This window comes from Cygnus atratus, chromosome 12 (genome assembly GCF_013377495.2).
Source record: "Cygnus atratus isolate AKBS03 ecotype Queensland, Australia chromosome 12, CAtr_DNAZoo_HiC_assembly, whole genome shotgun sequence".
NCBI lineage: Eukaryota > Metazoa > Chordata > Aves > Anseriformes > Anatidae > Cygnus > Cygnus atratus.
In genome coordinates, this window is record NC_066373.1 from 3,309,650 (window position 1) to 3,453,828 (window position 144,179).

The window sequence follows — 144,179 nt, forward strand, 5'->3', positions numbered from 1 at the left end:
AAAGACCTGCGATCTTTGGCATTCCCTATGTAAAACTCCATATTTAGCGTATGGAGCTGGCAGTTCTCTTAACGCCCACATCTGTCTCTGCTCGCCACAGCTGATTTATGTTTAATATCTTGAAGGCATGTGGTGCCAGTCCCACGTTGAGCTCTGGATTGTGGTGGTCCGTCTGTATTTGTTGAAATTGGGCCCAAAGAAGCTGGCTTGGAGCAGAGACTGCGAGGAATGCGAGCCAGTGGCTGTCCAGACAGCTCTGTCAGCAAGCTCAGGAAACTGGCTGAAAAATACTGGGAAGAGGCCCAGATTTCAAACAACCTGTGGAGCTCTCATGAGAACACACTGTTTTAAAACAGAAAGTTGACTGATACTCCTAATTACAGATTTTAAAAAATGAAGGTTAATGATGTCCCTGCCATGGCAGAATGCAAGGCATGTTCCCCAAATTGCAGTCATCGAACAAGCAGGCTTCGTCCTCTTGCGCAGAAAGCACGTTTTCATGTGCTACATTCTGCCATTTTCTCAGGCAGAGATAAAGATCAGGATGCTCTTGGGATCCCACAGCTATGGGTTGACCTTTAACTGCAGCAAAACTGGCCATATAGAGAAATCTTTGGTGCAGGGTTTGGTTTTTGTGTGCCTGCCTGTGCAGGCAGTGGTGGGTTTTGTGTGTTAAAACTGTCATTCCACAAAAAAAAAGCTATCAGCATGACAGCAGCTTCATCTCCAGAATTAACGAGCTCTGTGTTCTTATATCAGGGTTGGGGATACCTCGAATACAGCTTGTACTTGGTTAAATCATTCTATAGGGCTCAATAGTGGAGGAACGGGGTGAAATGCAAGAGTCTGGTTGTTTGCAAATGATCAGATAGTTCCTTTTGGTCTTCAGTTTTATGCATTTAGAACATGATGGAGTCTGGCATATTGTACTGATCAAACTCTAGCCTGAGAATGAATTGCAACTTTTAATTGCAAAAAGACAGCTTTTACCCTGCCTGCACTGTTAAAATAGCACTTAAATGTTTTCTCTTGAGAAATTCTCATTTTCTTAATTTATTGGTCTTGTGATTGGGTCAGCATATTGGGAGCTTGGGATATTGCACAGATTTAATATTGGGCTGCAATTCATTATAGTGAGTATTTAAGTCTATATACTTTGGGACAATGCTTCATTGCTTTATCGAGTCAGGAAGCGACTATCCAGCATCCTGACTTGGACAGAGCTTACAAAGAAAGACCACTTAAACCTGTGTTCCTGAGATTTTATTCATAGTTCACTTCATTCTAAAAGATTTTATCTCAATTGAAAATCACTCAATGTGAATTTTAAAACATTGAAACAGGCTGCTCATGACATGTAAACTGGGAAAAACCAAAAGTAAACTTCAGAGTAAACTCCTTTATTTAATTTGAAAACATTTCATATGAATGGAAAGAGATTTCTATGTTTAAAAACTGATCTTCTCATTATTTCACATGTCAATGCTCTACAAACTTTTAAATGTTAGTGATGACCTTAGGAAGGAGAGTAAACAGGAAAAAAAAACATCAAAAATATGCTCTTGACAGTGCCTTGAGGTTAAACAGGGTAAAGCTTTCCTTCTAATATTTGTTAGAGGCTAAAATTATATAGCTCTTCAAAACTGTAAATATCACGGTTCCACAAAGATTATCTGTTAAATGTATGTTTCTTTTGCTCAGCAGCTTGGCTGCAATGATTTATGCCAACTGGCTTAGAAACTGTGAAAATTAATTTATGGCTCATTCCTAGTTCTCTGTTAATATGTCTGTTCAAAAAGTAGGGGTGGGAAGGAGAGGACTTCAGAAGTTTCAGATGGAATGGAAACCCAGTGTTTCAGAGCACTAGATTACTTAATAGCTATATTTAGTACCTCCTGATCCCTGATGGCTGTTATATGGACAGGTATAAAATGCTGGCCTTGACAGAGAGCAATGGAAGAAATTCTGCACAATTTAATAAGCTCTGGACAAAGCTTCCTGTTACTGGTCCAGAAATAAGGAACTGCAAAGAACTTCTGGGGTCTCTTTAGTCTTTTTAATTACTTTGCTCCTTACTCCACTACTTCTGCAGGAAGTTTGTTCCAGGGCCTCTTGCTGCCAATGGAAATGACTTGGTGTGAAGAGACCACTGCATTCAGTAAGCTAGATGTTCTCAGATTGTTTCTGTTCCTTCTGAACATGTAAATGCTTTTCTGGCCAGCAAGTGACACTTATGCTGATGCTGTTCTTTACCAGAGTGTTCTCTGTCCTCACCAGCATGTTTCCCTGGATGCAACCACAGGGAATAGTTGTCTGCTCAGTCTCTGCCAAACTGAAGAGGGCAAGATTGCTATTCCACTGAGCAGCCACACCCACTGCATTCATTCAGATCAGTGACTTGAAGGTATGGTGAACTTTAGGTGAGGACCAATATCTTTCACAATTGCATTCCTATCTTCCTCTTTGTTTGTTAGTGTTCCCCTGTCTCTCTCATAACGAGTCACTTTAGCAACTGGTAGTCTTATTGAGAATGAGTATATACCTCAGGTCTGTCTTTTCTCACTGGTAAATTCTGACTTGAGAAAATTTGCACTCATTTCCTCAACTTTTTGTATACCTTGAAGTCTTAAATCTCTCTTCTACTACTCCAATTGTTCAGGTCCTCTAGTTCTTTCTAAGTGCTTTCTTGAATTAATCATTACAGAAGAGGCTCTCCAGGGTTAAATTTGGTTCTTTGTCCAATTTTGTCTGAATTTTGGTACTATGGTAGATAGAACAACACTATATTGGTCTCATGATTGATCTTTGGGAACAGCCTGTAACCTCCTACCATTTGTTTCACACAATGTGATCAGTTTCTATTTAGCTGGTTTCTTACTGGGTCGCAGTCTGGTGCCAGCTCCCATCCTCTTTGCTACTCAAGGACTTCCTCTGAAGCACTGCATGCTTCTTTAGCTCTGCTCAGAGAATGGAGAAAATCAGGGAAAGATGGCATGTTAGAATTGCTCAGGTAAACTCACTTGACATTTTCTTTGTTTTGTGTTTACCTTGATGTTTGTAATCACTCATTTTTTTCTAAAGCTTTTCAGATTACTGAGGACAGCAGCAGGCATGTGTAATTGTTCAGGTCACCCCAGCTGAATACATTTTATTTCTATCCTGACTAGTGGACTGTGCTAGCTTTCCCACTCTTCTGGGTGACTTTTTTTCCCCTCTGTACACTGATTCCAGCATACTGAGTCCTCTGAGTTTTCTTCCCTTCTCAGATGTGGTAACAACCATTTTCAGCCACTAATTCCTATGAGTGTCCAGCTTTTACCCTGTATTCCATACACCCTCACTGAAAGCACGTGTAGTGTGTTCATTTAATTCGGGAGTTATACTCACTTTCTTTTAATCTCAGCGTCATCCTTACTGCACAGCCAACCCATGTCTTTTCTTGTTCTCTTTCATTCTTCTGATTATAGAACTTTATTTTAATATCCTTTGCAAGGTCTAACTCAGCTTGACTTTTGGCAATTCTTACTTTACCCCTATGCCTGCTGACCTCTGAAATGCAGCTTCCTTTGCAGATTCATTTTTTTTCCCCATTCTTGTCCCTAGCAGAAGCTAACTAGTTCCCCAGTTAGCTCTGGACCCTCCAAGTTTTTCTTCTCATATTTGCAGTGTAAGTCCCACATCAGTTTCCTACTTCTGGTGCACAGAATTTCCAAAAATCTTACAAACATGTCACCAGAAGTTGTGCTGGAGCCAATTGCCCTACTCAGAGCCTTTGATTATTGAAGATTATGCTTTGGAATAAAAGTATGCAACCAGACCTGATAGCTACACACTTTTGGATCTTATTCCATCTCACAGTGGCTGAAATTTTATTGTTTCTTCTGCCAGAAGGTCCCCTCTAAGTGCCAAAACAAAGCTGAAAATTTGTTTTATTTTGTGATTATTTGGTGAAGGTATATGGTGATAATAACATCTAAGACCATCCAGGTCTTGCCATCACTAGTAATGTTTGTCCTCGTGTATATGGCAGTTAGATGCTCACATGTCGAAACAATTTGTTATATTTTCTAATACTTCAGATCTCTATTCAAACTCTGAAATGTGAAAGATTTTCTGAGAATTAGGTTTGTCACTACTTTGGTCTTAACACTAATTTTGTGATGATAGATAACATGGCAGAATTTAATCAATGGACAAGGGTATTACAAGGGAAGGAACTAGAGTGTTATAAAATGAATAAAATAAAGGTATCTTTGGCTCAAGAGCTTACCAAGTACTAACAATGCTAGTATTGAACCTGGGAATAATCTTCACATATGGCTGTTTACGTCCTCTGTAACTTGAATCCCTATGCTTAGAGAATAAAAACAATTTCTCTAAATCTTAAATGAAAATGCACGTAGAGCAAGTCTGAGCTGTATAATTATTAGTTTCAGAGGTGCTTTTGCATTTGAGCTATGGCTGTCCCAATACCCGAAAGCAGAACTACTTTCTTGGCTGAAAGAAAATTTTATGATACTGTCAAAGGGTTTGATTCCTGTAAGGAAGTAAAGAAAGCAAAGATGTTTCTTACTTGGGTTGCCTGGAAATATTCTCCAAACAACTAGTTAACCAAAATTACAGGCTTTAATACAGTGAGTTTCTCCAAAACGTGTCTGTGTTGGCTGCCTTCTTTTTTTAATTAAAACCTTACAAACTTTTTACATGATTTCCAATGAAAACCAAGAGATGTAGGTTTTCTTAGTCACTTTTCAATTTTTGTATTTACAGTAGCATTTTGATTTTGTGGCAAAAGTTTGTAAACGCATGAGTAACTTTCAGGAAAACATTTTCCATTTTTTAACAAACACATCCTTGGAGTAACAATGTGCCAGTGCCCAAGTTCTATACAGAACTGAGCTCCATTTTTCCTTCCAAGTGATGCCAGCTCAGCGTTTCTCAAACCTGTGAGGAACAAACAGCCCCTGTCCTACAGCAAAGCCAAACTGCAAATGAAGCTGAAGAGCTGCAACTCCCATTGAGATACATGGGAGATTGGGTTGCACAGTCATGACTTAATCCAATGTTACTGTTTGTTTTATGCTTGCAAAATCTTAGCAAATATCCAGAGATCATATTTATTCAGCATCTCTGCCGCAATGTCTTGGGGGCCAAAAGAATGCATTCAGGAAGGGATTAGACAAATTAATGGTGGGTAAGTTCACTGGTGGCTACTGAACATGGGAGTCTGGATGCAATGTCTGGTTTGCTTTGTTCCTAAGCTGCTGGGAGTTGGAAGGACAAACCAGGGAAAGGATCATTCTGTTCCTGTCCTTGGTTTTTAACCTTTTTCCCTAACCAGTAAGTGTTGGCTGCTAACAGAGCCAGGATATAAAGATAAGGCCATGTGGGTTTTATTCTTCAGATTTAAATAGTCACATAATACATTGATGGTTTATGTGGCACCTCTTGCCCAGGCTGTATCCTAGTACAATCACCCTTAGCACCTATTGCCCAGCTCTCTGAACCTTACTGTAATTGCAGGATCAAATATCTGTGGAATACTTTTCTTTGGTGTAAATATCTCCATTTGGCTTATGTTAAAATTTGCTTGAATTCTCCCTTTAGCTCCACCTTTGCAAGGCGAGTCACTAATTACATCACTTGTTTCCTTGCAAAGACAGTTTCACTTGAAGCATATAGGTATCACATCTCTGGCATTTTAATCTTTTCCTGAATCTTGAAAATGTCTTATTCTAAACAATCTGTTTATTTTAAATCTAAAAGTAATAGTATCCCACTGCACTGTCAGAATTATTTGTATTTTCTTGTGCCTCCTGAAATTCTGTAGTCTTCTGATCAAGACTAAGTTCTTAGTCAAACATAATTTTATTGGGAAAAAATATATTCACAACAGCATAGTAGACAGCCTAATAATCCAATTTAACTTCAAATATCTTATTGTTTTTCATCAGAAATCATTTGTTTTCATCATTACTCAAGCATGAAAATATTTAGATGGAGTCTTCCTGATTTTGGCATTGTCCAAACATTCTTGGAAGTTATTGATAAGGCTTGCTCCTATAGCTGTTATTTACCTCATTGTTGCTCTGTCCATGTTTTTGTCTAATCTATGTGAAAGTATACCAATCCTTGGGTTACATTCTATTCTACTGCAATGCTGTCTACTATAAAGTAGAGACAAGATCCAACCACACTGGAGCTGAGCAACATCAATACAAAAACAATGGTAGATATCCACTCTTAGTGTTTTGACTATTCAAACTGGATTAAAAAAAGAAAACATAGAAAATGCCATCTTCCACTAGTCCAAAGGATCCTGTGCCTTACTGTACATAGCCCATTTTCATACTCCTAAAATGTATATAAATGTTTGCAGTACTTGACTGAGATTAGTAAAACTGTTTTCAGAATGTATAATGAGTAAGTTGGTTTCTGGTTTACCAAATAAAAACAGAACAGAAAGAAACTCCTTTTTTAACTGACTAACATCTAGCCAGACAAAGCTGGATTGGCAGCCACAAAATACCATTATAATCAAAAGTGATATAAACAAAAGGGGTTTTTATTTGCTAAATACCACTGGTAATTTTATGTCCACCACCACATAAAAATTAACAAATATCTAAGATTTCTTGAAATGTGCTTTTCTATTGGCTCATGGAATATCTGAACAGTTCTCAATACCCTCATATCTGTTCTGCTATTTTGATTGATAGCAATTTATCTGGATATCTTATTCCATCAGCCCCCATGTTTGTTCAGAAATATTGAAATCAGAACTTTGTTCACTTTTGACAGACCACATATACTTTTATTTAAAAAAAAAAAGCTAGCAAGGACACTTGAACACGCAAATGTTTTAAGGTCTGGTTTCTATAATACCTTGCAAATTGCTTTCCACAAATATTTTCAGTATATTTCAATTCTTATAGCCCCTTATTAAGCCAAGTGCCTAAGGATTTGTTTAGATACTGAAGTGTTTTTATTAAAAGATGGACTTAAGAACCATGCTTAAAGTAAGTACATAAGGAAATACTTTGAATAAGCCAAGTAACAGCAAAGTGTGATTTTTATATTTTTGCCCACAGATTTGTATGAATACTCAGGGAAATATTTTTGCATTAATTTCCCTATCTTATTTGGATAAGAAAGCAGGGAGGCAGCACAGTCTGCCACACCACAAGTAAATATTGCAAAGCAGGTTTTGTGCTCTGGACCCATACTTTGCATGGACATGCAGGGAAATGGGGAGCCCAGCATGTTCTGGCACCAGGGGAGCAGCAGCAGTCCTGAGGGACCTGTCTTATTGCTAATTACCTGGCAATCACCAGTGAAGGAACATTAGCTTCATTCAAAGAAGACTCATCTGAAGACTTAAATACTTTCATTTAAATATAAATATAAGATGATCCATAGAAAATACTGGTCGTATGCGTGGGCATTAATGATGTGTTATTTAAATAACTTGCTTATTCAGGAGCTAATTTTGTAACTAATTGTCATGTTTCACTGTGGTATGTTTTGCTGCACAGTTGCACAGGAGATGTAAAATTGTGCCCCTGCTGGAAGGAATCTGTTGGTCAACAAACTTGGTTCAGGATGAAACTCGATGGCTGTGGGCCCACTAACATCATCCTTACACAGGTGAGCTTTCTGCTGGCTCTGAAGAGCATTTTGCCTTAGCAAAAGAATAATTAAGAGCCTCAGGATCAGGCCCAGGCCTACTTCCAAATCATGCAGCAAGTGTTTTTGGGTGAGCCAGTAGTTTCTGCTGTACCTCCCCTGCCCCAGTAGTTTGTTTTGCAGCCCCTTGGTGGAAAGAGAGCAGAAGGAAAGATTTGTTTCCAGCAAATGGATTCCTTTAATCCTTTCTGCAGTCTGTGCCTGAAGCTCAGCGGCTCTAGCTCCTACTGCTGGGCAGTGGGCATTCACTGCTTTCCTTTATTAAATTGGAGGCCTTGGTGGGATGCTGGGGAGAAAAGATTGGGAAGGGGGTACTGGGGAGGGGTGAGTGTGTGAGAGAACCACATGTTAAAGCTGCCTGTGTATGAACAGCAAGCTTTCTGGCTTGACATTTATTGAAAAAATAGATCTTAGGCTGTATCCACCCAACACCTGTTGAGAAACACTGACCCCATTACAGAGGTTGGATTTACACTGGCTCTGTATAACACCCTATAAAGGAGGCCACTGGTGCAAAAGATTAAAGAATGCTGTTAAGTAAGTTGTTTTATTTCTTTTGAGACTGAAAGAAAGCTGCAAAGTGAGAGAAAGCTTTCCTCAGTTATTTACTCTTCATTACTGGGGATCTTGAAGGGCCTTGTATAAACTGCTCTAGTCGGGTCATGACAACACTTTATAAGGTGCAAATGTTGAGGTGGAGCCAGTGCTATACTGTAGGGGAAGCAAATGGAACGGTCCCTCCCGACTAAATGGAAAGTTAGTGCTAATAAAAGCTCATGGCTTTGGCACAGCTTCCTAGGCACAAGGGGCCCATGAACACAGGCCTGCACTGGGCCTGCTGAGCCCCAAGCAAGTGCCCCCAGCCGGCACATGGCTGAAGGCAGGGCACGCTGCAGTTGAAGTTTCTCCATGTGAACTTCGTAAAGTCCTTGTTGGAGCTCAAAATCATATGTTTAAGGGCTAGGGGGGGGAAAAAAATCCCTTCTTTTTTACTAGCTGTGGTATAATGAATAGCCCATTTCAAGGAATGTGTGAGTTCCTATTAGGGCTGAGTGAATGTTGCAAAATATTTGCAGTCAATGTGTCCCAGTTTTCAGACAAATGGCTTTCTGTGTACTTGTTCCCTTCTGCTCCCTGCCTTCCTGTCATCTGTGGGAACTGGTTCTACCTGGGCAGAAGCTGTTGGGGACAGCCTGCATACTTACAGCAGCTGTAGGCCGAGGCTGGGCCTGCTCCTCATCCCCTTTCCATTCAGTGAAATTAGTGTTCATGAGGGGAACCTCTAGTTTTTCAGAGTTAAGCAGAGTGCCTGGAAGGTGAAACACGTATTGTAAGGAGTTATGGACACAACAATGCCCAAGCAGGGCCATGGGGGATTGACCTTGACACAGCCATATATAGTTGGGTTTGAGTATATTGCATTGAGACATCCTGAAGTATCTGAGACACCTACATGGGGCTGCCAAACTTAATACAGAACCTGTGTGAGACCCGTATCCTTTAGGAGTAACTGTTTGGTCAGGGAGACCCCTGAGGACATCTCAAACCACATTAAATGGCTACTTGGGGGTTGCTGACTTCAGCTGCTGTCTGAAGGCTGGCTGGAATCATAGAGGCTCAAAAACCCCAGCCAAGGAAGATAAACAGAAAAGAGATGGCCACTACTCAAACCAGGCAAACACAAAGGAGGCACAGAGGCAGGAGGTATTGGCCTTCATCCACAAAACAGATTCTTTGGAAAGATGAGGATGCCTGGTAAGGGACTGTTTCACTCAGTGTCTGCAGAAGCTTCAGCTCTCCAGCAGTGCCTCAGAACAAGCCCCCTTGCTTTGGAGAAGCCCTGATGTAAAACCTAATTCTTCTATTTCCCCTGTGTGCCTGGAAGAAGAAAAAGAGCACAGCTACAGGAAGCTCTGAGGTGGGCAAGGCCCTCAGGAGCTTCTCTGCTGCCCTCAGGATGTTTCATGTTTGAGCTGCCACATGTTGCATCAAAAGGGCCATTTTAGGCAACTAGTTCCTGTCCCTTTGCCCCCTGGCCCTGGGTGCTCCCATCACCATGTGCTCTCTCTGGTTATGGCCAGAGATGGATGGACTCTGGGCAGCAGATGTCTGGGTGTGAGAAAGTCTCCCTTTATTCAGCGGGCCTCTGAGGCAAGCTTCTTTCTCACCCCACCCTTTCCACAGCTCTGTTTGGACACAAACACAGTTTCTGTGCAGGAATAATTCCTTCAGAGCCAGGAAACATGCACTCAATGAGACCTTAAAAAAAAAATTTTTTTTACCCATTTGAGTCCCTCAGGGCTGGGAATAGTCCCTTATTTCCCATGTAGAGATGTAAGACTGGCATGTGCTCTGCATTTGCAATAATCAGAGCAGCTGTGTGAAGCTTCCAGATTTGGGCTCCTTGTGTGTTAGGAGAACCAAGCCCTGCAGGTTCAATTAATAGGCTTTGGAAATGAACCAAAGCCTGACAATCCCCAGGCTTCTTTTAAGTGAGGGAAGGTGGCTGTTGGAGAAGAATTAGACCTGCCAGGGTCTTGATGCAGCTGGGACACACAATGAGAGGCTGAAAAGCTGTGAGTCTGGAACCTGTCCTGTGATGGCTGCTGAGCCAAAAAGTCCCATTGCTGGGACAATAAACAAATGGTCTGTGCGGATGAATGCCTCAGCTTTTGGTTTGCTTGGGCTGTAAAATCCATATGCTTCCCAAGTCACAAGTCTCAGCATTTCAGTCTGAGGTCTTTAATGAAAAGGATGAACAGAAAATAGTCCCACAAAGTGGGAAAGGGGTGGGATTTATAAATTAAAAAAAAAAAATCAGTGCTTTTCAAACAGGCCCATTAAGTTCAAAAATCTTTCCATTACTAAATTCAGTTAATTACCATCTTAAATAAATAAAGACCTTGGTTACCAAGATCAAAGGCCGGGGCTTCAAACTAGGGTGAATTCTCTTGAAGTCACAGATTCGGAAAAGGGCCTAAGCACACAGCATGGAGCTGGTGATGTAGGAGGCCAGAGAAGGTGAGCATCATGAGAGTTGACAGGGAAGACAGCCCTGGCTCCATAACCCCTCTACCTCCACCTGGAACATGGGCACTCTCCCCCCTTGTTTCCACCATTCGGATCCAGAAGAAATCACAGGGCTACTTGCTGGCTGCTGTTCAGTTGAGTGTTTCTGTTCCCATCCTGCCAGTTAAGCCTTTAAATTTTGGCTCTAGCAAAGCCCAAGGTCAGAGTAAAATGTACGCGGCTGTTGATGATTGATGACTAATTTGGGGTGAAAAGTCCTGCATCAGGAGTTTTCCACCCAAGAACCTAAATTCTCTGCTTTGGCACTTCTTCTCTTAGAAGGCGGCCATTCAAAAACCAGATTTCAGGATGAATCGACTGAGCAAGAGGAAACTTGAGATGCTGGCTGCATATTTATTTGTTGTATCTGTAACAAGCAGTAAAAGACCAGGAGGAGGGAAGCAAGGAGGGAGGAACAGAAATGCTCTGGGATGACTGGGAAATGCACAAGCTTTTATTTATCAACATTGTTTACTTTAAAATACATCCAACTGGAGGGTTAGGTGCAGACATAAAAATTAAAATAGAAAACATCCTGGGCCAGACTCTTGGAGAATGCAAATTGGCATGGGAGTTCCCATGGTTTCCAGCAAAGCCTGCCACATTTACACCACCTGCATTTAGTTGCTCTTGGTTAAATAAAGTCAGCTCCACCTCTGCAGTGGATTTTGCAAGGAGAGGGAGGGAGAAAGAGGTGAGGTCTCTGAGGTACCTGTGAGCTAAACCGCGGGGGCACAGCGGGTCTGAATGAGACCAGCAATGAACAGGAAGCCACAGTATGGGTCAAGGAGCGCAGGTGGGCTCCAGATATGAGCAATGCTATGAAACACATGGGCAGCTGTGCTCAGCTTGTTGCTGTTCCTGGGTGGTCCAAAGGTGTAGTCCCACCGAGGGCTCATTGCAGTAAACCAAGCCCTTGCCTCCTGGACCCACTATGGACTCAAGGGAAGCAAGTTCAAGTGGGGTCACCAGAAATAATACGATCATTGAGTGGTAACAATGCATACAAATTACCAACAGACCATGAAATTCAGCCTCGGTCTGTTAAAAATGCTGAAAATGCAGCAAAAAAAAATATAATAATTGTACAGTTAAACATTATGTACCCAAAAGGTCACATTGAGGTATGTCTTAAAGTCTGCTTGACATTATTTGTACGTTATTTATGTCATTTTAATAGAGTTAATCCCACGTTTCCTTACTGCATGGGTTAATCCCACAGTGAAGCATCAGAACGGCTGGACCAGGCACTGATGGAGCTCTGAGGGGCACCAAAAATGCTTCCCAATCTGTGGCAGCCCTGGCAGCTTTGAGTGGCCACAAATAGCCATATCTGTAGTGGCAAATACGTATTTCCTCTTCTCAAACAGACAGGAGTCTCTGGGGAGACTGGGGTGGAGAAAAGCTGTTTTCCGCAGGAGTCTGGATTATAAATTGTGGCTTAGTCCCATCTAAGGGGACTTAGTCCCATCTAAGTCCCATCTAATGCCCATTGATAGGCATTCCTATCAATTTATAGGCATTCCTATCAATTTATAGATACTTTGCTCTTCTCCTAGCAGGCATTTTACACTTGCTGTGTATTTCTACAGAGCTTTTCATGGGGGACATGTGGACCTTTTTGTATTACACCATCTTACATACGTGCTAGTGGTTGTGAAGAACGGAGTTTCAGACACACAAACAGCCCTTTCCCAAATGAAACCTCTCTAGTTTATAGGTAGAGGAAGCAAAGCAGAGCCATTTCAAATTGAACAAAAGATGCAAGAAATAGCATGTTTACATTACCAAAAAAGCTCAAATGAAATTACGGTCAGCGCACATTTGATCAATTTTGCCTGCTTAATGCACCTTAATTGGCTGAAGATAAGAGCCAGCCGACTGTGCTTGCAATAATACAGTCACAGAAAAATGCCCCAGTGAACTCTCTCTGAGATAACATCTTCAATAATCTTTCCGGTGTTAAATAAACAGCCAGAAAGGAAAACAGGAATGGATCCAAATATTCATTTCTCCCTGGCAGTTGTGTTTCTGGGAGTGGAATGGTTCTGGATGGAGAATCCTACATATGGCTTAGTTAATGGATCGTGATATGAGTGAAAACCTTTGTAAAGAGGAATTTAAAAATGAGGGCTCAGAGAAGAGTCTTGCGTAAGGAATGCAAATAATCCTTAGCAGACATGACTGCCATTGACATCTATTAGAGTAGGAATTGCAAGAAGGAGAGCCGGATCTGGCCTGCAGGGAGATGTTAGAGAAAGGTGGTGGCATGTGGTAGTCCCTTTAAGGAAACTATTAGCTGAGGAAGCAAATCACGTTTCTATAATTTTATTAGTATTGGCCAAATCTGGGAGTTCTCACCTAGACTTTAATTGGCCAATTTTTCTTGAAGTCAGTTGGAATTTGCTGGAGGTAGGAGATCTGTAACAGCTGAAAAAGGTCTTCAGGACTAAAACCCACTGTCTTTTCTTGTACCAGATGCTCTGAATAAGTGTCAAGAGGTCCCCATAAGGCGATTTATAGGCATGTAAAGTATATGGGCTTGTGAAGCTGTACAACCACTGTGGCTGACAGTGAACAATATTTTCCCTTGTATCTGAACACTATTAGTGGTAGAAAAGAAGACAGAACCATACTTGAAAACGTGAAGCAAAATTGAGATGGAGACATTTCTGGGTATGCCAACACCATTAAGAGCATAAATTTTGCTATTTAGTCTCCATTTCTACCATTTTCCATAAAACAACATGTTAGCTTATTCTGGTTCCCAGGGGTAAAATAACCTCTAGGTAGAGAAGTAACCTCCATGAAAATTAACCATTTGAGGAGTAATACTTTTTTTTTTTTTTAACGGGTTTCAGATTTTTAATCTCTGTGGTGAAAAAGTTACTCCTCCAAACAACTGCAAAGAAGAAGGATCAGAGTACAGAGCTGTAGGGACTGCTCCTTCTCATGTACATTTGTAGAAGGGGACAACTCATGATATCTGTGACATGGTCAACACCCTCAAGGATTCCCTCTAAGCTGGATCTGAGTTAAGTTTGAATTAATTTGTGATAGACCCAAACTACTGAGCCATTTCTCAAGCAAAAACTTTTTTTTTTCCCCACTCAAGTGGTTGTACTTTGGTGTCCCCTTAGAAATCGCTTACATCTGAGGTTTGAAGGCTGTGGAAGATGACTGACAATTAATCCAAATGAACAAAGTTTGGAAGAAAAATGCTATGCATACATTTGGGACTTGCAATGGAATTTTTGAAAGGCCTATAAAATACTGATGGGCATAGTTTCAACTCTATTGAGCTATGCTACTTGTGCCACTTCTATGTTTGACTGAAACAGCTGTTTGATAGCTTATATTTCAGCATGCTTTATACACTCTTGATTTTATTTCATTTCCCTATTGATTTTTATTATGAAAACATCAGTGCATGTGTTTTGATTTAAACAGCTAAAATGCTGGTTTGCATTGGTTATTTTAAATGGTGGAGGCTTGTTCAAATACTTGAAACTTTTCTTTCCTTGTCTATGGAAAATTTAGTAAATTAAGAAAATATTCTTACTTTGGGCTCTTTAAGCTCATATAAAGATTTGGATATTAGTTGTATGTGAGTGCATAGGAATATACATATAAGTGAATGTATGTTTGCATGCATATGTGCGTGAATAGAGAAGAGTCTTGAACATATTGGGAATTTCCTAGTAGTAGAAGTGATAGGCCGTTTTTCTTAAGATTTTTATTGGGATCTTTTTTTGGACTAAGGTGTGAAAATTGGCAGCTCGTTGCATTTTCTGACAGAGTGCTGAAGACTGGCTAATTAGAAATCAAGTCTGATTCCAAGTCAAACAAGCTGAGGCCACTAAGTCTTCATAGGATGTTTGTCTGAAGCATTTCAGTGAGCGCTAATATTTTCAGAAAGAACAATATTGTTAACCCAAGTTCACAAGTCCAATACAGCACTTGTTATAAAGCAAAACTGATGTAAAATTTGCTCTGTGTGAGTGATCAGTCTTCATGATCCTTCCAGCCAGGAAATAGGGCCCAAATCATATGATTTGTTTGTTATTTATGTAAGTGGTAACACTGATTTAAGTGCAGGAGCTGGCTTTTTAGCAATGTCCTGATGGTTTATTCGGTTTCCCAGCTGGGGTGATTAAGGTCAAAGGATTTCCCAAAGGTCTTTGGGAAAAGCACATTCAGTGATGCATCAGCCCTCGTAGAAGTCCCCCACCCTCCATCCGTTGTCACTCAGGCGGCTCCTCTCTGCTCTAACAAGCACCACACCAGTGAGGCTGAGGACAGAATTTTGGCCCTGTTTCCTCAACCTTATTAATTTCAAAGTGCTCTTCTACTAAATACACACCGCAGGCTTCACGAGTCCACATTCTGGCCTGAGAGACATGGCAGACAGTGAAATAATTTTCCCCAAAGACATGATGGAAGCTTCATAACTCAAATCAGGCAGAATTAGGTCTGACAAAGCATGGACGAATACGCTGGTGTGAACAGAGTTCCTTTGGCAGAAGGAGTCAGAGCAGAGGACTTAACATGCAATGGGCTCTCGTGCACCATTACTCACCCTGTGGTCTGCAAACCACTGGTGGTCCACGAGGCATCAAAACATGAACCATGAGACGATTGCAATTTTTTTTTTTTTTTTTTTTTTTTTTTAAGCACATTGAGAAACAAAATAAGTGTAAAGGGAGAAAATGTAAGCCTGAAGCATTTAAAATGTAGCCTGATTTTTATTTGGTTGTAAAGGAAAGTTCTTACAGCAGCACTACACAAGATGGTCCTTGGATTATACATCCTGCAAAAGTGAGATTGATTGTGGATTTAAGTGCTGAAAAGCACCGGGGCAGTGGATGAAAATGAAGACTGGATTGGGAGAAGCTTTCTGCTCTTGTTCTGCACTGCGAGCAAAATCAAAGTATCCAAACTGTTGGGCTTTTGTCTTTTCTGCCTTCTCTATCATATTGAGGTGTTGGGTATAATACTATGTCAGCTTTAAGAGTCAAGAGTTCTGCTTTCTTCCCACCACAGCTGCTTTAATTCACTTGTCACTTATATGGCTTCTTGTGCCTCTGTTTGCTTGTTGTAAAACCAAGAACATTTTATTGAGGTTCTCCTCCTCCTACTGTTTTCATGACTGTCTAAATAGTGCAAATTGATTGCAAATACCTGTCATTTCCATACCGATGGAAGGTCTCTTCCAGTGGTGCTGCCTGAGTACATCACAGCCCTTTCATATTGGATTGGATCCTGGTTATAAAGTTTCTAATGAAAATCTGGGGTTGGTGCACAAGGGATGAGTACTGTGAAAAGTGTAAAAGAGCATTGCCAATTCTGTACTGCAAGAGAGCTTTTCCACAAAACAACAAAATAATTTCATGAAACGTGAGGTTTTCCTGGATTCATAGTGGCAAAACAGAGGGGATTATTCTAAAGTATTTGAAGGATGAGACAAGACTTTGGGAGAAAGCAAGGAGGGTAATTCTTTTTCTCTGAAATCAGCTGTTTTTATTCACTCCATGTAAAGACTGAACCCACAGAGAAAGAAATATCCATTTTTTCCAGTGTGAAGAGTTCACCAAAATAAAGCCGAAAGAATGGAATCCTCCTCCATCCCCTCAGCTCAGAACTGATGGATTCCTTCAGCTTTGTACACTCTCTGATGATATTGAAGTGTCTGTGACTTCATGGCCACCACAGAGCCAAGCTGAGGTGGCCTTGGAGGTGATCTGCGTTCCCAAGAAGTGTGGTCCATACCATCCATGCTTAAGAATGCTCTTCATGGTGCAAACATTAGGCCTGTTTTATTTATTCTGAGCATTTAAACCACTATATGTTTTCGAATGTGGCCATTTTTTATAGATTGTGGAGATCATTATTTGCACGGTTATCTCTTCTCTCTTTTGTTTTCAACTGTTTTTCTTATATACATATGAAGTACTTTGGATCCAGCAGAGTTCATAGAGTACAAAGACTTGTGCTGGAAAAAAATATTTGCATTTCGCTAGTATTCACGAGAAAGGTCAATAAAATAAAGCAAGATGAGAAATCATGGGGTGAAATGCTGGCCCCACCATAGTCAATGGGAGTTTTGCCATTGACTTTAACAGGAGCCAGAATTTCACTCGTGTTGCCTCAGATATGGAGAATGACTCCTTTTTGTCCACATATTTCAAGCCTTAGGAGGCAAATGGAGTAGAAATAAATCAATACCCCATCAGAAATGCAGATTTCACTTTGTCCTCTATGTTTCTGAATCCATAAAACATAAATTCTGGGTAAACTTTGAACTCTGTGTTTGACTTAGATTTTTGTTATTTGGATTTCAGGAAGACTGACTGTTACAGAGGTTGCCTGGATGGGCTCTATAGGTGGAACAACCTGACCAACAGAAACACAGAACATTCTTATAAGATGAAATCCCTCTTATAGATCCAGGACTGGACAGGCTGTCTGCTCCGCACAGTAACAAAGACTTGAAACCATGTTGGCGCGATGCCTGATACAACACTAAATGCTTCCCTGTGGCTTTCTACTCCCAGGGAGAAAGAGCAAAGAAATCAGCAGGGAGACCAGTGGAAGTCATGGTTTGACAACATCAAAGAGCAGCTTGGACCCTATCCTTATAAAGAGAAAAAGGTTGCCAGGATCCCATGAGTTGGCTGACTAATAAGCGAAGTGCTGCCAATGCTCCGATTCAGATTGGCTTGGGCTGACCCAGTGAGTGATGGCCATTGCCGATGGAAGAAGTTAGCAGAAAAAGCAGGGAGATAAAGAAAAATAACCAAGCAAATACAGGAATTGTGAACTCATGGAGCACAGGGGGAGTCGCCTCTTGAATCAGAAACGTCTGTGTTAGTAGTAAGGTCAACAGTGACTTCTGAGAAGGCATTTGCAGCATTCGTTACTGCTTCCGTCCTCTGACAGAGACGCATTGGTGTGTGGTGCTATTTGTCTTGTCCACACTGATCAGAATAATGGACAACGTGGCGGGGGGAAGGAGGAAAATACATCATTTAAAAAACCAGGATGGCCAGATGTACATGTACACTGGGATTTCACATATTGCATGTGGGTCAGCCCCTTCCAGTTATTATAAATGACCTTGTGCTCCTTTATGAAGACCAGATCCCCAGTGAGGTCTGAGTGACTGGATTCGCTCGTTTGCGCAACAAAAAGCAGTTACAGCACGAGGCAGTCCAAGTCACACTGCTGCAGACAAGGGACAGGCAGCTGCCTTCGGGCACGAAGAAGCTGTGTGACCGTTTACTGGCTGAAGGACTGCCCAGGGAGCGTGGAAAATGTTTCCTAGTTCTCCTAAGGTGGAAAAATCCATAAAGTCAGCCTAAATGAATTGGATGAAAGGTGCTATAGCCTTGAAGATCTGCTTAAATGAGATATTCTGGGGAACGTGGTGAGCAGGGTGGCTCCCAATTTGCTGTAAAATCATTTCTCCTTCCTCACTATGCCCACATGCTCTGTCCCTGTAGCTCCTGAATTTCACCTCCCACTGAACGCCACTGCAAGACCTGGTTTTCCCCAGAGGGGTTTCCAGTGAAGCATTGAAGCCAACATCTGAGGAAGAGGAATGATTTTCCTGGAGGCATTGTGATCACAAACACACATGCCTCTGCCACCTGGGTCTTGTCTTAGCTTGACCATGGGGTGACCAAGATGATAGGGACAGAGATCTGCTCCCAGCCTCACTATATTTTAGAAAAGTCACTTCCCTGTATTTCTCTATGTCTGATTTTTGCCTTATCTGTTTAAACTGTCAGCTGCTCAGAGGGGTTTTGTAAAGCACCTATTGCAATAGGGCCCTGATCTCTCCTGAGGCCTCTGAACACCATGGTAATATAAATAATAAGAAAGCATTTATCAAAGCATACAAAGGGAACTCTCTGTGCTTTGATTTAAAGCATGTAAAATGAGTCTTGGAAAACATTCCTCCAAAGGAGCAGAGGATTAATTAACACTTGTCCAGCCCATTGCGACCACAGGCAGTGCTGGGAGTCCTCTGCACCGCTGATTTACCTCCAGAAAGAGCTTTCATCGGGGCGGGACACGGACAGGCACCAGAAATTACAGGACCTCTCCTTGCTTTAACTGGGTTTGCTTTTCCACACAAAGAAAAGAACACAAAAGACCCGAGGGAAACAGAAGGGACACAAAATTATGTCGTATTTACAGAGGTTGGGAAGGAGTAGTTTAGACCCTTGAGGCTTAGAGTGCTTATTGCTAAGCTTCGATGCCTTGCTGCACATTTGATTAACAACCCCCCTGGAAAAAAAGCAATCCACGACCGCCCTCCTGGCCCGAGGTGCTGCCCGCAGAGCATCCGGCTGCTCGGCCGCGGGTCCTGGGGGAGCTGTGCTGTGACGCCGAGCGGCAACTGTGGGGACGTGGGGAGACCTCGCAGCTGCAGAGAGCCCAGTTCCCAAACGCCGCCTGGTCAGAGTTCATCAGTCTTCCTCGCTGAAAGACTCGAGAGTTGGAGTTTATCATCTCAGCTGGTTCAAATTGCAGAGCACGAGAAGGGAGAATGGTTTTCCAGCTTTTAAGCCAGGATAATTTGTTTGCTTTATTATTTTTTTTATTGTAAAAATGGTTTAAATCCATCAAGTCACTTTTGAGAGTTACAGAGTTGCAATAAATCCTAATCTGTTTGGACTCAGTTTCCGATTAATTTTTTTGCCAAACACCCTAATAAAAATGGATTAATTTAAAGCTATGCGGACAAAATATATATAGAATTTTACAGCAGCCATTTCTTTAGCTGGACTAAACTTTTGGGATATTCATGTTTGAATCATTATAATAACAATAAAAAGAACAGGTAATTACATTGCCTGTAAAAAGTCATTAGACAGGAATGGAAATTTATAAAACCCTGCAATTATCGTTACATGAGTACATACACATGCACATACGCATATGTACTTGAAAAAAATATGGATATTGAGAATAATTATGGGATATGGAGAGGAGAGGAGGCTGCTGTGAGGTCTATATGAGTTATCTTCTAGCTTTCTGGGATTCTAGCAGTCTTATGGAGCCTCATGTGTTCCCTAACAATGAAATTCTTGCTTCCACTTCCCTGCAGCAGACTCCTGGGCAGGGAGCAATGTGGAGTGCATGGGGGTGAAAGGTTACCCCCATGAAAGGGTACCCCACTGAAGTGCAAGGAGCATCCTATCCTACACAGCTTGCTGGACATTGGATGGGAGTGCCCGTGTCCCCAGCAGACCCTGAGAGCAGATGGGAGGGGTTAACATGAGGAGGGAGCGGCCATAAGAGCAACCTGCCCTAATTTTTCAACTGATCTTTGTATAAAACTGCGAATGTCAGGGCTCAACATTTATTGTCCACGGTCCCGATCACTGTCTCGAATCAGGGACAGCAAATAAACACTCCTGGCCTGAAAGCCTCTATTGTCTGCAGAGAGCTGAGCATTTCTCCATGAGAGGATTTATGAACTGTGCTGGGACAAGGAGACAGTGATCAGCACAAGGTTAGAAGGCAAAAAACATCCTTTGGGTAACCCAGGATCAAACCCAGCATGATGCAGGCTTTTTTTAGCATGTGTGCTGACAATGGGGAGCGACATCGTGGTGTTTCGGTGGGGCTACGGGGCTGGAGTAGCCACCCCAGCTGCTGGAGGGGAAAGTGGGAACGGAGCCACAAGGCTCGGGAAAGCAGAACCTGTGTCATCTCTGCTCAGCCACCCCTCTTCCACCTCCCCAGGGAAACATGCTCGGGAAAGGTGGGGATATATATTGCAGGGAGTGAAACTGTGGAAAGAGATGGGCTCCCGTCACCTGAGAGCAAAGCAGGGAGACCTCCGGCTTTCCCTGCACGTAGGTGGTCCCGGCCAGTTTAATGAATACATGGGAAATGCAAAGAAAAAGGCCAGGGGAGAGAATCATCCCTCTTTCACTCAGACATCACAGCACAAGAGGATTATTCATAAACTTATGTTTTAAAAGCGTTGTCAGATCTCGAGGCCAATTATTGTATTCTAAAAGGAGCAGCAGATGCTCAGAAGTTGAACATGAGTGTTCATTTAGATGCTCAATTCAGAGATTTTTTTTTAATGTCAAACTTCAAGAAAAATAATCTCAAACAAGTGAGATTTTCTTGCCAAATTCATTCAAAGGATTTTTTCCCTCCTATCAGCTGCTCTTGTATCCAAGGACAATGTTATTTTCCCATTTTTAGAAAAGCTTTGGTCCGACGTTTGTTTATAAAGTCTTATTAGAATTTACTAAAATATTTTCAGCATAAGACCTGTGGCGTCAACTCATCTTTCCTCACTAAACCAATAAGCACGTATTAAGGCACAACGCGTTGGGCTTCCTGTTTACATCCGCAGATGGCAAATTAATGCTTGCTCATTCCTCTTCTGCATTAATCTCGCCTTTTCCCACATAATCCATAAATGAAGCCCAGATGGAAAGAATTAGCTTGAAATCTCTCCCTCTTTCTACACCCCCCCTCAAAAAAAAAAAAAATTGTTGGGAGAGGGGTTTTGGTAGCACTGATTACATAGCAAAATTGTTCTGTGATTCCCTAAGTCCTGAAGTATATTGTTATCTCCCAATCGCCATATAGGATTAACCTGCTGGTATAATGTACAGATTATATATTATGGTTTGTGCGCTACTTCTCTTCTTGCAAGACCAGGGATATTAAAAAGAAACCATTGAAAATCTGAAAGGCAAATAACTAGAAACTAATAGACACTAATCCGAACTCAGGGAATCCAGCAAAGAGACTCCCAGACCACAGACATGGGATTAAACTTCTCAAAGCCTCACAAAACTAGACTCAAAGTTGCTCGTAGGCTCTTCCACTGTTTATGTGCTTTTGACAGCACTCTCACTGGATGTAAAAACATGTTCTGTGTTTGGTTTTCAGGGGAAAAAAATTGTCATGAGATGGCTATGATGCCTTTTGTCAATAGCTGCTGTTTCTTACAGCATCTTTCCCAGGTGACGGACTGCCAAATCACTGTTAGCAGTTGTGCTTTAACCACCTTCAGGTTGTTTGACTATGTATTTCTCTCTGGTAGTTCACAGGACTTAAAGAGGGATGCCTTTCCCAAGCAATTTGGATACAGAGGGTTTTTTAACACCCATTAAGCAAATGGACTGGGATTGTCCAGCGTCCCTTCAGCATCACTGAGAGCAAAGCAAAGCCAACAGCAAATTTGTCTCCCTCTCTCTCCTCCGTACCAAATTCCTCACGCCTGTTAGGACACACCTGCCTTATTAGCAATATTCACCACTTTCCAGGCTTCAGGGGTCTGCCTGGACTTGTTGGTGCCCTGTCCCCACCTCCTGCTCTGCTCAGACCTCTCCAGCTCCCGAGATGTTGACTTGATCAGCCCTTCATGGGTGGGGACATCCCGCAGCGTTCATTTTATGCAACCACAGTTATGTCACGGCCAATTCCTCATTCCTGATTCACACTCACCTCCTTGCAGTAAAAGCAAAACCACAGCCACATTATTTTAATCTGCAATTGTTAAATCGCTTAAAGGAGCTTCCTGGAGCACCTCCGACGTGATGCCAGCATGCTGCCGGGAGCAGGGATGAGAAATGCTGGGAGGTGATGAGAAATATAAACCAAGAAGTCACCCCTTTTGGCTTTAGGTCACCATACACACCTCGAGGCAGGGCATTTCCCTGCACTATTTGTACAGAAGTTGGTGAATCTATGGAGAAATGACTCTTTCTTTAACAGCTGATGAACAGGAAAAGCTGAAAGATCAGAATTGTCTTGAAAATTGCAACATTTTTATTTTTTTTTTAATGTATGGGTGATTTGGTGGCTCTTTTGATTTTTTTATTTTACGTTATTGGCATTGTAATAGTCAGAAATGTTGTGCTGGTTGAATTGGGAGGGTTTTATTTCAAAACATTTTTCTTTTTAACTTGAGTAACATCCCCCTTGGTGAGGAAACTGAGAAACCCATGTGGGCAATGAGGAAAACAGATCCAAACAAAACCAAATGAAAAATGAAATTCAAACTGAGCAAATAAAATTATCAAAAATATAGAAGTAAACTTAATTTTACAATAAACTGCGATCTTTGCTGTAATCACCAAAAAAAAGGGGGAAAAGTCTAGAAAATAAAACATTTGTGAGAAAATTTGCAAGAAAAATACTTATCTCTAGTTCACTAAGTTATCAAGATAGGATCCAGGGAAGGGATTTCATTATTTTTCATTATTTCTCATCCTTAAATGCTCTGGAAAAAAAAAAAAAATAAAATAAAATAAAAGAGAGTTACGCAACTTTAGGCTGTGTAGTTAGTTAGTTGTTGAAGGAAACAGATTTTCCTCCAAGGCTGATAAATACCATAAGCTATTTCAAACAACTGAGCAGTAAATCAAGGAGAAGTGCTGTTACATTATACAATGAAATCAAAGTGATCTGCAGAGCCCTAAATGTTTCTTCATTATCCTTAATCCTATACCATTAAAGTAATGAGGAACTCTGATAAGGTTTTCAGACAGTGACAAGGGAACAGGAAAATTGTGGGCATTTTTATTTAAACCATTTCTCTCAGTGCTTTTGGTTTAAAATATAATGAAATATTGTAAATACTCTATGAGGTCGTAATAAAAGAAACTGGAAATGAACCTAAAACTGAAAGCTTTGTCAAAAGCTAAGAAAAGGACAGAGTCAGCTGCTAACCTGAATTAAAAATAAAAATAAAAATAAAAATCTTAGCATGCTTTATGCAAGGCAACAGATGCAGAATATTTTCAAAACCAAAACCATTATTGTGCAGTGGCACTTAAAGCATATTCAAAACGGAGATTTGACTAAAAATCTCATATATTCATATATATGCTCATATCAGCATATTCAAAACGGAGATAAAACTAAAAATTAAGGGTTGTTTAACCAGTATGAAGAGGACAAGTGAATAATATTATGAGAGTTAGTTTCCTTCAATCACGGATGTCGAGTACTTTCCATACAATGCATAATGCACCAGATCTCTGCCCTACAGAGACTTGTCAGTCATCACTTGTAAGATATGATATAGCTGACACGTGCAGTGCATGTGCCAGGATAGAAATCCCACCTGTTTTTATACAATCTGCTTGTGTATGCATTCACTGTGAAAAGTGTATATTATGCTTCCTTTATGTTATGGGCAGAATGACAATATCTGTACTGACTTTTTCATCTATGGGACTATATATGTACAGAGACACAGAAAGCAATTCAGAGCAGCAGGCATGGCTTGACTTTCCTTTTTTTATGAAGCTGGCTTTATTTCCCTGGCAGGACAGGGCACTGCTTGCTTTCTGGCTCAGTTTGGGCTCTGCCAATTGCTTGGAGATGATCACGATAGCAGTTGATTTCTCGTAAATCAGAGCGGGGCCGCGAGCTTGGCCGAGCCCATCCATCTCCTTGCACGCCGCTGAGCAGCACGGGAGCACCGACAGATCTTTTTCCCTGCATTTCAGCATAAGCAATTCCTTTTTCTCATTCAGTGCCACCCGTCTAGCTCTGTGCAGATCCATTGGGAAAAGGGAGAGCAGGATCCGGCCCTGGTGGGGACCAAAGGGCATTTATTTCTGATCCGTGATGGGAATGTGCAGCAAGACGGGCCCGCGGACGAATCCTGGTAACTATTACCTGGATCGTTTCGACAACCCCCTGCTCCCCGACGTGGAGAACACTGCTTTGATTCTTCTGAGCTGGCTTAGAAGGAACATGTGCCAATGGCGGGCTGGCTGTCAGCGCAGCTGCTGTGCACGGCCCCGCGCAGCAGTGACAGAAGAGCCATAACTCACCGCTACCAGCGAGCTCTCGGCTATTTATTTATTGAGTTCAGCCAACAGACTTCTAAGTGATTTAGATGTTCCCCAAGATAAAAACAGTATAGCAGTCAGGGGTTTTTGCAAATCTAGCGTTGCAGCAGCAACCGAAAGGGAACGAGCGGGAGGGCAGAGAGGGGGAAACGGCTTGCGTATAAATGAGCACGTTTCGGTCTTTCTGCTGACCAGCGTTAGCAAAGACCAGCAAGTTTTACTGCTCTTTAGGCACGTCTCCTATGAGTTTTCAGTACAGCAAAGGAGACAATATAGGGATGAAGGAACGGAGCAGCACGCAAGATGTCAAATCAAAAGGAAAGTAATAAACGGCAAGAGTTAAAACAAGGGAGGCCTTGGGGAAAGGGAAAAAAAATCAGTTACTAAAGGGAATAAAAACGTCACCCTCAGAGGATGACAGGAATTCCTAATGTAAGGGATTTAGCAGTGAAGGACAGATTCCTTTTTTTTTTTTTTTTTTTACTTAAAGGCAAAATATATGTTAACTCTGACGAGCATTTTTGAACTTTGAACTCTCTGACCTTTAAAGCCTCCAAAATAAACCCGGGGCGACTCCAAAGAAACGGCACCAAATGGCAGAGTCAGTCGCTTGGTTGGCTTTGTCTCTCCTTTGCAAGCAATACAAGAAAGGCCCTATTTTGCCCCATTTTGTATGTTTCTTCCCTCCTCCAGTTTGCCTGGTTTATGTTTGTATTAATCGCAGAAGACTTTATGCCCAGGTATAGAACACACAGAGCCATTTTACATTAAAGATCTTTTAGTCCAGCACAGATGAATAAAATAAATAAATAAATAAATAAAATACTTGTAATAATAAAAAGCTAATTTTAACCACTCCATCAGTAACTGTGAGCCTCAGAGGAATGTTTCACCTTTTTTATCCCAGAGCACCTTTTTTATCACCTTTTTCATACCTGGGAGAAGATATCCTCTTACTAGTTTTGATGCTAATATTTGCTGCTGCCTGGGGCCAGCACACGAGACCATATGTAGTGGTTTAGGGATATTTTCTGAACACAATTAGCTTAGAGATGTTTAATAAACACACAAATTCATCTCGCAGGAATGGGAGCTTATCATCCCATAACAAGATCTGTAAATGCCAGAGGCCATCCTTCAACCTGAGCCTGTGCAAAAGGCTCAGTGCAAGAACGAGGGGCAGCTGCATGGAGCAAACCCCTCACCTCTTTGTCGCTGGGTTTGCTGGAGCATTTTTGCATTGAGAAAGAGGAGACCGGTGTTTGCAACCTCTCCTGAGCTTTGCTGCTCGCTCCCTACCTGTACTGTCCTCATAAAGTATAAAATAGTGCCATCTACTGACATTGGATGTCCACACTCTCCTAAACATCTGAAACAACTGCTGGGTACTCAGCAGGAAACCTCAAGAGCTGATTTTTCTATGCCTTGCTCGTTGGGTGAACTCTCAGAGGCATGCTGTTTGGCTGGTACTAAAAACAGCCATAAGCTAACATTTGCAAAGAACATGAATTTCTGATAACACCAAAGTCACGGGGTAAGCATGAGATCAGCCCCAAAGGTAAAAACACCCGGCATGCTTTCACGTCTTAAACCCCCAGTCACCCAAATGTCAACCACAAGAGCAAACCAACATGATGTATACATGCCTACTAACAGCAAGGAGGGTTTATTTTGAGATACATGTATAAAGCAAGTTTTTGAAGTATACAAACTACATAAAAATTGTGCACTCATCTCAGAAGAGCCTTGGTCTGGGAAAAACTGCAGCTTGCAGCACCTACAGCAGCATGTCCCAGAGGGTGTTTCCCAGCTCCCTGGAGAAGCTGGCATTTTCCCTATCTCCCCACGTGGGCGAGGAGCACACAGCCCTCCCCAGGCTGGCTCCTGCAAGCCGCTCGGCTCTCCACGTCCCTGCCCCTCCGTCCTCCCACCCATCTAATTGCAACAGGCTCCGGATCCTCGGCCAGAAGTCCCAGCGTGACAAATGAAGCTGTGTAACTTTCCATTTACCAGCCTCCTCGAAGAGGATATGCAAGCGCTTGATTACAGCACGTTATCAGATACCAGCACTGGGATTTTTCCCTCTCCTGTTGTTTTTACGGCGACGATAAGTTGTTACAATCTTTATTTTACAAGACAGCGCTCGTTGGCCGGGCCGACGGAGCGGGGTCGCTGATTGCCATGACTTCCCTGCAGGTATAAAGACCGGTGATTTATGGCAGGGGAAATTCATATTAACCATAAATATCTTAATAACCAGTCGTCTGGGGGAGAGAGCGGGCTGTGCATCCAGCGCAGACTAATTGCTGTTTAATGGGCAGCATCTATGGCGCTCTCCAAAACAATGCTCCTGGCAGAGGGTGTTGCTGAGGTTATAGAAAGGGCTTTTAATCTGCAAGAGGAAACAAACCACGGCAGTGCAGGCTGCTGCTCTGGGCTCAGCCCTGCTAGCCTGCGAGAGCTGGTTATCTCGTAGCAAACACAGAGATGCTGTCTCCTGCCCACAGCCAACAGCTGGACCCAAAACACCCAACTACCTCCAGCTACCGCCTGCCAAAAAGGGCCCTCAGACCTCCTGCACATCGAGATGAAGACTGGAAACACAATCTCTGGCTAATTTTGTAATATTCTGGGTGCTTTTCAGCCAGGAAGGCTTACCGGGAGCCTGGGGCTAAGTTGGAAGAGGAGGTGGAAGGTGGACGCCAGGATGCTGTGGTTTTCTACACAAGCTTCCTGCACAGTTAGGTGGGAGGTCTGGAGACCTCTCTGCTGTTTGACCACCTGCTGGGCCTCGTGTCCAAAAATAGCTGTTGCTCACCAGCTCACCCCATTGCTTTTTTGTTCTTAATTCAGCAGAGACTGCTCTTTGGAGCGCTGCCTTCCCCCAGGTACCTGCCTCCCCACTCCTCTCTCAACTCAGACTTCAAAGGAACCCAGTCCTTGTGGCACTTTCACTGAAGGGGGAGATAAATGAGCCTGAGGATTGCTCTCATTTTTTAATGTAAATCCCATGGCTTTTGGTTCACAGGTTCTCTTTCAACCCATAGGGAGGTTTCATCTGCATTGCATCCTCTGCAGAGCTCTAAGCCAAAGGACCTCCTCAGGGTTTACCCCCAGATTAGGATACTAATGAAAATAAAAGGACTAGGATGTGACCCATGGTTCTGCCTAGATGTAGGATCATTTACAATTTCTTTGAGATCAGCTGGCAGGAAACACCACTCATATTTTAAATGTCTGCTGCCTTTCTAACCAGGACTGTTATTACGAGAGAGCTCTGCACAGAAGTGAGTGATGAGGAGCCACAAAAAGTAGTTCAAATGTCTGGCCGTTTCCCTGTTTAGCCACGCTATTTGATGGCGTGTAGCTGAAAACATTGTTAAAGTACCTACTGTTTTAGCAAAACTCTTCCAAATTCCCTGGTTCAAGAGGAGCACAGCTTTCCACCGATCTTCACATTCCTCAAATCTGATAAATTTAAAAACAAGAGCGATGAAATAAATGTTATCAATATTCTTGGACTTTAATTGATAGTTTGGGAAATACTCCACAAAAACATTGTTTGGGTTACCTCTGGTAAATGAATGTTAGGAGCAGCTGAAATAACTATGTTCTAGGATGATGAGAAAAGTCCCTGTCTAGGAAAAAAAAAAAAGAAAAGAGAGAGAGAGAATAAAACCAGTGTACCCCAGGAGAGCAGAACATGCCTTACAAGGTGCCCATTGCATCACATTTTTTTAAGCTAATGGTTAAAACGAGATGTCACCAACGAGCACAGCAGTTGGTGAAATGCTTGTGGAAGGTGATAAATGCTCCATCATGCTGTATTTGTTTTCCAGCCCTGCACGCAGTCTGTATATAAGCTGCACACAGCTCCTGGAGAGCCCGTCCTCAAATGCACCAGAGCCCTAAATGTGGGCTGCAGATGCTGCTTTATGGGACACTTGCATATGCCCAACAAATCCTTTCTGAGAAATATGGAAAGTGCAGAGATGTTGCTCCTCCTTCTCTATGTCCCCTTTTTTTGCTACTTGTCACTCAGTTCTCACTCAATGCCTCCCACTTCAGCACTGACAGACCTGTGTGTTGGCTGCAGATAATTATAATTATTTAGGTGTTCAAATCCTCTCGGTCTCCTCAGTATCACCCAGAAGAGTTTAACAAGTCAGAACCTGATAGGAAAATTGCTGCCTTCATCACCACAATGTACAAAACCAGCCTCTTCCACGACCACCTGGAAAAATAAAATCCAGACCAATCTGCCCAGCACAAGTCAACGTTTCCTCCAGAGATATCAGTGCCTCGTGCTGCACTCTGCAACTCCGGCACAAGGCAATGGCAGATGCTGCCACCCCTTAGGGCTGGTTTTCACCGGCTAAAAAACAGCTTTTTCAGCTCTGCTGAAATCAGGCTGCAATGCAAAACCTCCTCAAGCCCTAACTTCTCAAATTGAAGTCCCTTTTCTATGTTGAAGGCCAATTACATGCATGAAGAAGCTTCCCTGCAAAATCATTTACTGGAAATGAGCACTCTTCCTGCACACTTCCCTGCCCCTATTTAGATGATCAAAATGGAAATGACTCCAGTGCTGCTGCACGTTTGCCTTTTGGAAGCAAAGCCACTGCGAAAGCCCTGAGAAGAGAATTAAAATTGCCTGGTGCACAGAGGTCAAACATGCTCCCACCCCACGGCACACAAAACCACGTGCCAGGAAACAAAAGGGTGGTGAAATCATATCGTTTCATGTCAGGGCTTTTTGGCACGGCTCTCCTAGACATCAGAGAGGGCATGTGGTCCCACCCAGGTGTAAAAGCCCAGCCATATCTATTTCTGGTAGGTGCTGTGATGCACCCTGATGCGGAGCAGTGGTGGAGGGCCCCCGCTGCCGCACCTTGGGCCCACCCTCCAGCTCTTACTTACCGAGGTGCATCAGCACAAGGCCTTCAGCCCCCTCTTGTTGTCTTGTTTTTAAACACTGAGATAACAAATGCATTATCACGGTGTAAAATGGGAAACGGAGGCGGAGGTTTGTGAAGGGAAGTTTTGCTCGGCTTTTATAAGACCAAGCGGGGAGACATGAGCTCCAGGCGTGCTGACACCATCTGGGGGATGGACCAAGCTCCATCAGAGCTGAGCTTGCCCATTTTACTTCCCAAAAACACTGAATTTTCTCATCTCCGATAAAGTTTTGCAGTGGGAGAGGCAATGTTTAACCCAAGGGGTCAGAAAACCGACCACATCACTTTCACTAGCCAAGATGAAGACCAGAGGGTAGAGGTTTACCAAGCTACTGCCATCAGATGACCTCCCAGATCCAAGTATCAGCAGATCTGGAGGCTGCCTTTCAGCACACTGCCTGAATTTCCAGCACATCCCAGATTTCTTCACCAGCTTTTCTTCTACCCTGTGATAAATGCACAGCAACTGCATGAGGCAGAGCTGTGTCTGCATGGGGTGCGTTAACCTCTGGAAACCCATCCCACACTGCAAGTGAGCAGCTTTGTAGCCCACGCCTTGTTTTTTCTTTGAAATAAATCTGACTTGAAGAATTGGTATGATAAATGAGCAAGCAGATTCGTGGCATGGAGGGTGATCCTTAAGAGGAGTGGAAAGAATACAGTTTGGCAGTAAAACGCTGGGTAGTTGGTGCATAAATTTCTCACAAGCATGAAGACAACTGGCAGGCAATGTCAAAGGCATTAACACCTACCATTGAGTGTAATTATTTCAGTCTGTTACCAGTCTCAGGGTTCATATGCATTTCAAAAACTCTGCGAGAAATCAAAGCCTGGGAGGTCTGTGCAAGCCATTTCAGGAGGCTGTAAATTTTATTTTAAAAGGAAGAATTTAGACTTGCATAAACAGTGAACCTTTTTTCTACCAAAGAGCAGAGCATTTTACAGCATCAGCTTTAGCCCATAATCAAGTTGTCTTTTGCATTAAAAAAAGTAATCTTCAAATTCAAAATTATATGCATGTTTCAGGGGAAAATACCTATAGTAAGTCTAAACCTCTAAGGGAGAAAGCTTCAACAAAAAGTCTCCTCCCACACACATGTTTTTCCCATTAAACACAGTGTGGGGACTGTGATAAGACCCAATTGTAGATGCTTTACTCATGCTAATCTCTCCTATTCCCCTGAAAAATGTTATCCTCAGATACAGCCATCTCAGTTATGTATGACCTCCAGGGACCTGAAGAGCAGCCTGCTCATGAAAATGTCTTCATCCAAATAACAGCAAGGATAACATTTTAACAACAGATACAACGGGAAAAACTCAGCTGATGGCTGCAGGGAGGATTCTCCCCACTGGATATCCACCCTGCAGAAGAGAGCCACTCTGCCGTAATTTTGACAGTAGTTTGGGCTTGTTTTACACCTGGAGGTCAGATATAGTGAGCTGTGGCAACATGAAGCCATAGGGCAGGCTTTAAAACTTTTCTGAGATGTGGGGTACATATTTTGGTGTTTAGTTAACAACCAGTTTGAACCTGACACAATTATGGGTACTATGCTATGGTTGCAGCCGAGGGATTTCTGTGACACAGAAGGACTTGAGCATCCACCTCTCAGAGCTTGGACTTGACCATCCACCTTTACTTAGAAGTGACATAAGTCCCAGGATTCCAAGCAGTAATTTAAAGAGTCTTTAATAAGTGTACGCATAAGGAAAGAATGGCCAGCTGTCAGAGGAGATTATTTTTTTAGATAGAGGATTTAAAAAATAAATAAAAAATCTGACACACAGCTTTTCCTCTCTTGTTCTAACAACAACCTTTTTGTATGTCCGAGGGAAAATCTATCACTTCTCTAGCAGTCTTCCTGCACTTTGTCCTCCTGCAATGAGGAATCACTGAAAGGAAAAGGAGAAATCTGTCAAGACTTTTATCTCAGCTTCTCCATTTCACTTCTGGCATGGACAGATGCAGTGCATCTTCGCCTTTCAGCATCCGCAGCCCCAGGGTTGCCAGTTCAAGACTGCAGCATCACCAGTTGCAAAAAGCTGTATTTATCACTCTCCACATAGCTTAATTTCTCGAATCCAAGTGTTTTCACATGGTTCAGAGGCTACTTTTTCCAAATACCCATTTCATCACTTTTCCTTTTTTCCCCCAGCCTGCGACAGAGATCTGGCTGCACTTAAAACACTTCACTTCCCATCGTCTGTCCCTTCCAAAGGCACTTTGGGGATTCATTGCATACCGGGATCTTATCACCAGCTACTCCAGCACAGTCCTTGGCAGCAAGTGTGAAGGGGGTCCCAGCCCATCACGGGCTTCTGCAAAGTCCCTCTGTACCTATATATAAATATATAAATTTAAATAAAAATATGTGAATATATAGAGAGATATCAATCATTCTTTTCAAGCAGTTGTGCCAGTTTATTTCAGCACCAAATGGTCACTGGAATATTTTGAAGGGATATTTATCAGGGCTTAAAGCTACTTTGTCAGAGTAATGGTGATGTGGCACTGCACGCTGAAAGCCCCTGCAGCTATGGCAGCTACAGCAAGAAGAAATTCATCTCCTTGTACGTTCTGTGTCATTAATTGTCAGCAGAGCCAGTGGGTTGGTTAGCCTTCAAGTATCATTCACCCTTGAAATAGGTTTAATCTCTGAAGAGCAAGGCTGAGGAAGGTAATAAAGCACTCTGAAAATTATCTTCTTTCAGTGCTTTCAGCTCCCACCAGCGTCTGTTGATGTGTGGGAAGATGTAATTTCTTGTTTTCCTGTGTATGAATTCAGCAAGATTAAACACCGCAAGCTAAATCCTTGTCTGATGGACGCCAAATTCAATGGGATAATGTTGATTTACACCGGCACGGGAGCTAAGCCTCTGAATCTGGACAGAAAGCATTTTCAGATCTTTGAGAAAAATAAAACCAACAGCAGCAATTCACTCTATTAAAAAAAAAAAAAAAGTATAAATAGATAGATTAAATGATGCACGGGAGGGGAAACAACTCCCCCATCCAAAATCAAAGCTTGGGGCAATAGCCAAAAAGAAACGGTATCATTTAGGGGCAGATGAAAGAACATGTAAGTTCAGCATGATGTCATGGCTGTTTATGCAGTTAAATCGCTCTTTATCATACACCAGACACATAATGACTTTCTAAGGCTCCCACTGGACGGATGGTCCGTCTCTGTAATAAATGTTGACAAGTTTTATATAAAACTGTATATCATTTTCAATTCCCAGTGTAGCCATTTGAACCTGTGATTAATAGCCTCGCAAATCTTATCTGTTTGAAAATAAGAGGAGCTGGGTTTGTTTCCTTCAGATTAGGGTTCAGGGCTTAACAACAGGAAAATAGCCTGCTGAGATCACTCTGGTTTTCATGGCACATAAAAGTAAAAACCAAGAAAATAGAATTTAAAAATACGTTAAACACTCATATCACAAAGCAAATAAGATACTTCATGAGTCGTGATAACATTGATTCATGAAGCCTGTAACCAAACAATTGTTTTATATCAGGCAGAATAACTGTGAACGGAGAGATAGGCACTTGTACATTTAAATTAAAACAGTAATTGGCCGATAAGATGTACCACAAAAAATAATATCCAGACCCAAACTTCTTGGTGGTTTGTCAAAGTGAAATGAAAAAGCTTTATGCATAGACAGAGAGCAAAATGGGGCAAGAATTTGGGATTCCAGACCCAGGTCTGGCCTGGCTAAGGTCAATACACAGGACTGCAAAAGGGAGAGTCTTTGCGAATCAGAGTCCCTGGGATGCTACCATGTCAAAGGCAACATTTTGGCAGAGGTAAAGTTGGCAGGTGTTCCATGGTTCCTTTAGCTTAATCTGGGTGTCAGAACTTCCCCTCCTTTCCCACTGTTCCTGCTCGACCAACGGCGGTCATAACTGTTTTGGTTTAGGCTTAAAACTCAGTATTTAAAGCATTCCTAGCGTGCTTTCAGAAAAGGAGAGCTAGCTCTCAACCTCGACAACTTTATCCCGTTCTTCTAAATTCCTCCATTAGCATTTTGCACTGACAACCAAAGCCACCACATGCCAATGGCCGATGAAAAAGTGCTGCTCGGTCCTTTTCCCTGTAGGGAACCAGCAGAAAAGATATTAAAAAAAAAATTCAATCTTTGTTTTTCCCCTGGCATGTATAAAAATGTATTCAGCTGAAATACGTCCTGCTAGTTTGGTTTTCAGCTCTCCGCTACATTGCACTTTTTTCCTGAGAAATCAGGCACTTTGTGCCAAGATTTTAATTTATTTTGAAATGCTGCTTTCTGCTCAAAATTGTCAGCAGATTTTCTCTTAAAAGTGCTTAGAGTTATTGCAATATTAAAAAGAAAAATTACCTTGCTTTTATTGCTTGCTCCACACAGTGAGCTACTCACAGAGGCCGAAGATAAGCACTGAGAACTGAGTGCACTTTTTAATTATATCTCCTTAATATAAACCCTCTTGTCTGCCGTTGGTTTTATGGCACTTCCATGCAAAGCCAGGGTTGGGAAGAAAGCAACCACTTCTCCTTTTGCTGTCTGTTAAGAGAAAACTTTGAGTGTCACCAATAATTCACATCGATGAGGACACGATGGAACTGAAAAATGAGGTGGCTTTTGGAAAACTTGAATAACTTCTTGAAAAAACATAAATTACCCCTGTACGGACAGAAGGGTGTACATGTGGGTTTGGGGACAACACAGTTGTCTCACAGGAGGCACCTCTCAGGGCCCAGATCTGATCACCTTAACACATTTCTCAGTGAAAATTTTTGAAAAAAATTCATCGGTAAATAAAAATTTAAACGCCGATTTATTTATTTTAAGACTGCTGTTTTTCAACCATATAACACCTCTTCCTGCCAGCCTGAGAAGTGCTCAGTAACATCCAGGTTTCTCCCTGGTTGATGGTAATTTTTTGCTTTTTGACAGAGGAAAAAAAAAATTGAAAAATGGTGGGAAACAGTCAATATAATCAGCCTGCTTGACTATGAGTGTGCAGGAATAATATTTAGTATTGCTCTTTTAATTTGTCCTCCTGTAGCATCTGCATTGTCTAACAAGGAAATATATATATATATATAAACATAAATATACAGAAACTCTCAAACCCATTTTTATCAAGGGCAATATGGCAGCTACATAAATCTGAATTATTTCACTGCCTATACCACTTTAGAATACAAAAAAAAAAAATGTATTCTAAAAATTGTAGAATATGGTAAAGTGAGAAAGTAGACAAAAATATTCAAAGCATCTTTGGCCTGAGCAGCACCACAGGACCAGGATCAGCTGTTGTGTCACCATGGATCACCAATGATGCCAAACTGGGTTAAAGCTTGGGAAATAAAATGCACCCTATCTCTAATTCAAACATGTAGCATGGAGGAAACAAATGTGTTTGTCCACGAGAGGTCCCCAGAGCCCTGTATAATCACAGGATATTCCACGAATTCCTCTTCTGTCTTGAAATGAGAGGGGTGTTTGAGATGGGTTTAGCTTTGCTCACCCATGCACCTTTGGAGGGAGAAGAGCAAGAAGCATTAGAGGTACTCACAACCACGGACTCATAATGATGGGTTAACCCTCAATCCTCCTTCATGTATGTGCCCATAGCATAGCATCGAGCCAGGCATGGTCTGAACCCACCATGGTCAGCCCACCATAGCCTGAGACTGCCACTGGGATGCAGAGGGAGCAGCAAGTTTTGGGGTCTCTGTTCACTGCACCAGGACTTTTCCATGGGTGTCTGGATGCTCATGCCCCCTCATCAGCTCACGGTGACCCCCATGTGAGCCCCCTAAGAAGCCAGCTTGTTTTGGCCTTCCTCAGCTGGGAGGAAGAGGACGGATGAGGCATGTGAAGAAGGGGTGGGGAAATAACCCCAAAGGGGAGAAACAAATAATTTGTGACAGCAAGTGGTAGCATCTATGCTGTCCGAGGGCAGAAAAATACACATTAGCCCATGGTTGAAGAAAGCAGCCAAGGAAGAGAGCAAATATCACTCAGTATTCCCAGTTTCTGGGATGCATTGCTTGATTACACATTTTACAAGTTTTGGGGCAGTTTTTTTAGAGGCAATATTAGCTTTAAGATTTGTTTTGATGCTCTCTACGACCAGAACAAAGCAGCACATCATAAAGCCAACAGTGATGGAGCAGGTCACTGAAAGCTGCCTGTGGCATTCACAGCTAGTCAGGGGAAAAGGTATTCTTCCTTATGAAAGCATCTCAACTAGTACGAAATAACTGGTCAGTCAATGGTGGCACTGCAAGCTGGGAGAAGTGTCAAGTCCGTTTTTTTTATCAGTTTTAACTGGAGACTTCTAATATGCTGCAGGACATTTGTAAAAGATGCTGTCTTAGCAAATAAGCTATTACTTTAGCAATTTCTCTGCCAAAATAATGGGAATTCCCTAGAAGCTGTTGACCTTTCAAGACTGTCAACATTTTTAAGAGTTTGCAAAACTTTATTATTGAAACATTAATACTGAATTCCTTACACATATTTGATTTTTATACATCTTGCAGAATAGTCACATATGGTACGTTTTGATACACAACATTCAGGAATCAAATGGCATTAAGTTTTGTTTCTATAATTGCCAAATATTTCTGCCTTAATTACTTACTGACCAGGAAGCAGAGTTCCTAAGTGTTTACCACACAAACATTATTATATGTAAATCCTCATCCAAGAAGACTTTGTAGAACAAACATGTTCTGAAAGTATTAATACATAATAATGGGCACATTTTGAGGATCTATTCTCAAAACATCACAAGAATTGATTGTGTTTCTTTCTGTTTGTCTAAACTTCAAGTTCAATATTGTTTGCCAGTCCCATCACTTACTTCCTAAGGCATATTGTTTCTTCAGCCTCAGTAAGTGCTCTTCTGAGTAAAGGGAAGGACGAAATCCAGTCTACGTATATGATTCCCACAAAATATATTTCTGTCCAGAAGAGCCACCATTCTCAGCACCTACAGATTCCTTCTAGCATTCTGTGAACAAAGAGTAAAACAGAAGAAACAAATTAAATAACTTATTTTTAAAAACAACACAAGACTATTTTTGTAGCTCTTCATCTTCTCTGTTAGTCACAGTGACTGGGATTCACAGAGGGTAAGAATCAAGGCCGAAAGGGGCACAGGAGCTGCAATATGCTGAATTAGCATTGGTTTTACCAAGTGCAGGTGATCTCCAAAAAGCCATGTAAACATAGATAGAATATGGATATTGGTGACCGTTTCAAACAGAGTTTGGGCTACGGTTTGAAACTTGAACTGCCTGCAAAAGGCCCAGAGAAAAGGTGGGGAGGAGCTCAGCTTTCTCTCACCACAGGCCTCAGACCAAGACAAAGGCCTTTTGAAAGGCCCAGCAACCGTTTTTGCCTTTGGCCAGCCTTTTTAATCATTAAGTTTCATCAGACAATGCCACGAGGACAGCAGAACTCCACCCCTCGAGTTTGAAAGAGGAATAAAATAAACCTTTACCTCCTGTAAGGCTTATTTCACCAAATCCCTGTTGGCTGTCGTAAGCAGGGCATAAATCTCCATAGCTAATACCTTTGAATATTCTTCCCTGGAAATCTTTTCACTCGCTTCCTTTACCGAAAATGGAAACAGATCTCTGAAAGATAAACACGGTGTGTGAGAGCGTGGGCTCAGCGCACCCGCAGGCCCCAGGGAGCGGTGTCGCGGGGCTCGGTGCTCAGCACCAACTTCCTCAGATCACGGCCCTGTGGAGCCTTCACAAGGGCAGAGGCCCCCCAAAGATCTGGGCTTCGAACAATGAATGCCTTAAGTGTGGTTTTCGACTTTTTTTTTTTCCTGATTTGTGGACCATTAAAAGCGTTCCAGCAGGGATACAGGATACCCTTTAAAATATGGAGATTTCTGTGTAGCATATGTGAACTCTTCTTTCTTTCTCCCCTTTCATGGAGCCCCAGGGAGCTGCTGAAAATGCTGGCCCTGGGAGATCAAACAAGCTCGGGCTCTGTGAATCAGACAGGGGAAACAAATTCAAGAGACAAGACCCTACCGGAAACACCCTCCGGAGTTGTTCGAAAAGACAAATTGGAAGTGCAGGTCCCAGCTGGCCAAAGGGGGAGAGACAGCAAAACCATCCTGAACTTGTGGAAGGAGAAGGCCGCAACCTGAAGGAATGCTTTTCTGTGGGACCACATTGCCAGCAGTGACTGTGCAGTGACAACTGCTGACATGGAAGGCAATGAACACATCTGGGTGCTTTCCTGCTCCTGAACAAGTTCGTCCATCCACTTGCACAAAATTATCCGAGGTCCTTGCTCCTCAGTACCGCGAGCTGATGAAGTGCCACAGACACCATGAGAAACAGCTGAACAATCACAGCAAACAGTACTTAAACAAATGTACCATATACATGTGAGCAAGAAAGGATTTAAATTTAAAAAAAAATAATAATAAAAATCAGAAAGTCTCCAAATAATTCTTTGATATTTTTTCCTTGAGAAAAACCCACTTCCAGAACTTCCCACTTCCAGTCCTCTTAGTCAGCGGAGCCGGGGCACAGCAAAGCTCTGGGCTACACTAAGTTCCTATCGGTAACTCCTGAATATTAGTGCAAAATGAGTGTCCTAAGAGTTCAGCCCAGACTGGTCCTGATGAAGGAAACTCAGCACAAGCTGGAACAATGGAAGAAACAGATGTTTCAGTCAGATGAAGTCCATGAACCCAATTAGCATCCACTTGCCCTGTCACAACAGAAACATTTGCTGTTTACTTGGCTTGTCCATGGGAAACCACCAAGTTTTGAAGGAAGAGATGATAAATGTAAATGCAGAGCTGAAGTATTCCTGTGAACATCATCTCATGCCCGCTTGTGTGCAGAGCTCTTCTGCATTTTGCTTCCTTTGCCACTTTGTCCTGCTAGTGATGATCAAGAAATGTTTATATCATTACTATCAAGCTGTAATCCTTCCAAAAATACTTTAATAATTGTCAGTGCTTCATTGCACATCACCCTTGCAGAGTAGCACATAGCACTTCCATTATCCTACGAGGCATGTGATGAATATTTTCTCTCTGAGGCAAATGTAACAACATGGAAATAATGTTTAAGGAACATTTTATCCACAGTTCATTAAGATGAGGGATAATTGAGCTAATCATCACTCATTTCAGTACTTCTCCATTCTTTCCAGAGTACCAGATCATCCAGGACAAGTTGCTGTACTAAATACCCAGAAAATGACAACTGCAGCTTGAGCTGATCCAGTCATCACTATGAAACCCAAACACAGTAGTGATTGGAAGGAAAAAAACCTTGGTATTACCATCAGGGTGTATTCAAAGTGGACATTCGAAATGGGGGATTATTCATAACCATTGGGCTCTCCACAGTCCAAGACAATAATTTCCCATCCAGGACATGCAATACAACCTCTGCAAAAATAGTTTGATCATGACACATGTCCCACCCCAGAACATGTAAAGGCTGCTGTAGGTCTGGGCACAGCTCACCAGAGGCCACGAGGGCCCACAGGGAAGCTGTGACGAAAGGAAAGTAAACTCTCGGGTTAACTTCTAAAGAATGCTGCTATAGAATTGGCTAGACGGTTTCTTCTCTAGAGTTTTCCCATGGGTAAAATGCAGACCATAGCTCTTCCTTCCCATGAAAGGCACTTTGATCTCCTTTGATGAAATGCTTTATGTATTTTGGGAGTTAGTGTAATTGGCTCTGATGGCTCAAGGCTCTTCCTCATCCCCAAAACTCCTTTGTGTCGGTATTTGTTCTGAAAGCCTCACACAGCACATGGCTGCTCTAAGTGCACACCAGATCAAGAGCAGTGTATTTATGGCTTTGGGAAAATCTCATTATAGATCATTTAAAATATTATGAAAAGTGTTTTGTGTGGCTGTCTTGTCTTCATGCGAGTCAAACCCCATGTAGTCACAAGGCTGCCTGACATGTACAATTAGCCAACCTCTGCATGAACACCAGAGTAACTTGTCATGCAAATGACAAATGGATTCTGTGTGTAGTTGTCAGGCATTTTTCACCTGGGGACTTTCTTAGGTCTGTGCCTCTGTACCAGGAACTCCTGCACTTCATAAAAGGAACTGGGCAGTCCCCCATATCCAGAGACAGAGGCTCACCAGTGGGTTGTGAGACCCTTCACAGTCCCAGCTTCAGAAAAATGCCTTTTTCAGTTTCTGCCTAAATTTCTTCCCACCCAGGCTTGCTGCATTTCCACCATGAACACGTGGCAGCAAATCACGCTGTTAGTCCTATTGACCAGATATCCCACAAACAGCTGCAGAAGGACCCAGTCATGTCTGATGGGACTTATCCTTCGGTATTTGGACTAAACAATGCGTCACCCCTTCCGTCAGCCCAGCAAAAAGCAGCAAGGCGATACTGGGGCTCCCATGAGGAGAACACCATCAGGAGAGCAGAACATTTCTTATCAGAACTGAGATGCACAGATAAGTCTTACATCTGCATTGATGCCAAGCGACTCCGATTTTCTCACCTCTCTGTGAGTTACGACATTTATTCACAACTGTTGTTTTGGTGTGGAGAGTGTGGTAAACAAGGCTGTATCTGAAAAGTCACTCGTTTTGTTAATCTAATAGAGGAAGCAAAACATTCCTGGCATTATGGTTTTATCAGCTTATAAACATGTGGTAGAAGCCTACATGCCTTAGAATAACAGCAGAAACAAGACTGGGAAAGGAAACATTGAGCTCTGGATGCTTTGGTAAAGACAACCAGCAGCACAGCACATCGTGTAACCTCAGAGCGTTTCCCACTCCTCATCTCTGCAAAATACGATTAAATATTCCTAAAATTTAGGGGCCCCTAATTTTTTTTTTTTTTTGAATTCCTTATCAACTGATTATCCAGCCTTTACTTGAAGGAATTTCCCATGCTTCATCCCAAAGGAAGGGTTAGAAAGTTAACCAAAATGTATTAAGTGTGCATAATTTGGGCCATTTTGCAGACGGATAAAAAAGGATCTTTTCCAAGGAAAATGTTTCACAGAACCAGTAGCAAATATCTAATGCCTAATTTTTTTGAATGCAGCAGATGTTGACTGAAGAGAACTGTTCACACACTTAAACACATTCATGTTTGAAACAAACCAACAAATGAACAAAAAAACACCTAAATATTTTAACTTTTATTGACTGCAGAAAATAAAAATACATCATTATCTCCTTGCTTGGTACCGTGCCTTCAGCCGTGACATTGTTCACGGGTGCTCCTGCCCCAGCTGCTCAGCCCTGTGCTTTTTGGGTAGCTAGATATTTTATCTTCCTGGAGCTGAGCTTAGAGTCATATCTAGATGTGCTGTTTCTGGCCCTTCAAGGTGCAAGCAGGATGAGACCAAAGGCTTTCATCCTTCTCCCATCCCTTTCATCCTTTCATGCCTCCTGACACATGGAAATTTGCCGGGTTTGGTGAACCAGGGCTTGCTCAAACGACAGTCATGTGAGGGTTGAAACCAAGGTAGCATCTGTGCTGAGGTTTATTAGCTTATAAAAGTGATGTTCCCTCCTGTCTGAGACTGAGAGGTTTGGGAAATTACAGGTCTCTTCTTTATAGCACCCAAGGTTACCTCTCACTTCATCCCAGGTCTAGGAGAAACTCATTTGTATGGTGCTCATTGGTATTCAAGTCACTCATGTAGTAGCAGGAATTTTTATATTTTCTTTAATGTATAATTTAACATTTATAATTTTGTTAATTTCCTAAAAATTCTTAAATTATGGTTCGGGTTGCTGAGTTTAAATTGGTCTTTTCTTAAAAGACAGGATCAAGAGTCCAAGAAATAACAAAGAATTTGAAAGTCTCAATTTTTGGTGGTGAATGGCACCACCTTAAAACTACCGGAATTAGCTTATGCTGTCTTCTCCTTGTGTGGGTGTTTTTTCACCAGTGCTGGAGTTCCTGCTTTGGCAGAGATTGGCCAAGATCCCCTTTCAGCCCTGTTTTGAAGAGTCGAACTTTACAGGGATATGGACAACTATTTATACTTGCAATTGAAAACTTCTAATTAACAATTTATAAAGCCAGTTTTATGGAGTGAGCTCTCTGCGTGCCACAGAAGGTTCCTCCATAGTCATGAGACCACAAAGGCTATAAATTTACAATGTATTTTAGAAAAAATAAAAGACAAACAGATGACAATAAAGGGAAAAAAAAGAAAGAAAGAAAAAAGCAAAAAAAAAAAAAAAAGCTTTCAAGCCTAAGGCTGGATGGGAAAACTAAGGTCAGCTCTCAAGTGGAAGGGAAAAAAGGAGGGCAAAAAGTTAGTCATTGTGATGGAGCCTGGATATGCCGGAGATGCCCATGAATGTGGAAACCAGAGTCACTTGGTCACATGCAAAAGAAATCTCCACCCTTTAGAGCCTCTCCAGATGGCAAGTCATTCTGCAGAGGCAAAACTTCACCCCAGGGCTGGCACAGCATGGGCTGCAACCATCCCTTCTCTTCTGTCAACATCGTCTTGCTCAAATCACATCCAACGGACGTCCGTCTGCAAACCCCAGTTCTAACACCTCTCCCAAGTGGGTGGCATTGCTCCAGAAGTCCCTCACCAGGCCCAGATGTCACAGGGGATGTGACAAGAACCTCAACAAGCCATGAACCAGCCCCAGGTTTATCCTGCATGGGGCCATTTCTGAGTTGCTCTGGCCAAAGCGTTTGGGGTCATCCCTCAAGACGTGCTGTCCCACATGCAGCTACCGAGCAATATATAAGAGGACACTCCAGAAGAGCGCGGCACTCGAACTTTCCACTCGATATCTTTCCTGGAAAACACGATAAATATGTGAGCGAAGCTGCTGGGACATGTCAGATAAGCATCTCCACCCCCTGCTGCGGATTAAGGAAAAAAAAAAAAAAAAAGCCATTCACTGCTCAGCATATTTGGAAAGTCTCTTGTACACAGAGCAGACACCTCCAGACGTCTCCATCGGTGACGTTATTTATAAGTGGACCAAACAGCTTGTTAGGCTAATTGCTCCTGGAGGGATTTAACTCTATTGAGAAGGCCTGAACAGGGCTCAACTGTTCCAGAGCATTAGCTGCCACTCCTCCCTTTGATTTACATCACTCGTAAAATTTTATGGCCAGATTAGAATGAACTTCACTTGCACTGTGTTTTTAGGAAGGTTTTTGTGCCGAATAAAAGCAAAAATCAATGCTGTAACTAATTACAGCCTCAACCAGGAAAGGAAAATCCCTCCAATGGAGGGGGGACGACCCAAAAACCCCCAGAACAGATGCCTTTGGAGGCCCTGCTTCGGACACCTGAGCTCTTAGTCTAAGCATGTTAGGAAAGCAGCAATAATAAAAAAAGCCACAATTTAGGGAAGAGCAATTTTGGACGGAGAAAGACTAATGTGGCTTTTTATGGTAAACAAGAGGGAGCACAAGGGTTCCAGTAAATAGAAGAAGGGAGTGGGTGGTTATCAGTCACTTAGTCTGGAATGTCTTTGAGTCATTTGGCTGCTGAGCTCATTTTTATGGAGGGAAAAGTCTACTTTTGAAATAATTGGTTGCTTTGCGGAGATAATTTGGCCATAGTGTGCATTTTTTTTGATAAATTATGGAACTCCCTGGGCTTCAGTTAATCAGTCACCTTGCTTCACCAACTGTAAAGCTAGGACATAAATCCAAACAAAAAAAAAAAAAACTTTTTTTCTTCTTTCTTTTTACCAGTGAAATACAGCATCGCTGCAAATGGCCTTTATATCTATGCATACATGAAAGGCTGCAAAAAGGAAGGAGAATAAATAAGCCTAGTAAAATATTTACCATTCTAGACGTCAGTAGCCAGGGCCAGATTGATGGGAAATGCTTAGTTTGGGGCTGACAGCCTCTAAATGACCTCGTTACAAGTGCCTCAGTCTTGAAATTTAACATGCACACAAGCTCCAGAGGGACATGCAAGCATTTTGTGCAAGGATTTTGCCGTGTCAGGCACTGGCCCATTGACAGCAGCAGGAATTACAGGTGCTCGGTTCCTCCCAGATGTGCAAAATGCAGATGCTGGAGAGCAGCTCATCCCGACAAGGCTCCAGCTGCCCCCCTTCGTGCCGGACGAGAGCAGATCGTATGCTACATTTCACTTCTGGCCAGGATTTTCCTCCATTTACTGCGTTTTTGCTCAAAATTAATGCTTTTGGGCTGCAGAAGCATTTCCCAAGATGGATTTTTCCACCAAGAAAGGAGCCACAAGAGAAGGACCACTTCATACGGTCAAAGCGTGGGGCTTGGTAGATTTATTTTAAATTAAATAAGTTCTTCCATGTGTCCTGGACACAAGCTCACTATAAACTAATTTGAAATCCATGGAGAAAACCCCCAACAGTCAATTTTTCAGTCCTTCAAGCTGAAATACCTTACCAGTAGTTCATCACCTGGCAAATAAACCTGCCAGCTCAAAACTTTATTAATCATTTTCTGTACCCTACTTGAACTTTTCTAAACTGAACTCGGGAGTACTCTAATTCTCCATCCACTGGTACCAAAAGAAACAAGTAAAAAGCATGTAAGGAGAGGAGTGAAGGCATCATCCTCCTCCTCTACTTCCTCCACTGCTGGAACAGAAACTTCAGAGATGATATTTTAAGGGAGATAACTGCCGTGTCCCCCACGGTATTCCTAGATATAGCCCAATTACTGCAAGTTAGAAAGCCAATACCTTGCTTGATGAGATGGATTTTAAGTTTTTGACTTGGACGGGGAATTTTTTTACATCAATTTCTCCAATTCTGACTCCAGCGTAACAATTCACAATTTTTCTCATTATCTACATTCACTGAGAGAAGCACACCTCAAAAGACCTTGCTTGATTACGTGCCTATATATATTCTTCTAAATTTTAATATTTTAATCTAAGAAGAAAAAAAAAAAAGAATAAAAAAAAGAAAAAAAAAAGGAGAGATGATAAAAATTCCACAGAAAAAGTAGCAGATGTTCCTGAGATCATAGCAAAACAAAGCAACATACTTAGTAGGAACAAATTGTGATGTACAACATTGTTATTTTTCTAACCTTTCTAAAATTACCTATTTGACTGATTTCTTATGTGTAAAAAGAGGCATAAGGCCTTTGCTTCTGTCAAAGTACCATTGTCTCGAATAATTTAGAAGCTCTCTGTTTCAGTGCAATGAGGCTTCCAGCGCACAGACAGATTTAAGACACCTTTAAATTTCTGCAAGACTCCCAAGAATGTGTTTCTTAATACCACTGTAACCAGAGATGTATTTATCGGAGAAGTCCGGCTAAGATCCAAAGCTCTGAATCAATGCGTGTCCCAAAAGAGACGCAGTCATAAGGCTGCTTCACGCACACAGCCGATGGCTCGAGGGGCAAGGAGAGGCTCCATGGCCATATCTGTGTGGGGTGCAGCTCACGGCCACCAGTTCCACCAGTATAGCACCACAGCCTTGAGAAACTGCTAACTGGGAGGGCTGTATAAATGACAAAAGCCATATTTGCCCAAAGCCCTTTGTTCAATAACACATCCCAAATTTGAAATCATGGCTGTGGTATACATAGGCTCAATGATTTTACATTCCAGCACTGGACACCTCTTCTGCTATAACGTTGCTGTAGCAATAAGTGCAAAAACTCTTTTCAAAAAGGAGAAAGTCTTCTTAAAGTCTAATTAAATCTCCTTCAGTGCTAACAGAAGCAGATATTAAAATATGTATGTAATGTATATGTACATGTATAAAATATATGTATATAATCTTCCACGTAACTATTTTCTGTTTCGACGCATTATAAGTAAGCTTAATTTGCAGTACATAATGGCAAGATGTAACTGGGTAGAGAATGGACTGTAGTTTACTTTGGCCAGTGACTAACGTGGATGTTGTGATGAATATGGCATCTAAGTTCAAGTGAATGATGAGAAATTCAGCTTGTTATTGTAATTGAATTACCAGACCCTGGCTTCCCTTCAGACAAGGGAAAATGTGTTTGTATCACTTATTTCATTAGCCTATACATAAACGCTTTTCCTAGAGGACACCTCATTTAGATGCATTTTCTCCTAGTTCTTCGACTTCTCATGCAGTTATAGACAAGACTGTCAAATCAGTGTAGTTTCCTGTAAAAGCTTATGCCCATGTTTTAATGACTGTAACAACCAGAGAGTTCAGAAAGATACAGCTTTTATTTCAAAAACAAATCTGAAAGGACAGAGGAACTGCTACGTGGGTGAGAGTTCCATGTAGCCCCATGTCCTGGTCTTCACGGTGGGGAGCAGATGGCAGTTCAGGAAAAATACCAAAAGACAGAGCATAGAGCAATCCTTCCTTGTGCAAACTTTCTGCAGTCAGCTGTTCAGAAATTTCCTCTAAATTGCCTCCAGACCACCACGGTTAGCAACCACTAAGAGATCCACAAGTAAAAATGTATCTCATTTTTCTCCAAATCCTCTCACAAATTCTTTTTCTCCAAATCCTTTCACACCCCTGACCTCCTGTGACTTTGAGTCCCATACTCAAAACTGTGCATTTTGCAGGAAATAGCATTTCTTGAAAGCTGCTGCCTGTTAATACCGCTGGGACAAGCTTGCAAAAGCTCACGGAGGAGAGCCGTCGCTCACAGGGCGCTGGGAGGAAAGGTTGGGTCCATTGGCTTTGGAACCGAGCTGCAAATTCGGAACCAGTTGGGCAGCTTCATCCCTGCAAGAAGAGCAGAGATGCTGAGCTGGCATCCTGCAGCGACGGGGAAGAACCAGATCCCCCCTCTCACCCTTTTTATTTTCTGACATGGTTTTGATTTGGAAGTAGATATGAGACAGGTGACTAGGCAGATTTTGTCAGCATTATCAAATTAAGCCTGCCTGGGGTAGGTGTAGAAATCTCCAGGACAGTCTGGACTTAGAGAGCGTGCCTTGTTTAAGTTGTACCCAAGACTTTCCATGCAGGGTCATCTCCTCCACAATGCAGCATTTACCAGCCCATGAAGGGAGTGAAACAGATACCTGGCAGCATCTACAGGCCAAGGTTTTCAAGTTCAGTCAGTGTGCATTTTGGGGCTTAGTGGCCTATTTTATGTGCTTTAGAAGTGTCTGCTTTTCAGAAGGAGCTGAGCTCTCAATTTTCTGAAAGTCATCCATGGCATCTGCTCTGACAGCCAATTATCGGTGTTTATTTTAAAAGGCAATCTAAATGTAAACAAGCAAACTTGTCTTTTTTATGAGAGAAAAGACTCAACAGGGAAAAGGCTCCAGTAAAAGATGGAGGTAATTGTGGCAGGAGAAACAGCAACTCACTGAAAAGCATGTATTTTGTCGATATAACCCTCTCCCCTAGAAGAGGCATTCCTGTATTGATTTTCTGAACACTTATCTGTTGTTCTCTAGCCTGACACATACTTGTGTGAGCAAATTTCAACCCATAAATGGTTAGCCTGCTGTTTAGGGTAGAGAACTCGTTCTATTTAAAATGTGAAAGATTGCCTAAACAAGATGCTCTCCAGAGTAAAACATCCACTCACAATATAAACCTATATGGCGACCTATATAAATACCTACATAAACCTATATAACAAACAGCTGAACAAGTGCCTATGGTTTGTTTGCATGCACAAAGTGCTTGCACAATCAATCTTTTTCAAATAATGTATTTTTCAAATTAATAAACACATTAAGCATTAAATAAACATTTCGTTACACAAAATAAAAAATCTGTGCACGTACACTTCAGCTATGTATGGAGCTGTAGCCACATGGGTCAATAGAAGAGGATGGGAATTCTCTACCTCTTCTTGCCCACCATTATTTTACCTGTAATAAAATTCAGCCAAGCCCCAGCCTTGCGTTAACCCGTTCAGCTGGAAATCTGCAATGCACTCATGGAAAACGCCACTTCCAGTCAGGCCATTATACACCACAGGGCAAGCTTGCTTATCCAGCCTCGCAGAAACATCAAAGTATTTGCCACCTTTGGTAAGAGTAAAAAGGGAAGAGTGTCTCCAGTCTTCAGTCATTTAATCTACAAAAATTACAAAATCTACTATTTCTACTTATGGTTCTCTTCTTATGTTTTTGTAAAGAGCAATACTTTTCCTCTCTGCTTTGTAAATTGCCTAAGATCTTTGACCAAGGCATATTTTCAGAACTGCATTTAGCTTACCAGCAGTAAAACTGACTCTGTATTCATCCCTGATAACACCATCATCAGCCATCTCGGCCAGCGAGGCATTGGACCACTCAATCCCGGCCTTCTTCCCATCAGGGAAAAAAACATAACCTACAGTAAGGCTGAAGGGGAAAGAAATGGAGCAGAGCTAAAGTTCAATCGAAGCTCAAATGGACCAGCACACTGGCCTTCCAGGGGAGCTCAACATCAAGCATGGCCTTCACCCTGGCCAGCAGTAGGAATACATAAAAATGGTTATATCTTGGGATCTTGTGAAGGCTGAGCAGGGGATGCCATGCATACAGAAAAGGAGATGAGGAGCGCAGGATGGACTGTGAAGTGGGAAGGATGGACAGGCAGGTCACTTGGTCCCACTTGGTCACAGAGCTGAAGGGCCAGGAATGCAGGGATTTAAGCTCTCCACCCTTCCCAGAAGCATAACGTTAGGCTGAAAAATAGCTGGAAGTGCTCGATTTGTAGCTCTAAATCATCTAGACAGTAAGACAGACAGCTGCATCAGCCAAACAATAACTGAGTGGAAAGGAAGCAATCAGAGGTAAAAGCTGTCCTTCTAACTAATTGCAAATGGAAAACTCGGCAGAGGGAGTGGAAAGCATGAAAAAAAAGGGTGTGGATGGAAATCTGGCTATGCAGGTTTAAAGCAAGAATGTGCATAAAGTTATCTTGCAGAGCAACTTCTGTCACCTTTGAGATGCATGTTTTCATCCGTGTAAACTTCCTTGGTTACTTACTTAGTTGTGGTAGCTGGCATATTTATAACTGTTAAATGTGCTGCAGTCCCATCCTGAAAGACAGCAATAAAGAAAAAACAGCCTGATTTGTATGGATCATATGCTGACTTGACTAAGAAGACACTGGATACAACTCAGATTACGCAGGGTGCTATTACTTGATACTTTTAAATCTTCTCAGTACATCTTCCATGAAAATCTGGCTGCAAAGTCCAAGAATATAAACCAGACACATTAAGGACAAATTAAGGACGGTAATGCAATTAAAAGTCCACAGAAGGCAGACATAAAAGGAGGGAAACAATACGTGCAGAGATCTCAGCTAGCTGCATTCAGAACTGCTGGGCAGCCTCTCAAAATTGGCCCTGCTTTGACCAGACATCTCTTCTAACCTTACTATTCTATGCCTCAGAGCAATATGCAGGAAAAAAAAGTTAAATAAGAAGGAGCTGGAATCTCATGGTTTTATTCATTTCTATTCCGTCCTTGAGTCTGAATCTCTCCATGCTCTGCTTGAGCTGCTTAAAGGCAAGTCTAAGCCTATGTTGCCATGTTATAAATGTACACATACTCCAAACTTCAATCAGTGATTAATTCCTTTTTAACAAACAGTCAGATGGCTTTTAATTAGGAGGGGAAAAGCAACAGCCATTTTGAGTCCTGGATAACTATAAAGAAAAAGGAGAGGTTAATGACCGATTAGGCACACCACAGCACAAATCCAGAGTCTTATTACAAGGTACATATGCATAAGTTCAATCACATCAGTGACTGGATCTGCACGTATGTGGGATTTTCCAAGGTGTGTTTTTCTCTTGGCCAACATATACCCAGGAAAGATTTTTTCTTCTGCCTTCGGTATTAACTTCTGTAATGCTGCCTCTAACAGTGAGCTTAGACTTCTTTACGCCTGCACTGGTGAAGGAAATGCCTTTTCAGAAGCATCTGCTCGGGTTTCATGCCAGCTTGTATTGCCAGGGTTCAGAATTTCCCCAGGCTGTGCTCCCAGCGGCCACTCCTCCAGCACAGCCACAACAGCAAAGCATAGAATTAGAGCTGAGCACAGGCGGAAATATTTGCTGACTGTTGTCATAACGGCTTAAGATGCTTACAAATATCTCAGGCTCTCAGTTACTGTGAATCAGCACTGCATCACCTCCACTGAGCCCTGGGTGTCTGCAGCAGGAGAGAATCTGTCCTGTAAAGCTGCCTTTTTTTTTTTTTTTTTTCTAAAAAAGCCAAAACAAACAGTTTCAAATTGCCAAAACAATTCTTGGTTCAACCCATGTAGCAAAATCTCATTTTTTACACACCTGGCTCTGCTTCTGAGAGGTGCTTGCAACATTGATACGTGCTAATGAGAGCACCAGTTAGCACTGCTGATTGCACACCGTGGGTGATCCCAATGCGTTATGTCAGGATACTCAACTATGACTGATACGTTCAGAAACACCTCCAATGCCATGGTTAAATAGCATGTTGGCATGTTAATACCTACCTCAAAACGTGCCAAAATCATAACATAACGGTAAATCTCAGACCAGTTCCTGACACCTGCAAAGAAGAACAAAGTCACCGACCCTCAAGTTTGTCATTGCTGGAAAACATGAAGCAATATACCCGAATTAACATTAACTTTGGATAAAGAAGTCCTCCACTAGCTGATAACATGCTAGCATATGCACGTCCCCAAAACAGCAATGGAATTGTTCCTCTTTTTCCATTAATTCAAGGTCACTAGAATTGAAAGGGGAGCAGAGTAACGTGCCAAGTCAGACTGGCAACAGGTTTACATATTGACCAAAACTAGGAAAATGTCACCAAAAATATTTTAATATCTCCAAGTGTGTCAGTGCCTTTGCAGCAGCTCAGGAGGCTTGAATGAACCAAATTCCCTCCGTCGCAAATCTCTACGTTCATCTGACCCAGCTGACAAATGACATTTAGCCATCAAAATGGAATTTACTGTGAAATGTCTTTATTTATGCCCCTTTGTGAAACCGGCTATTTCTAAAGACAATCTTTAGCCTGACTGTCCTAGCAGTAACAGCAGTAAAGGCTGCTGAGCAAGGGAATTGTTTCTGCTGCTGTTACCATAAGAGTGGCTCCGAATGCCTTTGAGGGAAAGTTCAGTTTTCTCATGATTTTCTATTTCAATTTCTCCAACAGACTGGCCCCACTGCTCATGTCGGAAATGTTGTTCCCTTTGTCTAGAAGAAAGAAAACAGTGAATTGACAAAGGCCAAATCAATAAAGCTGCTGGTAAGGAGGCCACAGTGCTGATCTGATGGATTTACATCCCAAAATGAAGGAGAGATTTCAAGAGCATCTGGATCACAGCTATGCCAGATTCTACACATTAGCAACCACTTTCACATTTCCCAGTTATAGTACAAAATGCCTGTTACCTGTAACAACAGAGGCCAGACCCTCAAGAGGTCTGTAGAATAATTACTATTAACCCCAGAAGACCTTACTCTTGCCTCTCACTTTTTGACCCTTTGGAAAAACTCAATGGTCCATGGTTCCTGGGCAAAAGCGCGGGCAAATGTGCTGGGGTGACTGTCGACACTGAAGTTGAAGACTTCTGTGAAGTTCTCCCAGCTAGGAAAAGAAGGGAAAAACCAAAAGCCATTATTAGCTTGCAGGTCGCACAAGGCCAAGTTGTGCACTTGCTACTCTGACCATGGTGACCACTGCACGTTATTGTGTTAGGAAATTTCTGATTTATGTAATTTTTAGTATGTCATTAGTTTTCTAGAAAACAAATGAAAGGAAACAGAGCATGGAAATGACGGCCTGTAGAACAGCACAGCAAGGATCCACAGATTACCAAGGAAGGGAAGCTGGAAGGGCAGAGCTTCAAGCAAAAGGATAAGGATGCTGTTTTCTCTCATGTGGTCTGTTCAGAGGTACACATGCAGCACTGTGCCAGAAATGCTGAGCTACTTTGATAGCAAATCATTTTTAATCAGACAACTAGAGTCCATAAAGCAGGTAGAATTTGCATTGCTGGGAAGTGATGGCAGAACAAGAAAGCAGAGGCAAGGGTTTACTTTGTGCACATGACCCTTTGAAAACAGTAACTATGTGGAAAAGAGAAACAAAACCACAAATAAATATTTCTGAATAAAGAATGTGGTTTGGAGCTCTTTTTCTTATGTACTGTTTCCTAGTTGTGTGAACAGAGCTCCTATAGAAATGTATGCTAGAATCATTCCATGACTGTTAATTGCTCACATTTTATTTCTACTATTAATAGGAAAAATGCAGGAAACAATGCCAGACAACAGCACCAATGTATTTTGGGACTACAGCACTCTGTAGAAGCTCTAAAATCCTTTTAAAGCAGTTTCTCCAAATAAAAATGCACCAGACATTGAAGTCTTTGGTGTGATAACTTCCTAAATAACAAATAGTGAGGTTACCACTTTGCAGTCAGTTTGGTTTCATTTCCTGAAGAACCAAACCTCTAACCACAAACCTCCTATACATCCCAAAGCAAAGTGAAATGTTCTTACTGAAAAGAGAATTTAACTGGTACAAGTTCTCCTTCTTCTTCACTCCACTGCTGTCGGTAGGGACCTTTTCTGTAAGACAAAGCACTATAATTTTGTAACATCCCTAAAGAGCAAAATGTTTCTTACACATTTGATAATGGAATCAACAAGACACTGCAGAAGAATGATGTTATTGTGTGCTAAGGTAGAATAGTAATCCCCTATTACAACCCAACACTGGCTGTAGATATTACCAGCTGTATTTTCATTGCATAGAAAGCATTGTGTGCTATTGTTACCAAGTTGCATCTGGTTCAAGTTGGTTAATTAAATTTTCAGGTAGTGTTCAAAAAGCCTTGGTCTTCTGTGTATGAAACGATAAAGTGCTGTAGTACCTAAGTAATCCATCGAAGCTTATTTTCCAGCGTGCTTGGAGCTCTAAGTACTCAATAGTGAGCCCTCCTCCACTCCAAATCTCTTCAGATTCGTCACTCACCATCATGTTTGGATGTTGTGGGTGCTAAAAAGACATTTCAGGGAAAACATTTGTGTAAGTCGTATGTGGGGATGCAACACGGGTGATTTCCTCTCTGACAGTCCTCTGCAGGAGGAACGTATGATTGAATTGGCTTTTCAGTTCTGCCTGCTTTCTGGTAACCACATATTGGAAAAGGAAAATTCTACCTAAAACACCAGAGTTATCAGATAGCATGTTATTGCTTCAAATGATACAACTGAATTACTTGTGTGAAGGGAGGCCACTGTAAAAGCCCAGCTCCTTATGCTAGTGACTCTGTCAAACTTATATCCAAGCAGATACAGGGCTCAGGGCCTGTTTTTCTGCCAGTGACTGCTGCTGTTATCACTGGAAGGGAACTCCAGAGACAGGCTTTAAGAAGGAAGACAAGACCAAGCATCAGTTCTAATATCAGTGCCTTTAGTCACAGCACCAATGCTTTACTGCTAGGACGTTAATGTAGTGAAGATGCAGAGCACATTAATTTTTGCTCGGGCCCCTAACACAAGTTCAAGGTAGGAGTTAAGCACTGCTCTTGAATGTCAGCCCACTCCACCACTTACTTCAAACTCTCCTATTCCATCCACCCTCAGGAAGAGCCACATCTCACAGATCCCGTGAGGCCGTTTGGCAAGGCGAGCAATCACAAAGGTCTTGTTGGTCTCCACAAAGCCCGTGAAGTAAACCGAATCGAACGCCTAGGGAAAGGAAATGGACTTCAGCTCCAGCTGGAGGCAGGAAGGGAGGGGGAGAAGACGAGTAATTCTTTGTTTTCCATGTTTCTTTTTAAGAGCTGAATTTTACTTTCACTTTCTCTATCTAATACCACACCGTTCATTGACTCAAAAGCTTTATCCCTTTCTTCTTTGCCCATTTCCTCAACAGGACCAACACGGAAAGCAGAGAGGGAGCAGGTGAGAAGCAGTTTTAGAGAGGGACCATAATTATTGCATGCTAGCCACAGACAAGGAGAACTATTACGGAGAAGTAAGATGACTATTTTGCAATGGGATGTTCCTTCGACCAAAATCCTTACAACATGTGTCCTAAAAAAGACTGTCTGTGAAAAGGGAATTGAGCCCCAAATATGCTGCTCCCCCATCTAGCTCCAAATTGAATACAGGACAACTTATATTTACAGGAAACATAGAACTAAAAATGAAAAAGAAAGAAAAAGAGAGCAAGCCATAGAAAACCTAGCACTTCGCTGCCATGATTACCACTTGGGCTAGGGACAGAAGTCCACAACTTCAAATTCAGATGTGTATTTTAACGTATATGTGCGGAACATAAAGTGAACTTTCCCAAGCTGGAACGTGGAAATTAAGATTTTTGTATGCATGTTTGGGCATGGATAAAGTTCTGCTTCCAAAAATTTATCCATCATAAGATGCCAAAAATACTAAAACCTGATGATTATAGTCCTTATGCACACAGGTAAGAGGGTATTTTGACAGCACAGAGTGAGCCTACTGGATGCCAGAGGGACCATTTCTGGAAGGTTTTTCCGGATCATTTTTTGGCCTGTCTTGTAAATGTTGCTCCAGGTCAAAAAACAATCTGGAAAAAACTTCCTTCTGGAAGGTTTCCTTTCTGGAAAAAAACTGCAAGGGACAGTCAAAGTGAAATGCCCACCGTGCCCTCCCAGGGATGTGTCGAGCGGAGAAGAAGGATGTGGGTCAGGCGGTGAGGGATGCCCAGCACCAGGATGCAGGGGCTGGGGCTCCTGGGGGTGCAGGTCCTAGAGGTGCTGGGGTGCAGGGGATGCAAAGGGGTGCAGGGGATGCAGAGAGGTGCAGGGGACGCAGAGGGGTGCGGGTCCTGCACGCAGCGTTCCTAGGGATGTGTGTCTAGGAGGAATGGGAGTTCTGCGGGTATGTGCATCCATGGGGATGGAGGGGATGGTGGTGCTGGGGTTGGGGTTGCAGCGGGATGGGGATGCTGGGGAGATGGGGTGCCAAGGAAAGGGAGTGCCAGGGAAAGGGGTGCCAAGGAAAGGGGTGCCAGGGAAGGGGGTGCCAGTGAAAGGAGTGCCAGGGACGCTGCAGGACACTCACATGAGGGTCAGGCCAGATCAGGCGCGGCTTGCGGGGCTCCTCGGTCCCTCCGGCGACCACCCGCTGCCGCCAGGCTCCGTGGAAGAGCAGGAGCCCGGCCAGAGCCCAGCGCTTCAGCGGGACCCGAGCTCCGGGGCCGGCCGCCCTCAGCGCCCCGAGCAGCGCCAGCAGCGCGGCCGCCAGCAGCGCCAGCAGCGCCGGCATCGCGGGGCCGGCCTGGGGGGGTCCCGAGCCGGGCCGGGGGGGTCCAAGAGCCGGGATGAGGGGGCTCAGAGCCGGGACAGGGGGCCCGGAGCCGGGATGGGGAGCTCGGAGCCGGGCTCGGAACCGCAGCAGGGCCTCGCCCCCAGGGACAGCGCCGGCTCCGGCTGCCGCCAAACCCCGCCTCGGAGCCGGCGCTGAGGGCGCTTTCGTCGGCTTGGCCCTACGGTTGAAGGTTGAGGCCGTTCCCGGCCCTTGGGTCGGGATATCAGTGGCTGGTTTGGGGTTTCTGGACCGGTTTCGCTCGGCTTTCAGCTTCTGTGGGTGCTCATTGCCAGCTCCAGGCGATGGGCATGGAAAAGGCTTGGCAGCGCTCTCTGGACAAGCCATGAGCAAGACTGGCAGCAGGCAGCCTTTCAGCCTCCTTCGCAGGTGCCATTTCTGGAAGCCGTATTTTTGATGGCTTTTGGCAGGCTGCACAATAGGTCCCTTTATTCCTCCTCTCATTTCCCTGCTCTACATTAAATGCAGTCTCTGGAAAGGTTGAAGTTCAGATGCTCTTGCTTTGGAGAAAGATGGGGCTCACTGCTTCCACGCTTTCATTTTCTGAGTGTCTGGGCTCTGCTAGTCCTACAGATTTCTCATTGGGAATATATAGTCTTTTAAGGGACTGCTGTGCATTTCCTCTGCCCCTATGTTCATGTTTCTATCTATCCTTCAAAAGTCTTTAGTGGCTTAATGTTCATTTTATCTTCTTAAAAAGCTTCCTTACTTCTACACAGTTCCCTTTTTCTGAGACTGGGCACAACAGCAAATTATTGGTTTATTGCTATCATCAGGCATCAAGAGTAGAAGGGCAGGAACTAAAACGCAGAAGGCACCAGAGACAACAAGGTTCAGAAATTTATTTCAGTAAATCGCCATTGCTTCAGTTAATATTCAAGGAGCAAGTGTTAAAGTTAACCACATACAGTAGGCAGAGAGCCAGCAGAGAGGAAAAAAAAAAAAAAAAGATTATTTTCTTGTTTCAGATTGTGCCACAGAGGGACAGAAAACACTCACAAAATAGGAGATGTGTCACAATGTTATCACTCTGTACCTGCAACAGAGCAGATAATGGGTCAAAACAGAGAAAGGCTGCAAGGGAACGGATTATGAAAAACAGCTTTTATTTTTAGTTAAAATGTAAATAAAACATTGACACAAAGCAGCGTTTAATGGGGAAGCATCCACACAAATGACAAATCTTTGGCACGTTGCAAACATGCATAATTAAACCTTCAACAGCGCTGGTCGGCTTGAGATGTAAGGGCCTATGGCAAACGACATATTCCTGTAAACACTTTATTTTTTTCCTAATGCAATCTGCGAGCAGCTTTACTGCCCTTTGCCAAACCGTTGGAATCCTTATACAAATCATTTGAATTTCAGTATTTGCATTTCTAAGGGCAGGAACAACGGGGCATGCATATTTCATATGTTCCTCTGTTACGTGAAGTATTCAAAAACTCCCACAATTTAAACAACACGTTGGTTAAGGTATTGTGGCTGTCTCTGTGGAATCTATAACAGAGATAAGCCCCGTTCCTTCCTACGAGGACGGGAAGCATGGAAACAATTTGCTTCGTACAGCATTATGTTTCAACATTTCTTAGGTAATTTGTTTGAGGACTTGAAGTTATCTCTGGCAAACAATTTATCTTGGCAGCATTGTTTGCTGTGGAAGTGGGTTCCAAAACAGCAGGACTTGCAGAAGAACCGAAGTCCTGACATGTCTGGTAATGCTTTTCGCATGGCAAAAACAACACCGTGCATATTAAAATGAGCCTGCCTAAGCTCTGCTCTGCACACTTAGCAAAAATGTGGGGAGGAAAATATTTGACTGATTTGTTTGTTTTTGAGTTCAGGAGGAAATGAGAAACCTGCACAGTGCTAAAAATACAGAGAACAAAGTAAGATGAATCTAAGACTTTCTGGTTAGCATAAATTTGCTGACTTGCCCTTAAGCATCTGCCATATTGACTGTGAAAATTCCCATTGTGTAGTCAACATAGTGAACACTGCGCCTTTTAAAACCATCTGACTGGCAAAAGAAATTGGTATAGTACAACTATATTCTATCAAAATGCCTCAGCACCCTCAGAAATTGAGGTTAAAAATTCTGCAATATCAGATTGAGTCCCTCAAGGAAGCTCTGAGGTCCAAACTGGTTCTCTAGATCTTTGCACAAACTGTATTTGCTGTTCGAAGCTATCCAATCTCTCTAGCAGTGTTTGAGCAGAAATCAGAGCTAACATGAAAAAAATGCTTCCTGGTCTCGAATCCTTAGAGAGCTGCAAATGAAAGTGGATTTTCAGAACTACATCCACGAATAATGGCTAGTGTCACGTGTGTAGTACAAGACCCAGATGTGACTGAACTTTGAGAAGGCTCAGATCTGGGAGAGAATGTCCTAGTTTCAGCCTAACTTCACATCACGTGACATTATATAATACATTTTTTTTTAATTGTCAAATAACTGCTTTGTCTTTACACCTTTTCTCCTTCAATTTGCATCTGGAGAAGTGTACACTGTCTGCCAATGTCAGCACGGCCATATGACTAACACATTTTAAGATGCCCTACAGCTGTGGAAGTAAGTGAGACACCATGCAGTGGACCAAAGGAGTGACATGAAGGGACACTGAAGTGACAAGTTATTAAACATCAGTTCCACCGAAATGGATTGCAACACTTCCACTGATTTAGAAGCTCTTCCTGGTAAAGCACAAGCAGGAACTGCTGGAGCAGGTAACCAACCTTTTGGGCACAACAACATGCAGAGTCCTGTCTCGTCAACACTGCTAAATATTAAAAAAAATAGAGAATTCAACTTTTTTTGTGTCTTCTGGGTAACTGTTGTGTATCAGCCATCCTAACATAGAAGCAGAAGCAAGGCAGTATGCTTCAGTTTTCTTGAGGGGTAAGCTCATTAAGCACTGCATCATCATAACTATCTATCCAAGAAAACTTGGTTTGCTTCATTTTGTTTGGATAAATGACATATTAGTTATATTAGGGAGAATATGGAGAGAGAAGGAAGTTTTAGGAAAAGGTCAACTCCTATGATTTTGTGTGCATAAATGTTTGCATACTGTCATTTCAATAGCAGAGTTTGGCAATAGAATAATTTCTTCCAGCTGAAGCCCAGCTGTTGGGAAATAGAAGACTAGACACAAAAGCAAGCTCGCCTGAAATCCCTAATATTTCAGGACAGAAGCAGAAGAAAATGAAAATAAATAAATAAATAAATAAATAGAAACACATATAGACATGTAGGCGGCTGTATTTTATTGCACTTATCAGCATGCAGAACTCGTTATGCACTTGCTGCCGATGTCCCACTAGATGGTGTTCATGCTACAAGAAGAAAAAAATCAGGATGGAAAAGTGTACCCGAGTTATGATAATGTCATCTTTCAGCATTTTTTTTAATGTGTTTTAAAATGCATCTTCAGCTCACACACTGCCAAGATTGCTATTTTGCATCTCATTTTCAAGGCTACCGGGTATCTACTTTTCCTAATACGCCGTGGAAAATACTGAATGATAGTCATGTGCTAGTATTTCCCCGTGAAACAGTTCATCTAATTTAACTACAGATGTTGAGCCTAAACCAAATTGGTTCACCAATTTTGGTTCACCAAATTTAGTAAACGGGAACTGAAAAACCTGCTAACTTAGGTGCCTCAAATCGTTCTCCTGAGACTCCCTGAACTAAATAGCCACGAAGAAACAAGGTTTCTCCTTAACGAAAGAGGAGCCACGAAGAAACACCACTGTGACACTGAGCACGGGACATCATGCAAAAACCCTTGGTGGACATCCTGAGGTAAAACCCCTGGGATCTGCAGCCAGTTATCACAGGGGCAGGTAGATGTGGTGCTGTGAGACTATAATGCCACACAGAGGTATCACTGTAGAAGCTGTGAACACACTTTTAACCCAAAATTATGATTTTATTAAACATTTGCGGGGAAAAACGCCAAGATTCTGGAGCCACAAGGAGGAAAGCCCCTCACGTCGCTCAACCTCAGGGCCCCTCCTCCACACCCACTGAGGCGAAGCCCCGCCCACTCGGCCATCAAAACCTCCCCGCCGGCGTCGCGCGCTTGCGCAAACCCCCTCCGCTAACCAACGCCTGCGCAGCGCACATAGGGACGGACCCTACCCCGCGCCGCGCATGCGCAGCGCAGGCTGTTGGGGAGGGGGGGGCTCCGGGCTTCCGCCTCCCGCCGGCGCCGCCCCGGCCGCTTCCGGGAGTCGTCGGCTCCGCCGAGCGCCCGGCCCCGGCCCCGGGCACGGCGGCGGCCCCGGCCCGGCCCGGCCCTGCAGCGGCGGGGCTCGGCCCCAGGAGGCCGCTGAAGGAGGAGCCGGGAAGGTCGGTGAGGAGCCGGGAAGGTCAGTGCTGGAAAGGAGAGGGGTCGAGCCCTGTGGGAAGGAGGGGGTCGAGCCCCGGAGCGCTGCGAGGGGGGAACCGGGCCCTGAGGGGACGCCGGGTGGTCTGTGCGGTGCTTGCAGCGCTGTGTGACGGGCTCGGGTGCTCTGGCACGGGGATGTGACTGGGAGTCTCGCCGGGGGTGTGATGGGGTTGGAGGTTCGGTGGCTGCTCACATTAACGGGGTTAGAGGAGGTCTTTGGGAGCTGACGCTCTCCTGCTTCGAAAATGTACCGATAAAGGAGGGCTGTGCTAATTCGTCAGTAAATTAAATGAGAACTTAGGGCTTTTAGGTCAGATTTTAATGGCTGAGAGCTCGTGGTGGCCAAAAGAGATCGATAACACTTATCGCTCTTTAAACTTCTCTTGGTTTTGCCCTAACTTAATATACTTTGTACCGTACTTTTCCCATGAATTCCCCGTTTATGCCTTTTCTGAAAGCATGGGGAAACAAATTGGTAGTGTACTGCAGCAGTTGGAAGGCTGAAGACGAAGAATGGAAAGAAAACGTGAGAGTTTATTTTTAATTGCTCTGAGGAACCGTTGAAAACAAAGGCTTTAGCACTCTCTTAATCGATGTTGAAAACCGCCAGTGCAAATATTTTAGCTTTGATCTGTGACGTTACTTTCTGTAACCTTGAAGGAAAAATCGTATGTGGATGTAATAAGTGGCAGTCCCTGGTACTGCCACCTGGGTACTGCAGTGCACTCAGTGAATGAGATACCCAGGCTCATCCTCAAGTGAACGTGAGGATATGGTATAAATTTATCGATGTAAAAAGCACAATAAAAAAATAAATAAACTCTAAAGAAGAATGTGAGGCAGTTGCCATTGGCAAAGGAGTAAAACTTGCAGTTGCCACATAGCGATGTGATATTTGTTTAAGCTTTCTGGAGTCTAATCTGAACTTGAGCCTGTGGCCCTCTTCCAGAAGAGGTAAGACAAACCCCAGCCGTAGCTCCTACATATCGTGCTTGTGTCCTTTCTCGAGTAAAGGTTGTTCGCTAATCCAGAAGTGTTTTGTCCTTGCTGTAGAAACTCAGTGAACTCGTCGTGTATTGGATCGTGTACGTCTTTGGTGGGCTCTGAAGTCTTGTGAAATATGTTCCCTTTGATTTCCATATTCATGGAGGGGAAAAAATTATTAAAAAAAAAATGCTTTGTGCAACATCTCAGAAGCTACTTGGTATTTTGCTGAATATGGAAAAGTGACTTGGTACTGCAGATTTATCACGTTTGTTGCTGACAAGCAAAGCGCTTTAATACGTTTTATAGGTGTGTGTTCTGAAGGTGTGAAGAGTTTTTTTTCTTTCACTTTGCATTTTTCATTTTTGTTTTACCCAGAAATCACATTTCTGGTTTTTTGTGCATGCTTCTAAAGATGCTGCCAGCATAAAGACACGAGCAATTAGACGAGCAGCTTACCTGTAAGACATCCATACTTACGCTGAGTTACTGTATGCCTTTTTTCTGAGGTCATGTAGCACGTCCCCTTTTCAGAGCTGAAAAACTCTTCCAGTGTTTTCTGTGGCTTTCCACTTTGTGTAGAGACTGGCGTAAGGGGAACCATTCCAATCGTTTTAAACTTGCCTGTTAAATATGTAATTTACTGAAGATCATCTCTTGAATTCGTCCACGGATGTGTGCATGTAGGCAGCATCACGTTGGTGATGTGTTTCCACTGTAAATCGTCAGTGTGCCTGCAGCAGAGCAGGTGGGGTTCAGTAAAAGGAAGGGTTACAAGGCATAAACGAGAAATTCCCAAGATAAGCACGGTACAAAATATGTTAGAGCAGAGGCAAGAAGGTTTTTAGAGAGGTGATGAGCCACGTCACGGAGGGCATGAGACAGAATCGGGGTTGTAGTTGATGGATTTATTTGGATTGTAGTTGTTGGACTGGTCCTGCTGAGCGCTAGCTGCTCCAAGCAGTTCTTGCACATTTCATGGTTGCTGAGAAAGCTTAACCTTGAAGTCGTAGTACCGAGCAGAGTTCCCTGCTGCAGAGCTTCCTGCTGCAGAGCTAGGCTGTTGCTGGGGCTGACCTAAAGGCTTTTCAGTACAGTTAATGGTCAGTGTAGTTATTGGAGTAGTTTTATTTGTTTGCTGGGAGGTTGTTTGCCAGATAAGTCACTGAGCAGGGGTTGAAATGAGCCACAGTTGACTTAAGTGGCTTTGCAGTTGGGATTGTATGTATCTGTAATGAAAAGTAAGTTACCCAAATCAGGCGTGATTACCTCTAGATGCTGGCTGATGGATATTTATTTATCTGTCAGCAGTGAGTGGTCCAAACTGCTGATGATTTCAGATACAGTAACAGGTTTGCCCGTTTGGCTTACTTCGAAATTCTGCAGTTTTATTGAAGTTAATGTTTAAGCTATCTTATTTTTAATGAGACTACGGTTCTGTAATCTTGATTTGCCACCAATACTGTGTTTGCTCTGTAGGATTTAAATCAATCGTATGTGAGTGCTGCACGATTGTTACCCTAGTGTGCGGTATCTGACAGCATCCCTACGACTTTTCGCTTGTCAGTACTTAGTCAGCAAAGTTGAAATAAAAGCATTCTCTTAGCTTCATTGAAACTGAAGTACGAGGAATCATAAGAACTGTCTTGTTGCATAACTAGAAGGAAAAAGTGGCCCGAAAAAGATTTGGGCTTTAATGACTGATAGATTTTAAACCTGTACATTAATTCTTATCTGTATATCTGTTTTTAAAAAAAAAAGTGTTTTTTTTCTAGATCAATGTTTTTGCTTTCTTCCTCAAAATATGGTGGGGAAAAGGACTGTACTTAACTCTAAAGTGCTCTTTTTTTTATTTAACTGACACCAGAGGGGGCTTCGTGATGCAATAGGTGTGGATATCATCCATCCTTCTGAAGCCCGTGGTACGCTTATTCCACTAAACCTACTGAAGGGAGACTGGTGCAGTGCTCTTTAGCCTCGTTGGAGCCCTGCAAGCACGTTAGGCCCAGTCATTTTACAAGATCATCTTTCCAGTGATCTCGAGTTCGTAATGTAACATCAAATTTATTTTTTTTATATATTGCCACGTGCTTTCTAATTAGTCCTCGTGTCACTTCTTAGTACTGTTATTCCAATGATCTCTCTGCTGTTGGGGCCTGTGTTTCATTAACAATGAGAGCAGGTCAGATAAGACACCCTTAACCTGAGAATTTCAAATAACACCTAAGAGGGGAGCTATATCAGATTAGATTTAATATAATCACCTGTGCAAATAGATGACGTTTTGCATGAAATGTTGAATAATTCAGGGTTATCTTCCAGCTAACGACTTTTAAAAGGTCAGATTAAAATCTTTGCTCCGAGTATTAGGGTTTAAAGCATCACGCTATGCCTGGAGATTTGGACTTCAAACGTGTAACAAGGATGCGATGTAAATTTTGGTTAGGACAGGCAGCAAAAAAATTGGCAGTCGACGGGAAAGCTGTGAGCATCTCAGTGGGGGTGCAAAGCTCTTTGTGAAGTGTAAGTGCTTTTCAGACATTGATCCCCTTCCCCTTGTAGGGGGACCGAGGTGGGGGGTAATGGTGGAGGCAGCCAGAGAGGAGAACAATGTGCAGGAGCAGGAGAAGTGGACGTGGAGGGAGGGATCACGTGAGAATGAATCCGTTCTTGCACAAGCTGGACCGTGATGGCACTTCCGTGTAAACCAGTCGGGGGGATGCTACGAGGAACCTTGACATTTTGCACAGATGATTAGGGGACCGACCAAACGAATCACGTCCCTGTCTTGTCAATGAGTTCACTGCTCGTAATTTCAAATGATTACTCTGACTTCAATATTTCACCTGCAGAGGCTTAGCGTGTCGTCTTCCATTGCTTGTCATCCTCAGCTCGGAGAGCGGGTGGGTGATGCTGCAAATAAATGTGATATACGCTCAGCGTGTCTTCTTTTTGTGAGTTTCTGCTCTGCTTCCACAAAATGCCACGTCAATGACAACTGAATGACTGTGGGTTTCACAACATTGTGAAAACTTGTTTAACAAAAATGTAAAAGGTTATTTATAAAGCAAAACAGAAAGCAGTCAGGAGCCTCGCTTAGTTATACGTGCATAAAAAGCACTTCCTTACCTTTTAGGCTTCTATAGATTATACAAGTTTGCTTAAATAAGACACGAGTCTTCTAACTTCCAGGGGATTTCTGTCTTGGTATAACTTTCTTTGAACTGGGAAGAATTGAACATGAATACTGAAGAAGTCAGTAGTGTTGCATTTGAAATAGTCAACTACTTTCAGAAGCTTTCCATTAAAAGTGGCTTCATATTTGCTTTAGCTGCTAAATGCCAGAATCCTTACATTACTCTCAAAATGCCTTAATTTAAATGAACCTTCCAAGTAAGAGTGAAGCTTCACAGAGGTTATTTTAAATACTGTAAAACAACAGAGGAAATAAACCTAGGTGCTTCCTCAGCCATAGTTAGACACAAATTTGAAATTCCTTCTACAAGCTGGTCATCTTACCCTGTACTATATAAAACAAAGGAAAAAAGTCATCCTTGGTTGGGTATGGGAGATTTAATTGCAAGGCAGATGTTTGTTTGCAGCAATAGGAGTGGGTAAGAGAAGGGCAATGGCAATAAAAGTCCCTGTGCAGGGATCTCAACTTAGTTTTATGGAACAGCAACGCTTTGTGAGCATGCGTGTTCTCGCTAACTCTTCTAGTCAGAAACTCGGACTCACACCTCTGCTGTTCTCTTCCCCAAATAGGCATTTAACTCAGGGTTTTGTTCTGCAGTCCTGCTTCAAATGCCATGTGGCGATTTCCAAACTTTAACCGCTGATTTTTTTTCAAGCTTTGAAGTACCTGGCTCTCTAAATAAACTTTCTCCTCTTCTTTCATGATGAAGAAAGTAAACCTCTAGACTGCTTTAAAAAACGCCGTCACTTCACACGGTCTGTGTGCTGGGCTTGAGTATTGCATCCTTGTAAAAAGGAAGGAATGTGATTCAAGTTTGTGAAATGTTCATGTTGTGAAATCAGCATGGTTAGAACAGCTCCTGCCAGCATTTCAGTCCTTATGCTGCCCTGTGTAGCATAAGTCTCATGGTAGTTATTTGCCTCTCTGGTGGAATTCCAGCAAGGAGAACTTTCAGAGTGCATATTTCCCTTTGCATAATTGTGGGCCATTTTCTTTTATATACAGATTCTGGAAGGAGTAGCTTCTTTATTTTGAATTGGCCATAGCTGGGTCTAATAATTGCTTAAAATAAATTTTCATAGTTTATCTTAAAATTACAAAACTAGTGCTATTCATGCTTGTTACCAAAAAAAAAAAGCTTACTGTAAGCAATGAAGTCAGTCAAAGTTTGGGATTTTTTGGTATACTTTAACTCCTAATCATAGGGGAACAGCAAACAGGAAAAACAAACTTTTTGACTACATTAGATTTTTATGTTAAAATCTGGATACCCAACTCATCTTAAACAAAAAGTATGAACGGGATAGATCTTGTTTAGTGTTACCCGAAACGCTGCTTAGAGTTTTTTAGAACGTTGTTTATGGTAGCTTAAGCAGTGTAAAAATTTTTTCCTGTGGTCAGAAACTTGCTTGCTGTAATTACATGCAGCATATTTCAAAGTGCTCCTATCATCGTGCATTATTTGTGCTTGACATTTTCCTGACGAAGCGAGAGTCCTTTACTAATGAGTTTTTTGATGATGTCTTTTCAGATTACATCAAATATGACTATGTGAATAGCCTAGTATAGCCCAAAGGAAGGACATGATGTCAGAATAACATACAAAACATTTGTGAGGTATGCAGTTTTTTTTCCTGTTGTGTTAAAAATTTCTCGTTTGCCTTTTATGCAGTTAAACAAAATAAATACAGTAATTTCATGCCATTCCATTTGCATGCTGCAGTAGTTGTTTGCAGAATTAATCAAAAATTCACGTCATGACATACACAACTATTGATTTATTTCTCTTCAGAATCTTGATGTCCCGATTTATGATAACTTGTTGGTTTGAGCAACTGAAAACTTGCCTTGATTGAAAAATAATTGCATGTTTCTGCTGCTGTCGCACCCTACGTGGAGGGAATTCCAAATTTGTGTTCTGTATGAGGCTTCAGATTGGGAGCTTGATTTTTTTTATTTTTTTTTTGGTTCATCGATTCCTCTAAGACACTTCTTGTTGTCTTGGAGGAATAACGATTTAAAATGTTGTGTTTGAATCTTTGCACTGCAATCTGCATGCGCTTGCTGTCGTTTCTAGTCTTTAAGATTATTCCAGCCTGGTTCTAGCCATTAAGACTGAAGGATCAGAAAGACTTGCTAGGCAGAATACGTTTATCTGAGTTGATTCCCGTAGATGAGACTGGGAGTGTTTTAAAGGGTCTGAAACCACATAGCTTCATCTGAAACCTATCTCAAATGTGAGTCTTGGTGTTGGTCACTTTGACCATTTTAGACTAACAAAGTGATCCTGTATTCAAGGTCTTGGGATGTAACCTGAAGTCTCGTATAGGCTGCTATTATTATGGGGAAAGACCTGAGACTTCTACGTAGCTGCCAGCAATCAATATAATGCTTTCAAGTTTCCCTTCGATATGGCCTTTAATAGCATGAATCGATATAATTTTTAGAGCACAGTGTACTTCTAAGGCAGCAGTCTAATCTTGATGCATACGATTTAAGCTTTAATTTGTCTCCGGTTTGTTGGTAGCACTTCAGTTCCGCCATTCTGTGTATTTGCCTGTTAGAGTTGTCTTGGAAAATAATCCTGTTTTCCTGAAGGCTGTTAAGGCTTCAAGTCATGTTTTTGTTCCACGTTGGAACAGCAGCAAAGCTCTAAAAGCGTTTTCATGAAATTAAATTAATATGTTCTTTGAAAATCTGATTCATGTAATCTGTTGCCACGCTAATTTAGCCACTGCCATTTGTTTCCCTTAAGTTTGGTCTGATCTGAAATCGTTTTGTCAGTTAACTGTTTTGTTGTCTTTTTTTTTCTTTAAATACAATAGCACTTCTGTCAACAAACTTACTTGCTTTCTAACTTGCTCTGTTTTCCATTAGCAGTGTACTGGAACAGCTTTGTTTCCATTCTGTTTTTTCCTTCTGCTTTTCCTCGGGTTGCAGAAGCAGTACAAAAACTCAACAGGCTGGTGCCATAGTTTGCTGTTTTCTGAGAGACATAAGCTGTAATTTTAGGAAGAGCTTGCCATTTGGAGTAGTCCGAGATAAAAGAGGTTGCATTTTTAACACAAGGAGAATGGTTTACAGGCATAGCGAGGTGGAAATAAAATCATTCAGGCATTGAAGTAGCATGATAAAAAATATAGTTGTGGGATTATAACACTCAGTGAATAGCTTACAGAAACTTTGATGAAACTTTGCGAATGAGTCTGATAACAGTTTTTTGCTTCTGATGACAAATATTTTATCCTTATGCTGTCACAGAACTGTTCAGTTTTTGATCAAAAAAAATCATTAAATATTTTGAAGCTGGATATGTTTTATCCTACAAAAATAGGAAAGGAGAGCGCCCCTATTTCTGGTTTCCTCACGCATAATAATGGTATCTTTGCTTCCTGCAGGGCAAGTCCGGAAAACCATGCAGTCATCAGGGCACAGGTTCCGTGATGTTGAGCACCACCCGCTTCTCGCCGAAAATGACAGCTACGATTCCTCTTCCTCAGAGGCCGACATGGCAGAGAGGGTTTGGTTCATCCGAGATGGCTGTGGTATGGTCTGTGCTATAATGACATGGCTTCTGGTTGTCTATGCAGACTTCGTAGTGACTTTTGTCATGCTGCTGCCTTCCAAAGACTTTTGGTACTCTGTGATCAACGGTGTTCTCTTTAACTGCTTGGCAGTGCTAGCTTTGTCATCGCATCTGAGAACTATGCTAACAGATCCAGTAAGTATGCGATCACTCCTTGGTGTTGGAGTACTTTCATATAGCTCATCGGCTGCAGACAGATTTGGAAATGTGGTATCTGTGCCTTCCTGCCAGGGAAAGAAAGTAGTGTTAGATGCAAACTCCTCGAGTTGGAGGGACCATATTTATGCTTTGCATATTGTTCTGTCAATGAAACTACAAATAAGCTTTGACTTGAGGAGCAGGCGGCGGTGTAAAATGAATTATAAGGGAGAGGTAGGCTCATGAGAAATGCATTACATTTGTTAAATATTAACCCAGTATCTGAAGACGTTGATAAAGACACTGATAAAGCTTTAGACTTTTTTTTATTCTCGCTTCTCCTTTTTTCCCCAGATTTATTTTCGAAACTTCATAAAAAGCCGTAGTTACATCCTGTTGATCATTTGAAATGTCTTCCATTTATGGCATGTGGAAGAACTTTTAGACATAAACATGCTGAAAAACCTCAGTCACATACCCACATAAGTCACAAGTACTGTACTACGTCACTTGTGTTATCTCATTTAGATATGTGGAGTCATTGGGAAGCAAGATGTAAGTTTAACAAGCATGTGGTTGTAAGAATTGATGTGAGAGGTCTTAGAAGCATTCATTTCTTAGGACTTTTAAATTCAGGAATTCAAGAGGTTAAATTGTTTATGTTGTACAAAAATCTATCACTCTTCTAGGAAAGAAATCTGTGGAGAGAGGATTGAGGGAGAGAAAAAATATTTTCTCCATGATTTTGAGACAGTAACAGTATATAAAAATTAGGGAGTGGTCCAAATAAACAGCAGGGTGTTACAGCTAATGTTTTACTAGATCGTTGATTTATTTCTGAGTCCACACCCAGTGATGAAAATGTCATGACTTCTACAGCCTGTGACAGCTAAGAAAGTTAATAGCTTAAGGTTAGGTTACTTAAAAATATGTGCTGTTAATACTGTATGTCTTTCTAGACCCATGTCGTTCTTTATGGATAAAACACGATTGAAACTGAGATGATTCACCACCTTTTTTTCTTCACTCCTCTCCTGTCTCCAAGAATGGAAGACATGACTATGTGATAGATGCTAAGATTGAAGGAAAGAGGAATAAACCACCTGTAAACACATGTGAATTATAACATATTCTCATAAATATGTATTTTTAATTGAAAAGAATTAACAGTCTGAGATTAGAAAAGATATTATGGAAATAGTGTATTTTATCATCAAAATGCTAAAGGCGTGACCTGAGGATGCAATCCTTATTGACAAGTGAATAGGTGAATTTGAGATGTTTTGTAAGGCTAAATTTACCCAGAACAAGATAAGTTTACGCATTTAGGAATTATCTCTTCGAGATAATTCACTATGTCTATAGTAAAGTACTTTCCTAACTTAAATGTGAACATTCGTACTGAAAAACAAAACAGAAAAGCAACACACCATGGTGTTTAGAAGCTCTCTCTTTTGTACCCCTTCAAAGACAGCTGGCTCAAGTTTGAAGCACCATTTAGCCAAAGAGCGCTGTTGTGGTGCGAAGAGTCCGTCAGGGGCAGGACTTGGACTGCCTCTCAAGCAGGATAAACGCAAGGTTGTTACTCCAGGCCATGGGCAACAAAAACGAGTGAAGAGTCTGCCCAAGTCTAAAGTTATTTTACAGTTGAATGTACAGTGCCTGCTGGTTTGTTAATCCTGTCCCAAAAACTTAAGGTGTGTACATAAGTGATGATGTTGCCAGTGGGCTTTTTTTTTTCTACTGAGAGACAATTAAAGACCATTGCAGTTGGTTTAAGCCAAGCTGGAGAAAGTTATCCCTGTGTGAAGTAAGCGATGGCCTGGAGGAGTTGGCACAGAAAAGCTGTAGCACTTTCATTTCACATCATGCTTTATTTCAAAATCACTTCCTGCCACAGATACGCGTTTAACTCCATAAATGAGCAAAGTGACAATGGTACTTTGTATTGTTTTCTTCCTACTAATCCAAAGTTATATTCTGATATCTTGAGGCTATGGACCAATACTGTTACTGGAAGAAGCAATTCTGCCTCTTCCTGGCTGTTCATCGTCATTCTCTGTGTCAGAGCAGCTGCTAATGCAGCTCTGTGGTGAAAATTCAGAGAACTAATAACCTTAAAAAAGAACCACTTTTCCTGCTGAGTTATTTTTCTTCTGGATGAGTTCCTTCAGCATGTTTGCCGTGCATATACGCAAACTTTCACAGTAGCAAAAGGCAGAAGGAAATGCTAGGTGCAGGCTGAAGAAGCTGATGGTGGTACATGACAGCGTACAAGTCAAAAGTTTGAGTGTAAAGGGGGAAAATAACGGTGATTTGTGGTTCTAGAAAACTTGCGTACATGGGGCAGGCGGCAAAATCTTGGGTTTGGAGAGTTGAAGTGAAATCTTACAAGTAGCTGTGGCTGAGCTAACTTGTGGATGGCTTGGCCTAATAACGGAAAGTCACAATTAACATGAGAAATCATAGTGCTGAGTAGTGCTCGCTTGGAGTAACTTGTAAGCAAATAGTGTACCTGCCATGCCTATGTCTGAATGTAAAGACGCCTTCTTCTTCATCCTATTTAAGTGACTACAGATTCCATCAGAATTATGCTAATACTTGGCCATGGGTGAGACTCATTGAAATGAAACTGAACGTGAGGTCAAGCAGAGGTAGCTTACTCATTTGGAAGTGATTCTGGCTTATGGCAGACTAACTTAAAGTAAATTAACTTATTTCAGCAGTTACCTGGAGATTACTGGCCTGAAGTCTGTAAAATGTATTTTTAAATGCTCTCATACCATTTAAGCAGCTTTTTCTCTTTTAATTGAAATGATTTCAGGGGGCTGTACCCAAAGGAAATGCCACTAAAGAATACATGGATAATTTGCAACTAAAACCAGGAGAAGTGATCTACAAATGTCCAAAGTGCTGTAGTATCAAACCTGAACGTGCACACCATTGCAGGTATGGCATAGTTTTTTTTAAAGCAATTACTCATGTTTAATCTTGGAATAATGTTCCTGTTTTCCATGCTAATTTTTGCCTGCAAATTTCTTTCACTATCCAATAAACTTTTCAGATTTGTACATTGCAGAGTGTCTTATAGAATATTATGACTGAAAACATGGATGAGAGGAAGGAAGCAAGAGATACAATAATAAAAAAAAAATGAGTGTGGCATCTCATATTTTTTGATCTGTGAATATTTCCTGTACATCATTCTAATTTAATTGTGCCATATTTGTGATAATGCAGGGCAAAGGAAAGAATGTCAAAGAATTTTCTGATAGAAGCGGATTAAAGAAGACTCCTGCAATCTTAAATTAAAAAAAGACACAGATGTGTTTTTAACTATTGCTTTAATTTGTATTCTTCTTGTCTTTTTAGTGCTTCATTTGAAACTATATGTGAATTGTTTGGTTATTTTCCCAAAGCTGCATGAAAAATCAGTTAAATGTACTGCTGCTTGTTGGAGACTTCATTTTCATTGGGACAGATGTGATGATAATTTGAACTTAGTGTGCTATGCAAGAGATAGTAAATGTGTCCATTTTTAATTCTCAGTCGTTTGAGTTTTCAGGCACTGTGGACATGCATTTGTAATATTTATAGTGTGAGAGTTGAAAATAGATATGCCTGCATAATTAAGGCTTACATAAATACGTAAATATTCTAGTGGCCCTTCCTAGGTGTGAGGGGTGATGTGTATTGAATTGTGTGGCGTATTCAATTTAAGTCTCTGAGTTAGTAGCCGTCAAAAGAACAGAAGTCTTGTCAGGGCTCTCAAATATCCTGTAAATGTGTGGTTTCTAAATTAAAAGTCTCAGTGTATGTCACTTATGCGTGTGAAAGTTATGGCTGAGAATCCATTTCCACTATAAATACTCTGCCTTGGCACTGAAATCTCGTTCTCATCTCAGATGTGAGTGGGTTTGTGTATCTGGAGTGTGAAGGCAGAAGTTTCATATATAGTCGAGTAGAGAATGCTCTTCAGTTAATTTATCTGTGTTTCAGGTTAGCTGCAGCATGGATACAGGTACCAGGCCTGGCTTCGTATGCAGTGAGCTGCCTTGATGAGCTCCAGCGGAGCATTGTGTGAACACAGCTGTGCTGCTTGCTGGGCAGGCTTGGGGGCAGGAGCAGGGCAGCTGCTTTCTTGTGGCAGAATGTAAGCCGTTACCCTCTGGGGATGCAAAATAGCTTTGTGCAGTCTGCTCACGTGTCTGAGCGTTGTGTTCATGGGATGCAGTAAAGGGATGCAGAGGCTCTGCTGCCTGTAGGTTGGATCTTGTTGATTTGCTCATTTTAGATTTAGGCCGGCTTCCACGGGGACTTTGCAGGTATCTTTGTGAAGTGTTTCCACCATCTTGGTTCCCTATAGAATTGGCTAATTTTGAAATAACCCTAAATGAAGACATCTTACGTTGAATTCTGCATAGGAATAAAGAAGCTGGAGGACTGGAGAGCCTAGAGCCTGTACAGCTGCAAGGCTCTGCTTGTGTGGTGGATGTGCAGCTAACAGCTACAGAGGCTTCAGATGAGTACTGCAGAGTCCCCGGGCTACATCTGGGCTGTCATCCTCAGGTGCTGTTACGTTGGGTGTTGCGGTAGCCTGTGATCCCAGAGAAGGCAATATTGATTGAAAAATTAGTGTTTCTTCACAGAAAAAGAATAAAAATATGCTAAGGAAGGACTTCATATGCCTGGAAGCGCACATGCTATCTGTTGTAATCCTGCTGTCATCTTTTCCTCAGGAGTTGGATATCTGGTTTAACTCTACTTATTTGTTACCCATACCATGCTGTTAGTAATTTCAGTTAACTTTTCCAAAGTAAAACAAAGGATTTTTCTTGTAGTTTCTTGAATGTTGGATACGTGATGCAAGGACAGACAAATGAGCTGGAAATCACCTACAAGAATCTGCTGCTTTGCTGTATATTTAGCGCTGCAGAAGTGTACCAGATAGCAAAAAAGGTTTGCTTGATTACACTGCCAGCTTTTTATTAGCTTACAAATCCATTCCAAGGATATTAAAAAGACAGTCTAGTCCCAAATAGTCAAAGTGGCAATTTTGTGATAGAAGAGAGTTGAAAATGGAAATTGAAGTTGGTTCCTGTTGGGAAATAGTTACACTCAAAGCCACAGCGCAGGTTTTGAGTAGTAAATTATTAATAGAAGAGGCTCTTATGCTGTAGTTATCAAAACTGTTGTGCAACGCTGCAGAAGTTCTTTTGAGGAAGAAAAATAGTTTCATAATACGCATTAGTGGTGGGAAAACAAGCAAGAAACCTTTATTTACAGTTAAGTAGCCTCCATGAAATACTTGAAACTAAGATTATACTGAGCAGTTAACGTTTTCAGCATAAGAAGGAGGCTTAGCCCATGTGAATGTTTTATCAGTTTCACCGAAGGAGCACAGCTGTCATTATTTCCAGCCTGTGTTTATGTGCAGGGAACTGTTATTCAGAATCAGGTCACCGAGATGTTTGCATGAGTTTTTCTGTGAATTTCTGTCACCCAGACCAGGTTCTCTTCAGCCACTAGCTGTGTCTTTCTGAAAGGTACCTTCGGCATTCAAGTATAATTTCACCTGCAGTTGCCTGAGTGTGTTCAGCAGCAGCACTGAGCTGGAGAAGACCTTCCTTTGTCCACAGCTGCATTTTCTCACTGCTGTACTGCTCCTTCCTCCTGAGTAGGCGTGAGTATTCATGCAGCTGCTCAGTGAAATGACCCAGCTTGCAGCTAAGGGAGCGAATTCCCCAAACTCTTTGCTGCACGAACATCTGTGCTGGGAGAAGGGAAGGAGCAGAATACCAGCAACTGGGGTAGGAAGCAAGCTGCCCCACTGTCGGCAGCATCACTGCCAGCTTGTTTGTTGGCTGGAAGCGTTGGCTGAATCGTGGCGTTAAATGAGAAATGAAGGCAGGGTTCCAGACATCTGATGTCTTGGAAGAGCTGAGTAGGCTTGTGAGAAATACTGAATGAGCAAAAGTGAGTCCTGCCCACTTCGCATCCTTCATGTTTGGCTTGATTCAGACCCGGGTATGATTTTATTCAGTACTTTACCTTAATAGTCTCTGTAGGGTGACAGCATATCTTCTGTGTTACATCAGAAGGCTGCATGGCTCTGCTAGCGTTAGCTCACCTTCCCCAGCCTCTCGGGAGGTAATGAGAGGCTGACTTACAGGCTCACGCTGTGAAAGGAGAATCTTCTGGAGAGCCTTCTGAATGCCTCCTCTTGAACAATACCTGCTTCTTCTGCGCTAGAGAATGGTTGCAGTGTTTGCTTGTGGTGTTGGTTTTCTGTGCGTGACTGGCACCATTTGAAAAGCAATTTGCATCAGCGGAGTTATCGTCTTCAGTGCTGATAAACCAAGAGGCAGCAGGAACACAGGGACTGGGTCATGATAGCCCAGAGCGATGGGAGCTTTGGAAGAGCAGTTTGAGATTTGGGACTCCTTTCTATTACCTGCACAGGAGCACGTTCTGCCTCTTGCTGAATTACTTTGTAGTCATGCACATGCAATGACTTAAAAATGATTTTATGCCTGTGAGCACTGATTATTTTTTTCCACCTTTCCTCACTTTAGTGACAATCATCTAGCCTTGCTTTGTGGCTTGTTCCTGCAGCACTCATAGATATTACACATAAATATTAAAAACAAAGGGTTTTGAGTAACGGTGCCTGAATTTGTGAGGCTTATTTGGCTCTTTGTTTGCTGAAATGAAAATGCAGAACAGTTTGGATGTTTTGCAGGGAAATATGAAATGCTTTGGGTCTGTGCCTATCCGAAGCACAAAGCTAGGAAAATGAAATATTAACATTATTTAAGCTGTTGATGATACAAGGAAGAAGTTCAACACGTTGCAGCTGTTCTGTTTTTCTTGCATAACTGTTCGCATTTGGTCGCAGATGGGTCTGAATATAAGAGAAATGAGCCCTCCAGTGCCTTATGGCCTAGCAGATGCAAAATGGAGTTACTGAAATATTTGACTTTTTTTGGAAATAGCCGTGACTCAGAACTGAGCAGGAACTAAGCAATTAGTTGCAGAACTAACAAAGAACATTAGTGTTTAAGTATCCATTAATAAGTAGGCAAAGAATGTGTGCTGTGTATAGTTTTAATTTCTTGTTTTATGTTGAAGTGAATTGTGACATGGTAAGCAGTTGTTTGTTGGAGATTTTGATTGTATGTGTTTAGAGTTGTATGGCCAGTTGATACCTTGAGTAACATTTTTTTCTTGAACGTGTAAAATATTTTTCCAGATTCAAAAACTACTCTTACAGCTTGTCACCCTATAGATTGGAACTAATGATTTTGTCTTTAAAAAAAAAAAAAAGTTTTAATAATCTTGAGTCTAGAAAAGACTGAGGCCTTGTTCATTCAGTGCTGCAAGTGTCTAAAACAAGTTACTGGATTCACTTGGTTGTGTGTTTGTCTGCAACGATTCTCTAGAGTAAGTGAGAACACACATATTGTTTATCTTATGTGAAGAGCATCTTACCTATATGGTCGGTTTTAAAACAGGCAAAAGTGACCAAATATTTTATTTGCATTACTTTAAAGAAACTGGTAGTGGAATCACTGTTTTCAGTTTATCAGGAAAATATATTTCAGCCTGTTGTATTTTGGCAACTGGATTTCTATTTCAAAATCTAACTTACTGTTTCTCAACTAATGTCTCTCTTCCTTTCCCTTAGTATTTGCAAACGATGTATTCGAAAGATGGATCACCACTGCCCATGGGTGAATAATTGTGTGGGGGAGAAAAATCAGAGGTTTTTTGTTCTGTTTACGGTAAGTGAAAGTCAACAGCAGCATGATCTCAGTTTGAACCTACCTTGTTTATAACTATTTTGGTTTTGCTTTTTAGAGGGCTTAAGGGCACAACTGCTTTATGTTTGTTTTTTTCTCCTTCTACCCAAGATATCCTCCAGGTGGGAAGATATTTCTACCCATATTCATTTTAGTATGTTTTGTAAAGTGCTGTTTTAAGTCATGATGATTTTGTAGTTTTGTATAGTAAAAATTAGTGAATTTGTAGTGTGATTTATGGAGCTGATATTCATAAACTTTCATCATTGCCCATGTTTTTAGATTCAGACCTAATTAAAACTTGTTTTTACATCATTGCTTTGAATTAAAAAATGAAATAGGGAAGTATATTGTGCAGTGTTAAAGGCTGTCTGAAAAGAATGTCTGGTTTGCTACCTGGCAGCAGTCAAAATTAAGCGCTCTCTCTCATTTCCAGATGTACATAGCCCTAATTTCAGCTCATGCGCTTATACTGTGTGGGTTTCAGTTTTTCTCCTGTGTCCGAGGGCAGTGGACTGGTAAGCAAATACTTAACTTTCACTATCTTAATCCAGCAGGTACTAAGTAAAAGTCATCATTTTCCACTTATTTCAGTCCCATGTATAAAGTATTATGGGACTTCAAGTGAGGTCCTAAAAACATTTTGATACCTGTTAAGTTTCTTATAGTTGTGAAATGTTGCTTCAAGTGTCAAATAGCTAGCTTTTATTGTGGTTTGTTGAAGAGATGTCTTAGCATGAACATAATCTATAGATCTATTTTTTATAACTACATATGTTGTTTTCACAGAATGCAGTGACTTCTCCCCACCTGTAACTGTGATCCTGATGATCTTCTTGTGCCTTGAGGGTTTTCTGTTTCTCACTTTCACTGCAGTCATGTTTGGCACCCAAATCCACTCAATATGCAATGATGAAACGGTAAGGACTGCTACTTCTATAAACTGTGACAGTTCTACTGGGAAAATGTGGTTATATATATTTTTATTTACATGAGGGAAAATTCTCATTTTGTAGGAAAATAATTTGAAATATAGTGTTTATTTTCTACAGTTGTAAAATGGTGACACGTCTTTGGTATTTGCTTTCTAACATTCTTGTATTGTTTGCTCTTCTGATAAATTCCGTAGTTAGGTTTTCAGTTACACAGATTGCACAACTTCAGTTTGGACTTCTACTTCTCAACCATCACAAACTCCTAAAATGTCATGAGAAGTGACTGCTTTCTTTAGCTGTTTGCTTAAACTAGCTATGTTGTTTCTACTCTTCACCCTTTCCTACTTTGATATATTTTATTAGAATATACCCATAGTTAGGACATTTGGCTTCCTTGCCCTGAGATCTGCAGTGTTAAGCCTTGAGAGGATGTTTTGCGCCAGATAATTGACTAGAAACGTAAGAAATTTGAGTATTGCGACTGTTCAGAATTTTCTCATCTGGGGTTGTTTAAAAATGTACTTTGTACTGAAGAGCTTTGTGTGTTACAGAACTGAAAAACAATTGGTAAATATCCAGCCTTCATTAGGAGAAAGATTTTAAAAAAAAAAAAATTGAAGTAATGCATTTGGGAGAGTAAGCCTAGCTTCAGTAATTAGCGTACAAAGTCGTCTTGGAAGCCTTATTACATGGTTTCATTAAATGAGTAAACAACTTTTAGTGTACGTGTATCATGTGCAGATGTTCTGGTTTCCAGATCAGCTTTTCTGCTCGTTTTGTCTTTCAGTTTGGGAGACTGGGGGAAAAGGTAGGGGTAGACCAAGCTGTCCTGTATACACTGTATATTCTAAGTCTTCTGCCTCGTACCCACGAGGCTAAATCAGCCATTCTTATTTCTTCCTTACTGAATAAACAGTAAGAAACTAATCGTCTCATAGCTATTAATTAAAAGAATGTGAAATTGTCATTGGCTTTGATAATTCCTATTAGATGTCATTAAACTTTGGACTTTCAGTGTGTCACTGCATGTCTGTTTACATACAGGAGATTGAAAGACTGAAGAGTGAAAAGCCAACATGGGAGCGGAGACTACGCTGGGAAGGAATGAAATCTGTTTTTGGGGGTCAGCCTTCACTCCTGTGGATCAATCCTTTTGCAGGATTTCGAATCAGGCGAATTCTACTGAGAGCAAAGAAAGGAGGACCTGAGTTTTCTGTTTGAGTCTAGTTATGCTGGAACTTGCAAGAATACTATATAATATTTATTTGGGGCCAGAAAAGGCTGTCTACATATAATCTGTGACCAGGTGAAACTGATATCAGACATTTGCTTGTAGCAAGCAGAGTTTTATACGTTTATCGTCACAGACATCTCATTAACTTTCAGAGACACAAACTGGATCTGTAATGGTCTTAACAGCAAGATAACAAAGGAAAAGCACGTGGTCACACTAAAGAAGCCAAATGTTGTCATGCTACTGTAATTTATTTTATGAGATTAATTATGCATTTTTGTTAAACCCTTTTTATTTGACAAATGTTTGGGTAATTACCAGTGTGTTTTTATAAAAATTATATACTTAGGTGCAGTTGTCAATCAAGGAGGAGCATTATGGTGAAAGTTGATCTCAAATGAGACCTAGCTTTCTAAATCCAGTTTTCAGGGAATAGTGGTTTGTTCAGTTTTGATTTCTATTTCAGCTTGTCCTAATAAACAGAGCTGTACTTGTGTCCCACTTCAGACACACATTCCTCATATGCAAGTGATTCAAGGGACTTGTGCACATGACAGCATAACACGTCAGAGGCACTATTACACCCCTGCCAAATGTCTTCCCAGGCTCACAAAAGCATGTCCTGTGTTTGGCAGTTTTAATCTCGTGTGGCATTTCGGTAAGTTCTAAATCCTCAGTGAACAACACTTTTAACTAACAACTGCGGGCCGAGTTCTGCCCTCGGATATGCATCTCCAATTCTTAATGCATTGATTCCAGAGGAACTTAAGTGTATGTGTTTGAGGATTGTATCTTGTCCTCGGAGCAGGGGTAAATGGGACCAGTGGCTATATCCCCCTGTGTGGGATTTAAATGAAAGTACTGGAGATTGGAGTTAATCGACTGAAAACAGTTGTCTATAAGACCTTGTTCTGCCCGTTTTTTTTTTTTTTTACTGTGTAGGCTTTTCATAGATGGAAAGCTATTGACTCAGTTATCCCATGAACAAAGAGAGTGGAAGAACAAGGAAGGTTCCTCTAGTGCTGACAGAACTTGCCTCTTTCTCAAGGATTTTAAATGTAGAAGAATCTGCAATAAAATTATTTTTAATTTCACTGTTTTCCAACCAAAACTAAGAAAAGATCTAGAACTGCTTTATGTGGGCCTGACAAACAACAGTAGTGCTAAGAAATGTTCGTAAATCTTCAAGTAATTAAATGCAAACTGCAAGTAATGAAATTCAACTAACAGTGGATTCTTGAAAAATTACATTGAGACTATTTTTTGTATTGTTAATTTGTTCTATAAATTACTGACAATATAAAGGATAAAACAGGAGCCTTGATGCATAGCTTGAAATCGTGCCTAGAAAGTAAATAGCTCCCTGTTCTGGGACTTGCCTTAAAATTGTCCTGTTCTTGCTTTTGCTTTGCGAGTTGCACTGATCTGTCCCACCTCAAGCAGTTCAATGTGCTGAAGAATCTTGCATTTAGTAAGTTTACTTACTACAGAAGTTATAACTTCTTTTTTCAGTTACCTGCTTCTCCATTTCTTTGTAACTGTGACATCTTAGTCCCTGCTTCATCAGGTTTTATACCATTAGGTGGGTGAACTTACTAAGGGGTCCATTTATTATCGACGACCCTGCAAACAGAACCATGCAATACTACGTAGTAGGTTCACTTTGCCTGGGGGGGATGGTGTGTAAGGCTGGAGAATTTGGAGGTGGACACGTCCAATGGAATTGCAGCCAAATGAACAAAAGTACGTCTCATGTAAGTCAGGGGAATGTTGGAACTTCCACGAGAATCTTTGCATATTCAGTTGCACATCTTAAAGACTGGGAAAAAATGTGTCTGGCTTTGTCATGATTGTCATGAGGCTCTTAATGTGTATATTGTTTAATAAAATATCCTGATGAAAATCAGAAAATAATCAAGCGGATGAACTCTGTGACTTAGCAAGTGTGTGCGTGTGTGAAATCAGGTTTACTTGGCTTTTCAAACCCTTGTTACGTTGTAATTTTTTAATGTAAAAAAATAAAGTAATGAATTGAAGACTTACAGTTGATTAACTTCTGCTCTGTATATGTTGCATTTTTGCACATATACATCCATATTCACATATATTTAGATTTCAGCAACTGCGGAGTAATGGTCTTGCATCCTTTGGCCTGTAATCTATCAACTAACAGTAGATACTAATTACAAATTAAGGATGCTACTCTGCTTAGTAAGGATTTTAGGCTATGCTAAAGGCTTAGCTGCATCCTCTTACTAGTACCTGCTTGTGTAAGGCAGGTGTGATAAACCTGCAGTGAATGCTTTCTGTTTGAAGACTCTTTACAGGATAATCAGGCTTTACACCTTCAAGGTGTTTCTGTAAAACAGGTTTGGACTCCCTAGTTTCTCTACCCAAATGTTGACTTTTTTCCCCTAGTTCTGTAATTTGAGATACAAACTATAAACAAACAGAGCCAAATGTTACAGTTGGCAAGGAAATGCATCCCTTACAGAGCAATAGGTGAGACTTTATTACTTGAGATGCATGGTGCGTGTTTTCTGACAAACAGCTGGCATCTTACAGGACTACTAAAATATTTTTAAGTTGCGGTTTTGAGCTTTTCATTACCAGAAATTATTAGTCCAATAAAGCAGAAATTAATGAAGCACTGACTTCCAAGAACATTGGTTTAATTTAGAGTGGGATTTGGCATAGCAAAAATCTCCTCCTGGCTTTCCTATGAATCTATTCTGGCCCTAAATGCAGGCCTGTTGTGAGTTAATGACATCAGTGTCAACTGATATCCAGGGCTTTGCAGCTACAGATTATTATTTTTTTTATGAAACAGGTGAAAATCCCTAGGGTATTTGTGATGGAGAGATCAACAGAGAAACTTGAAAACTTGGTTTTGAATTAAAAAAAAAAAAAAAAAAAGCCAAGCTTTCCTTTGAGAATTGTGGACCATATGGAATTTATTTCCACTTGATTTCATTTCTTACCATTAATGAGTATAAATGTACATTTAATTTCTAGAAAAGTAATCTACATGATGGAGGAACTGGAAGCAATGTTACACAAGTACAGATGCAGCAGGAATGCTTGCAGTGGGACTTGTTTTCCAGATATAGCTGTTTCTAATCAAAGTTATCAGCATTTATATCAGATCAAATTCATCATAGACAGTAGAAAAATAAAACATTGTGATGTTAGGTCAAATTCAACCCAGTCCTCAATGGTTTTCAAATCTCTCATACTGTAGAATGGCAACTCTAAAATATCTCCCCAACCACTGAAATGACCTGAGTACAAAGCGTTCCCCCTTTTGATGCAGGTTCGGGTGCTCTTCCCAACTCCTCTTTCACTCAATCAGATTGCATTGTCATGGTGTCCTCCATCCGAGGACCTCAAAGTGCTTCACAAGCGTCAGTGAAAATAAGCCGTGGCTGGTCACCATCGTTTCATCTTTGTGATGAGCAGGGATGGTGCTTGTGGGGTGGCAGATCCGTGCGATGCGACGGAACAAAGAATTCTCTATCATGTCCTAGATTCAGTGTGAGACCATCCTTAATGCATTGAGAGCTGCCCGATGGAGGTCGTTGGACTTTTGCAGAAAAGAACATAAGCTTTGTAGAAATCCAGCAGTTGGCTTTCTAATGATGGTCAATTCATATGAATAAATGCTGTACCACAGAGACTGCGCCTTAGGAACTTTAGATGTTGTATACACATCTATTGAGATTATTTTCAGTAGCTGTAGCACAGTTAATAACTGGTCACTGCTGACTGAGATTTACACTAAATTCAGAAAGACCTTATGTTTTAAATACAAACATTTTTAAATACGTGGAGCACAAAAGACCTGCCTCCTCCTTACCTGACAAATTCAGAGCTATGAAGTTTAGGTTACAGACATAACAAAGATTTAGAAAACTGCAGCAAAATCACACCTATGTAGTTGGAAAAGCTTTTTTGGCATTTTTGCTAGGACTGTTGCTTCTTCCAAATATGGTTGCAGTAAAAGTTTTCAGGAAAGGCAAAGAAGTGATTTGGTAAGTCAACGGCTTCTTGAGCTTGCTGCCAGTTGTGGGTTTTACCAGGCCAGGCAGCCATGGACCGATGCAGAGGTCTTGCTGCCATCTCAGAGCGGTGTTGGACATACACACAAGAAAGTAGGATGCAGCAAATGAATCACAAATGGACTCCATATATGTTGGAAATCATGGAATACAACAAAATAATGACCAGCACTAAAGGTTGGCTGGTCTACGTGGGATAAGCATTACTCACGTCACTGTGGAGTAAGAAAGCGTGTAAGGGTTATGAAGATATTCATCCTAAACCTTAACTTGCAGCAAGAGAAATGGGAGTGTAATTAATTTTTTAATGGGGATAGGCCTTTCCATACTGACAATTCAAGACAGACTGTATTCATTAACAATTAACAGGAGCTGTGTAAGGCATTTGTTTTTATAAGATAGCAGCCAAAGGCTTCAAAAGGGTGGTGATCACACTGAGCTAGGTGACAATACATGCAGTCAAAAGCCCTGTTCCAAAGAGCTTACAGTCTTGGTCCTACTGAAAAGAGCATTAACCCCAATCCCTTGTGAACTGGGCGTGACAAATGAGGGTGGCAGTGGCGGGATGACCCATGGCGAGGCTCCTGCTGCAGTCTGGTGTCTGGTGCTTTACTCACGGTCAGGAAAGAGTGTGACCGACAGGTCCGGTGACAGGCAGGGGGTTGCCGTGCTTTGCCTCTGCAAAAAGAAAGGGCCCGATTCACTTTCAGCACGGTTTCCACATTGCTCCCAGCTTCTCCTTCCACTCTCCCTATAAAATCTCCTGCTTGGGTATAACTGTCTGAGGCAAGAGCTGCGCTACAGCGCTGGGGACTGCGCTAGGGCCTAGTTTATAGTCTTCGCTGCCTGTGCTTGTAGAAGGAGATGGAAGGGATGGTTCAGGAGATGCTGTGGGAGAGAAAAGAAACAGAATTAGAATGATCTTTGCTGCTGGTCAATAGAGCAGTGCCCATATAAAATCAGCAAACCATCCTATGAACCAAGGAGCAGGAGCTTTGGAGTGGTGGGGGGAATCCAGCCCCAGTTCGGGCATATTCTTCCTTCTTGGGTTGTAAAGAGGCCTAGGGGGGTGCTGATAGACACACACCAGCTCTTCCCAGTATTTTGCCCTTGGGAAATGCTTGTACCCAGTTGCTTTTTATTCCTTACGCTCTTAGTCAGAAGAAAGCTCAACCTGCTGCCAACTAGACTTCATTTACAGAACTCAGTGTCTACATCATCATTGCTCTTAATTTCCCTTGCTGCAAGGTGGCTTTAAATGAAAGAAGAGACAGAAAGCTAAAACACACAATGCCTGCATTTATATGACCAAGAAGCAGAAAAATACACTATAAGAAGTGTATGAGCAAAACTTGCAAGAGGAAACTGTGTAAGACATTGTGATTACGTGGCAGCAGTAATTGTGAAACTGCAAATCATGTTCTGCTTTTTTTTTTTTGCCTTTTTTTTTTAATAACATAGTCTGCTACTACAGTGGATAAATGCCTTAACAAATAGCGATTGCCTGGCAGCAGTGTCTGGAGTTGTTGAAGATGGTCAGGTGTTCAGACTGTATGGTGTTGTGGCTGACAGCAACCAGGATGCTTTACTTAAGGAAACTCTTGCCACTGATAACTGTCTGTGCACCATTGTGGTATTCCCCAGTGCTGTCTACATTAATAGACACTCACCGTCACCACTATTGATTTTATTTATTTATTTGTTTGTTTGTTTGTTTGTTCTTGTGATGTTTAGTAGCATCTCAAAATCCCTTTGGCTCATGCTATTAATTGAAAATCTCAGCTTCTCTGTGGAGCATGTTTCCAGACTTCATGGTAAAGGACGTCAGCAAGGGGGGGATGTGAACTCAGATCTAAGTGTAATGCTTAAATATATAAATAAACTTAAACTTCATTTCCTTAACCATTTCTCCTATCCAGTCCCTTCATTCGGCTGACATTAGTAGCGTAAAAATGGACACATACGGTCTGGGACAGTGTGAATCACAGAGCTCATGCTGCTTGGGAGAACGTGTCCTGGCAGCGGTTCCAGGTTGAGGTTGGGAGGTCCGGACTGGTACTGGAGGTCGATGGTGGATCCTGCAGAGGAATTGGATAAGGACATCGTTCTTTGCACAGTTACTGAGAAGCCAGATGCTCTGGCACAAGCCTCTTTTTTCAGGGAATGCGGGAGACCTCTGTGGGTGGGGGTTAATGTCTTGGCTCCTCTTTGCTTCCTTCCTGCTCTCAGCCCTTTCACTGTCCAGAGACAGCCCTCCCGGATGGCTGGGGTTTCAGCTAATAACCAACTGCGCTGTTCATCTCTGTGTGTGCTTTTCAATTACCGCTCATATCAGGGTTTCCCATATAGTTATGACTTTTGCATAGTGCTAGCAAAGAAATGTTGTCTCCCTGCAAACTGCATCAGTTTCGTAGGTTGCCAAAAAGTCAAGCTCCCAGTGGTGTGAAGCACACAGGGTGTACCTGCTTCTAAACTGTCCCTGGGTCAGATTTTCAGAGATAGATTGGAAGAGAACAGCTTGGGGATTGGACTTGAGTGAGAAGATCCCATGTTTGAGCTAAAATTCAACCTGAGCCTTCACTTCCTCTCCTCCCAGGACCGTGTTCTCCCTACCATACACCTGCCAGAGGACAAAAACCCTGGCAAGAAGCCCCATAATGGCTTCGAAATAAAAACAGCTCTGCTGTCCTTTCTCAGCAGGGTTCATACCTCCCAGCAGCATCTCCTGCAGCAAGCTGTCGATCCTCGCCACGCCAAAGAGCTTCACAAACTGGACCTGCTCTATCATCTGCCAGGTGATGCTCTGCAGCGGCGGCAGCAGGAGGAGGATGTCGCTGAACCGGCCTCGGGAGTCATACTGGCGGTCATTGATGTAGTCCTCCAGGTTGACTTGGACCTGGAATCGCATGTTCTTCACCTTCCCGGGCTCACTCAGGCCTTTGCAGTCTGGGGAGGGGTGGAAGAAATTAGGTTAGTTGATGGCCTTTGCAGCCAAAAAGTGTTACTCTGGCACTCGGGCTCTGTAGAGGAAAAAGGTTGAGACACAAGTGACTCGACAATTTCTCTCCGAGTGTACAAGTTTATCTGACAAATTTACATTAGGCTGTCACTACTTCATATCTTACATGAAATAAGCTATTTGAGGGGAAATAGTAAGGACTTGGTTCAGATGGATATATCTTGCTACTGCCATAAGTGAAGAGGAAGGATTTAAAAGCTGAACTGTATTTGTCCTTCTAGGCAAACAGCCTGGGATTTTCACCTGAAAGTTTTGAGTCCCAACTACTGCCACTAAGTCCATGCAGGTTTAGAGTTTATCTGTTGTAAGCACATGAGCTCTAGCATCAGATTCTTCTCTGGATTTCCTGTCTTTGACCTGTGGTCAATCCATTTTCCATGCACAACCAGTCCAGTTTTGCTTAATCAAGTAAATTTTCAAGGGTAGGCTGAAGTGTCAGGATTTACAGCTTTCCTCTCCTGCTTTTCCTGCTATCTAAAATTGAGATTTCTGGCTCGCTGGACCATTTCCTTCAGTCTACAAAGAACCGCCAAGCAATACATTTTAGGGATCATCATGCCAAGAGATTAAATAGAGTAGTTAGCAAGTTATTGTATGTCAATGTGTAACTCCATGGACAAGCCTACTTGTTAGCATGAATGAACTTCACTTCTGTAGAACTTTGCACTTTTTCCTTTCAGATGAAATCACAGCTCATTGTTGCAATGATCTAAAGCTTCACTGAGATACTAATCAGCTGAGAAGGTAATTTGTCAGACTACTTTTGATTACACCCATCCTTACACAGGTTTGTGGCAGGCTCTTTAGCAAGGCAAAGTTCATGATGTTTGTAAAAGTCCTGTATCTTGATTTTAAATCAGAGAACACAGCAAAAAAATGATTAATGGGAGATGATACACTAATTTTCCATGCTAATAGATGCCGAAGACAAAAGGGTGTTGTTCTCAACTTGGTATTGTTTCCCATCTCTTCTCCAAGCTACAAGGCAATACACAATAAAGGGGTTCAAATGCGGTACCAAGGGCATCGTACCTGAGCTGGAATGAAAACCCCCATGTTGGAGGAATGAGAATATAGCAAAGGCTCAAAGCAAACTTCTCTTTGCCTCTGTGTGTTTCCCTGCTCCCCTCTCCACCCTGAGCTGCTCAGCCCTGCCCTCGGCCAGGACTGGCTGCCAGAAAGATCCATTAACAAACATCCTTGATATTTCTGGGTACTCAACACCCTGAACAGTCCAGCTGCCTGTGGTTTTTAAAACTCCTTTCTGAACTCTGATGGATGCTTCAAGCTGCTGCTCAATTGATTCGCCTAGCTTATGCATAATTCAATATAAGCATATATATCCTCAGTAGGCATCTCTTTCATTTCAGACTGATGGGCTTTCCTAAAGCCACCCTACAGAAGCAGAAAAACTCCTCTAAGGTCTGCTGAGACTTGCACATTGGTCTGGCTGGTGTTACTACTAGCTAAACAGTAAAGTGTTTGGGAAGAGGCCATTTCCAACATGTCCTCACTGCACTGCTAAATATTGCTCATCACAGCAGAGACAGAGTGAAATACAGAGCTGCTGCCAAGGGGTTTTCCTGGTTATCAGAGAGTCCTCAACCTCCCTGGGCTTCACAGCCTGTACCTCTGGCAGCTTCCCCCGCTACTTCTGCTGCCTCCTAATATCACTTTCTTTTCAAGTGTGCTTTTCAGGGCACTCTGGGGGAGAAAGGAATGTAGCTCAGAACCAACAAGAGCAGTGTTTTACAGAAATGCCATGAAAGATGTTTCCCTGCCCAGATATTGTGCTCCACACTGATGGGTGAAACAGTAACTCCCTGCATTGTGTCTGTGGCACCCATTGCACTCCAATCCATGGGGTGAAGCTCTGCTTCACCCAAGAGGCAAGAAAGCAGTTCAGGGATTTTCCTTTACTCTGCTGAACAGATCACTAACCTTGATGTGATTCTGAAGTTAGACATTACATTTAGGATTGCAAAAGCAGGAGGAAGAGCTGCATTTCCCCACCTGTTGCCCCATTTCCTGTATCTTTCTGTAACACCGCAACTCCTTCTCAAGCCTCGAGCTTGCCCTAGCAAGCAGGAAGGAAGCTCACCTGGATCGAAGAAGATGATGGCTTTAAGGCAAGCATACTCGTTGTCATCAATCTGGATGTCCCGCAAGGGCTTCACCAGCTCATCCAAGATCCTGGTGGCCACGCGAGCGATTTCCAGCTCCGGGCAGTGCATGGGGATGATGAAGTCATTCCCTGGGGAGACGAGAAATCCGGATTTGGACATTTGCTCCAGCTCTGCAGACATGGCCTCACCCAAAAGTTACCCAGACCCCCATTGCCAGGTAGTCCCACTGCCCACGCACAGCAGATTTCCAGTATGCAGCTTCCTACGCAGATTGATGGAGAAGCAAGCCATGGATGTGATTCTTTGGTCCTTAATTATCTATTTTGCACATGTCGGTGCAGTCACACCATACACAAAGCCTGCTCCATCTTCTGCTCTGATTTACCCTCTGTTATACCTAGCATCTGTTTGCAAGTGGTGTTGTATCTTTATTTTTGGTGCATTTTTTTAAACAATATTCTCCCTCCCACTCTTGCGTTAACATGTTGCTGTCAAGGGCAGTATTCTCCTTTTCCCAAGAATAATCCCATCTGTATTTTTGGTGGCAGAGAGTTATGAAAAGGCTACTTATTCCCACTATAATTTTTAATAGGCCTGTGTGCTAAATTTTTCAGCACCGATACCCAAATAGCTCACTGCCTGGACTCTGGCAATTTGTTAAAAAAAAAAAAAACAAAAAAGCAAAACAGTTTGAGATTCCACTTAATATTGGGGTTCTCTCAGCCACAATTTCATGTGTGCAAATTATAAAAGCAGGAATGCTTTCACTACTTTACCTAGTAATAGAAAATCAGTGTACGGTATGGATCGCTTGGCTACCCCCAGGAGCAGGTGTTCCCCTGCGTGGGCTCTGAGCAAGGCGACCTGGAGGTGGCACAGAAGACAGAAATGGCATTAAGTTTTAGAAGCAGAGAGCAGAATGGTGAGCTGTTGCTGTTTAGAGTCAGCCATATTCGGTGTTTATTTAGACATGTCAGTTCTACAGATTAAGTACTATTAAGAGCTAGAAATTACTAGGAAATCTTCACTTTCCAGAAGTGCTAGAAATTATTGGGATATCTTCACTTTTCAGAAGTGCTACGTTCACGACAAATAAAAAGTTTTCAGCTGAAAGGGCAAAGAAGAGTTTGGTTTATTTGAGTTATTATGAAATAAATGGTTTTTATATTCATCCACCAGGTTTCAATAAAGGGAACACCTTTTTGTCTGGGTCCATATGCATCCTGGAGTGATCAGCTCTATATTTTGGGGCATTTTGGCTACTGGACTCATTGTTAATCACCCCCTTGTCCATTCTTCTTCTTCCTCTCCTCCAAGTTTATTGCTCTCTGCAGGGTGGAAGGTAGGGCTGGGAATTTGTGTGGAAGGCAGTAGATGTGCAGGGGCAAGGCATTTGCACGTTACCTGGTCGTCCAGCGGCAGCTCACAAAACGCCGGGATGTATTTTGCCCATTCGACCAGCACCAGGAGCTGCTGTTTCATGGACTCGCACACGTCGTTGATTGTCGCAACCTTCTTCATGGCAATGTCCGCGCTGTGCACCGGGCTCAGCGACGCGTACTGAAAGAGAAGCAACCCCGTTTAGCGCTGGGACCACGATCAGCATGATTTTCCCAACCGAGCATCCATTCCAATGCTCTTAACCACATCCTCCCTCAACAGCAGCCATCCACGGATAACGTGGGGAGCATTCCCGGACAAAAACCTCATCAGGCCGTTGACCAGAGGCTTGCAGCTGGGGCTGCTCATTTATTCCCCAGCCCAGGGCGAAGCCTCCACGAGGTGGTGCTCGGTCCCAGCAGACATCCGCCCTCCGCCTCCCTCCCCCTGGCTGCCTCAGGACAAAATTTGCTTCATGTTCCTACTACAGTAGCCAGCAAATATGGGGCTCAGCTTTACTGCAAGCCAGCAAATTGCATGAAATGCATCCAGCTTTTCCCCCCAAGGTGGCTGTCTAGGACACAAAACATCCATTTTGCTCTCTAAAATGCTGCAAGGAGGGGAGAGGGTTAAAATGTAATAATTTTTGCGAAGAAAGCGTGTTGCATGTAATATGTAACATCTGGACCATATGTCTCAGTGGAGAAAGGCTATTTGCATGAGAATTTAAAGGACATGCAGGGTGAGATTCGTTGTGGAATGTGAAGTAAGAAAGCTGTCAGTGTTAGTTTAGGCCCAGCGGTTTTATTAGCTTTATTTTTCTCCCCTAAAATTTTTGTCCTGGCAAAAAAAAAAAAAAAAAAAAAAAAAGTAGAAATGAAAGATATAATTGACCATGATGGGAACGTTGTGTTCAGACCAGGGCACATGAGGAAGGCTAAACTTCTGCACGGGATGCAGGGAGTTTTCAGGGGGGTGGCAATAATTTAGGTGGGGGGCAGAGGGGACCTGGGCTCTGCAGCACCCCTCAGCCCTTGGAATTTCAGTTCTGCATCTCACACCCCAAAGACCCCACCTGCTTCTTTCAGGACAAGCTGTCTTGAGAAAACGCTGAGGATTTTTGCTGCCTGATTGTGGGTATCTTTAACGCATTTTCTTCCCTCTGGCTCTGTGCAAGAGAGAGCCAAAGGAGGAAAACCTGGTGGGTTTTAGCGAGTTCCTAAGCCGGGAGGAATAGCCGAAGGCCATATACTTATCTAAGGAGCTGAACCCAAGTTTCATACCTGCTGCGCCATGGCCTCGGCCTGGGTGAGCACGTTGATGGACAGCGAGCCGTTGTCCTCGTAGCTGCTCCGGCGGATGCTGATCCTGTCCCGCTCGTTCTGCACGGCTGAAACGAGAGCGCACAGCGCCGCTGTTAGCTGGCAGACCCCGCACGACTGACCGCAGGGTTGATAGGGCTCAAGGGAAGCTGGGGCTTTTGGGACGTCTGCTCCCAAGTCTCATCTCATCTCACAGCGTTGGAAAAGTCGTCCTCTGATCCCACCTCACAGCCTCCATGTCCCCTGTCCCTGAGGCTTCACAGGTGGGGGTCCTCAGGGAACATCACTGCTGCTCATGGGGAGCAGGAAGAGTCACTTTGTTAAAGCAGCTTAAAAGAAAGGAAGCTTCAATCCACTGGCACCCCCTTAGTATCATCCCTTGTTCCTGAGACCCCCCAAGGAGCCCGTGCCTTACTGACAGTGATGCAGGGGGTTTTGGGCACCTTACAGTGACCCCGCAGAGAGAAGATCAGCCCCAGGGCTTTGCAAACAGAAAGGTACGGCTGTGCCACGCTAAATTAGAAAATAGGCTGATTTGGGGTTTAGGATTGTTCTACCCTTTAAATCACCCTTTCCCAGAAACACAAGCTGCATCCAGCTTCTTGCTCTGCCAGCCCTGCATGTGGGACATCAGGGATTCACTGCACATCAGCAGCTTCTTTTTGCACCATGCAACTGCTTCGCCTCTGCTGCAGCCATCGAGCAAAGCAGCAGCAAGGGAACGTGCAGGGTTTAGACTTAAAGCAGCCGTGGCTTCAGTGTTAGTTTCTCTCCTGAGCCCTGTTGGCTCCGTCCAGCAGCAAACAAGCCCCCAGGGGCTGGGGGATGGAGCCAGGACCTGGGCTTGGTGTTTTCCTGACAGCTCCTCCATCTCGGCCACGTACAGCTCCGAAAGGCGACTGCCATCAGGGCAGAGGGAGCGGGAAGATTGAGCATGTGGTGCTAATAGAGCACAGCCGTCCTTCTTCCTCCAGCAGTTCCAGGCTGCTTTTTTTTTTTAGGGGGAATGACTCAGGCTGAGCTGTCACAGCGCTCCTTACTGGGCTTTAACTCCTCGGACACCACCAACCAGTGCAGCATTTGTCTCAAAACTGCTGCAGATTTTTCCAGCAAAGATTTTTTAGTTTATTTCTTTTCAGATTCAGCAAAATCTGTCCCATTTGCCCACCCCTCTTTCAAAGAATTTGCCTCGATGCTGGGCCTTGCTTCAGAGCGAGAACCCTTCATTTCTCCGAGTTCCCAGAGGAGACGTGGGCACCCTTTCTCACACGGGGTGGGAAGGTGGCTGGTTTTATGGGCTTCTTTTGCCTGCTCAGGTCAAACCTCTTATCTCTTTTCCCAACTGGCCTCTGATGAGAGGCCAACAAAGTGAAAGGGCAGAAAACAGGCAACAGCGACAAGATCAATATTTCCCATTATTGGCAGAAGCGCGTTGTTTGTTTTCCAGGATTTGGGACACAGCCTTGCTGGCAGCCTGGGCCTGCTGGCGGCTGAACAGAGCGTGCTGGGCACGGGGCTGCTGGGATCAAAAGCCAAAGCCACTTTTGAGTTTTTCTTTCACCCCCTCCATGAAAGATTGAATGATGGGTACATTGATTTGGAAAAGGTGCGACGCACACTTATGTAGCAATGGAGCCTTTTCAGTCTACAGATACTTTCTGGAGGCAATTAAATATTGATTTAAACAAAAATATATATATATATATAGTAGGTTAAGGTAGGAGGCTCCACTAACCTACCTGAGATATCAGCATGTGTTATCATAAGCATGGGGGCAGTGGAAGAAGGCACTTGGGCAGGGCTCCCCCCAAGTCTGAGGGTGGTTATAGGAAATACACGCGTTGCCTGTGATTAATCTTCAGCACAGATTAATCCTTCACAGCTTTTCTCTGTCCACCAAAAAGCATCCAGCCTTGACCAGAGGCCAGCCCGCCTGCACATATGGCATCGCTGCCATCCTTGGAAAGTCCCTGCCCAGCCTTTCACGGCTGGCTTAGTAGCAGATGCTCTCTGGGGGCGAATGGGCTCTTTTATGCAATTCCAGAAAAGTTACCAATTCTGCCTTTCTAATCAAACAACACACATTACACAGGTCCCACAAACCAGTCCTGGGCCCTGACAGACTCCTTTAAGAGTCTGCAGCCTGTTTTTCTCCTGGGTGCTTTTATGGCACATATTTGAGTGCTTCCCTCATGCCCTGATAAGCCCAATCTTCAAGTGTAAGTGGATGGCACTGGCCGACTTTCTCAAGGTGATTTGGGTGTTATCACTGAAAGTACCCAAGATGCTGTGGAATTAGATACAAAAGGGAGTTAATATTTTACCTGCCACAAAAATTGATCTGTTGCTGTGGGGTAATTATATTGCTATATTTATTGTGCTTGTAAAAGGGAAGGGGTAGGTCACCCATGGTGAGGCATCGCTGGTGCTGAGGGCGATCAGGCTCAGACATGATCGTGGCTGTGCAGTGAGTAACTTTAAGCAAACATGTAGGAAGAACTAAAACCCCAGTGCTGTCTCCCACTATTTCCAGAAGAAGAAGCTTTTCTTCCCCATCTTTTTTTTCTCTTCCCGTCCTTTGCCCAGTGCCCTGGTTTCCAAAGCCAGTACATCCGAGGGTCATGGTCAGGCTCCCAGCGGAGGGGCAATGCGCAGCCCGTGATGTCTGCGGTGTGCGCGGCTCTGGGCCCCAGCCCAGAATAGCTCAGGGGCCCCGCAAGGAGCCCAGAGCCATGCAGCTGGGTGCCAGGGATGGGAAGGGCCACTGCAGCTCCGCGCAAGGGGACGTCAGCAGGAAAATGTCCCTGTGATACCGCTGGCCAGAGACAGCGTGTCCCCAGCCTGGACTTTTCCCCCAGGGAATTTAGAGGGAAGGCAGGACGATGCCCACAACTCTCTCCAGGGAATTTGACACGTCTCAGCTGTGGGAAGCAAACGGGAAAACAAACATCTCCTCCATCTGACATTTTAATATTCAGAGCAAGCCCGGCCCCTTTTGCCATGAGTGCATCGAGGATGACAGCGGGTGGGCTGTGGAGCTCGCTGCAGCTCTTGAGCAAACAGCAGTGTGTTTGTGGGATTGCAACAAGCCCGCATTTCCCAAACATTTTGTCCTTGTTACCTTGGCACATCGGTGCAGAGCATGTGACAAGGAACCTCCGGGGAATCCAATAAATACGAACAGAGGCATTGATTTGATGGGAACAGCACCAAACCAGTAACTTTCCATGGTAACTGCTGAGGTTAAAACCCTCCTTTGCCACCTGCCTACACGGGAGGTACCATTTCTATTACTAATCCGCTAAAAAAAAATAATCCTCATTCAGTGTTGATGGGATTGGAAGTGTATTAAATGAGATGTGCATGTGTGTGTGCACAAATGGAGAGCAGGAGAAGGAAGATGCAGTGCCCCAGCGTGGTGCTGGCACTCACCAGCTCTCACAGTGCTTCCATCTCCACTGACAGATTTACTCCTTCTTGCTGCTGAGTTAATTTATATGTACAAGTTTCTTTTTTTTTTCCCTAGGCTATCTCTGATTTTGTAGGTGTGGTATATTTTATTTGCACGTAAAACCCAATGGTACATGCACATTTAATCCTTTCACGTGCTGTGGGCTGATTTATGACTATCGCAAAGTGGGGAAGATCCTTCAACTCTTCCATCTCCCTTTCCAATAAACTGTGGTCCCAGACTGCTGCAAGCTGGCAGAAGAGATTCACAAAGAAAAGGCACGAAACAAGATAGAAGCCCTGTGAAACACTAATAAAACCACCCCATAAACCTATCCAATTTAACAAGAATAAATGAATAATAGCCTCTAGTCCTCCTATTGTGATGTGGCAGTGGTACAATAATTCTTTTTACTTCTGCATAAATCTAAAGGATTTCATCTACATTCATAAATTACTTTAAAGGGGATGAGAGGTTAAATATTAACCTCTTTTTTTTCACCAGCAAACTGAATCCTGACAGTGCGGTGTTGGACATTTCAAAAGGCTTCAAGGTTATTAGGTGCCCAGCTCCATGTCAGCTGGTAGCCTGGCTCATTGGAAAAATCACACCCTGCTAATTTATTCAAGGTTAAACATGATCTCAATAAGATGCTAAAAATAGTCTCCTGTTGTATATTTTTTTGAGGGGTGGTTAGATATCAGATGCACTCCTCATTCACTGACACCGTAGTGACCAAAAACCTGTCCAGTAGCATTGTGCAGAACAATAGAAATCGAACCTTCTCCTGTGCAAAGAGAAAAAAGTAGAGAGAACAGACAGAAAAGTAAAAAAGAAGAATAAAGAAAAGAAAAAAACAACACCCAGCGCTGCCATTGTTACACATCAACCATCCTGTGGAACTGTCCCAGCCCTAATCACAAAACGAGACGAAGGGAGTGAATCTCCTGCAGAAACCCTTAACCACAGTCATAGTCATAAGTCTTTTCCTCCTCATTTGTCTCAATTTTAATGATTGGTTATTTATTAAAATGAATTATTAATATCAAAAATGTAATTACGATAGGAGTGTTTCTGAATGAGCTAATTTCTAGGAAATCTGGAGATGGGATTTTCCACAAGCCTCAAGTTTTGGCCCTTTTTGCTCCTGCTGGCTCCGATGGGACCTGGATCCCTTCTGGCACAACCAGTAGCTGGATGCTTTGGACATTCCTTCTCCAAGATTTCTCAGTGGAGGCGTAGGGTTCATGTGGGACATTCCTGGTCCTTTCCAAAAGCAGAATCAAATCCAGAGCATACAACCAGGACAATCTAAAGAACCCTACTGATGCTTTTCTTAATGAACTCTGCCCAGCTGCCCCAAACTTATGGTGAACATACAGCCTGGAAATACCATGCTCCCAGGACCAGCCCACAACGATACCTTCAGCCATGCACCTACATCACTGCCACTATAGAGAGCCGGTCTAAAGCTAGTTCAAGTTTTTGCATCACCCAGATTTTTCATTAGGCAGAAATTTCCATTCTGCCGGGCTGGTTAATATAGCCCCTCTCCTTCTCATATACATTAGAGAAGTTTCCAGCAGGGGAACAAAGAGAAAGAAAGATCCAAATGTGTCACGTCGTGTCTTACAACTCAGGAAGACTGGGGAAAAATAAAAAATAAAAAAATCTCAGAATCCAAATCTCCATTTTATCAGTTAGTTTTTCCAGGATGAGAACATTCGGGGAGCAGCAAGTTTTCCAACATTGCACATAAAGCCATTGAGCAGTGGGTCAGCAGGGTGCTGGTGGTGGGAACGGGTGAGGGTGACACAACCCCACTGGCCCCACCCCAGGTGTATTGTCACGCACAGGCCAGGAAAATGATCATTTCCAGCTTCTCCCCCTCTACAGTGAATAAACAGTGTTGTTACCACACCCTGGAAAGTCTGATTGCTATTACACGGGCTGTTTGAAAAATGATGCGAAAGAGAAAAAGTTTCAAGGTGCTGTGTGCCAGTGCTGGGACAACCTGACATAACAACCTGAGTGTGGATGTCACAACTCTGACATGAATTAGTGAATACCACTGGAAAAAGATTATGTACAAACATTTGTATCATCCTTATACTGCTCTATCCTAAGACGTGGCTTCTCTTTTTTCCCCCAATGCTTTGCAATACTGTTTAATATTAATCTAGAACCACCCTAAAGCAAATAACTGTGTTCTTTTTGTGCACACAATTGTGCAAGAAATATTTTTTTTTCACAGTTCTGCACACATGTTTTGGATACAGCTCCGGTCAGCTAAGCTAATTTCTGCAAAGCAGTTGCTCAAGGTGCCTTAAAATCTTCTGTACCAAACACATGAGCAGTTTGCAAGCACACAACCTGACCATGCACTCATAAAAACGTTGCAAAGAATGTGGCTATGTGGAACTTGAAATGAGTCATCTTCCATCAAGCTGCAATCAATAATGGAGGAACGAGCCAAGGTTTTATAACTTTTACTATAAAACCAATAAAAATCATGCTTCAGCTGAAAGAAAGGAGCTGATAACCAGATTTCAGCTTTTCCAAGCTGTAGAGCATACCGCATTGGCAATTGGTTTTGTCTCCGTCTAAAACTCACCAGATCAGCTTTGGTTTGTTAATTTTACCATGAGGGTTACGTTTTTTCCCTGATATTGTGTTTACTCCATTTCTCCTAAATTAAGCCAACAGACATTTTTGCTACATCCGTGAACTATGCCAAACTCCAAGACAGCCTGTTCTCCAGAAAAACATATGTTCAGAGGTTTGGAAAGAGATTCTTTTCATCATTCATGAAATCTTATGGATTACCAGAAATAAGTGACAAATTTCTCCCTGGTTTCAGTGGAATTGTGATTTAACCCCTTAGGCGAGGGTTATTTAACTAGGTAGTATGGATTTTTACTGTCTAGTTTCTTCCTAGCTCCCTAATTCTTACACTGCTGGTGGGCTGGAAAACTGCCCAAGTGAAGAGTGAATTGTTGTAACCATCACCCAACTACCTGCATGTCGGGGGGGGATGTCCCATCTGCCATGGGTTTGGCCCCCTACTTTGCTCAGTACTTAGCACAGTAGGTCAGTCTCTGCCACGGAACCTTGGAGTAAATAAAAGAGTATCACCCATTCTCTCCCTCTGTGCAAACACCAAATGACCAGAAATCACAAGTGTTAAGATATGTCCCGAACTTTTCCAGGAAAGGTGGTCGTAGGGAGATAAGGAATAGGTTAACTGAAAGGTTTTTCCCCTCACTTAAGCATTAGGCATTATAACATCTAGTATTTCCTTTAGTGCATTGGAAAGACATTTCCTGATGGTCACTGGTATACCCAGATATTCAACAACACTCCACCTAACTCTTACTACAGACAGTGTGAATTGCACCAAAAGGCACCAGACAATATTGGGCTGGCCCATCAGTACTGGCACTGCTTGGCCCTGTAGTCATGTCATAGACACCATGAGGACAGCACTACCGAAGGGGTTGACTCTGGCTCAGGTCCCATCTCGGGTGGATACGAGAGTAAGCTGCCTCCAGGAGTGCTGCCTGTGTGCCCTGTGCCATGGAGGAGCAGCTCTGGAGCTGCAAAGCATTATGTTTGGGCTGAACCTCACTCTAGCGGTTGCACCAAGCTAGATCTCTAGATTCATCTAGTTGAGAAATGCCTCCTACAGGCAGTCCAGAGCCAGAATCTGTTTTTAGGTGCCCTGAAGTATTCCCTGAAGATGACAATCCCTTTCCCAGAATTAAAATATCCTGAAGAGACCAGCCTCCCAGGATGTGTGAATACTGGCACACGGCTGTAGCTGAAATTCCAGTCTGAAGAGATGGGAACCAGGGTTTTCAGCTGCAACACGAAGATATCTCTCACTGAGACACACAAGCACCATTGTGGGCCAGGGCTGCTGCTGCTCTCTGCTATCCTCCGCAGTGGGAGTAGGGCCAGAAACAGCAGCAGGCAGTTTTAAACAGCCTCTTTGCACCTACCTTCCTTCTTCATGCCAGCTCTGAAGCACTTCTTCAGCCTGCAGTACCTGCACTGGTTCCTCTTGTCTTTGTCTATCACACACTGTCGGCTGAACCTGGGAAGAGATGGGAAAAGATGGAGCAACCAGGCTGGCTTGTACCCTGCTCCCCCGAGCAGCCCCAAATACAGTCCCAGTCCTCTCTGGGCTATACAATGCTCGAGCCCAGGGAAGAGCCAAAGGGTTTGCAAGGAATTAATTGAATCAGCATTGGCTTGGCCCACTTCCTCATCCTCCCCACCTCCATCTGAGAGAGCAGCGATTTCAGACCACCCACCCTGTGAGGACTGTGAGGATTTTGGCTGTGAAAGCGTGACTGTGACTCAAGTTGTGCTGGAGCCTGGTGGTGCAGGGACTCTGTCTCCTACTTTCAGATGGTTATCGGGTGTTTTTTGTTGAGGCTGGTTGGTCCCTCTTGTTAACACTGTCTTACTTTGCGTAGAATAATTGTACTGTGGCCTACAAGTCCTTTTGTATCTATAGCCTAGGTTTGAAGCAAGTGGCTTCCCAATTCCCGTTAATTTCAACAGGAGATTTAGGAGCGTATGTGCTGTTCAAGGGGTGGCACATGTAGATTGGGCAGTTCGTGTGGGTGAAACGATAGAAGAGGAATCTCCCAGGCAGAGAGGAGACAATGCAGGTTGCTCTGGGACCATCATTAGGCTGTAAAAGCTGAGGCACTTTCCCAGGCTGGTAAAAAGCCAAAGGTACAAAGGCCCGAAGACTTTCCAAGGAATTCATCTCTGCGATAAACAACAGAGCTCCGAGCTGGGCTAAATAGAGCACGGCTCACCAAATAAGGATTCCCAGACAGGCAAGCATTTACCATTCGCTTGGCTTCGACCCTGCATATCCTCCCCAAACTGCCAAATATTGCAGTGATTCATCGATTCCTGGGGAGGGGCAACAACTCCGCTCCCGGGAGAATAAGAGCCAAAATTTCAAAGAAATCAGTAGTAGCTGTTGCCTCCTCCTGCTGGGATCCCACAGTGCCTGGGATGGGCACTGTGCATGTGGACACTGATATCAGACTGGGTGTCTTTTGTGGCTGGTGTGTCCAAGGGTGATAAGTACCCCAGGAGCATTTTGAAAAAGGAGGGTGACTCGCGTTGCAAAAATGTGGAATGCCTGGGAGGAAGAACCCTGGAACAGAAAGAAAACTTCCAGGTTTTAATTAGAGATGAAAAGGTTGAGAGTGGATCATTGTGGTTTTTTTTTTTTTTTTTTCCCTTTTCCTCTGTTAAAATAAACACCATTTTTCTAAGGTCAACCAAGATATAGTTTTAGATATATAAATTTATAATTTATAATTTATAATGTCCTCCTGGTAAAAAAAAAAATATATATATATATATACCTGTGTGCCAAAGTGGCTGTGAATCACCTCTGGTCCATGCTACATTCTCAGAATGATTGTAAAATAATCAGTGATATGTCAGTGTACATAGTTAAATGTGTTTGAAATAAAAAATGGAGAAGCTGTGGGGGAGGTAGCGGCTCTGGGAGTGACACGTTCTAAGATATTTCTTGCTTTCATGTTGAGTGTCACTAGGAAAATCAAGACCATTTTGAGAAGAAATCTCTCAAGTTTTGGTCCTTTGCCAGCACATCTTTCCCTTGCTGGGCTGTGACGAGGTTGCGGTGTCACTCCACACCTGGAAGCTGTACTTGGGTTTTACACACACCAGTTAAACCTCAGGACTATGTTTCCCCTGATTCATAGCATGAGGAAAGCAGTGACAGTGAGCTCACAAAATGGATTGTGCAGTGTCACAAAAGGTGTCGGCATCTAAGATGAGACAGGGCTTAGCTCCCTGTCTTCTGGCCAAAGGCTAAGCTGCAGTATTAATGCTTGCATTCATGGCATGGTGATTCAGCTTCTGGGACAGGAGCCCCATTGTACAACCTGATCTTCACTCCAATTTATTTACAGTGTCGATAAATTGTAGTTATCTATCACAGAGAGGGCAGGTACCTGCAGGAATAGACGTGGTTCTTGCGGACGCTCCTCCTGAAGAAGCCTTTGCAGCCATCGCAGCTGGACGCCCCGTAGTGTTTGCCGGTCGCCCGGTCCCCGCAGATGGAGCAGAGGGAGCCGATGCCATTGGCGAGCACGTTGGTGTTTGCTGATTCGGCTGCGATGGTCTCTGCGGGCAGAGAACAGGGCCCATTAGACGTCTCTGTGGTGGAGACCAGAAGGAGCTGATAGCAGGTTGGTTTTTTCAAGCAGATTGTACACTCAGCCTGCCCTCCCCACATGTGTGCACACGTGCTGCTGGTAAAGCCTCCAGATCACAGCCCTGCTGTTCTCAGCCTCAGCTGAGCATAGCTCCCTAGGCTTTGCTTCTTAAACCAGTATTTTCCTTCACCTCAGTGAACAGAGAGATTTCAGTGCACCTAACCCAGCTCACTCACAAGAACTGAATGATTACTACTACTTTTTCTTGACAAGTGCAGAGTATCCGTAAAATATAGTGGAAAAAACATCATTAACGTGAATAAATAGAAAGCAGAGAAGAGACAGAAGAGACAGAAAGGATGAACTGCTTCATGCACAGGACAAGTGACAGAGAAGAAAAACACCTTGAGACCTCCTCTTGAGACCATCTCAAGAGAAACAGCTGCTCCTACAAGGGGCACTTGGGTTCTCCTGAGTCTGGTTCCTTCTCCGATTTGCCCTCTGAAGGGTGCCATTACTTTCCACTGGATACGGAGGGGTGCAGGAAGATCCACCTTCTAAATTAGGCACCTAAAATTAGGTCGCATGAATGCCCACTGTCATGTCCCCTGTTTGCAGCCACTCATTTGGGGCAGGAATAGCTCTGCCCGGGCCATGTGTATACACCACTGAAAACTCCTCTTTAAACTTCTCCCTTGGCCTTAACCACCAGACTTGCTGCTCTCTTAATCCTCCTAATTTGAGGCACAGCTTGGGGAAAAAAAAAAAAAAAGGAGACACATGAGAAGGCGCAGATGACAGTGTTTACATCTTGCTGAGAGGAGGAATGTTTGTGGAGTCTGTCCTGACCTGGGCACTCGCTGCAGGATGATTTATGAATTTATCACTCCTCTGGGAGCATGTTCTTTGCTCCAGAGGGGCCAATCTCGTGCTACAACGACCTAGGCAAAGGCTCTGGGATGAGACATGTCCCGCCTCACATTAGAGCTGGGCAGAAATGAGAACAGCTCAGCTGGTGTTGTATTGAGCAATGAGAAAATGAGAAAATTGCTCAAACGGGAGGAACTGGCACCTGATCTGGGTAGTCTCGAGAAAGTTTTCTACTGCATAATGCATAAAAATAGCTTTGGGTCATCCTCACACAACACTTATATATACCCAGAGAGAGAATGTTATTTTTGTATGTGAACACACATCAAAAATTTCTAGGGAAAGTATTTGCTATGCAATGAAAATTGTAATCAAATGCCAAAAAAAAAAAAAAAGCCAATAAAGCTTTAGTTTTTCAAAAACTGGAAAGTTTGTTAGCTATGGCTAAGGTGAAGACATTTTTAGCTAAGACTTGACAAATGTGAAGGTCAGGTCTCCTTTTGCCCCCTCAAAAAGATACTTCTCATCTTTATTTCAGCTTCTAACATAGGGATGAATAAGTAAGTAGGTTGTAGTGAGATGGGAGCATCATGAGAATAAAAAATGACAGCACTGAAATAATTCTTAGGTTGTAATGACAGAAATTGTGATTCACCTGCTCCCAAAATCCATGTAAGATGCTCCAGCTCTGACTTTTGTCAGTAGGTAAGTGGCACTTGGGCCCTTTGCAAAAATTGTCTGTGTCAGAGGTGCTTAATGGTAATTCAAATTGATTTTTATTTTTATTTTTATATTTATTTTAATTTTTATGTTGATTTGATAACTTTTTATTAAATAGACTGTACTAGGACATTCCTTCAAGGGTAACTGTGCTGCTAAACATTTTTGCGTCTGTTGCTCCATCTATTTTTTTGAAGGAACATACGAACACAAACAAATGCACTGAATGTGCTGGATTCCATTAAAAAATTGCACAACAAAAATGATGATAAGAAAGCCAATTTTATCCTTGCTCCACCCATCCTTTCTCTTCTGACTTCAGAATCAAGCCAAGGTCATACAATGTGGGTCTCCAATGGACTCTTCATTCTTCGACTGGGTCCAGATTGCAAAATGTTCCCTGATGCTGGAAAGCATTTACTCACCAGAGAAGTTTTTTTTTTTTTTTTTTTCCCTTACGTGAGTAAGACGTGTGAGGAACTATTTGTTAATGCAAGTAAGAAATTCATAATCTAGCTTTAAACCAAGTATTACAGGAGGCAAGACCATCAGCTCTGAGCACGTGAGAGCCCATGGAAGTTATCAAACCAAATTTTGCCCTCACTTTTACCCATGAAAGCACCATAATAATAGTTCAGTCCCTGTTAGGTAGCCACATGTGCTGTTCAGCTGAGTTGGATGAGAATAGAAATTTTTAAAGATAAAGGAAAGCCTTAAGCCAGCATGCACGTTATTTACGATGATTAATTTTAATTACAAAATCCTGTCACCAGCTAATGATGAGTTCCAAATGAGAATTAACTCAGAAGAAAAGGCACAAACAAGATCGTATGCATCAGTTGATTTTTGGTGGGGCTTTCAAACCTACCCAGTATTTGGGGAATGTCTGGCTTTTTCCTGGTCTGATCACTACTAAGAAATGCAGAGGAAAGCCAAGACCCCTGCTGGCACTGTTGTGTGCCTGTGAAATTAGCTGAAAACTGCAGACCATTTATTTCAGCCCTGCCTGACACAAGCCAATAACCTGCTCAGTGTTATTTAACACATTGTGCCTCTCTAGAGGGGTTGCTGCCTGGAGCTCAGCATCACACTGAGATGTTCAGATGAGTCTAGTCAGAGTACAGCTGGCTCACAATTGAAACAAGCTCACGACTGTCCTCGCCACCCAGGAGAGAGATGCTCAGAGACATGTATCAGTTATAGCTGTTAATCACCGTGGTATTACAGAAAAACAACTAATCCATGCCAACACAGTATCTCTGAAATTTCTGCTGGAGAGGCGCAACTGATGATGTTCCCCCAGCAGATATTCATCTCAACATGGTTTGAAGCCTGAGCTGAGCTGAAGACCTGTGGTTGTGGCCAGACTCCTCACTTGGATTGTCCCTGACGTTCACCAGATTTAAAACTTGGGGTTTCAAGTACATGTCTTTTTTGAGTTACGTATAAGCAGTGTGCAGTGCAGGAACCACAGCCTGCCTGGATGGTTGGACTTGATGATCTTAAGGGTCCTTTCCAACCTAACCAATTCAATGATTCTATCTATCATTCAAGCAATGATAAGAGCATCTCAGTGGCTTCATCACCTTTGGGGGCACCAAGCTCGCAAACAGAATGCATACAATTTTTTGTTACATACTGCCCCAGTATGTAGGTCATTTCCAAACCAGGGTTGAAATGAGGATGCCAAGTTTTAGAAAGATATGAAATAACATGAGGATGGTCTCATGCTGCTGGGGAATGATATCTGGCTTTCATTCAGAGTTGGAGCTCTGCATGATACCTGACCCCTCAGAGCTCTTTGCTGCTTTTCCTTTCAGTTACGTTACTGGCTATTAAGCTCTTCAAGGTAATCCCTATCTCTTCTGAATGCACACTGTGAAGGAGAATTACCTTGCTGTACTTTCCAGATTTTGATTACATGCACCCAGAAATCCAAGTGAGTCTTGGCTCATATCTTGGATGCACATAATTTGCACCCTCCAATGGGCAAAATATCTTTGACGTTTTTTTTTCACAGTTTGAGCTGGGCCAGGCTGCAGTGGAGTTGGGAATGTTTTTTTGCCAACATTGTGCCAAATTCTCAGGGAATAGCATGGTGCTTGAGTGCTGAGAAAGGAAAACGAGCACAACCATGGGGAGAAAGTGTTCACTGACACTTGACTAAAGAATTAGTGCAATATTTTAATATTGCTTCATATTTTAAGCAAGATGACAACTCTGACAAGAGCGCAAGGAAATGGGTATTAGCAGCACATAAAAACCAAGTGAGAATACAGGTTGTAATGTCAGCCAAGGTAAAGGAAACAACTTTGTACCAAACGGGAAAATTTCTGCAGCTACAACACATATTTTATAAAGGGAAAAAGAAAGGATTAGCATTGATTTTCACTCACTTCCTTTTGCCTTCTTTCTGTTTAAAACAGTTTTTTAAACTCCCCCTCTGCTCCCACAAAGGACTCTATTCTTCATTTTGAATTAGTTAGTCTCAAAATGTTTGGCAAATTATGAGTAACTTAGAGGTGGAAAATACAAAATATATATCTAGGCAAATCTCAAAACTATAGCAGCTTCCTGAAGCAGAAAACTTAGCACCAGAACTGTTCCACATCATTAATCAACCTCAGAATTTTGATGAAATAATGTTCCAAAGAAGGAAAGAGTTGTTTTTAATGAAGAATTGCCCTATTTGAAAATATGTTCACTTTAACATTGCTTAGCGTGTAAGAAACAGTTCCGATACTATTAAAATATATCCTGTTCATTTTTACGTACACAGCAAAACTACCACTAGATTTAATAAGGGAAATACAGAATAATCTCTCACAAAGAAAGATACCTCTCATAAGAAAGATATGGTTTAAAACAAACCAATATATTTAAAAAAAAATAACCGAAATTGATTTCAAACAATTTAAAAATATTTCTGAAACCACAGAGTTTCTGTCAACTGCTATTTAAGGTTACCTACAGGAGATGACTTGGTTGGTTAGCAATATATTTCAATGCATGGACATTTGAGGTCTTTTTTAAAGTTATTTTTACAAACTGTAGGACACTTACCCAAGACAAACAAGCTAATTTCAAAACAGCTAGTTCCTGAGAGAACCAGTTACTCATTAACAGCTAGACAAATAACCCAAGACTGATCTAGATAAACTTCAGAAAAACTCAACCTGTCAGTTCCACTGAATGAAAAAAAAAAAAAAAAAAGAAATACATAAAGAGCTCCAAACAGGTTTTGGTACTGAATCTGAGAAAATTATATTGAATTTGGAGGAAATCTGTACCACTCCAAAAAGTAAAAATATCTAGTTTTTCAGCAGTGAGTGATAAAATGAAATATTTTTGTTAAATAACATTTCTGGAGTAGAGTGTTGGACGTAAAACTTCCTTCAAAAATAAGAAATAAGATCCAGTCTATCTGGATCTGGGAAAAAAAAAATTATTTAGGGGCAGAGAGAGCTTTTCCTGAAGTCAACTTTAAATTTAAATTTCTTCAGGCCTTTTAACTTTACTCGTCTCCTGACATATTCCATGTCCAACAATAATAAGTCTAAACATTTTATGTTATAGGCTATAGCCCTTCTGAAACTCTGATTTGTTTTGATGAGGCATCTAATCAGAAAATGTGAAACTGAAAATCCCATCTCAATTTCACTAAGCTTCTTAACAAATTAAACGAAATGTTGCCAAAACTCTTCAAAGGCATTGCTAACATCAGGATTTCATTCAGTTACATGATTGGTTCTATGTTATATGGCTAAAGTGTCCTTTATATTTCAGGCAGTGAACAGTTAATGTCCCATAAAAGTGTTTGCTTTAAGTTAGAATACCTTTGACTATTCAAATCCCGAATATCACACAACACACTTTATTTCTGTGATCAAGCGGAAGTCTTTCTACATAAAACTTCATGACTCCTAGCCAAGTTCTTTATATGGCCTAAGGGCTTACGGACAATCTTGGTAGCAAGGAATAACAATAATAATAATAAAAATGGCAAGTGATCACTTGCATATCGCTTCTCTATCTAAGTACCTAGGAACAACTTACATCAGACACATGGTGTATTGTGTGAGTTACAATGCAGGTGGCATTTTTTTCCAAGGATTAAATACGAACCTAAGTCATATTTGGGAATAAAACACAAATTTTAAGACAGAAATATTAATAATAACTCCTCACATAAGTCATACAGGAAGACAAATGCATGGTGTGCCATCAAGAGCTCTGCCAACATTTGCAATACCTTGTTGGCTCTTCAGGACATGATGCTCGGCACACCAAGGAAAGGAATAACCTAAAAAGGACCAGGAAGTGAAGGGGGCCCATTTCAGCCCAAATGTAACTGCAGATGCAAGAGAGGTTGGCAGGTCAGCTGCTTAAATATTACCCTTTCCACCCTTTGCCCCACACCTCCTACCTGTCTTTTCTAGGCGTTCAGCTTTTTAACAAAGGCAATAAAGGTTATTCAAGAGGAAGCGAACAGAAATCTCACCAGCGTTGTTCGGAAGCACCCGAAGGTTTTCAAATTCTAGCATGGTATATGAGGAGTCCAAGGAGTCGACGTAATCTGGCATATCCATGTCCATGATGGACTGACAAAGCTTCATTATTACTTGTCAACTGCAAGGGAAGCGGCAAAAACAGCCCTGCTGTCAATCACGGCCAAGTTTTTCCTCCACAAAGAGACACCCCAGCCTTTGCACTGACAAATCATTACCCAGCTCTGCCCGCAGTCCCCTCCCCGTGCCAGGAGAGAAGGGATGAAGCCTTTCCTTCTCTCGCGCTCAGTCCCCTCCCTTCCCGGGGTGCATCTGTGCTCTCGGTCCTGATAATATGATGTAGATAAGGCCTAGACTCAAACAACTTGGATTGCATCTTTGGGTCAATACAGCCTGGTTTATGGCTGTTCCTGCACAAACATTTTGAAAAGGGCTGCAGAGAGGCGTTCACATATGCACTGCTCTTCCAGGGTGAAGTAGTGGTCATGTCAAATCATGCCCGTGCCTCGAAGGTGTCACCTTGCTTGGCTACCAGCCCTTGGGAAGAAGATCAAGTGATGTCACTTGAAGCTGGTGAAGACAATGAGTCAGTGTCACCACTGGCTAAAGACCATTAAGACAGGTCAGTGTTTAGAGCCTGAGGTACTGCCAATAGGCACTAGTGGTGCCTCTTCGAACAACTGGAAGGGAAAAATGAGGTTTCGTTACAGCCGGTTTCATGCTTTCACCCTGCCCCACAGGTAGAGGTGAGGTAACTTCTCCCACTGGCTCCATCACTTGGGTCTTCCTCCTCCTCCCTCCAGGCAGCCCCAGTTTCCCAGAGCTCCCACCCAACAAGGGCTTGGCTGTGGTTTCAAGTTGCTAGGGCAGAAGGTTTCAAGTGATGGCAAATGATGGAAATGGGAAAGGCTGGAAGGAACCAGGCAGACTCCCTCACAGATGTGTGGTGTTGCATTTCATGATGACCCATGCCTGGCTTTTCTGGGAAAGGCCTGTATTATGGAAGTACAATTCTAGCTTTTCCCCCAGGACTGTGTGTGGTTTTTTTTAATTTACTGAATTTTGCACAGAAGTTCTTTCACTGTTAGGGACTCATGAGTTGTACTGCAAAAGACTGGAAACAAGACACAGCCATGAATTTCCCCAAAGCATTACACCTGGAAGTGGTTGGTTTGCTCCTGGTTTCATCCTCCAGATGCCTTCCCTGACATTAAAGTTCACCCTCCAGTGACGTTGTTGTGTGTCAGAGAGCCTTTCCTTTCCATGAGCTGTTCTGTGAGATCCAGTTCAACATCCTGTTGAATCTGGAGGAAAGAAGTCTTGAGAAACAGGGAAATGTGTTGCCAGAAAAAAAAGAGCCTTGGCCAAAAGAAGGGGATTGCCAGACAGCCTGAACTCTCACTGAACCAAAGAGCAGGGCAGCCCATGTATCCTAGCAAACTCCAAACAGTAAGAAATGTGCCAAAACCGAATTTTGAAGTATCTTAGATATACTCATTTTTATTTCATCTACGCAGTCTCCATTTTAAATGCAAGCTGTCAGGATTTGTCCATATCCTGGGGACTTACAGTAGACTTTGCAATGGGTTAACTGTAGATGGGCTTTTCCCCTATAAAGATTGGGTGCAGGAACACTTTATTTTCTTATCATTTCTGGGGCATAAAATAATTTCATGTGCCATAGATATTTTTTTCTTTCTTTCCTTTTTTAAGTACATGTTGTAACTAGTGGTGCACAAATGACTCCTTGGTTAGATAAGACATTATGTTTTTATCCTTGGACTATGCCCCCAGGCTTTCAGTAATGCCAGCATCAGCTAAGTTAGCATCTGATTAGTCGTTCTTGCCTCTTACTCAATGTCAGTCTTGATTATGCCTATTAATCTGGCACATTTTTTTTGAACTGAGCTATGGACATGATCCTGCTTGGTTCTCAGCACTCTGCTACTATCACAGCCAAGTAAAGAGACTTAGAGTTCTCCGCTTTGAGTGTGTTTTGTATGGGTTAATCACCGTTGAAATAGCCATCTATGTATTCACCGTGCTTTCAGGCAGTTGTGGCCCAGAGAGAAGACACTGGGGCTCCTGCTGTTCTCAATTTCTTAGTACAAAGTGAGGGTTAAGGCTCTTTTCCAAAGAAATCTGGGCAGTGAGGACATACTTGAACACTTCTTGTTCTGGGAACAAGAAAAAAGTATTAGGAACAAGAAAAGGTTATTGAGCAAATTTTACAGTTCAGGACCAGGCTTTCAACATCGCATCCATATTGATGTCAGGATTGACTTATGGAAGGTGGTGTTGGAGTGATAAAATGCAATTCTACCCATTTCAAACAGAAGTCAGCACCCTGTTCCAAACTTTGCCAGCACAAAAGCAGCCCTGAAGAGTATTGAAACTTTGCTGAGGGCTGAACAATTTCTTCTTTTTCCTCTTTTTGTTTTCTTGCATCAATTTCTCAGCCACAGCTACACCTTCACTATGATGTATTCAAGGCTGGGATTGAGTTTTATTAACTTTGGGAGAAATCTAGCTCACTTTGAGGTGCCCTCACATCTACTCAGCACCACTCATTATCCCTATGAAGCAAACACCTGTCCCAGCCAAGAGCCAGCAAACCTCTGGTTTCTTCCTTACCTTAAAATGATTTAACATTTAATTAAGAGCAGACCAATTGGGGAGCTAGGGAGGGATCTCTCTCCAGCTGATCTCAAGCTAGTGTTAGACATATAAATATGCCCAGGAAAGAGGCTGGTGGCAAGTGTGTGTGTGGGGGGTGGGGTGGGTGTTTGAGCAGCAACTGTTCCCCAGTTAGGGCCCATATGTCCCACACATGGGTCCTAGCAAGTTGCTTTATGAGGTGGGGAAGAGTTTCTATGTAAGGGCACTCCCTTGGGGCTGTAGAACTGATACCTACCTAGGTAAGTTTACCACAATATATTGTGTTTTAATATCTTCATTTTTTTCCAAAACATCTTGTTGGTGTTTTATCTCCATAGGGAGATAATGTTGATTTGTCCTTTTTTTCACTTTTTTGACTCTGAGACTGGAGATAGCTGGAGAGTGCAGGGAAAATGGAGAAAAAATGCAGAGTTTTGTTTAATAAAAGTGATATGTATGTTCGAAGGTAGTGCTCTAGGAATTAATCTAAGTGTTTTCTTATATGTGCTGTGGCAAGGACAGAGGGCAAGCTCTGACAAGCACATGGTCCCTATAAAACAACAAGCTTATTCCTAGAAATAAAATCAGATGCCTCTGGGATTTCTTATTAGACAAGATGAAGTGCAGAAAAGATAAGAACTCTTTGATTAATTAAGTAAGAACACAAAACACCAAAAACATGCTGTCAGAAGCAACACTTTTTTGGCAAGGTAAGTGGTGGGAGATGTTTGTAAGCTATGGCAGTTGCATGCTGGTTTGTGGATGCTGTTTTTTCAAAGAAAGTGAGACTGCTGCATATGGGGGGAGGTGTCAAAGACACTGAAACAGAGGACAGACCTTTGCTATACAAAATGGTGAGGCAGACTTCAGACCCTAACTGTTTCTTTTGGCACAGAAACTTAAGTATTCTTCCTTCATTCTTAAAAGCACACTGAAATGCCCTATCGCTAATTTATAGATTTTCTTCACCTGAAAAGTGGCAATAATTATATTCTTTCCTGAATTTGCAAGTCTTTGTGAGTATGTACTCAACAATCCTCAGGTGGTTCTCAGATACTAGAAGCATCAGTAGCCCATAAAATTGAATAAAAACAATAATCGAAAGGCAGAAGTCGGTAAGGCCTTTTTTTCTGGGTAATGTATAATTAGAAACAGTGTTCTGCTGGGATTGCAAACAGTGTGAAATCATATCATTAGTGTATAATTACAACTGCAGACATGACAAATTTACCCAGACCAGATGTCTACTAGATCCATTCCCTCTTTTCTTGAAAGCAGTTTCATATGGCGTATAAGACTGAATTACACTAGCAGCAGAATCTCTCTTTATGTTATCAGGCACTTATGATTAATCATTTGGTACTGTGACTTTTACTGCATAGTGAAGGGCTGCCCATTCTTCCAGTTGTATTGCCTAAATTGTTCGCAAAGTTAAAAACAGCTTAATACACTTCTTGGCCAGCATCTTTGTTTTTTCAAACAGCATCAGGCCAATTCATTTACTGTGCTGTAAACTCACTGCATATTTAAAAATCAGGACAGCAGATACCCATTAGGAATGTCTGTGTCACCACAGCCTAAACTGAAGGTTGCGAAGTTGAATTATCCATGGGGGAGGCTCACAATGTTTAAAGATGACAGTTACTTAGGTGGGTTTTGTTTTCTTGCTCTTGACTACATTTGGAGAGGGGAGTGCTGCAGAGTTTCCCCATGGCTTACTTTCACCCTTCATTTGGGGATGCTGGGTTCTGCACAGCATGATGGGCAGGTCAATCACTTCTCAAGAGTCTCTGAATGCTACAGTCCCCAAAAGGCCACTCCACCCCCAAGCTAATACCATTCTCATTGAAGCTAATGGCAACCAGCCAACTAACAACACATTCCCCCTCAAAAAAATAGTTAGCCAAAATTGTCAATAAATCTTTGGTTTGGCTTGGTGGTGGTTTTGCATTAGAGCTCCTTTGATTCCCCTGTTGGAAATCCATGCTTCAGTCATTGTGTTTCAAAGACCTCTGGACGTGACAGATCCTTCAGATTTTAAGCCCACCAAATCTGGGGTTGTTTAGAGATCAAATTTCTGGAGCTGGACAATGGTCAGCCAATGAGTCACATCCTGCAGCAGTGAACAAAACCTGAGTAAGGACATAGGCTTTTTCTCCACAATGCCTTGACAGCATCTGTAGCTGGAATGGCTTTAACCATCCAGCCTTCCTCAAGTCTTCATGATGGACCTGAATGTGGTAGATGATGTGATGGACATGGGATAACATCACCCATAGGAGGATACCCTCTCTGAAGGAGGAACAGTTCCACTGAAGGTGGAGGGTATCACAGTGCCTACTGCACAGAAAGCTCTGGCCATTTTATTTTGAATCAAAGAAAATGGCTAGAAAAAAAATAAAATTATTCTGGTTTTTCTATTTCTCGCATTCCTTCATAATTAATCAGCTTCAAAAAAAAAAAAAACCAGATACTTCTAAGACTGAGGAATTAATATCGGGTACAACATTTGTTCTAGCAAAGGGATCCTTTGGTATGCTCACAATCAGCCTGCTTTGCTCCTGTGGCTGGAGGTGGCCCAGGATGGGTAAATGTGCCAGCTCTAGCAAGCAGTGAAGATGTAACTGCACAGTTCTGGATATTTTGAGAATATAATCTGCATCACCAGCAACTTGTATGTATGTGCTGAAGTGAGCCTTGTGCATCTGCTACCACAAACCAGTATCCTAGTCCTCCAGCACCTTCCCATGTTCACACTTCCAGGTGTTCAGAAAGGACAGTGCCAGGGAAGCTCATAGAGCAGATTGAGTGTCATCACGTGGCACTTACAGGGCAACCAGGTGATCAGGCCCAGTCAGCATGGGTTTATGAAAGGCAGGTCCCGCTTGACGAACCTGATCTCCTTCTATGACAAAGTGACATGCTTAGTGGATGAGGGAAAAGCTGTGGATGTGGCGTACCTTGATTTCAGTAAGGCTTTTGACACCATTTCCCACAATGTTCTCCTCAAGAAACTGGCTGCTCACGGCTTGGACTGGCATACGCTTCATTGGGTTAAAAACTGGCTGGATAGCCAGGCCCAAAGAGTTGTAGTGAATGGAGTCAAATCCAGTTGGAGGCTGGTCACTAGTGGAGTCCCCTAGGGCTCAGTACTGGGGCCAGTCCTCTTTAATATCTTTATCGATGATCTGGATGAGGGGATTGAGTGCACCCTCAGTAAGTTTGCAGATGACACCAAGTTAGGTGCGTGTGTCAATCTGCCCGAGGGTAGGAAGGCTCTGCAGGAGGATCTGGATAGGCTGGACCGATGGGCTGAGGCCAACTGTATGAAGTTCAACAAGGCCAAGTGCCAGGTCCTGCACCTGGGGCACAACAACCCCAAGCAGAGTTACAGGCTGGGAGATGAGTGGTTGGAATACTGCCTGGCAGAGGAGGGAAGTACTGGGAGTATTGGTTGATAGTCGGCTGAATGTGAGCCAGCAGTGTGCTCAGGTGGCCAAGAAGGCCAACAGCATCCTGGCTTGTATAAGAAGCAGTGTGGCCAGCAGGGCTAGGGAAGTGATTGTCCCTCTGTACTCAGCTCTGGAGAGGCCACACCTCGAGTACTGTGTTCAGTTTTGGGCCCCTCACTACAGGAAGGACATGGAGGTGCTCGAGAGAGTCCAGAGAAGGGTAATGAAGCTGGTGAGGGGTCTGGAGAACAAGTCTTAAGAGGAGCGGCTGAGGGAGCTGGGATTGTTCAGCCTGGAGAAGAGGAGGCTCAGGGGCGACCTTATCACTCTCTATAAGTACATTAAAGGAGGCTGTAGAGAGGTGGGGGTTGGTCTATTCTCCCACGTGCCTGGTGACAGGACAAGGGGGAATGGGCTCAAGTTGCACCAGGGGAGGTTTAGGTTGGATATTAGGAAGAACTTCTTTACTGAAAGGGTTGTTAGGCATTGGAATGGGCTGCCCAGGGAAGTGGTTGAGTCACCATCCCTGGAGGTCTTTAAAAGACGTTTAGATGTTGATCTTAGTGATATGGTTTAGTGAAGGACTTGTTAGTGTTAGGTCAGAGGTTGGACTAGGTGATCTTGGAGGTCTCTTCCAACCTAGACGATTCTGTGACAGACCCTTCTATGGTGGGGGGAAAAAAAGAGCCTACAGGTCTCAGAAGCCATCACTGGTGTACACAGGAGCAACAGAGCCAACACAGAAGCTCGAGGACTTGAGCCAGGCTCCCTGGAACGCTGGTTACATGAGCCAATCTCTGGCAGTAATTTTTCCATAGGTACCACATCTCCTTAGCACACAACCAGGAGCAGAAAATCTAGATGTAAGGACCTGGACTTTCACCCCCTCTCTCTCCAGACGAACTTATTTTGTTTTGCTGCTGCCAAACAGGTTTATTTAGCAATTACTTATTTTGCTTTTAGATTAATTAAATTCAATCTTCCATAGTAAACCTTTGGGGAAAATAGAAAGTTAAGCAAGCTTCAATCAGTATGCTGAAACAATTCCTTTAGGATAATTAAAAAATCAAGCAACAGAAAATCCAAAGACCTTTCTGGGGTCTGGGTGCATTTTCCACCAGGCGTGAATGATGGATTCTTGTCTTTACAAATCGTCAAACATAAATCACAAAGCCCATACTGACCAATGGTTTCAGGTCAGTGAATTTATGAAATTCTCAATTATTTCAGTGATGTACTGACTGTTCAACACAGCTGAAACCTGTACTGGATTTGGGGAATAAATCTGAGATGTTTTACATTCTTGCAGTGACCAAGGATTAACCTGATGGTTTGTTCTGTCTGTGTTCATGTGACTTTTGTTCTTGGATATGGTGCGTTTGGCCAAGGCCAGAACTTCAGAAGTGCTAAGTGCTCATTTATGTTTCTAAATATGAAACAGCCTGAATTTCACATCTGTCGAGAAACAGGAGCTCCCACTGGGAATGATGACTGAATTTGTAGATATCTTCATGTAGCCACAGGCTATTCATGTTCTGCAAATATATCCCCTGTTTTGGACACCTGAGTAAAATCTCATTTCCTGGCCTACTTGGGGTCTTTTGGAGTCTGATGCCCCTTGCAGACTTGTCCCTTTTTGGCAGATGCTTCATAGCAAACACCTGTTGCCTGCATACACCAGTTTGCATTTATTTTCTCCACAAGCAGCAACAATTTCTCAGAAAGAGGAAACGCTTCCAATATTTTTCAAACTGCAACTTTTTCCTCTCATCAAAAAGTACTTCTATTGAGGGAATTCTTTGGAGATATTACAGAGAACTTCTTGTTTCTTCTCTTTACTTGAAAAAGGTCAATTGGTCAACACTTGAAATCAATTATAAAGGAAAGGGAACAAGCTTCTTTGTTAAATACCTTTTGGGGAAAAGAATGTTTGTTGATTTCAAAATGACTGTTCATTTCAAATTGAAATGAAAGTTTATTGAAGTTTAAAAGTCACAGAAGAAAGGAGTGAAAGTTTAAATGTTTGGTAGTGAACCAAATGAAAAGTACTAAAAGGACGGAAATAAAACATCTTAGTTATTACTGTTGTTTGCAACTGTCAGCCATGGTACAGCTTCTGATTAACATTTGAGACTGATGGTAAGTTGCTTTCAGCTTTGCTTTCTATAACTATGTGGAAAGTTATGTCCCATGTAGCAAACCCCATAACTATTGGGGTACAGCATGTTATGTCTGAAATCATAAGGATTTCAGAATAGATTGTATCTGATACCATCAGTTTATGAATGATATTAAAATGTTTGTGAAACTCCAACTCACTCACCATGTAACACGTTTTAATGAATTTACTTTAATGTAAGTATGTCTTGTTCGGATATGATTCCTCAGAAAGTTCCCCTCTTTGACAGGGAGATAATCTGTTTCCACCTGCTTTCTGTGAAGACAATAAAGTCTGACTAAAGCAAATACCTGAGCCTGAACAAGAGCTGGCAGCGGGAGAGGAGAGAGGAGACAGGGAGATGGGAGCAACATTACCTCACCTGATGCTGTTCAGAGTAGGCATGGGACTCATCTGGAGAGCACTGCTGCCTGTGGGCAAGATTTTGGCTTTTCTTGCTGAAAACTACATGCTGTTAGTCAGGAGTAAGCAACCTTGAAAAGTGTATTTGCTATGACTCCAATCTCCCCTGTGAACGACATTCCTGCTGCTTCAAGCTTTTTTGGTTGCAGTGTTGACACTTCTTCAGATCTGTCATTAGCTTAGCTGAAGAGAAAACAGAAATGCTATTCAAGACGCAGATCCAATGTGGGAGGTTAGGAGTGCAAATTCTCACTTCACACTGAAAGCACGATGAATGTTTTATGTCACTGTTGTTCTTTCTATTTTAGGGGATGCCTTTATTTTATAAGCCCTTTGCTGTCATATAGAGCACCTTTTTTAAGGTAACCTACCGAAATCATGTTCACATGATTTAAAATGAGATCTTTCACATTGCTAAGAATTAGTCTGGCAGTTGTTAGACTTTCGCTTGTACTTTATAAATTGCTACCTCTGGTTTTGAAGGTATCTAACTTTTTTGCTGTTTTTTTTTTTTTTTCTGTATTTTAAGACTTCTGTGGTGAAATCTGATTCAGCTCTACACCATGAGTATTCCATTTTCTCTCAAATCCACCTTTTCTGGTTGTAAGCTGTTGATTCCACCCTCACTCGGCATCTTCACTTTGTATTTTCATTACATGAGATAAAAATCAACAGATTTTTGGCTTAGTTTCAGAGAATTGTTAAGAATATGAACTGACCTTTAGTTGTGATCAAGTGAATCATTGTCTGTGTTCCAGTAAATAGAGGAGTTGAAAGCAAGTTTCTTACCTGGAAAATCACGCAGCATTTTTGGAGAGTGGTTTTGGTTTCTGTTCTTGGCCCCTAGACTTTCTAGCTTTGTCATTGTGCAGACAAATTAATAGCTCAGAACACATGTGCAATTCCTCCAAATCACTCATTTCAGTGTTGTTTCCTAAGAAAACATTTAGCAATATCATTTTTCACGATTGTTTCTCTAGTTTCCCTTCCCTCCATATTTTTTTCTCTCATCCTTCTAACGGTTAGCCTTTTCCACTGGGATTGCCCCTTTCTTTAGGACGTTACAAGACCTAATTTGATCGGGCTCTGCCAGTAATGATGGATTATCTTAACTGGTTGTTGTATCAAAATTAATGCAGCCTGGGGGGTGATATCTGAGAGTCTTAATGGATAACATTAAAGAGATAAACCAATAAGAAAAATGAAAAAAATATATATATATAAAAAGATAGTTTAACCTAAGGAACTGGACAATGGGAGAATCCCCCATTTTATCTGCTTTTAAAACAGGAAACGAGGAAACACAGTAGTCCTTAAGAATCAGTGCCTCTCTCCCTCTTCAGAAATACGTCCAGAAGTAGTCGTTATAAACCATTCGTCTCAGCCAGACATTGAAAGATAGGAAAAAGAGTATCATCAGCAAATATTTAATGCAGCAGTGTCATTCAGTAGCTTATCCTGTGGTTCCTTCACGATCCAAAGCTCTGAGTAACACTAACAGTGCTCCAATCTCTGTGAATGCTGGAAAGAAATGCTAGCATCGGTTGGGGTGCGTATTTCTAACCTTGTAGTCTTTAACATAGTCCAGTGCACTTATGAGCTCTACTAAACCATCAGTCCTATATCCCATGAGGACTCTTTCTTATTTCTAGTAGGCATATCTTTAAAAAAGTGCCTTAGTGACTGTGAAGAAATCTGATGTAACGTAGTGATTTCAACATCCATGAACTGAGTAGTAGTTGTTCATCAAAATTACTGAGTACAAGATGCATCTTGCTCAACTCTTGAAGTTTCAGGATTATTGCATTCACCTACAGGCGGATATGTTCTGCCTTCCTCATCCAAACTGAGAAGCTATTTTAAAACTATTTGGGACAAATTCAGACATTTTCTTTCTTAAAGATTCTCTCACAAAAAAATGTGGTAAGTAAACACATTGATGTGTTGAAAAGATGCTTTTTATGAGTTTAAATTGGAGAAATTATTGTAAACATCAGGCTACATTTTCCCCATAATACTCATTTTTGAATATTTCAGTCTCTTCCAGACTGCCTTATTCATAATTGCTGTTCTCTTAGACTAGTGGGAATAGTAAAAGAAAGTGACTCTTTACTGAGTGACAAATACATCCATATACAAAACTCCTAGTTTCACAGATGTTTCCAGGAAGTTATAACCCCTGATAACTCTTTGCAGACCACAGAGATGAATAATATTTGTGGATGCATTTTTGAGGCTACCAGACCGGAGAGGTGTTTGTGGCTGTGGGCTTTACCACTCACACAGAAAAGTATGTTTTCCTTATATCTGTCATATAGGCTATATTTTGCACATCTTTAATTAGACCAATTTCATATCTTAAAGAGTATGTGACGTCAAATTATTTAGAAACTGGAATTAACCATCAAAAGACAGGGTCAAAATACGCTCATAGCAGAGTTTAACAAATCCTCTGAACCCAAATGCATAGTAAATGTCACGTCAGGGACAGACCTTACATGCGTTTTTATGCCATCAATCAGTTTATGTAACTGTGGGTCATGCTGAAACATGTATTTTATAAGGGAAAAATATGGAAATTGGGAGGTTTTTGCAGGTCATAATCTGATCCACTTAGCCCTGTAAGACTGCATGGATTCAAAAAGCACTCAGATCTAACCTAAATCTAGTCTAAACGGATGTGCTTATTAGGAGGCAAGTTGCACAAGTGTCTTCTTTTTATCAAAATTATCTCATGGACCTCCTGAGGCAAGTTTTTCCATCATCTACTTCCGTCCCTAACAAGAAAAGTCCTTCCTAATTTGGAGCAGTACACACTTGTCAAAGTGAAGCTGGTGGCCATTATCTCACAGTGCAGACAACACTGTGAGCATAGCTATCAATTTTAATAGAAGTTTTCACCCAATGTGTCCAATAGCTATAGTTTGGGAAGAGTGCAAAGGAGGAAGCTCATCTCTGTTCTTCATGGTTGTACTGGGAAAGGGATTTCTTTTTATTATGATGACTATGACCATGATGATTTAGGCTGAACCAAACATGGAACAACCCACAGCACCCTTCCACCAGTTCTCTGACTCAAAAATGACCATTTGCAACCTCCAGATGCTGAAGTCATTTTCAGCCTGAACTGTTTCATGATCATCTGCCTTTTCCCAAGAGTAAGGTGGGGGGGTTGAAATTATGTTTCACACCAAACTTCAAATTCTGAACACCACCAGCATTTCAGAAAATGATTCTGTCAATCCTGCAGTCTGTGCTGCTAATCCATGAAGAGCAGGAAACAAAAAAAATTTGTCTGCATTTTCCTTCTCCCCTACTAGGTGTGCTCATGCATTTGTTCACTTTAATGAACAGTTCCTAGAAAGCTCTGCACTTGCTTACCTTGACAGTCAGGGCAGTTATCCCTTAGATGTTGGCAGTTGTGTTTATGCAATAGTGATCCCAGGGGTAAAAGTCCCATTGCACTCACAGGCTCAGTGTCACTGGATTACCTGCTGTAAATTAGAAATGCATTCAAAGAAAAAAAAAAAGTGACATTTAAAATATATTTAGAGAGAGAAAGGAGAAAATGTCTAGAATATGTACACGTACACAGATGGGATGTAAAAGTTGTCTTTCCCACCCTTGCTTTGCCTCCTACCTTGTGTCACGGCCTGGAGCAGAAGGGACAGGGAAGTCTGTGGCTTCCTCTGCAGGTGCTGGTCTGCTGAACCCAGTTACAACCTGGCCACATCTGCCCTTAGGTTTTCTGTCTAACCTGTTTTGATCCTGCCTCTTCACATCACATAAAGTTTTGAAAGAGGAAAGGAAAAATTAACAGAGGAAAAAATAATGAAAGATAAATGGAAAGTCTTCACCAGCTCTAATAATAATTTCCTTTAGGAGCCCACACGCAGGGGGAAGGAGAGGCAGGATTTGTGTTAACTCAGTGATCTGTGGGGGCACAGCTGAAGTGCAATGTCAAATAATGTACTCAGGCTCCTAGTATGACAGCTATTTTTCCCCTGCCATGTGGAAGAACCTGACTTCTGACCTCCTGGTTGTTTTTTTTTCCAGATATTTGGGGTGGTGGTGGTAGGGAACCATCTTAAATCCTGGAGGAGTGCTTAGACCCAAACTTTATTTCTCAATTCAGTTGTTTAGAGCATAACATGGGTTTGTTATTCTCTGGTCCCTTGCTGAAATAGGTCAATGTGGCCTTCCTAGTTAAAAGCTGTCTGCCAATTATACTTTACTCCAAGCCAAATTTCTGCATAAAAACACTGTTGAAATATTAGTACAGGGAAAAAGTTCTTTATTACTCTTATTTATATTCCAGCAGCACTTAGGGGTTGGATGCTTCTACACCAGGTGCTGTTCAGAAATGCAGTAAGAAGCAGTCCCTCCTTGTAATAAACAAAGCAGACAGAAGGTAAGAAGGAAAACTCAAGTGCGAAACAAGTTGTCCAGGCTGAAAACAGAGGCCAGATGTGCTCAGCCACTGATGCATGTCACCATGTCCAACAAATCATTCTGCTGCGTTATGAGATGCACTTGAATCTAGACCTCACAGGGTGGGAGAAAGTTTGATCATGCATCTAATCATTTAAACTTAAAGAGGCACCAAAGAGGTGATCATCAGTACTGATTCCTTTATGCAAAAGACCATGACAAGTACTGAAAATAATTTAGCAACATCTTACAAGCCAAGAAGCTGTCCTCAAGCTTAGATAGAGTGAATCACCAACACCATGAAATGAAATACATCTATTTTGGCCAAAATTTCTTTGACACATATAGAAGGTAAATATAAAAGAAGATAAATATCACTACTGTTTTTATGATTCTATAAAATAGATCATTGCACCTTTCTCCAGGACCTCCAGCAGCTCTGCTTGTTTCCAGTTAGGACTTCCTAACCTACATCAGCCCCCATGAAAAACCATCCCAACAGGAGAAGACAATTTACACTTCATAACCACAATATTCTGTTCAAGCATATAGGGATTTTTGGCCCACTTTTCTACTTGGAAAAATGTGGAACACTAATTAGGTTCATTTCTTTCTTTTGTGTTTTCTTCCAGGAGTGTTAATGGAAGCACAGCCAAAAGGCATATTTCCCTAGGCAATAGTCCGCTTTAGTGAACTCTTATTGCACTGGAAATATTTGCATTTTAATCTGTCTGAAATAGAGATTAGGGAAACAGTTCTCGTATTGCGTAAACACTTCATGCCAGGCAATTTCATTGTATTTTAAAGAAAGAGTGTGATTCATTACTTTTTGTGATCCTGAACAAGGGTGGATAATTTTCCTTCCCTTTTGTATTACTGTTATCAATGACACATGACATGATGATATTTTCCACGAACAACCTAATGCCAAAGCCCTTCACACTTTATCTTTGCTCTGTTCTCATTTTACTGTAGGAATATGTAGTATCAAATCTTACCCTTGTTTAAAGTAAAAGAATAAATCAGGAGCAACTCCACTGCTGTAACTGGAGTTATTCCAGTTGTATATTGACATAACTGATAGCTGAGTTTAGTTCAAAATATTTAGAAGCAAATAAACACTTGCTGACACTCTGATATGCATCACTAAACCACATATGACTGCTCAAATATACTTGATCTTTTTACAGAAATTTAATCTAAATCCCTGCTTGAAAAATAAATCACAGACAAAAGCAATAATGATAAGGGGCTTTTCAGAGAATGAAATGCTTACTCAGCCAAGTCCACAACTTGGATACATTAAATAATGAAGTCCACACCTTCAAAAATTGTTTTTATAAGTACATACATAGACAAATGTAATCAAATCCCTATGCATCTTGAAAATCTACAGATGATTAGGTTCAGGTTGCTGACTAACTCACCAACAGTGAGAAATTACCAAAAATGGGGGGGAAAATCATTCTCTTTATTATGAATATGTAAATCTATACTACAGAAATCAGCTCACCTAAAACAGGGTTATTCAAGATTTATCATAACTTTGAACAGAATCCAGCCCAGTTAAATTCATCCAGAACAAAAAGAAATCTTGCTTGCAATGATACAGGAAGAAAAGAGCATGTAAAGTGCAGCATTTACGTTTCATTTATTATTAGTTTTTACTGGCAAAAGGACACTCGTCATCAGCCACGGATACCCTGAAGCACTGAGTACATGGTAACCTTTCCTGGCTCAAACAGAGGCTTCACAACACATTGCACATCAGATATCACTTTGGCCTGGCTAATTTAACAAAAGCCACTCTGAGCAGCTCAGTCAAACAGGAAAATGTTGATCTGATGCTCAGACTTTCCTCTTACTCAAGATGGCAGCAGAGATACTATGAGTCACTTAGCAGAGCTGGCTCCAGGATTTATTTTCTGCATCTCTAATAGGTCTACTATTAAGTCACTGGAAACGGATTTATTTTGTGTTGGAGCAAGGCAGAATCTAATAGAAAATAAAACAAGAGAGTCAGGAGATGTTCCCAGATGTTACTTACTGTGTCCTGTTGCTCCTGGCCTTCTCCACTTCTTTCCACATAGGAACACACGATGTTTGCACAGCCTCATTAGAGAAGTGACTTGTCTCCAGGTTGCAGTATCAGAGAGACAAAGTGGAGGAGTATCCTGGAAAAGAAGAAATGGACAATGTGAAACAGATGTTTTCCTTTAATTGCTTATTGCAAATGCAGGCCAGTAACTAATCCACCTGCTATCTTCCCACAGGGATAATTACTTACCCCATGATCCTAGCCAACTGAATTTATGTTTTCCATGCCTCATTATACACATCTCCACTTTGCCCAACAATATGCACCAAAGTGCTGCACAAACGCAAACTTTTATGAACACCTACATCCTTCTGAACCTCTATCTATATTTAGGAAGCTTTTTCTACCTTTCTTCATATCGTCTTTCAAAAGTAAAGCCCCTTGTAGAGCTCTTCCCCCAAAGTGTTGCTTCTGATGGACTTTTGGGGATCATGAAGCTTTCAAAAAGAAGAAAAAGTCCCTAATCATAATGAAGTATCGTTAAAATACAAGCATTTTTGATGTGGTTACTTATATAGAGATATTCATATGGGAAGTAGCGTTTTCCAGAGAACCTATGGATGTTAATTGAAATTAATAGTGGAATCAAGATACGTTGCAGCGGTAAATAAGGCATAATTCACATCTGAAATCTCTGTTACTTCTACAAGCGGTTTTGTCGTAAGAACTGAACAGAAAGACGCAGTGAAAGTTTCTGAACATTCTTAATTAACATTAAGGTTAATTTTTATTTTGCTTCTATTCTATCCTTAAATGCATTTAGGGTAGAGCAAGGACCAGTGTTTACATATAATTTTCCCCATACATTTCAAAACTTACACTCAATGATGCTGGTCAGTGTGGGTAGATAACAGTCTCATGTTGTGCCAGGGGAAATTTAGATTGGATATTAGGAAAATTTTTTTCATGGAGAGGGTGGTTAAGCATTGGAACAGGAAGCCCAGGGAAGTATTAAATACCCTGGAGGTATTTAAGAGACGTGTGGATTTGGCACTAAAGGACATAGTTTAATGATGGGACTCAGTAGGTCAGGTCAATGGCTGGACATGATGATCTTGAAGGTCTTTTCCAACTAGATGATTCTATGATTCAAAGCACTTAGCAGCAACTTCTGTTTGTGCTTAATATGCAATTAACACTTAAAACCAGCTAATTGAATCAAGAACAATGCAAGCTGAAAAGAATCTCAGTGTGTCACCTATATGAAGCCACCCCTGAAAGCAGGGTCAGCTCATGTCTCTGATGCTGCATGGTGGCACGGCTGTTCTTCTTACTGCCAAGGAAACTGGGCTTTGGTAGAGCAGCTGGCAGGCAAGCAACGGGAGCTGAGATATTCTTCGACTGAACTTGATAGGACTGGAAAAAGAACGTGACCTGAGCTACAAGCTTTGTTATGGTCCTCATTAACACAGCCTTCATCTTTTCTTCTTTTCAAGGGAGCTACTTATTTCTTTGCCTCAGGCAAGAGCAAGAGACAGATGGAGATAATTTAGTCCTACTTCACTAATGTTGATGTCTCTGGATTTAATATTGGCCTTTCTGGAACCCTACTATGACTCTTTGGCTTGGCGAGGTGGCTCAGGTAGTTATCCTGAGAATAATATTTTGTTAACCAACTGGCTGCAGATCTATTTCAAACATGAAACAGGAATCTGGTCAGCCAGGACTAACAAAACCTCCTCAAGCTCTTCCACTGCTTGATGCTCAGCAGCCACCAACTCTGGGGAATGTCTTCAAAAGATTTTCAGTGAGCAGCTTAACTAATGCCTGCTGTAGAAACACACAAAGCAAAATGAAGTCTTCAGAGAGAAAGTCCAATGGCTGGAGAGATGGGTGGATGCTGCTGGGTACAGCAGAGAGGGAGCTGCATAGAGCAGGCTCGAGCTTTGTGTCATAACAAGGGAGGTCACCATGGACTAGGCTCAGCAGAAGGCACGTCCAGATTCAGCCAGCCTGAATGCCACAGCTGCCCCTGTGCCTAGCATTTCCCAGTACCTCTGGGGGCCTATAAATACCTGATTCAAAGTGCCTAAACAATGGCCAAAAGAGAAACTGGGGAAGAGCCCAGATACAGCAAGTCTTAAGAACAGACAATAAAAGGCTAAGACACATCACAACAGCTTTTGTTCACACTGCCATACCTGGGGACAGTGGCATGTCACAAGCAAGAAACTAAGCATTGATATCCCTGCCAAACCAGCAGGATTGAAAAAAATGTTCCATACAAGATCGCTCAGGCAATATTTTACCTGCTCTATCCAGGGATGGTGTTAGCTTTGCATTGTCTGCTGTTCCTCGTTTGCAGGATAATTTGGTACAGAAGAACATCAGTAATGGGAAGGAGTTACAAGGTATGGCCCCATCAGTGTTACACAGACCTTCATGGGTATTGGTGCACCAGGACAATGAAGGAGCATGGTGATTTGGAACCTGTAAAAAAAACACACCCCTGTAAACTTACAATGACTTTAACTTCACCTAACAGCACCTAGACTTCCCTCAAATGTGTTCAGTACAAGAGCAAAGACAGATTTAAAACATCTTTTTTTATTTCAGTTTCAGTAGCTCAGCTCCAATTCATGTGCTATATACAACAAATTGAGATAAATTTCGTTGGAGCATCTCAAACTCTCACCTGCTACATCAGTGGCTGTTATTACACAGCTTACAGACAGGTAACTGCAGTCCCATTGCTTGCCAGTGGTGTGGAAAAACCCTGGACATAACCGAGCAGTTTCAATGTCTGCTTTCACAAAGCAAAATTAGCTGTAATACTTCAGATGAAAGAAATAAGACCGATATGAAACTCTATCTAATCAAACTACATGAAAGTAGCCTTTTAGAATAAGCTTATCTCATGCTCTGTGAACAACCTTATCTTCACATTTACTGACCATTTGACAGAAATCTAAATTATCTCAGATTTTATCAAAATAAATCATCTAAAGAACAACAAAAAATCCATTTTAAAATGGACAGTAATTCTTTCTAGCCATCTGGAACGCATTATTACTTTCCAAGTAGCATTGTTGATATTGAAAGTGTTGTAACAATATACTTTTCTAATGTGGTTCCACTGTGGCTCCATCCGTAATAAAACTGGTTGGTGCCAAAAAATCCACTTAGCATGACAAGATCCCCCAAACCTGGATTATTTGGGTAAGACTCTAATTTGATATTCTGAGTTTCATGGTCTGATGAAATTTCTTATAATATTTTTAAAGGAGACCAAAGAACAAGCATCATCTAATCTGGGGAAATGTTTTTGCTGAAGCATACAACCTCCAAATTCTTGTAAATCCTAACACCACTAAGGAGAGATGGAGACTGAAAAGGAGGAAAATATCCCATTTCCTGCCTTGCAAAGTCTAAAATAACTATAATTTTGTATTTTCGTGACTATTGGGTCAGGTCCGCAATATGGCTACATTCCAGATTTAGCTGTATACTACAGAAAAGGGACAATACACAGCATTCCTGTGAACACCACTCAAGGCAGAATGTCTTTATGCTAGGATACTCAGAAAGGTCTGATAATCTTAAAACAAAACTTACCAGCAGAATAAACAGGGCACTCACCACTTTTTAGATCAAGTCCATCAAAGGGTGCCGTTCCATGTTCCCAAATAAAGGTATTTCTGCCACGTTAATTTTGTTCGATGCTGGAAAGGTGTCTTTTTTTTCCTAAAAAAACATTTCCACTTTGGCCGCTATGCAGATATTTATTTGTAGCTATGTTGCATATCCCAGCACTGTTTCCTCTTAAACCTTAAAGAAATTATCAGACTTAGAGAGATGGGTATCGTAAGATTCATTTCCCTAGGAAATTAGACTAAAATTTATAGAAGTTCCCTGGACTTTGCTGCCAAATTTCCACCCTATTATTTTTACACTCCTTTTGCCCATGTGCTGATGCACTGTGCAATCCTGACCTACTTACATAACCCCAGTTTATCTAGCTGTACATATTTGTGATTATGCAAAAAGTAGTTATCCTTTGTAAAATCCTTTCAGAGCTTCATGAGGAAAAACAAGGGGCAATTTCAAATAAATAAATAATAATTGTCATAACAGAGCCTGTTAGATGCTGGAGATTATCAGTTCCAGCTGTTCTATCAGCCAAATACTTCGAAGCAATTTAGCCCACAGCAGCAAATCTCCTTGAAAAGCTTCTCAGAAAAAGGATGGGAAGAGTCAAAGCCATTTCAGAATGCCTTTGAAGTCTTAGTCTTCACCATCAGTCTGCTCTTCCCTGAGGTCCCTTTACTGTGTGTTAGCCCAAATGCCATCCCTTCTCAGAGAATTAAAGAGCTCTGAGTGCAAGTTCACATTGTTGTTTGCCCGCACTGAGAAATAAAGCCCATGATTCGCAAGAAGCCACAATACCAGCAGCAAAATATTGTCCGTGTGGTTGTCGGCAACTGCTGGGACAAAAGATGGCTTGAAGTCATAACAGGACCTGGGGTTCCCCGCCTCCACCCCTGCCACCCTTGCTGAGATCCAGCTGTGAGCCTTTCTTCTGGCTTTCTTTATTCTCTGTGTTGTCTGATAGTAGAGATCCCACCAGTCTACTAGAAAAAAGAGAGCTGCCGCTTTGTGCTCTGCCTGCCAAGAGATAGGGCAATAATTTATCTAGCCAATATGCCAGGGACTTGCCAAAAATTTCAAAAGCAAGTTTGTTATAAATGATTCTTCATGCGGTATTTCCTTCACTTGCCAATGGAGGAAAGCAAAGAAAAATGACTCTGAGCTTCACTCCTTTTCTTTGGACAACTGAGATTTATTGTAGGCGAACCGAGGAAGATTCCAAGATATTACTCCTATAAGGGAAGGTAACTCAATCTCCAGTAAAAATAAACATCCATGTTCAAATAAACCTTCTGCAAATTGTTACTGCTCTTTTCCCCAGATGTCAGGGGAACATTTTCGGCTGATATTGTGCTACTGCACAAGATGCTGCTAAGTGCCTGCTTTGAAGAGCCAGGAGTCTCCTCTGTTTTGGGTGGCCTGTTAAGTCATCAAAGGATAAAAGGCAGAGAACAAAGGGAAAAATTAAAGTATTATTAGCTGCAATTGAAGCGCCTGACAGATGCTCATTTGCTGCTCATGGAAACTGCCTTCCACATCAGAGCAGAGGTTTGCTCAGCCTGAAGCCCATGCTCATGGCCGGGCTAATGGGTGTATGTACAAAAGGATATATGTGCAAGGTCTTCCCCTGATATACCGTCTCGGAGGCCAGTGGTCAGTGGTTTAGGGACTTCCCACAACTCTTACATAAGTAGTGAACTCAATAAATCACAATAACATCGGGGCCATGTACCTTACTAGTGTCTGAGGACTTCACAGCAATGAATCTTGTCCCTCATGGAAGCCTTGAAAGACAAAGCTCAAGCAGGTGAAACAAAAATGGCATTACAAGTGTCTCATATCATTAGTGATGATGAAAACACTCACCAATAGTTAATAGTGAGCTGAGCTACTCTGCTTAGCTGCAAAGCAGGCTAAATAACAGAGGTGCCCCAGCTGGGGTGGTGCAGTGGCTATGGCAGGAAGGGAAGACTTGTCCAATTCACTCCATGTGAGATGCTTCATGCATAACTTCAGGCAAATCAAGCAGCATTAAATCCCCTGGCGAGCCAAGGCAGCCAGGATATCCTACAGTGTGAAGCAGATCACTGCTGCCAAGGCTTCTTTTCCAGTCTGTGGAGGCAGCAAGACACCTTTGGACTGGCCTCCAGAACAGCTGGCATGGGAGGAAGGAGATGCTGGCCAAGAGAAAATGCCAGCAGAAGAAGTATGCCTTTAGCCACAGCCCTCATGGGAAATTAGGTGCTTCTGGTGCTGGCTTCCAGTCTTATTGTGACAATCTCCATGGCTGGATAACTGGATAAATGCTCCAAGGCAGACTCCTTGCCTGAATCATGAGAGCTACCCTTCGCCTTATGCATTCAGTGAGCAATGCTGTGAGGGGACAAACCTTTGAGGCATGAGACATCTCTCCCATTCCTGGGCCGGGAATTATGTAAATATCTTGTGCTCTGTACTCAATCCCCCATGACAGCCCTTTTCTCCACTTTGGCTGGGCAGTGCAGTCATGCTGATGATCATTCTCCCTCCATGACTGAGCGCGATGACTGCAGAACCTTGGGACCACCTTCCTCTTGTATCCAGATTCCTCTCAAGAAGGGAGGTCAAAAGGAAAAGGACCCAAATGCTTCATGGAGTGCCCATGGCCCAAGAATGGGAATGAAGAGAGCCAGACACCTATATTTCTGCTTCCACTTTTCTTAAGGGTGGTGGTGGTTGGTTTGTCCAGAGATACCAGCATGGCAGGGTCCCAGAAGGGGACATCCCGATGCCTCAGTGTCCTCATTGTGGAAATGAAGGTGTCAGTGGACTTCTAGGGACTTTCTGACTGGGCAGCAGCCAAACATGGGGACATTAAGGATCTATACTTTGGACTGAGACATGCTGAGCTAAGCCCCTACCAGGCAGCTACTTCCTTCTGTGGTTTCAGTCCCAAATGCCTAACTTGTCTGTATATGAGATTCAGCTCATTGTACCAAGCCCCCGCGAGGCAGAGAGGTAACACCTGAAACCCTCTTGCAGCACTCCTAAACCACACAGGCTGGATAAATAACCCTGCAGGAAAGCTCAATTTCAAAATATTTTGCAGTGAAAGTAAAATATTTCAGCATGAAAGTACAACATGTTCTTCAAAGTACATTCTTGCGAGTACATGTTGTTGTGATCTTTTTGTATCACTTTCCAGATTGATTATGAATGTATTTATTTTTTACAAACTAAGATCTGCAGAGTGGGTAGAAAAGCCCCTTCCGAGTTATGTCCTCTTGCTTCTCTGCCTGTGCTGGCCCTTGATGGTTTCTAAGAACAGTGTGAATTGTCTCATACTATCTAATGCAGCTCCAAAAAAAACCACTTGAAAGAACTCAGAAACCATCATCATAAACTGACTGAGGGAGTATTTTAAGAACCCAACTCAAATTTCTTTCAGAGACAGATATATCACTCAGCTACAGGGACTTTTTTTTTTCACAGGATAGGTAGTTTTATTCCCGAAAAAATAGAATACTAGTGCTTTTATCCCAGTTCTCCCTGGCAGTCTTTCAAGTTTCCATCACTTTGCAACCTAGCAAGGATTAAGAGACCTCCTGATGTCCTCCTCCTTCCTGAAAAGGAACACATGGCTGACGTACTCTTTTTTGCTTGCAGTATTCAGGCACACAATCAATGGGGATGTCTTGCCTGCTTTCTGTTTGGTGTTACTTCTTGTACTGCACCTGCTGAAACGGTCTAATAAAATGTGGTGCCAAGGCAGGAGATTTGGATCAGGGTGGATTTTAGGTGGGCAATTAGCTTCTGTTCCTGCATTAGTTCCCTGCTCCTAAGCCCTTCTAAGCTTGTGAAAACCCAGCATGGAGTTCCTTCTAACAGGGAGAACAACACAGAGGAAAGAAACCATGGGTCTACATGGTAAAAGAGCTTCGCTTTCTCTTGATTTGTTAAAATATGGAGCAGATTTGAATTATTGTGATGAGGCATACTCCTTAATAGATCTGATTCAGAAAGTACCACTTACTCTGGGCCTGTCTGGACAGATCACCACAGAAAAACTGGTTGGTTACCCAATGATTAAAAAGAGTATATGTTTTGAAAGATACACACCAGCCAGCCATCAGGCTTCTGTAAATGATTATATCATACCTGATCACCATAGTAGTCACAATCCATCTGTGGCACACTTACTATTTTGACCCTTGACATATTTTCTGGCTTTATCTGCAGATATTCCTAGAATCTGAATAAGCAGGGTGTTTTCCTATGAGGTCAGGCAATCCAGCCCCACCACCACCTTGCCTGAAGCAAGGTTCATCTCCCATCAGCCAGGCTATGCAGCTTTGCAGCATCATGCTAAGAGCACCCGCTGCAGGAAACAGAGATGTGGGTTTAGTCTGTCTTCCAATAAATGCTTCATACAAAGTATCTGAGTATAATAGCTAAAACTTCTAACTCCTCAACACTGCCATACTTTAAGCAATTTTAAGGTCCCAGGCACAGATATTTAGCTGTTTAAGAACATTTACTGGTGGAAAATAAGACTTGTTTGGCAGCTTTGGCACTTTAATTAAGAATTGGTAAAATACGACTAATTCTTCAGACCCAGCTTAAAGTAACTTGGCTGACCTCACCTGGGCAGTGGGCAGACAAACGCGGAGCACAGCATACTTCCCACACATGTTTGAAGACAAACTCCCTCATTGACCTCACTGAGTCTGTTTGTGTGCACTCCCCACATCATGACTGAGAATATTAAAGTCTCTCAGAAAACGACAGACCCCTCTATCCTTGAGGACGATTTTTCCCATTTGACTGCCCTAAAACTTGGGACTATATCTGCAGTTGCAAGCTGGTGATTAATTTGAAACTGAATAAATTACAGTGTTGCTGGACCCTTGAAAACTAGACCACCATGTAAGCTTTCATTATATACTTTATTCATACTTACTCTCTAGAGAAAGCCCCCAAACTTGAATTATAACAAAAGGGAAAGTTACTGTAAGGAGAAAGTGCAAGCTAAGTGCATTCTATTTTTTACTTTTAGTTGCTGCATTATGGGCATGAAGCCAAGAACAAATTCTTCAATAAAAGCTCAGCAATGTTATGCTTTTGGTGTCTCACTGCAATGGTTTTCAGATGGACAGACATAAAATAATCCCACATCAAAGATATGTGACATGCTGTTTTTATCCCTTTTGACGTGCCTGCCATCAGGTATGGTCCAAGAGAGGCAGATATGGAGGAAGTGGTAGAAGGGTGGGTAAGTCATCTAGCCAAAACTCACTCCCATTTCACCCAGTTCATTCAAATGAGAAGTGAAAATTATTACAAACATCTGCACCTTGCCACTCAATGTTATTTTTCAAGATATTCTTCAAACAATATTCCCAAAAAGTTGCTACTGGCAGATGTGCCCTGCACTTGATGCACTTGAAGAGGAGCAGCATCAACCTAAAATCTGTTTTAAAGAACAGATCGACCTGGAGGAACTGATTCAGAGGAGGGTGAATTCCAGAAAATATCAATGGAAGAACAATGTTCTTGTCCCTCCCAGCTGCAAGAGGCGAAAGCCAAATTCTGAGTATTGCAGATCAACCATTTCAACACGTCTAGGCAACAAGATACCCATGAAGTTAAACAGAACACTCAGTCACTCACTTCCAACCTTAAAAAAAAAAAAAAAAAAAATTCTTGCCTTGTACTTCCTGAAATGTGGATCACTATTAACAGGCCCTCGTAGCCGAACAACAAAACCACAGCCGTACCACACACAATACCTCTGGCTTCAGCAGGCAGGAAGAAGGAAGACTATGATTTCTCTTCTGTCCCCAGAGAGGTGCCCATTTCTGACGTGTTGTTGCCAGCCACAGGATACACCATAATTCGTGTTCTCTACCACAGCCCTTTTAGAAGCAAAGGAAGAAGATGTTTCTCAAAGGCTTCTGTATTCCAGGAATAAAAACATGAGATCAGATTTATTCAGGGGTTTCTTCCAGGGATGGTAAAAAGAAACAGGAGTTGGAAAGGCGAGAGCATTCCCAGTAGGTGAGGTCCCTTCTGAAAGGTCCAGTATAACACATCAGTATTATCCTAGTAGTGTGGCTTGCATTGAAGATTTCCTTCTACTAATGAAATTGAAGGCTCATGTCTGAACTCTTACGTCCCTGGTAGCCAGAATGCCAGAATAAAAATTCATTCATACCTGCAAAACAAAAAGTAGGTATGGAGATATGAAATACAAAAATTTGCAATTGCAGCCAGAATTCTGACCTTGCTCTGTAGGTGGCCTCTTGTCTTTCGAGAGTAGAAAGAAAAAGTCACCCTGAAAACCTTCCACTGTCCTAAGTGTGCATGAAGATCATCTAGCAGACAACGTCCCTTTCTTTACTCTGGGATTTTGTCCTGTGTGGTTGTTGAACATGTCCTAGGGGAGGTCTGAGGGTCGTTTGGCTCCAGCTGAGAGGCAGGACAGAAGTCGCATGCCTTGTATGCTATACAGGGACATGCCTTCCAAGGGGTCTTGGCCAGTCTGTGTCCTCTGGGGAATACGTGGGTCTCTACTGTGTGACACAGGCTGGAGTTATTGGTGGGGCATCTTCCAGCCTGGGCATTTTTCTAACAGGAACAACAGCTTAGAAGAAGTTTTCCATTGGGTTAAGGAGATTTTTGGAGCACAAACTGCTTCTTCTTACCAAACTGTGGATAAAATGAGTCCCAGGTCCCAGCAATCTTCTGGCCACTATAGTCATGCAACACAGAACATCCTCCACGTTATTTAATCTCCCCTGTGGGATGGCAGGAGGCAGGGAACAGGAGGACCACAGTGGGTGTGCAGGAAGAATGAAATGATCTACAGCTCTTCTAATATGGGTGTTTATTACTTTCCCAATACGATAAAGCTGAGATCAGTCCCTTTCCTGCCAGCACTACTGAACTGTTACTGTTTCCTGCGTGTGGAGGTGGAGATGTCGTATTTTAGCCTTGATTTACTTTTTTCTTATTTTGTGGTTTCTATGTACTAAAACTGACTAAAAGGAGTAATGTGTCCTCTATAATGGTCAGAAGCAGCTGCCTTCATGTGATCTCACAGCCCATTAAGCAATGCCAGGCTTGAAGGTGTTATTGGAGGAAGCATTTTTATTGCCAGGATTCCTCATGTCTCTGGGGCTGAGGCACCAGAGCAGTCTAATACCACTGCTCAGAGTAACAGCAAAAACCTCCGCACAGCTATTTAGACCAAAACTGGCTGAGTTTCCTGTTAAAATGGATTTCTGCACATTTATGATTTGCATGGGATTTTATCACAGCATGCAAGTCTTCGTTTTCTGCCTCAATGCTGAGAATTCAAACTCAAGCACGCAACCCTCTCTGCTTCATTTTTTCTGGTGCCAACGCTGGCACAAACGACTCTCTTCCAGTACTTTCCTTACCAGACCAACAACCCATACCCTTTTTTTGAAACCAACTGGCTTTGGTTTTCATTACAGTAAGGGCTGATTAATCTGGCACTCACTGTTCCTCACGAGGCCAGCGATGACATGCAGTAATAGTGAGAGTCACCAAAGTCAGTGCAGTAACCAACTGCAAACTACAATTTCAAACCTCAGATAAACCTAAATTATTCTTCTGTAATACATGTGAGTACTCTGGTGAATCTGAGAAATGCCAGGTAAGGGAGAGATGGCAGACAAGGGTCCTGATCCAGTGAAAGAACTTGAGCAACTGTGACATTATAATGACATAAGTAGCTATCATAATTACATCATTAGTTTTATTAAGGAGATAATTTCTACCTGATGTTGTGACAGATGCAAAAGATAGACTTCATTTTTTCTACTTCCACTTACAAGCCCAACTAAAATGGCATGGCATTGAGGGCTGCAGTAGATATCCTACACAGGATATCTAGGACACATGTAATTTGCCTAGAACATGGTCCACAGCTGTACCTTTACATAAGCAATTACACATGGCCACTGGGCAACCTGATCTAGTGGGTGGCATCTCTGCCCATGGGTTTGGAGCTATGTGATATTTAAGGAACTGTGTTCAAACCTTTCTATGATTCTATGATCTGGCCAGCCAAATGTCACCTAGCCTGTTACCCACACAGCTTTACTCTTGATGGATCCCCTTTGAGCCTGACAGTATTATGAAAAGAATGAATTTACCCAAATAATTTAATTCTTTGTTAAGTGAGGCCATGTTTAACTTAAGAATTGTCATAAAGACTTCAGATTCTCCTAAAATTGAAATAATTTTCTGAACTACTGGATATAGAAAAAATCAGATAAAACAAGATGAGTTTAACAGTATAACTTCTTAAAGATGTCAGTCAAGCTTGCAGTGGAGATTAGCATGCACAGCAACAACAGGAAAAAAAATAAAAAAACAACAAAAGAAAACAAAACCAAGGGCTCAACAACGCAGCCACTGTCGTTCTCGTATAACGAGAAACCACCTAATGGAGCAGGGAAACTCAAGCCACTGAAGTCTTTTCTTGCAAAATTAATGCCCACTTCGAGGAACTCCAGGGAGATAGGACATCTCCTCTGGACAGAAAACCAGGGAACTAGGAAACTCCCAGCAGAAGTTACCAGACTTCTGAAGTCATACCATGTGATTTAAAACATCTGTTTGGATACTGGGTGGGTAGAAATCTTACCTAAGAAATAGATCAGGAATTTTTTTTATTCCACTTTTCAGAACGCTCCAAAGAAAGAGATTTTCTTATTATTCTTAAAGTACGATGTACTCTTCAAAAGCTAGAGCATTTGTTCTAGATTCTTATTTTTCTCCAAATAATTAAACTACTGCTGTTGTTTTTTTAAAGGAAGAATTTTGTCTACCTCATTCCTGGCTTCTTCAGTTCCTTTACCCTTCCTGGGAAGATATTGCAGAGTAGTCTACGTGTCCTTTCCCATCTTCTTCTAGAAACACAATAAAATAAATAAATAAATGTCTTTACTTTTTTTTCTTTCTTAAAACAAAACTGGAAATAGCTCCACTTTGCCCTCTGTTTTTGCCAAAGTACTTCAGGACCATAAGCCTTCCTACAAACCTAGATGAGGTGTTAAGGGCAGAGCTAAATAGAAATGTGTTTATTACATTGTAAACAGAAATCAAACAGCGACTCAGTGGTTGCCAAAGTGTCCTTAGTGATGGGCAAATCTCACGACAGAAGCAGCAGCAATCGGCTGATGTAGAGCACTCAGCATTGCACACATGGCATAGCCCAAGGGCCTGAAGCTGTGACCAGCATGGTGGTGGTGTATGGTGTATCCTTGAGCCATGCCACGAGCTTTTTGGAGGACACCAGGCAGCCCTCACAGGAGGCTCCAGAAGGTCTCAGCACAATCCCTGCATCCCCCCATCACTTCTCAAACTGGGCCTTGTGCCAGCACATAGCTGAAGTCTAACCATCTAAACCACAAGGAATTTCTCTTGGTCTAGCCAGGAGAACTCAAATGTTCCTTTTTTATATACATTTTTAGTCTGGAATTTCTCAAGAAAAAAAAAAACTTTGCAATGACAGAATGCCTATGGGAAAAAAAAGTTTTGCCTGTCCCTGCCAGGACTGAGGGAGACCCGAGCAGCTATCTGGGCTGCAAGGGTTTCTGCGTGTTCTCCATTCTCCTGTGTGGAGATGCCATTCTTTCAGGAGCCAGCTATCAGTGATACAAAATCTAAGATAAATTGTAATACAAGGAGTTTTAAAGGAAAGTCTCATTTCCACAACCAGTTAAATTAACATCCATTAAGGAGCAGGAGAAGGCATCACCATGGCTTCTTTGGGGAGCCACACTGGGGAGTATGGCTATTTCTTGAGGCACAGCCTCTCCCCCAACTTCTGCTGTTTCCTTGAAATTACACCTACCAAGCAGTAATCCATGGTTCTTGACTATGCCATATCAAATCCTATGTGAATCTAGGAGATAAATGGTCTTTGGATTTCCATAAATAGAAAGGATAGAAACAGCATTTATGCTGCTGTAGACACTGCCAGAAGGGTTTGCAGCTTCTCTGCTCTGTAGGATTATGTTGCTCTGTGCCTAAAAACATATTTACACTGGGAACAACAGCCTCTGTGGAAATGGCATCTTTTTATACAGTCAAACCACTGGAAAAATTAAGCCACGGTCCTTGATAGACTTTCGGACTGCAGTGAAAAATAGAACTGAGGAAAACATGAAGAAACTTGAATTGGCATCAGTAATGGTGAAGAGCTCTGGCTTTGCCAGTAAGTGGCTTTCAAAAGCAGCTCCCACCATCTGTGTGCACTCTCCTGTAGCCCACCACTTGGGTCTCCTCTGTTTCCCCCTTTGGAAATCTGGTGCTGGAAGGACAGGTCTGACCCACTTTTCTCTTGTTGTTTTGTCTTTCTGGGTAATAGTCAGACACATCCAGATAGTTTTCGAAGGCTGTTGAAGCAAGATTAGGTCTATTAAATACAAGTAGCCCCTTTAGTTGCTTGCAAGATAGTATTATTACTGCATGAGTAATTCATCCTGGTTTTCTCTTAAATCCTCCCCAGAAAAAGCCACATCACTCATTGTTTCCAGAAAATTAGATCTAGCAGCAGACACCACAGTGTGCATCTTTCTTTCTGCAGTTGCTCATGCAATCATTACCTACAGTCTTCATCGGCTGATTTGAAAATATCAGATTAATTATATTTGCCATTAATTACCCTGGCCATGGACAAAATTGCCATATAAAGGGAAAAGCTTACTGAATCTAGTCTGATATTGCTCCTTTATGGGGTTGCACAGTTTTCCCAAAGGAAAGGGGTCAATCTTCCTCAAAGGTAGGAAGAAAATTTGGCCTGAGGACAGGAAACGTACTGGGTTTTCTTTTTATGTCACATCCCTCTCTTTGAGCACATTTCACTCTTTCGAGGGCAGGTCTGACAGTATTTTCCTTCCAGGTTTCAGCTGTAAACCCTCTTTGAGCAAGCTGCCATTGCCCTTCACCAGGACTATTCATCCTGACGCTGGTAACACTTATTTGTCATGGCTGGGGAAGAGAAGTGAACTGAATCACACACATATCCATTTCTAAGAAAGGCTTTTAAAACTCTCCAAGATACTTTCATCTAAGTGTTCGAATGTATCATCTGAACAGCTGCCAGACCACCAGCCATGAAGCACTATCAAGCGTAACAATTCTTTGTTATTCTATATATTCCTCCAGTTGGAAATAATCAAATATTGCTAGCATCCTGTGGAAAAACAGTTTTGAAAAAGCAGGGATATTTTAAAAAAGAAATAGGATTTTAATCACATAATAATAGTCATGATCATCCTCAGATCTGTTATTTCTGCCACTGTTCCTAGAATACCACTGAAAGGAATCAAATTCAAATTTATCTTTCTTGGACTAGACCAACACCACCTTTACTTCCATTACTGCCAGATTTGAGTAATGATTTTTCTCTTACTGACTGGAAAAGATTTTAAAAAAGTAAAAAGTTCACAAATTCTGAATGTTTTGGATCACGTTAGCTCTAGGACCTTGACAAAAGTGCACAGAGTTCCTATCAGCATGACAAAAACTCCAACTCTGCAAGGAAGTAGACAAAAAAAGTAGAAGGCAAAGAACTTTGTTTTATAAACACCTGCCCATTTTCATAGCTCTTGGTGTGCTTCCACTTGTAGACATTTTGCATACATATTTTACTATTTCCTCTGCATACCTCAGAGGCTGCAATAATAACAACTCTTATTCTAGTGTCTCTGCTTTCAGATGACAATCTGTGACAGACTCAGTGAAATCAGCAGGAAAAGAGGTAATTCTCTTCTGCAGATATCCTTGTCTATCCTGTCAGCCATTGAGGAAGTCTAAGCCAGCACAGGATGCTACCAACTTAAACCCTGCATTTGCATTTTCAGGTCACTCAAGTGCTCTGGGAAGACTTCTTGGATGAGGGACAAACCACAGGACTCTCAATAGATTCAGGCATCTGGTCTTAGCTGGTTGGGAGATGACCACTACTTATTGCACAGAAATAATGCCCAGGAAACATCTGACCTTGATGGACAGTTGCAGAGCAGAGGGTTGAGGAACACCAGATTCTGTAATTGTCTTTTTTAGAATACAAAATACTAAAAGCCACGGCTTCCCTAAATGTGAACTTGCATTGAACAGAAAGTACTGCCTGCTGTTCTCATTCTTGGTGATCTAACCCATATTAAGTCAATATTATCAAATGAAGGCTGCCAAAATGTAGCCCTCTTCTTCACCCTGAAGAACTTACATCTTAAACTAGATTAGGTTAAAACAAATAAAAAATAAGTAATAATAATAATTTTTTTAAAAAGACATGCATCACTTCCTGGGGAGAACATGAGAAGGACAATTTCTCAAGATGTTATATTTAGGGAGATTTGAAGGAAAGGGAGAACCTGCAAGGTATTACAGCTTTTAGGGAAATGAACTGAAAACACTTCTTCATGCTGTGGAAAAGATTGAAACTTTGTTGAAAAACACAGAGATGAAAACAAAGAACTTTTTGTTTTCAAGCTGTTTCCAAAGCATTTTTAATGGTTTTGACAACCTTTTGAAGGAAAGGGTTTGAAAAATCCCATACTCAGCCTTACAAAGAGGAACATGAGGGCAGGCTGCTGCAAAGGAGGATGGAGTTACCAGGGTACAACAAAGCCAAAGGTTCCTCACAACGTGGAGACACAAAGGTCTGAAAGTCAGTTTTTGGTGAAGCTGGCCCAGTTTCTCTTTGCCCCTGACAGTCAATCACCAAAGCAACGTGAGATGATAACCCATGAAGTGATTCTCAAGGGTTTGATGCAGAGTAGTGAGAGGATAGGCAGGCAGCATCTTGGCTGCTACAAAAAACACTTTGAAATGGCCAGGTTTAAAGAAATAAAAACCAGAAGATTGACTGTTCCAAGGGGTGGAGGCTGGGTGTGAGATAAATCAGCAGTGCCTGAAGAAAATCTGTAAGCTGCTCTGTGTGCTGCTTTTCAGGTCATAAAAAGAAATATGCTGCACATGAGGAATTCGTTCTTAGCTCTGCTTCATGAGCTGGCAGGCAACAGCCTTAAAAAAAAGTCCCTGTCATTTTTATGGAAAGAAAATATTTTAACAAGATGTTCTGTCCTTGAACAGGGGCTATTCCCCATGTCCCTGGGCACCTGATCCCCAGAGCCAAACTAAAGCGTGTGCGGCGTGTGTGGCTGCCTCCACACAATGCACCAGCTGCAAACAGGAGCTGTTGAAGTGGACTTTCTGTCAAGCACTGTGTAAATATCTGCTCCTGAAGCAGCTCCCTGAAAACCAGCTGCTCCAACCCCTGCCCTTGGTGAGCAGCTCCATGGGACAGGGAGCTTCACCACTACTGGCTTCAGGTGGGTTTTGCATTTGATGCATGTGCCGACCCATCTGCAACATCCTTCCACTGTTGCTGCCTCCAAGCATGCTCTTGGTTTGGAAAACAGGGACTACACCCAGGATAAATTGTGCACTTTGACACACTGGGAACATTTTCTGCCTTACCAACTACAGCAGATAAAACTTTGCTGGGGAGCAGACTGTCTCCCTCCAGCCACCATCTTCTAAAGGTCTGGTGGACCCATCAGGGGTGCATTATCCCAGCAGGTCTCAGCAATATGCCTGTCTCTCCCCTTGCATGAAGGGTGGGAGATGGATTATTTTGCTACTAGGCTGTTACATTTCCCCCTGGATGGCCTACTGAAGGCATTATCTTTTCCTCTGTCTGGTTCAGCCACTCATTTCAGGCTGGATACTGCTACCATCCTTACAACACCCAGGGGAGATGCTTATTCCTCTTTAGGGATTAATAAGAAATTTCCACACTATGAGCTCAAGGGCAAGCCTGCAAAAAAAGCCACATCCTGTGTGAGTCAGGTGCAATAATGCATGTGAAGCACATGCTGACCTTGTAGTTAGATCAAGCAGTGATGTGATATCCTGGGCAGCTACCTCCTGTGTCTGCATGTCCCGTGTTTATGAATATGCCAGAGGGTAACTCTGTCCTGGTAGCCTTAGTCAGACCTTGTAAGCCCTTGAGGGTGTTGGAAATGAATATAAACACACTTCTGTTTATTCAGAAATAAATATAAATAAATATAATGTTTTGCTTACCATGTCTGGCTTTGACATGTGTCAGACTTTTGGGTGGTACAGGATGATGCAAGGATAATGATGGGACCTTCCTAGGGACCCATCAAAGGCAAAGCATCTGCCAGAACACTTGGGCAAAATCTGTACTTGTATCCAAGCCACAGCATTTATTCAAAGCCCAGTGTAAAGATATTTTTCTTTCCAACAGCTCATGATTTGTTATAGGTTATTGTTGGCTACTCCGCTATTTGGAGATAGTTTCACATCTGTTAGCCTGTAAAGAGCGACATTGTTCTCTCCTCTCTCTTTTTCTCTTGCTTGGATTATTTTGGAAAGGACACCTTGTAGGTTAGATAGGCTTTGCCTTGCCCTTTAATCATGTCAAAACTCAGGTGGTCAATTCAACACATATGAGGACCTGGGTTCAGGGTTGGAAGTATGGATACCAGCCCTCATTCACTGCTATCTATCTCTAGAGTCAAAACCCTTGGTCATTTTCACCAGATTCTCTGGGATGAACAAGAGCCTTTCAAAAATGAAAAGAACAAATGTACTTTGACTGCAATAAAGCTTAATTTTAACCAGCAGAAGTTTCAGGGAAAAAATAAAGAGAACTTGTTGACATGAAGCATGTGGAGTCACTCATCTAGTATTCTGTAAGGGCTATAAATCTGTCTGGAAATGAGGCACAAAATGCATCATAAAAATGTGTAATCAAAACTATAACATCAGTTTCAAATTTATAGTAGGTAACTTATGGAGAGCATTACATGTCTAAACTTCAAATCAAATGTTCTTCAGCTGTAAATTTCAGCAAACATTTGTATAAAATTCTGTTTTCTTCTTTCCCTTTACTTGAGAACAAGTCCAAGAATAAAGCAAACAAAAAACCACCGTATTTTCTATAAATTTGGTATTAACAGGAACAGCAGGGAAAAATATATAACCTGAAAAACAACACAAACCTGCCACAGAAAGTGAGTTACAGTAGAAAACATCACTGATTTAAAGTTTCTGGGGAAATTTCATTCAATAATGTAAAAGAGAACTCAACCTCTCCAGCAATGATTTGATTCACTCAACCAATGTATGTCTCTGTTTTGCTTATTACCTTAAAATATTATTCTGACCTCAGTATCCCCACTATGATTATCTTGTTGGTGTTAGCTTCTCTTCCTTCCTCTCCCAAAAGACTGCTTTTGTGTTTCTGGGAACAAAAACCAACTGGGGAGGATGGGGAAGGAACACTGAGATATGGGCTGGGCTATCTACCTGAATTTTGCTGTGCCTGGTGAGTAAGGGGAAACACTAACAAAATTAAATCATTAAATTACTCTCTGAAACCTAATATAAATCTTTCTTTTGGTTTTAAAATTGTGCCAAGACAGCGGTAGTCACGATCCTTCTAAACTGCATGGGGTCAGAGCCTAATCTCATCCAAATTTCTCTGCACCATAAAGCAGCCAACAAATTACCCAGCACAAATATACAGGAGCTCTGGTAGTCTGCAATAATTACTCAAGAAAAGGTTACAGCAAGCTTTGCAGGAAAGATTCTCCTACCCACAGGAGAAACACCATAGATGAATAATGTCTAAAACAAACAAAAGGCTCATCTTTTTCTGTTGATAACTTTTGTAGCTGGACTTCTTGATATTTGTATGGTAACTCTTGAAAGATTTAAAAGTGAAGCACAGTCCTTGCATCCAGTATTTGGAGACATTCACAGCAGGTATACATAGCTATGGTACCATTTAGTCTAAATGCTTGTTGTAATATATCTGGGATGCTCTTTGCCTTTTCCCTGTTTTTGGCTTACAGGGAGATGTGTTGTGCAATCTTTTATATGCAGTTATGATCGGTTGCATTTCTGCCAGTTATAGTGGAAAAGTTCTAGCAAAAAGAAGTTCCTTGGCTAGACACTAAACACTCTTAAAAATTAATTTCGGGGTTTTGCTAAGGCTCAGCATTCACTATTAGAAACAGCTGATGTGTCCTAGATCCCAGTGCACCAAAGCAGACTGCTGACACTATCCTTTACCTGAACTTCCCAGGACTGTCTTCACATATTTCTTTGCTGGGGTTACCATCTATTTGCCCCTGTTCCCTGGAAGACTGCAAGTGAAGCCTGGCTTTGGTTGAGGAGTATTTCCTTACATTGACAACTAATTTGTAGTTTATAGCCTGACTTAATCCTAGCAATGAGTTTATGGTCCCATAGCCCTCATATGGTAGCATCTTCCAAGCAAGGAGAAATACTTTTGAGAAATACTTTTTATCATCTAATCATCACGTCAAAATGAGGCTTGCAAGCCAAAGGGTAACACAGAAGCCTCCACCAGACATCATAAAAACTCTGAGCAAGCTAAATCTATGGCCAAAAACAAATATCCATATGAATCAGACAACCAAAAACAGTTATGAACATCTGACATATGAAATAAATTCTAAGTAGCTCCAGAATAAACCGGACAGTGCTGCCACTGGGCAGTCCAGATAACCGATGAGCAATCCAATATGCAGAGGAGAAATTTGGAATTTATAGCTATGTAGTAAGTCACTTGCAACCCCTGAGTAAGCGGGGTGGTGTGTAGCTGTGGTAGCTCAGGAGCTGTGTGATCCCAGGACTCACTTTGATGTCCACGGTGCCCTCCTGGACAAGGAGAAGAGGACCAGGTACATTCATCCCTTGCTCAGATGCTCTAACAGGCATCTTAGTCTGGATACAGAGGTAAAGATTTCCCAGCCTTCATCCACCTCCAGCTTCGCGTGGGAGAAAACAAGGCAGTTTCCCAGAGCCTCTTCTATCCATGGCAGTGGAAAAACCTAGGCAGAAGAGAGACAAATGGCCTCATAATCCATTGCACGGTACAGAAGGTTACTCTCAGAGGGGCCCTACAAAGAACCTGGCATGGTCAGCCAGGGCAATAACAAGTTTTGCTCTTCTTTGCAAGGCCCAGGAAATATTAGAAGAGAGTGACGATGAAACACAGAAGAAAAGTGGCAGGCAGAGCACAGGAACACAAACAAAAGGCAGATGCAGGGGGGAAAAAATCATCCACCAAATAATCTATTATTTTAAGCCACAGTATATCTTCTTTTACAGACTTGTTACCCCGTTATCTGCATTTCACACCCTATCACTCACTTTCCACAGATTTACATGGTGCGTTTTGTCCCCTTTTGTGACACAGTCCTTTGGCATGTGGGCTGGCAGGACAGCAAATATTGATCTCTCTGAGCGACTCCCGATTCCAGCACACAATGTCCCTCGCTGCAGTCCAAGGCTCCGGCTGCCTCTTCTGCTCCACTTTATCACTGATGTCTTGGCTGCATCTTCTGCTTTTTTCTCTGCCTTTTTTTTTTTTTGTGTACTTTCTGTACTTTTGTCTATTTCTTTTTTTTTTTCTTTTTTTTCCACAGGGCTCTCCTCCAGAAGTCTGTTGAAATGAATAATTGCTCTACTGAAACGTCAGCAGGAGTAGCATTGAACACGGAGCTGAGATTTATATGAGCTGATTGCTCAGACAGTTGTTCGGGATGGAGACTATTAACCTTCAGAGCCTGCCAGTTGATTTTAAGTGAACCTCTCTGTCTAATCTATTTATATGATCCCTCTCACTATAGTACCTTTACACGTAAATGTTGTCAACACATTCACCAATAGACACTAGGAGCTGCAGAGAACAGCAGCTAGAGCAGTGAATTTGGGCTTGAGCTCTTTGCTCTGCTCTTACCACCTCCCAATGCCTCAGTTTCCATCCAAGATATCTGAACACTCTTGGGACTGGAATTTGCAGGGTTCAGCACTGGTTGCCACTTTACAAGCACTCAAACTGTTCCGGAGGAACGAAGCTCAAAGGCACGAGGTGTTTCAGCATTTTACATCCAGATTTTGAAATGGATATAGATTCAAAATATTTTTAAGTGCTCCAGTCAGAGCAAAGTCTTTTCAGTCCACCCCACCTTCACAACTAACAGTCATATAACCTGCTGCATGGGGACTGCCCGTGGACCCTTCATCTGCAGCAAACACAAGGGAGCAAACCCACCAGTGAAAAAGAGGAGGAAAAGATGCCTGCTGTCATCACTTCTTAAGGTATTTCCATGTACTTCAGGACCTCTGGCATGTTGGCGTAGGTCCGGGTTCTGGGAACGCTGACACTTGCATTGATTTGGGGTTTTTGTTTGGTTGGTTTTATTTTGTTTTGTCTTCCTTTGCAAAGGGTCTTCCTTGCCTTTAAAATAAAAGAATTAAAAAATGAGAGCTAATACTTCCCCACGGAAAAAAGACACCATCCTGTAAGAATACAAAACTTCTTAGATTTAAAAAATGCATTACTTTTAAGCCATTCATTTGAGGGCTAGTACTGCTCCTGTTACCCTTGAAGCAGAAAACAGCAGACTAAGAAAATTCAGAGAAGAGGCAGGAGGACTAATGACTTCAGCATCCTCCTCCCAAAAGATTATCTCAAAGCCAGGTTACCTTTTTCCTCCTCCTTTCTCAATACAAAGTGCTGGAGGTCACTTCAAATCTGAGTCAGATGGGATAGGAGGATACTTGCAGGGGAAAAGCAAGAGGAGAAAAGTTTAAGTAAACAGAAGTTATTGCTTTGCTGGGATGTGGCCGTGGGCTCTGCTGTTTCCTTTGCAGTAGAGGTTGGGCATCCACACACCACCTGGCTGAGCTGAGACACGTGCCAGAGAATGAGTACCCCTTGCAACGGCATTCCTCAAAGACCTGTCATTTGTCTGTTCCCACTTCTTGGCATGCAGCTCCGGGATGTATCTTGATTTTGAATGGGAGATGCCATGGGGGTTTTCAGTGCACGACTCTGAAGGAAAGCCTCATGTTTGCAATTCCCTCTGCATGAAGCAAAAGGCATCAAGACTAACTCTGGCCCAAGCTTGGCTCTGTGCCGGTGGAAAACATAACAGTATGCAATGTTCCTCATGCCAGTGGATAGCCCCATAGCTATTTAATTACTGTTTATGGTAACTGAATCACAATAGAGAATTCAGTAGCACATTTTTAGGTTTTTATCTCATAGTCAATACCTTCCTTTCCTATATTCTGGGTGGGATGCTGCATTCAGGAATATACTGGTTCAGAAGCACTTACAATTATGTCTAAGGGTAGTCATGACATATTTGCTCAGTCCCCAGCAAATTCTACCCAAGATTCTCCCAAACAATTTTGGTTAGTTTGAAGGACCAATGGGACCAGAAGTACCTTGTAACTCCAAGCTTTTTTAAAGAGCCCACATGAAGCACCTGCAATGTGGCAACAACCAGCTGAAGATCAGCAGAAAAAGGATTTCAGAAAGGTCATGGAAAGCATGACAGCTTTCCAAAATTAAGACGTGTATGTGTAGCCTTGGTGGGGCTGTTGTAAAGAAGCTGTGGGGCAGAATCAGAAGCTCTGTCCTACTGCACTTGACTATCAAAGCCTGCACACAACAAGCTGGTGACCAACATGCTGGCAACAGAGGGCTCAACATTAACCACCCCTCTTCTCCTAACACTCATCCTTGTGACTGGACTCACCTTTTCTGGTTTTAATGTCATCATTCCTCATTTTAATGAATAACAGCCATCTACAGTGCAAACTGTCCACCTGTCTCTCAGACTGAAGTGAAAAACTGTTAATAACCAAAACACAGGACACACAAAAGCTTTCAAACAATGAAACAAAAGCCTAGGAAATACCTTGATACTTTTGTCCCAGGGAATGCTGACTTTCATTTCTATTCATTTCTTTAACATCTGGTACGAGTTGCTGGGGAATGATGCTCCATTCAGCCTTGGACTTCTTCCACCTTGTGGATTCAGTAACAGAGTCAAGACACCTGTACCTAAAGGCAAAGCCATCCAAGTCTAATCGGATATGCTGCCTCAGAGACATTATTCTTTTCAGATGAGAAGTAATTTTTAGGCCCTGACTATACTGGAAAGACAACACTGTACTTTGGGCAAGAACTGGGATATTAATTTCTGGCACAATCCAGAGTCAGGACATTTTTGCTCTCCTAAAATTCCCCCACCCTGAGTTTACAGTTGGTGGTATTAATCTTTATTCCCCCACCAAAAATCACAAACTGAATTTCTGTTGCCTTGCCAGCATCGTCTGGCTGTACAGCCCCAGCCCAGAGTTACAACGATGAAGGAATGTGCTGCAATGCTGTACCTTGCCAAGCCTGAGGTAGGATTATTCTGGCTTTTCCACGCCTTTAAGAATTGTTATATTTTGCTACCTACCCTGTTTTCCTGATGAAGGCAGTTCTGCAGTGGACAGGAGGCCACAAGCCCCCTTCAGAGAGGTTGCCAAAAAGGGGATGTGTTGCATCTCAGCTGCTGGAGTGATGGCACTGATCTCCGGAGGAGGCAGGATGGCACCGACAGACCGCTCTGCACATTGGCACAACTGTAAAACTCTGAGCATTTTTGCAGCTGCTGTTCTGGGAGTGACCCCGGGCTGTCTGCTCACTAGCTCAAATGCTGACTATTGCCCAAAAAGTGTC

At 42.2% G+C, this 144,179-nt stretch overlaps 3 protein-coding genes and 1 long non-coding RNA gene across 6 annotated transcripts; 1 reads left to right on the plus strand and 3 right to left on the minus strand.

Annotated features, from left to right (window-relative positions):
- Nucleotides 1-45,732: 45,732 nt before the first annotated feature.
- Nucleotides 45,733-55,275, minus strand: LOC118246471 (uncharacterized). The gene is made up of 11 exons (XM_035543602.2): nucleotides 54,553-55,275; nucleotides 53,059-53,193; nucleotides 52,374-52,498; nucleotides 52,000-52,068; nucleotides 50,969-51,082; nucleotides 50,573-50,688; nucleotides 49,977-50,032; nucleotides 48,479-48,531; nucleotides 47,721-47,848; nucleotides 47,372-47,528; nucleotides 45,733-46,265 (listed from the first exon to the last, which is right to left on the minus strand). The coding sequence occupies exons 1-11, from the start codon at nucleotides 55,258-55,260 to the stop codon at nucleotides 46,163-46,165; spliced, it is 1,764 nt and encodes a 587-aa protein (XP_035399495.2). The 5' UTR covers nucleotides 55,261-55,275; the 3' UTR covers nucleotides 45,733-46,162.
- Nucleotides 55,276-59,045: 3,770 nt separating this feature from the next.
- ZDHHC7 (zinc finger DHHC-type palmitoyltransferase 7) lies at nucleotides 59,046-79,130 on the plus strand. 2 transcript variants are annotated; one of them, XM_035543335.2, is made up of 8 exons: nucleotides 59,046-59,193; nucleotides 64,925-65,010; nucleotides 66,792-67,114; nucleotides 69,942-70,066; nucleotides 74,805-74,901; nucleotides 75,356-75,437; nucleotides 75,709-75,839; nucleotides 76,899-79,130. In XM_035543335.2, exons 3-8 carry the CDS (start codon nucleotides 66,809-66,811, stop codon nucleotides 77,073-77,075), a joined length of 918 nt encoding a protein of 305 aa, XP_035399228.1. In that variant the 5' UTR covers nucleotides 59,046-59,193; nucleotides 64,925-65,010; nucleotides 66,792-66,808; the 3' UTR covers nucleotides 77,076-79,130. The 2 variants fall into 2 exon arrangements, with proteins under 2 accessions (XP_035399228.1, XP_035399229.1); XM_035543336.2 differs by lacking the exon at nucleotides 64,925-65,010 and having other exon boundaries at nucleotides 59,052-59,193.
- A 1,213-nt stretch (nucleotides 79,131-80,343) lies between these two features.
- LOC118246339 (hepatocyte nuclear factor 4-beta-like) lies at nucleotides 80,344-104,965 on the minus strand. 2 transcript variants are annotated; one of them, XM_050713182.1, is made up of 10 exons: nucleotides 104,754-104,965; nucleotides 98,459-98,630; nucleotides 96,446-96,540; nucleotides 88,955-89,061; nucleotides 87,696-87,851; nucleotides 87,068-87,155; nucleotides 86,267-86,419; nucleotides 83,856-84,092; nucleotides 83,111-83,224; nucleotides 80,344-81,824 (listed from the first exon to the last, which is right to left on the minus strand). In XM_050713182.1, exons 1-10 carry the CDS (start codon nucleotides 104,866-104,868, stop codon nucleotides 81,766-81,768), a joined length of 1,296 nt encoding a protein of 431 aa, XP_050569139.1. In that variant the 5' UTR covers nucleotides 104,869-104,965; the 3' UTR covers nucleotides 80,344-81,765. The 2 variants fall into 2 exon arrangements, with proteins under 2 accessions (XP_050569139.1, XP_035399227.1); XM_035543334.2 differs by having other exon boundaries at nucleotides 80,344-82,034; nucleotides 98,459-98,663; nucleotides 104,754-104,902.
- Nucleotides 104,966-113,496: 8,531 nt separating this feature from the next.
- LOC118246546 (uncharacterized) lies at nucleotides 113,497-117,201 on the minus strand. Its single transcript, XR_004778168.2, has 4 exons — nucleotides 117,092-117,201; nucleotides 116,833-116,945; nucleotides 114,241-114,385; nucleotides 113,497-113,634 (listed from the first exon to the last, which is right to left on the minus strand). It is a non-coding gene; the product is annotated as an uncharacterized LOC118246546 (long non-coding RNA).
- Between the last annotated feature and the right edge of the window lie 26,978 nt (nucleotides 117,202-144,179).

Coding starts and splice junctions, on each gene's coding strand:
- LOC118246471 (XM_035543602.2), bottom strand. CDS start 55,260: ATGAGAGGAGGAATAAAGGGACCTATTGTGCAGCCTGCCAAAAGCCAT. Junction 48,532..49,976: donor TGATTTTGGCACGTTTTGAG/GTAGGTATTAAC, acceptor GCTGTCTTTCAG/GATGGGACTGCAGCACATTT. Junction 46,266..47,371: donor TTGGCTGAATTTTATTACAG/GTAAAATAATGG, acceptor CTCTTCTTGCAG/GGATGAAGCTGCCCAACTGG.
- ZDHHC7 (XM_035543335.2), top strand. CDS start 66,809: ATGCAGTCATCAGGGCACAGGTTCCGTGATGTTGAGCACCACCCGCTT. Junction 74,902..75,355: donor GGTTTTTTGTTCTGTTTACG/GTAAGTGAAAGT, acceptor TCTCATTTCCAG/ATGTACATAGCCCTAATTTC. Junction 75,840..76,898: donor CAATATGCAATGATGAAACG/GTAAGGACTGCT, acceptor GTTTACATACAG/GAGATTGAAAGACTGAAGAG.
- LOC118246339 (XM_035543334.2), bottom strand. CDS start 104,868: ATGAAGCTTTGTCAGTCCATCATGGACATGGATATGCCAGATTACGTC. Junction 87,852..88,954: donor CCGAGGCCATGGCGCAGCAG/GTATGAAACTTG, acceptor CTTCTCTTTCAG/TACGCGTCGCTGAGCCCGGT. Junction 84,093..86,266: donor CATCATCTTCTTCGATCCAG/GTGAGCTTCCTT, acceptor ACCCCTCCCCAG/ACTGCAAAGGCCTGAGTGAG.